Genomic DNA, 144,179 nt, shown 5'->3' with positions numbered 1-144,179 from the left:
ACTAACATTAGAGGATAGTCTACAGCCTATCCTCTAAATCTAACCCTAAACCACAATCTATGCCCCAAATCTAACCCTTAACCTCAACCCTACCCTAACATTAACCTCAAATCACAATCAGTCTTATAAATGTTACCACAAAGCACAATCTTCCCCCAAAACATAACCATAACCTCAACCTTACGTCATACATTTGCTCTACACTCCAACCTTAACCCCTAATGTGGACCTCGGTCTACAGCCTATCCTCTAAATCAGGGATCTCCAAACTATGACCCTCCAGCTGTTGCAGAACTACACATCCCATGAGGCATTATAAAATCCTGACATTCACAGACATGACAAGGCATGATGGAAATTGTAGTTCCTGAACAACTGGAGGGCCATAGTTTGGAGACCTCCTGCTCTAAATCTATCCCTTAACCACAATCTATGCCCTGATATCAACCCTAAAATTAATATATGACCTAAAGCTAACCCTTAAACTCAACCTCACCCCTAAAATGAACTTCAAACCTCAACCAGTCCTATACATTTAATTACAAAGCACAACCTATCTCCAAAACATAAGCTCGACCTTACTTGTTACATTGGCTCTACACCTCAATCTTAATCCCTAACAATATCCTCAGTCTAATGCATATACTCCAAATCTAACCCTAAACCACAATTTATGCCCTAAATCTAACCCTTAACCTCAAACCTACCCCTAAACTTAGCCTCAAACCTCAATTGGTCCTATAAATGTAACCACAAAGCACAACCTGGCCCCAAAACATTACTATAAACTCAAACTTACTTTGCTCTATCTGTAAACCTCAACCCCTAACATTTACCTTAGTCTAAAACTATCCTCTTGATCTAACACTAAAATGTCCTAAATTCAACCCTAAACCAAAATCTATGCCCTAAATCTAACCTCAACCTCACCCCTAAAATTAACCTCAAAACTCAATCCATCCTATAAATTTAACCACAAAGCATAACTTGTCTCCAAAATATAACCATAACCTCAACCTTACCTTTTATATTAGCTTTAAACCCCAACCTTAACCCCTAACATTATCCTCAATCTACAGCCTAGTCTCTAAATCTAACCCTAAACCACAATCTATGCCCTAAATGCAACAGTAAACCACAATCTATGCTCTAAATCTAACCTCAACCTTACCCCTAAAATTAACCCCGAACCTTAATTAGTGCTATGAACTTAACTAAAAAGCACTAACTGCCTTAAAACCATAACCATAACCTCTACATTACTTCTTACATTGGCTCGAAACCTCACCCTTAACCCCTAACATTAACTTCAGCCTACAGTCTATCCTCTATATCTAACCATAAACCATAATCATTGCCTGAGATCAACCCTTAACCTCAATTTATGCCCTTAATCCAGCCCTTAACCTTAAACGTACCCCTCAAATTAGCCTCAAACCTCATTCGGTCCTAATAATGTAACCGCAAAGAATAACCTGCCCCCAAAACATAACCATAAACCCAACCTTACCTTGTTCCTTAAATGCAAACCTCAACCTTAACCCCTAACATTTACGTTAGTCTACAATCTATTAACCTATTCTAACCCTAAAATGCAATTTATGTCCTAAATTCAACCCTAAACCACAATGTATGCTCTAACCTCAACCTTACGACTAAAATTAACCTTACCATCAATTAACCTCAATCAATCCTATATATTTAACCACAAAGCACAACCTGTCTCCAAAACATATTCATAACCTCAACATTCCTTTTTACATTGGCTCTAAATCCCAACCTTAACCCTTAGGATTAAAATTAGTCTACAGCCTATTCTCTAAATTTAACCCAAAACCGCAATCTACCTCCTAAATTCAATCCCCCACCCTCCCCATATGCTCCAAATCTAACCCTTTATCTTAACCTTAAAATTAAGCCTATATCTCATTTCAAAGCATGACCTCTAACTAAAAATAACCCGTAACCTCAATTTAGACCCTAGGGCAGCCCACATACACACAAGATAATCTTACATCCAAGAGTTAAGTGGGAAGACCACTGGCTGACCACTCTCAATGGCAATAGTGATCAGACCTGTCCCAAATGACTGTTCCCTCCTTATTAAGGCAGATCTGTCCTCCTTCCCCTTTGTGATTGCATGTGTAGACATAAGTCTACATCGCCAAAATGTAACTTATAACCCAAATACCAAACCACTAGTTGCCGGTTGCATAAAAGGCCCAAAATTGGAATGCCCATTGGATCCCTCTGGATAAATGGGGGTGACTCAGGGGTAGGTAGACTGCACTCTCTTAAAGAAGAACTTTCACTTCAATGTTTTTGTTCAGTGTTCGGTTTGCCATGGGGCACATTACATGTAGTCCCATATTCCTATATTTGTAAGCCTAGCTACAGGGTCGGAAAGGGCGCCCCCTTCCGCTGTGGTCCTCTGACAGTGAGGCGATGGCTGCTTAACAACCGATGCTTGTCTCTTCTCCAAGCACCTTCTGAAGACAAGTGGTGGCAAGAAGAATGCAGAGGGATAGAAGGCTGACAAGCCCCACCCCCCCCTGCATTCCACTTGCCGCTGTTGGTCTCAGGCAACTGCTTGGAGCCAAGGCAAGTGCTGGTTATCCAGCAGTCATCACCTTGCTAGCTACATTGTCAGACAACAGCATGGAAGAGGGGAGCACCCTGTGCAACCTCATAGCTAGGCGTAAAAAGCATGTAGACACATGGGACCAGGGCAGAAGCTGGAGGGGGGGCAAGGGGACATGTGCCCCCGGCGCCATATTGAGAGATGAGCAATAATGACTTAGGATTTTTAATTCAGTGCTCTCTTTGAACTATTACACTAGGACAGTGATGGCGAGCCTTGGCACCCCAGATGTTTTGGAACTACATTTCCCATGAGGCTCATGCACTCTACAGTGTAGTGGAGCATCATGGGAAATGTAGTTCCAAAACATCTGGGGTGCCAAGGTTCGCCATCACTGCACTAGGAAGTGTGTTACTGACAGGATCATCATGTTATCATAAAAGAAATAAAAGTTGAGAACACTATTGCAGCCACTACAGGTAAGAACTGCAATATATTAAATTTTGGGGATTTCGATACTCTTCAGCGATTCTTCAGAGTTCCCCTTTAGGCATTGATATTTATTGGACGGTGGATGTTCCAGCTCAGCAGCCTGTGTTGAGACACCGATTTGTCAGATTCCCCCCCCCCCCCCCCCCGAATGAGAAACAAGTCTTATTCAGGCACAATAGCTCGAGCATCTGTCGTTTGGAAAATAAATAATAACTCTGGATACATCTGTAGGCCGTTACATCATATTCCTGAAACTATTATTTATACGCGGGCGTCAGCGGGACTCTCAGAGGCTTCTTGCCTTGTGGAAGGGAGTTCGGTTCCCAGCGGGCAGATTGTGATGTGTTAATAGTTAAAGTGATGGAACTTTGTCAGCACCTGCAGTCTTACACTGGAACTGATCAAGGAGTCGTACATATTGTTAGAGTCAGTAGAAAGATCAGAAAGAAAACATTATATATTCTGGATTATTTAAAGGAAAACGCCATTTAAAATATATATATATAATAAAATAAAATAAATGTTTTTTTTTTACTACAATACACACCTTAAATCCTGAGCTGCCTCTGCAGTACCGTTTTTATGCCACTAGATGTCCTCAGTCTCCTGTGTTGAGAGACAGCCACCTCCACCAAGACCTGCCCCCAGCTTGTGACTGGACAGTGAACAGAGATGCAGAACACTAATGAGTTCATCTCTCTGTCACTCTGCTCTCTCTTATCAGCATATGAACTGCACTACTCATTGGCTCTTTGTGTTGCTTCTCCCTCCCATGTTTGGAACTCTACTATACAGGGACTGCGGGAGGCTGATGCCAATTCAAATAGAGAGTTTTTACACCATTTTAATTAAAAAAAGATTAATTTAATGACAAATTAGGGAATACAAACCACTATTAATTTGTGTCTTTTATATCTGTCTAGAGCCGGGGTCACAAACTGGCGGCCCTCCAGCAGTTGCAAAACTACAAATCCCATCATGCCTCTGCCCATGGGAGTCATACTTGTAACTGTCAGCCTTGCAATGCCTCATGGGACTTGTAGTTTCGCAACAGCTGTAGGGCCACCAGTTTGAGACCCCTGGTCTAAAGTTTCGATTTAAAGGATCACCCTACCATGGTGATAAATGTGAATTATTATGTCCCTCCGCTTAGTTGCACAATTCAGAAATAACAGGTGAGACAGTACTACAACCTCCACTTCAATCCACAGTTTCAGGTACTGGGTGCTCAGGCTAGGAGGTTCTAGACCAGGGATTTTCAACCAGGGTTCCACAGCACTGTGCACAGTTCTAAAGGGTGCCTTGATTGAAAAAAAGTTGAACAACGCCGTTCTAGACCAAAGGCATCTGCTGTATAGAAGTCATACTATGGCTTATAGTCCAAAGAAAGAAGCCGGCACCCCAGGAAATCAGCATCAGTGGTTATCCTTTATTACAAAATAGTGGAGTAAAGTTGAGTACCAGGGGCTCTGGTGAATGGTCAAAGTCATTCCCACTATCAGGGGCTCTGGTGAATGGTCAAATTCATTTGCATCCTCACGGGCTCTGGCAAATGGTCAAATTCATTCCCACCATCAGGGGCTCTGGTGAATGGTCAAAGTCATTCCCACCATTAGGGGCTCTGGTGAATGGTCAAAGTCATTCCCACCATTAGGGGCTCACATTAATGATGAAAGTCATTCCTTTTATCAGGGGTTCTGTTGAATAGTCAAAGCTATTCCCATCAGGGACTCGGTTGAGAAGTCAAAGTCATTCCGACCATCAGGGGCTCTGGTGAATGGTCAAGTAATTTGCTTCATCAGGGGCTCTGGTGAATGGTCAAAGTCATTCTTACCATTAGAGGCTCTTGTAAATGGTCAAATTCATTTGCATCCTCACGGGCTCTGGTAAATGGTCAAAGTCATTCTCTTCATCAGGGGCTCCGGTGAATGGTCAATGTCATTCCCTTCATCAGGGTTCTCTGGTGAATGGTCAAAGTCATTCCCGCCATCAGGGGCTCTGTTAATGATCAAAGTCATTCCCACCATCAGAGGCTCTGGTGAATGGTCAGTCATTCCCTTCATCAGGGGCTCCGGTGAATGGTCGATGTCATTCCCTTCATCAGGGTTCTCTGGTAAATGGTCAAAGTCATTCCCATCATAAAGGGCTAGGGTGAATGGTCAAAGTAATTCCTATCAGGTGAACAGTCAAACTCATTTCCCCCATCAGGGACTCTAGTGAATGGTCAAAGTCATTCCTGCCATCAGGGGCTCTGGTGAATAGTCAGTCATTCCCCCTATCAGGGGCTCTGGTGAATAGTCAAAGTCATTCCCACCGTCAGGGGCTCTGGTGAATGGTCAAAGTCATTCCCACCATCAGGGGCTCTGGTGAATGGTCAAAGTCATTCTCACCATCAGGGGCTCTGGTGAATGGTCAAAGTCATTCCCACCATCAGGAGCTCTGGGGAATGGTCAAAGTCATTCCCACCATCAGGGGCTCTGGTGAATTATCAAAGTCGTGTCTACCATCAGAGGCTCTGGTGAATGGTCAAAGTCATTCCCGTCATTATTGGCGCAGGTGAATGGTCAAAGTCATTCCCACCTGCAGAGGCTCTGGTAAATGGTCAAAGTCATTCCTATCATAAGGGGCTTGGGTGAACAGTTAAAGTCATTCCCACAATTAGGGGCTTTTGTGAATAACCAAGCTCATCCCCACCATCTGAAGCTCTGGTAAATAGTAAGTCTTATCCCTGCCATTGGAATCCCTGCCAGCTTTGTATCTGTTTCTTTCTTCAGTTTCTTTCATTCCCATGGGCAGAGGCCTTTTTTTTTTTATAAAGGGGGGGGGGGGGGGTTGTATAGTTTTAAATGTGTTTAGTCTGTGTTTCATACCTGTGGGATGTTATATATTTTATTATACAGAATTTTATTGACGAGCCAACAATTTGCACAGTGCATTGCAGAATAAAGGGCGAGGATACAGGAACAATGCAATTCAAGACATGAAGGGTCCTCCTGAGAGCTTACAATTTATATCTTTATAATAAAGTTCTTTGTAAAATATCTCAAGCTCTGTCAGACTGGATGGAGAGTGTCTTTGAACACCAATTTCCCAGTCTTGACACAGATTCTCAACTGGATTTAGGTCTGGAATTTGACTGGACCATTCTAACACATGAAGATTCTTTGATGTAAACCATTGTAGCTCTGGCTGTATGTTTCGGGTCGTTGTCCTGCTGGAAGGTGAACCTCCGCCCCGGTCTCAAGTCTTTTGCAGACTCTAACAGGTTTTCTTCTAAGATTGCCCTGTGTTTGGCTCCATCCATCTTCCCATCAACTCTGAGTACCTTCCCTGTCCCTGCTGAAGAAAAGCATCCCCACATCATGATGCTGCCACCACCATGTTTCACGGTGGGGATGGTGTGTTTAGGGTGATGTGCAGTGTTAGTTTTCCACCGCACATAGCGTTTTGCTTTTAGGCTAAAAAGTTCAATTTTGGTCTCATCTGATCAGATCACCTTCTTCCACATGTTTGCTGTGTCCCCCACATGGCTTCTCACAAATTGCAAAAGGGACTTCTTATGGCTTTCTTTCATCAATGTCTTTCTTCTTGTCACTCTTCCATTATTCTGCTGTAGCCAATGATGGGTCAACTTGGCCTTGTGATTTGGATCATTGTCATGTTGGGAATTTCCATGTACGTCTCATGCACAGCTTCCTGGTTGATGAATGCAAATGTGCCTCCGGTATTTGATAACACACTGCATTCAACTTGCCATCAATTTTGACCAAATTTCCTGTGTCTTTGTAGCTCATACATCCCCAAAACCTCAGTGATCCACCTCCGTGTTTCACAGTAGGAATTGTCTACCTTTCATCACAGACCTTGTTGACTCCTCTCCAAATGTAGTGTTTATGGTTGTGGCCAAAAAGCTCAATTTTGGTCTCGTCACTCCAAGTGACTTTGTGCCGGAAGGTTTGAGGCTTGTCTCTGTGCTGTTTGATGTATTATACTTATGATATGATACTTTGTGGCATTTGCGTAGTAATGGCTTTCTTCTGGCGATTTGACCGTGCAGCCCATCTTTCTTCAAGTGCCTCCTTATTGTGCATCTTGAAACAGCGACACCACATGTTTTCAGAGAGTCCTGTATTTCACCTGAAGTTATATGTGGGTTTTTCTTTGCATCCCGAACTATTTTCCTGGCAGTTGTGGCGGAAATTTTAGTTGGTCTACCTGACCGTGGTTCAGTTTCAACAGAACCCCTCATTTTCCACTTCTTGATTAGAGTTTGAACACTGCTGATTGGCATTCTCAATTCTTTGGATATCTTTTTATATCCCTTTCCTATTTTATACAGTTCAACTACCTTTTCCCGCAGATCCTTTGACAATTCTTTTTACTTCCCCCATGACTCAGAATCCGGAAACATAAGTGCAGCACTGGATGAAAGATGTAAGGGGTCTGTCAGGAGTCCAGAAACGATTGACCTTTTATACACACACATTAATTACAAGCAAAACAGATCACAGGTGAGGGTGGTTACCTTTAATAGCCATTCAAACCCCTTTGTGTCAACTTGTGTGTGTGTGTTATCAGGCCAAAATCACCGGGGTATGTAAACTTTTGATCAGGGTCATTTGGGTAGTTTCTGTTGTGATTATGATTTAAAAAGAGTAAACGCATTTGATTGATAATAAATGGCTTCAGCCAAACACCAACCGGTGCAAAGCAGACAACAGAGATCACCCAAACTCCAATGTACAGAAAAACAAAAAAATTCCAATCTGCAGCACCCTGAGATTTTTTAAGAGCTCCCTTAACCACTTGCCGACCACCGCACGACGATGTACGTCGACAGAATGGCACGGGCAGGCATATGGGCGTACATGTACATCCCTGCCTTCCCGCGGGTGGGGGGCCCGATCGGGCCCCCCCCCCCCGGTGCCAGCGGCGGTCGGTTTTCGTTCAGAAGCGATCCGGGATGAGGGGGCGGCCATTCATTCATGGCCACCCCCTCTCGATTGCTCCTGACGAATGGAAGTGAGGCGTGACATCACTTCCTCTCCTGTAATGTAAACACAGGAGAGGAAGTGATGTAATCTCTCCTCCGTGTCGGTATTTTTCGTTCCGGCACCGAGGAGAGAGGATCGGTGAGTTGCACCAACATGACACTACACAGTAGAACATGCCAGGCACACTCTCACCCCCCCTTCACCCCCCGATCACCCCCCCAATCACCCCTGCCCCCCCAGTCACAGTGACACCAATAGCATTTGTTTTGTTTTTTTGTTTTTTTTGCATTGGTGTCATTTGTGACTGTAATAACTGTTAGGGCAGTTAGGGTTAGCCCCCTTTAGCTCTAGGGTACCCCCCTAACCCCCCCAATAAAGGTTTAACCCCGTGATCACCCCCCGTCGCCAGTGTCACTAAGGCTGGGTTCACATTGCAGCGGTTTATGAGAACGGATGTGATTCGCACCGCACTGCAGTGCAAATCACATCCGATGTCTGTGCGATTCGAGTTCAGCCATACAGATAGTATGGCTGAATTCGCGCCGCACCCGCCGCAAATTCGCACGGGACCCTTTTTTTTGGTCCGCAGCAGAATCGGATCGCATGGGTGTTCACACCATGCGATCCGAGTTTGCAGATCGTACTGCGATATGCGAACTGATCTGGGGGTGTCATTAACATTTCACTGACACTCCCAGCAGTTCGCATAGGGCAGTGTGAACTGCCGCCGGGAGGCATGCGATGCGGGAACCCGCCGCGGATTCGTGGCGTTCCCGCATCGCTCCAGTGTGAACCCAGCCTAATAAGCGATCGTTTTTCTGATCGCTGTATTAGTGTCACAGGTGACGCTAGTTAGGCAGGTAGGTATTTAGGTTCGCCGCAACTTTTTATAGCGCCAGGGACCCCCATATACTACCGCATAAAGCCCCCTGATTGCCCCCTAGTTAACCCTTTCACCAGTGATCACCATATAACTGTTACAGGTGACGCTGGTTGGTTAGTTATTTTTTTATAGTTTCAGGGCACCCGCCATTTATTACCTAATAAAGGTTTAACCCCCTGATCACCCAGCGGGTGTCATTTGTGACTGTAATAACTGTTAGGGCAGTTAGGGTTAGCCCCCTTTAGTTCTAAGGTACCCCCCTAACCCCCCCAATAAAGGTTTAACCCCGTGATCACCCCCCGTCGCCAGTGTCACTAAGGCTGGGTTCACATTGCAGCGGTTTATGAGAACGGATGTGATTCGCACCGCACTGCAGTGCAAATCACATCCGATCTCTGTGCGATTCGAGTTCAACCATACAGATAGTATGGCTGAATTCGCGTCGCACCCGCCGCAAACTCGCACGGGACCCTTTTTTTGGTCCGCAGCAGAATCGGATCGCATGGGTGTTCACACCATGAGATCCGAGTTTGCAGATCGCACTGCGATATGCGAACTGATCTGGGGGTGTCATTAACATTTCACTGACACTCCCAGCAGTTCGCATAGGGCAGTGTGAACTTCCGCCGGGAGGCATGCGATGCGGGAACCCGCCGCGGATTCGTGGCGTTCCCGCATCGCTCCAGTGTGAACCCAGCCTAATAAGCGATCGTTTTTCTGATTGCTGTATTAGTGTCACAGGTGACGCTAGTTAGGCAGGTAGGTATTTAGGTTCGCTGCAGCTTTTTATAGCGCCAGGGACCCCCATATACTACCGCATAAAGCCCCCTGATTGCCCCCTAGTTAACCCTTTCACCAGTGATCACCATATAACTGTTACAGGTGACGCTGGTTGGTTAGTTATTTTTTTATAGTTTCAGGGCACCCGCCATTTATTACCTAGTCTCACTAGTGTACCCCTAAATTTGCCCATGGCATGTGTGAGCAATATATCATTTAGTGACAACTTTGTGAAAAAATAAAATAAAATAAAAAAGTTTGTAATTTTCCCGCAACTTGTGGCAAAATATAAAATATTCCATGGACTCAACATGCCTCTCAGCAAATAGCTTGGGGTGTCTACTTTCTAAAATGGGGTCATTTGTGGGGGTTTTGTGCCATCTTGGCATTTTATGGCCTTCAAAACTGTAATAGGTAGTGAGAAGTGAAATCAAAAATTTACGCCCTTAGAAAGCCTGAAGGCGGTGCTTGGTTTTCGGGGCCCTGTACGCGGCTAGGCTCCCAAAAAGTCCCACATATGTGGTATCCCCGTACTCAGGAGAAGCAGCAGAATTTATTTTGGGGTGTCATTTCACATATGCCCATAGCATGTGTGAGCAATATATCATTTAGTGACAACTTTGTGTAAAAAAAAAAAAAAAAATTTTTTTTGTCATTATTCAATCGCTTGAGGCAAAAAAATAAAATATTCAATGGGCTCAACATGCCACTTATCAATTTCCTTAGGGGGTCTACTTTACAAAATGGGGTCATTTTGGGGGTTTTGTACTGCCCTGCCATTTTAGCACCTCAAGAAATGAGATAGGCAGTCGTAAACTAAAAGCTGCGTAAATTCCAGAAAACGTACCTTAGTTTGTAGATGTGACAACTTTTGCGCAAACCAATAAATATACAGTTATTGACTTTTTTTTTACCAAAGACATGTGGCTGAATACATTTTGGCCTAAATGTATGACTAAAATTGAGTTTATTGGATTTTTCTAATAACAAAAAGTAGAAAATATCATTTTTTTTCAAAATTTGCGGTCTTTTTACGTTTATATCGCAAAAAATAAAAATCGCAGAGGCAATCAAATACCATCAAAAGAAAGCTCTATTTGTAGGAAGAAAAGGACGCAAATTTTGTTTGGGTACAACATTGCATGACCGCGCAATTACCAGTTAAAGCAGCGCAGTGCCAAATTGTAAAAAGACCTCTGGTCATTGACCAGCAAAATGGTCCGGTCTGAAAGTGGTTAATAAATCTACAAGATGCTGCAGATTGGACCTTTGTGTGTGTGTGTGTATATATATATATATATATATATATATATATATATATATATATATATATATATATATATATATATATATATATTAGAAAAATAAATAAAACTAATAAATAAATATATAAATTAATAAATAAACATATATATATATATATATATATATATATATATATATATATATATATATATATATATATATATATATATATATATATATATACATAAATAAGTAAATGTATAAATAGTAAATAATTATATATATAATAAATACACAAATAAATGACGCAACGGTCGTGTGTTATACATATTATGGCAATCATTTACTAATATGTGTCAATTAGCTTGCAATTGGACATGGCAAAACACTGAAACCACAAGAGCGCAAGCATCCCATCAGTGTGCGCGGTGAAAGTAGACGGTGAGGCAGGGTGTGGGATCCAGCCTGGTAAAGTATTTATAGAAATTTATCATAAAAAAAAAGAATTCAAATAAATATACAAATAAATATATAAACAATCAAAAATAATAATATAACTAGACAAATAAATAAAAAGAAATATATCAAAAATAAACCAAAAATGTAATATATATCTCAACCATCCCATGTTATAAATATTGTGGCAATCATTTACTAATATGCGTCAATTAGCTCGCCATTAGACACTTCAAAATGCTGAAACCACGAGAGCGCAAACATCCCATTGTTGCGTTCAGCGAAGGTAGACGGTGAAGCAGGGTGTGGATCCGGCCTGGTACACCTGGGCTGTGCCCGGGATACCCCCCTCCTCCCTTCACCCTTCTCCTCCGCTTCCATATCCTTGATAGATAATGGTTTAATAAGCGGTCTGGTTTTCATTTAAAGGGTCGGTAGTAAAACCCAGATCACATTTCTCACTTGGTGGGTTAAAAAACCACTTACGCTCATTTCTGCAATGTAAAACGACACTATATCAAATCAAATATTTCCAGATGTAGCCAGGCTGCGGGCAGAGAGAACATTACATGGGAGCGCACTGCTTTACAAGTCCTCCATCTCCATCTGCTGGCCGACACGGCGCACGGCTGCTGCGTCCGCCTTCTAAAAACAATACCAACGCATGACTTGACATAGCCCAGGAGTAGGTGGAAATTGTACGCAATGTTCTTCCATATAGTTCAATATACTTCTGTCTGCCTTACCCCGGCCACTGCGGTAATGAGGAGCACATGCCGGCGAAGGAAACTTCTATGTAGTGTAGAGATAATCTGTCTGATTATTAGTGACATTTTTATCACATCAATGGTGGGAAAGACTTCCAGTAACTGAAGATCAATGGGAATAATACTGAATGTGCCAGAGAAGTCCTTACACAAAGACAGAGAGAGAGAGAGAGATAGATAGATAGATAGATAGATAGATAGATAGATAGATAGATAGACAGACAGACAGACAGACAGACAGACAGATAGATTAGGGATATGAGATAGATAGATCGACCAATAGATGGACCGACAGATAGAACATGGATAAATAGATAGACAGTAGACCGATAGAATATAGATAGATAGATTATAGGTAGATTAGGGATAGATAGATAAACCGATAGATAGAATATGGATAAATAGATGATAGATATGTTGTAGATAGATAGATTTTGTATAGGTGGATGGATAGATAGCTAGAAAGACAGATAGATATGAAATAGAGGGATAGATAGACAGACCGATAGATAGAACATGGATAAATAGATATGTTGTAGATAGATTATAGATAGGTGGATGACTAAATAGATATAAAATAGAGAGATAGATAGACAGAACGATAGAGAGAATATGGATAGATAGATAGATAGATAGATAGATAGATAGATAGATAGATAGATAGATAGATAGATAGATAGATAGATATGGAAATTAAGAAGGAGTAACTTGCTTACAATAACTTTGATGTATAGTTAGCTACAATCAGATAGATACATAGATGATATATCATATATATAATATATGATAATAATATATATATATATATATATAAATATAGATAGATAGATAGATAGATAGATAGATAGATAGATAGATAGATAGATAGATAGATAGATAGATAGATAGATAGATAGAATGGTGTCTTAGCTCCTTGCAGCATTGCTGGGATCTCCCCGGTGTATAATAACATTTGTGCTCACAGATGATATCTGGGTTGATTTATAAAGGAACACATGTTGTTCACTGGGCATAAGGAATGTTAGTGAATACAGTGAAGCTGCGATCACTTTGAATATCCAATCACGAGTGAGGAAACTTGCACAACCGGATTCCTTCCTAACTCGATTGATCAGCTTCCTCTGACTCACTAACCTTCCCGGCGCTGAGTATAACACCCTTTACTCCATTATTACATCCACCCCCGATTCTTTCCTTCTAGACTACTCCTGAATGATCACTGGAGCTCTTCATCTGTGACTGGAGCTCTTCATCTGTGACTGGAGCTCTTCATCTGTGGCTGGAGCTTTTCATCGGTGACTGACGCTCTTCATAGGTGACTGGAGCTCTTCATCAGTGACTGGAGCTTTTCATCGAGGGCTGACGCTCTTCACCAGTGACTGGAACTCTTCATCGGTGACTAGAGCTCTTCATCAGTGACTGGAGCTCTTCATCAGTGACTGGAGCTTTTCATTGGTGACTGGAGCTCTTCATCGGTGACTGGAGCTCTTCATCGGTGACTGCCACTCTTCATCGACAGCTGGCGCTCTTCATCGGCTACTGGTGCTCTTAAATCTGTGACTGATGTTCTTCATCTGTGACTGGCACTCTTCATCTGTGACTGGCACTCTTCATCTGTGACTGGCACTCTTCATCAACAGCTGTCACTTTTCACTGGCTACTGGCACTCTTTATCGGGGACTGGTGCTCTTCATCTGTGACTGACGATCTTCATCTGTGACTGACGATCTTCATCTGTGACTGACGATCTTCATCTGTCACTTGTACTCTTCATCTGTGACTGGCACTCTTCATCTGTGACTGGCGCTCTTCATCTGTGACTGATGCTCTTCATCAGTGTCTGGCGCTCTTTATCAGTGTCTGGCGCTCTTCGTCTGTGACTGGCACTCTTCATCTGTGACTGATGCTCTTCATCTGTGACTGGTGCTCTTTATTGTCGTCTGTTGCTCTTCATCAGTGTCTAACGCTCTTCATCTACGATTGGGCTTCTTCAATGGTGAATGCTGCTCTTCATCAGTGACTGGCACTCTTCATTGGTGACTGGCGCTCTTTATCATGGTCTGTCACTCTTCATTGGTGACTGGTGCTCTTTACCAGGGTCTGTTGCTTTTCATCTGTGACTGGTGCTCTTCATCTGTGATTGCGCTCTTCATCAGTGAAAGGCGCTCTTCATCTGTGATTGCGCTCTTCATCTGTGATTGCGCTCTCTATCGATGACTGGCGCTCGTTATCAGTGTCTGGCGCTCTTCATCGGTGACTGGGGCTCTTCATCAGTGTCTAGCGCTCTTCATCTGCCATTGGCACTCTTCATCGGTGAATGGCGCTCTTCATTGGTGACTGGCACTCTTCATCTGTGACTGCCACTCTTTATCAGTGTCTGGTGCTCTTTATCAGTGTCTGGCGCTCTTTACCAGTGTCACTGTCTGGTGCTCTTTATTGGTGTCTAGCGCTCTTTACCAGTGTCTGGTGCTCTTTATCGGTGTCTGGCGCTCTTCATCGGTGACTGGCACTCTTTGCCAGCATCTGGCGCTCTTCATCGGTGACTGGCATTTTTCATCAGTGGCGCTCTTCATTGGTGACTGGCACTCTTCATCGGAGGCTGACGCTCTTTATCAGCGACTGGTGCTTTTCATCTGTGACTGGCGCTCTTCATCATTGATTTCTAGATCCCACTATTAAAAGCCCCCCCCCCCACCCCTATAATATATTATAATATACAACGTACATCATTGAGAGGCGATACCATTATAATGTATTATTTGGGTATTATTATTATTATTTCAGTATTTGGGGTCAAAGGTTTGAAAACGTCCACAAAAAAACTCAGCAGAAGCGTTCTTCTCGGTATGTACTTTGGCATCGGCCTCGATCTTCTCCGGTGAGGAGCGCTCAGCCCCTGAAATGAAGAGGAATTTAGACTTTTAGCAAAAACAAAACCTCAGACAGAATGCAGTTACAGCGAGTAATAAAACCAACAAGATCTTCACCACAATAAGAACAACGTGAAAAAATACCGACGCAGAGGGACCCTAAACTGCCGCCTCCCTCCTGTGCCGCCACAATCCCATCACAGTATATAATATTTTATACCCCCGTCTAGGTCATTGGGTCACGTTCATCAAAAAAAAAAAGGGCTGATTTCCGTCTCCTAATTTTGAGTCCTTCAAAAAAAAAAAACTTTTGAGGATTAAAGGGACAGTCCACCTATGCTTGAGGTAATGGTGGATGCTTATTGGCAAAAAGAACTAAAAATTGCTGTATGAATGACACAACATTCACAAATAATCTCTGTATTTTGCCTAATATGTTAATTTCCTATGATTGTCAGCTCCATCTTGTGGCCTAGTGTGGTATTTACCTGAAATTTTGCAGTGCGTTTGCATGGCATTTGGCTTGCGCTTTTTAGGCATCATTTAGGCCTCATGCACGCTGCAACTCTTCTAAACACCTTTCTCCTGGCCGGAGAAAGCAGTGTTAAAAAATGCGCCTAAAGCTGCGTTTTAAAAAAAAAATTGATTGCGTGTAGATGTGTTCTGGAGCGTGAAGCGTTTTGGAGTTCATTCAAGTGATATTAAAGCCTTGTTTTTTTTGGGGGTCTAAAACTAACAAACATGTTATACTTACCTGCTCTGTGTAATGGTTTTGCACAGAGCAGCCCTGATCCTCCTCTTCTCGGGTCCTCCACCCCCTCCGCCGGCGCTCCTTTTTGGTCGTACTGTCGCAGTGCCGCTATAAGTCACTGATTGCCGCCATTACTATATTCTGAGACACAGCTCTCCTTCCTTTCTCCTTGCTTTTAAATAGAATTATGGAATGTTTTATCTGTGACGCCATCACTGCCCATGTAAGTGTATTTAAAGATGAAGTAAACCCTGATGAGTTTACTTCCTCTTTCATTCCCTGCAAAGGCAAAGCATAATGGACTACTATGCATCGCATCGCATCGCATCGCATAGTAGCCCATTATGTGTCACTTACCTGACACAGGAGCCAGCGAAGTCGCCGCTGTCCCCTGTAGTCCGCCGCATCCATCTTCTTGGTGGGGTCTCGCAGCTCTGCCGCTGTCATTCGGCGAAGCCACGATGACGTCACTCCCGTGCATGCGCACGGGAGCCGACACGCGCGGCAGCTCCGTCGTTGAGAATGCCGCGCTCAGTGCGCCTGCGCGCCGCTGTCTACGGCGCATGCGCCGTAGACAGCGGTGCCTGTTTTCGGGCAAATATCTCCTAAACCATATAGGTTTAGGAGATATTTCTTGGAACTACAGGTAAGCCTTAATCTAGGCTTACCTGTAGGTCAAAGTGGTTTGTAAGGGTTTACAACCACTTTAATACAAAAAATGATATCTTTTACAACAATATATGTACTTTTTGAACTGTTTATTGGCATTGTATTTTTCCCATAATGTTATCCACTCGCTTACTGGCCACTTTACACCCCTCTTTCCTGCCCAGGCCATTTTTCAGCTTTCAGCGCTGTCACACTTTGAATGACAATTACGCAGTCATGCTACACTGTACCCATATGAAATTTTTATCATTTTTTTCACGCAAATGGAGCTTTCTTTTGTTGGTATTTAACCACTTCCCACCCGGCCAATGCATATATACGGCCGGGTGGGAGCCGTCTACTCCTGATAGGACGTTCAGGAACGTCCTTCAGGAGTAGCGGGATCGCGCGCGCGCGCGCGCAGCGGCGCGATCCCGATGTGCTCGTGTCACCGGGACACAGCGCATCTCGGATCGGCAGGAGGGCTCTGTGATTGGCCCTCCTGATCACATGACGGCCGTGTCCAATCACGGCCATCATGTGATGTAAACAAACAGCCGGTTGCTAGGCAATCGGCTCTCCTCTCCTCACACGGAAGTCATCGCTGAGGAGAGGAGAGCAGAACGCTGCAGCCGGCTGATGATCAGTGAGTATGGGCTGCTTTTTGCAGCTTTTTACTCACTGATCATCAGTGTAGTGTAAACACACAACACACCACACAGTACAAACACAGTCCCCACATATGTCCCCAAAACACACATGTCCCCAAAACATGCATGACCCCAAATAATAAAAACACATGTCCCTAATAATAAAAACATGTCCCCCACATATGTCCCACTAAAATCACATGTCCCAATGATTATCTGCACACATATGTACGTGATCACCTGCACACATATGTACATGATCATTTGCGTACATATGTCCGTGATTAGTGATGGCCGAACGGTTCGCCCGGCGGTCGTTTCGCGGCGAATTTCCGACATTCGCGGTCCGCACGTTCGAACGCCTTTTTCCGTCGTTCGCCGCGGCGGACTTACGTGTTTAATGTATACAAGAACTTTAACCTTTGGTGACACGTTTATCATGTGATACAGGACAGCCAATTGAGACATGACAGCACATGGACACTTGTACATTCCCCCTAACCTATAAATACACCCGATCCGGTGGCCATTTTACATTCTTTCTTCTGTTACGATAGGGACAGGTTCCTGTGTGGAGTAGGGAGAGATAAACCACTAGCTATTTGGTACACAAAAGTTCTTTTCAGGACTGGTATAGGTGTTAGGTGTTGATAGGTTTGCTGTGCTGCTGATTCTTGCAGCAGCCTGAGTGTCTTTTGTTAGTTTAGAGAAAGGGAAAGGACGGTGTATGCTACAGGGACAGCCAGATTAGTCTTTCATCATCATCATCATCATCATCATCATTAGCTGTTACTATCAAGGTCCACAAAAGAGCTGTTCCAGTAACCACTAATCGTTCTCTTTTTTTGCCAATTTGTATAGGGACAGGAAGGAAGCAGTGTTGTCAGGCAGTGAGGGTAATTTTAAAGACTTGCTGTTATTATTAGTTCCACAAAGGTTCTTTTCAGGACTGGTATCAGTGGTACAGTAATAGGCTTGTACATGTATAATATTCTTTCTTCCAAATATAGAAAGGATATTATACTTGACTGCTGCCCTTCTGCTGCAGTCTGCTAAACATTCACAACTCACTTGTTCCACAAAAGTTCTTATAAGGACTGGTAACTTGGTATAGGGTGCTACGGTACATAGGCTTGAGTGCGGTACAGTCTGCTGTTCTGTAAGGACCGCTATCGGTCCACAATAGATAGGGTTGACGTGCACCACTGCTGACCGCTGCCCTATACTGCAGCAGTCCTTCAGCGGTATAGGGACTGACGTACAGTCTGCTAATCACTAACACACAACCTGCTTGTTCCACAAAAGTTCTTATAAGGACTGGTAACTTGGTATAGGGTGCTACGGTACATAGGCTTGAGTGCGGTACAGTCTGCTGTTCTGTAAGGACCGCTATCGGTCCACAATAGATAGGGTTGACGTGCACCACTGCTGACCGCTGCCCTATACTGCAGCAGTCCTTCAGCGGTATAGGGACTGAGGTACAGTCTGCTAAACACTAATACACAACCTGCTTGGTCCACAAAAGTTCTTATAAGGACTGGTAACTTGGTATAGGGTGCTACGGTACATAGGCTTGAGTGCGGTACAGTCTGCTGTTCTGTAAGGACCGCTATCGGTCCACAATAGATAGGGTTGACGTGCACCACTGCTGACCGCTGCCCTATACTGCAGCAGTCCTTCAGCGGTATAGGGACTGACGTACAGTCTGCTAAACACTAATACACAACCTGCTTGGTCCACAAAAGTTCTTATAAGGACTGGTAACTTGGTATAGGGTGCTACGGTACATAGGCTTGAGTGCGGTACAGTCTGCTGTTCTGTAAGGACCGCTATCGGTCCACAATAGATAGGGTTGACGTGCACCACTGCTGACCGCTGCCCTATACTGCAGCAGTCCTTCAGCGGTATAGGGACTGAGGTACAGTCTGCTAAACACTAATACACAACCTGCTTGGTCCACAAAAGTTCTTATAAGGACTGGTAACTTGGTATAGGGTGCTACGGTACATAGGCTTGAGTGCGGTACAGTCTGCTGTTCTGTAAGGACCGCTATCGGTCCACAATAGATAGGGTTGACGTGCACCACTGCTGACCGCTGCCCTATACTGCAGCAGTCCTTCAGCGGTATAGGGACTGACGTACAGTCTGCTAATCACTAACACACAACCTGCTTGTTCCACAAAAGTTCTTATAAGGACTGGTAACTTGGTATAGGGTGCTACGGTACATAGGCTTGAGTGCGGTACAGTCTGCTGTTCTGTAAGGACCGCTATCGGTCCACAATAGATAGGGTTGACGTGCACCACTGCTGACCGCTGCCCTATACTGCAGCAGTCCTTCAGCGGTATAGGGACTGAGGTACAGTCTGCTAAACACTAATACACAACCTGCTTGGTCCACAAAAGTTCTTATAAGGACTGGTAACTTGGTATAGGGTGCTACGGTACATAGGCTTGAGTGCGGTACAGTCTGCTGTTCTGTAAGGACCGCTATCGGTCCACAATAGATAGGGTTGACGTGCACCACTGCTGACCGCTGCCCTATACTGCAGCAGTCCTTCAGCGGTATAGGGACTGAGGTACAGTCTGCTAAACACTAATACACAACCTGCTTGGTCCACAAAAGTTCTTATAAGGACTGGTAACTTGGTATAGGGTGCTACGGTACATAGGCTTGAGTGCGGTACAGTCTGCTGTTCTGTAAGGACCGCTATCGGTCCACAATAGATAGGGTTGACGTGCACCACTGCTGACCGCTGCCCTATACTGCAGCAGTCCTTCAGCGGTATAGGGACTGACGTACAGTCTGCTAAACACTAATACACAACCTGCTTGGTCCACAAAAGTTCTTATAAGGACTGGTAACTTGGTATAGGGTGCTACGGTACATAGGCTTGAGTGCGGTACAGTCTGCTGTTCTGTAAGGACCGCTATAGGTCCACAATAGATAGGGTTGACGTGCACCACTGCTGACCGCTCACCTATACTGCAGCAGTCCTTCAGCGGTATAGGGACTAAGAGTTTTGTCACAGGGTCATTTAAAAAATGACATGCAGAGGAAGAGGCAGGCCCTTCCGCAGGGGTGGTAGGGGTAGGGCAGGAGCAACAGGCTTGAGCCAAAGTGGGAAGTTGCAGAAGGTGCGTTCAATTACTTTAAAGGATGCACCAGACTTGGTTGAGTGGCTCGCTCAGCCTTACTCTTCTGCACCCTCCTCATCCTCTCGATCTGCACCCTCTTCTTCACTCTCTGCTATGTGCACCCCCAAAGACACTACCACCAACAACACGACCACCACCACCACCACCACATACCTTCCGCTTGAGTCACTGGAATTATTTTCCGATCCATATCAAGAGGACATTTCTGATGCGCAGCCACTCTTGGTATTGGATCAGGAAGAGGAGGTAGCAACAAGCGCTACTCAGCAGTCTGACGCCAGTACCCAGATCAGCCCAAGGAGGAGGTTGGTCCCCGGTGTTGCTGCCTACTCCGAGATCTCTACTTATAGCGGTGGGGAAGGTGACGTTGATGATGACGTGTCTAGTGATGTCACGTGGGTGCCCACAAGAGAGGAAGAGGAGGGGAGTTCAGAGGGAGATATGGACCAGCAGATAGGGAGGAGAAGCAGCAATGACTTACATTGCACAGCAGGGACAAAGCAGACTGCAAATGTATCAGGAGCGAGTCATCGACCATGTACGGTCACATCTGGCGCTCCCAGGACACCGGCACATGGCTCCGCAGTGTGGGCTTTTTTTAACGTGTCCGCTGCTGACAATAGCGTTGCCATCTGCAATCTTTGCAGTCAACGCGTTAGTCGCGGTAAGCCCAATACTCACCTAGGGACGACCGCCTTAAGAAGGCACATGAGCAGCCATCACCGAGCCCAGTGGGAGCAACGGAACACACAAAGCCACACTGCAGGCTCTCACCGTCCAGCCTCGTCTTCTACTTCTCCTTCTCCTCTCTCCTCACAATTGTCCTCCACTCCACCTTCCATCACGCCAAGCTCACATTTTTCTGCAAAAAGGCAGGCTTCCGTGGGCCTAATGTTTGAGCGTAAAAAAATGATGATGCCGGATAACCCTCTTGCCCAACGGTTGGCGGCTGGCTTGTCAGAACTCATAGCCCGCCAACTACTGCCATATAAACTGGTGGACTCGGAGGCCTTTCGCAAATTTGTGGCCATTGGAACACCACAATGGAAGGTCCCAGGAAGGAAGTATTTCTCAGAGAAGGGCATCCCAGAGCTATATGGCCATGTTCAGCGGCAAGTGAATGTATCTCTGGCACACAGTGTCGGTGCCAAGATACATCTGACCACAGACACGTGGTCTAGCAAACACGGGCAGGGAAGGTATATCAGTTTTACTGCCCACTGGGTGAACCTTCTGACGGCCGTCAAGCATGTAACCCGTGGCACCCGTGTAGATTTGGTTTTACCGCCACGGATTGCATGCAGGCCTGACTCTTCTTCTCCTCCTCCTACTCCATCCTCCTCCCTCTCCTCCTCAGCTGCCTCCTCCTTTTCCGCTGCTAGCGTCTCTTCCACTGCACCGCCCAAGCTCCCCAGAACCTATTCCACATGCCAGGTGAGACGTTGCCATGCCGTGCTGCGTCTGTTGTGCCTGGAAGCAAAGAGCCACACTGGCCCGGCACTCCTTTCAGCTTTGCGTTCACAGGCAGATGAGTGGCTAACACCGCTCAATTTGACAGTTGGTAAAGTGGTGTGTGACAACGGTGCCAATCTGCTTAGCGCATTGAAACAGGGCAAAATCACGCACGTGCCGTGCATGGCACACGTCTTAAACTTGGTCGTGCAGCGATTCCTTGTCAAATACCCTGGGGTCCAGGACATCTTGCGGCAGGCAAGGAAAATCTCGGCCCATTTCAGAAGATCTTACACGGCCATGGCTCGCCTTGCTGACATTCAGCGGCGACACCATCTGCCGGTCAGACGTCTTATTTGCGATTGCCCGACGCGATGGAACTCAACCTTCTATATGCTTGATAGGCTGCTCCAGCAGAAACGTGCAGTTAACGTCTACCTGTATGAACTCTGCGAAAGAAACGGTTCTGGGGAGCTGGGTTTTTTTTCACCGCGCCAGTGGCTGCTCATGCGCGACACATGCAGACTTCTGCGGCCATTTGAGGAGATCACCAAACTGGTCAGTCGCAGCCATGGCGCCATCAGTGACATGGTACCTTATGCCTTCTTTCTGGAGCGTGCATTGCGTCGTGTCATTGATCAGGCTGTGGAGGAGCAGGAGCGGGAAGATGAGGAAGTCGCAATGCTGGATGAATTCCCAGGGGGGGCTACTCTATCTGAGACAAGTCAACAACAGGAGTCTGATGAGGAGTCAGAGGAGGATGGTGCCGGGGCGGATGAGCAGGAGCAAGAAGAGCATGCTTTAAACCTTTCTGGGATCCCTGTTGTGCGTGGATGGGGAGAGGAGAATGAAGAGGACGACATTATCCTGGATGATGAGCAGGAGCCAGGCCACCACACCGCTTCCACTTTAGTGCAAATGGGGGCCTTCATGCTCCAGTGTTTTAATAGGGACCCCCGTATAAAAAGCATGAGGGTCAAGGACCAGTACTGGGTGGCAACGTACTTAGACCCCCGGTACAAACACAAAATGGCGGAAATGTTACCGCCGTCGCAGAGGGCTGTCAGAATGCAGCACTTCCAGGCCTTGCTTCGAGAAATGCTGCATTCTGCTTTTGCGTGCGCTGGCAGAGGAGCAATTCCCACTCCCAGAGAAGGATTTGCGGGTACCAATCCAACAGCGCCTGCAAGAAGAGGCCGGTTTGAAGATGTGTTGGTGACTTCGGATATGAGGTCATTCTTTCAGCCGACCCATCGACAGGTGTCATCCGGATCCAGCATCAGGGAACGCCTAGACCGTCAGGTGTCCGACTACATTGGGTTAACGGCCGATGTGGACGCTCTGAGGAGTGATGAACCCCTAGACTACTGGGTGGGCAGGCTTGACCTCTGGCCAGAGCTTGCCCAATTTGCAATCGAACTGTTGGCTTGCCCCTCATCCAGTGTCCTGTCCGAAAGGACGTTCAGCGCAGCAGGGGGGATTGTGACCGATAAGCGTACTCGCCTAGCTCACCACAGTGTTAACTACCTCACATTTCTAAAAATGAATGAGGCATGGATCTCGGAGGAATTCAACACATGTGACCAGTAGACCATGTATATGTCTATAAACTATTTTTTTAATCAAGCACACAGACCTTCTTAATTCATTTGGCTCACTTCCTTGACCCAAAAAAGCACACCGTACTATATGCCCCTACCCTCCTCTTTGAAGAGGTTGAGCGGTGTCATATTTCTACTGGGGCTGCTTATGATATCCCTGTGCTGTGCTGACTTCCTCCTGGGGGTTCTTATTATGAAGGGATCACACTATCCCTGTGCTGTGCTGACTTCCTCCTGGGGGTTCTTATTATGAGGGGATCACACCATCCCTGTGCTGTGCTGACTTCCTCCTGGGGCTGCTTACGGTGCTGCTGTCAGTGCTGTATGTCACGGTGCTGCTGTCAGCGCTGTATGTCACGGTGCTGCTGTCAGCGCTGTATGTCACGGTGCTGCTGTCAGCGCTGTATGTCACGGTGCTGCTGTCAGCGCTGTATGTCACGGTGCTGCTGTCAGCGCTGTATGTCACGGTGCTGCTGTCAGCGCTGTATGTCACGGTGCTGCTGTCAGCGCTGTATGTCACGGTGCTGCTGTCAGCGCTGTATGTCACGGTGCTGCTGTCAGCGCTGTATGTCACGGTGCTGCTGTCAGCGCTGTATGTCACGGTGCTGCTGTCAGCGCTGTATGTCACGGTGCTGCTGTCAGCGCTGTATGTCACGGTGCTGCTGTCAGTGCTCTGTATTACGGTGCTGCTGTCAGATGCCTCTATCACGGTGCATGTGTCATTCCGGTATGTCACGCTGCTGGTGATCATCTCCTGCACCCTCTTCTTTGCCTACCCTGGTCCCTGACCTTCCCTCTCCTCCATTGCCTTCATTAGCTCCATAGTCCTGAATTGTTAGAACAATTTCCCAAATAAAATAAAAATGCTTGTAGTTATCGATCCCAAATTCACCTCATACATGTATTATGTCATTGTCCAGATGGTGGGACTACGTTTTACCCCCTAATAATTACCACGTGGCCGCAAATTCGACATGAAGGTTTGCAAAGTTCGCCTCCCATTGAAGTCAATGGGGCCCGCGGCGAACGTTCTGTTTCGCGAACGTTTGGGTCCGTTCGCATTTCGCGTTCGCGAAACGTCCCGTCGGAAGTTCGTCCATCACTATCCGTGATCACACAAACCAATTATTATACACTTAACGGAATTTTTTTTACCAAAAACATGTAGCAGAATACATTTTGGCTTAAATTTATGACAAAATTTGATTTTATTGGATTTCTTTTCAAATAGAAAAAAGAAAATATTGTTTTTTTTCCAAATTTCCGCTATTTTTGCGCTTATATCGCAAAAAAAAAAAAAACGGAGTCGTGAATAAATAACACCAAAATAAAGCTCTATTTGTGCGAACAAAATGATAACAATTTCATTTGGGTACAGTGTAGCACGACCGCGCAATTGTCACTGAAAGCGATAGAGCGCTGAAAGCTGAAAATTGGGCTGGGAAGGAAGGGGGTGAAAGTGCCCCGGTATTGTAGTGGTTAATCACCATTTGGTTTTTTATTTTTTGCTAAAAGAAACAAAAAAAGACAGACATTTTTTGAAAAAAAAAAAAAAGTTTCATAGTTTGTTAGAACTTTTTGGAAACGGGTAATTTTTCTCGCTGATGAGGCTGCACCGATGGACTGCACTGATGGGCACTGATTGACACTGATGGGCTGCACTGATGGGCACAGAAAAGGTGACACTGATAGGCAAAGATAAGGCGACACTGATAGGCACAGATAAGACAGCACTGATGGGCCCAGACGGGTGGCACTGATGGGCAATGATAGGTGACACTGATGGGCACTGGTAGGTGGCACTGATGGGCACTGGTAGGTATTGATAGGCAGCACTAGTAATGACGCACTGATTAATTTCTAGGCAGTAGACATGGGTGCCGTCAAAAAATTTGTTTCGTTTCGTTCCGTACGGAAAAAAAAAATTGGATTTTGTAATTCGTGTACGAAATTCAATTCGGATTCGTACGAAATATGAATTTTCGTTAGATTCGTAAACTTTTTGTTAAAATAACGAAAGTTTGTTATGATGAATTTATCATTATGAGGGGTTCCCACCATCCCTGTGCTGTGCTGACTTCCTCTGATTGGTGAACAAAACACCAGTCACGTTTCTGTTAATTTGGATACGAAATTTGTTAACGAAATTTCGTATTTTGTATGAAATTCGTAAGTATAGAAATTCCCATAGGGTTCCCACCATCCCTGTGCTGAGTTCCCAGGTCTGTAAGAAGAAAGCGGAGGCCCGGCAAGAAGAACCGAAGAGCGGGACAAGACCCCCGTCTTGTCGGAAGAAGACCCCCGAAGTCGGAACACCCCCGCACGGCGGCGGCGATGAAGGAGAAAGCCGGGTTCCTCCGCTAGTAAAAGAGCAGAAGATAGCAGAGGAGCCCGGTGAGAAGACCCCCCGGAGCTGTCTAATAAAGTACTTTAAAAACCTGTGTTGTGTTTTTTTATGTACACTTTTTTCCCCAGGTGAATGGGTAGAGGTACATCGTACCCCACACTCAATCACATAGGGTGGGGGGCCAGAATATGGGGGACCCCTTATTAAAGGGGGCTCCCGGATTCTGATAAGCCCCCAGCCCGCAGACCCCGACAACCAACGGCCAGGGTTGTCGGGAAGAGGCCTTTGTCCTCATCAACATGGGGACAAGGTGCTTTGGGGTGGGGGGCCGCACCCCCCATGTTGAGGGCACGCCACCTGGTATGATTCAGGAGGGGGGGGCGCTCACTTGTCCCCACCCCCTTTCCTGACTGGCCAGGCTGCGTGCTCGAATAAGGGTCTGCTATGGGTCTTCTATGGACTTTGGGGGGACCCCCACTCCGATGGAGACTTCCTTCCCTAGTCCTATCTACCTGAAGCTGCGTTCAAAATGAATGGACTTTACTCCATGTGTGGGCAAGTCCATTCATTTCAAAAGTCCGGCGGACCCCCGCCATAGTCCGGCGGGTTTGTCTGCCGGACCTAGTTCGCCGGAATTGTCCGGTCGTGTGTGGGCAGGTCCGCTCGTTTGGAAAGTCCAGCGGACCTCCGCTGCAAAGTCTGGCGAGTTGTCCGCCGGATAGTCCGATCGTGTGTATGCGGCGTAACAATACACACCAAACTGTGCAGAGTACCTCCAAAGGCTCTCTTTTATCAGGAGATTAAATGGGAACAGTGGAGGAAGGGGCCGGCAACACCTCAACTCCACCCACTCGTTTGCTGTCTGTCGGTCGGACATTTACCCCATCTAGGTGGTGGGTGGCGGGCATAGGGCAGTGGATCCTGTGTCCTCTCCTCCATCAAGCTGGCTTCCGCCGCGCGTTTTCTCCTCTTCTCCTAGGCGTCCTTTCAGCCAATCTCAAGACCGGCTTCCTGATTGGCCGGGAGGAGGATCAGTGTCAGAATAGTGACTATTCATTTGTTATTCTAACACACCTGTAGCCCACCCTATTTTGAAGCCTATTAGAGCCTCTGGATCTAATCACGTGCTTCAACCCCCCCCCTCCCCCCAATTGGAATCCATTCATTGGGCGTCCTGCATGGGAGCTGGACGCATGGATGGGGAGGGGGGGGCTTTGCACATGTGCTCTTAACGGACAGGCCGCCCCTGGAGCCCAAGGACCCGCAGTGGAAGCTATATGGCTGTCAGATTGGGAGCAGCGGCTGTGTCTGTGCAGCCGCTACATTCCATTTACTATGAATGCGACTGCCTACGTGGGACTAGTATGCATCCCCGCACAGGCAAACACGCCCCACACATATCTGCGGCTAGCTTGTCCCAAAAGTTGCTGCAGATACCTGAATTATACAGGTATCTGCACCCCCTTCTTCCTGAAAGGTGCCAATTGTGGCACTGGAGGGGGGGAGGGTTCCAATGAGCGGACCTTCCACTTTAGGGTGGAGGTCCGCTTTAAAGGAGAACTAACCAAAAAAAGGTTAAATCAAATCCACAAGGACTTTTTTTTTTCACCACTACTATTCCTTTACATTGGCTTTTAATTTTACAAATGTAGCAATTTATAAATTGGATGAAAGGTTTAGCGCTGGGAAACACTTTTGAAAGATAGAAAGTGCATTTTATATACAATTATAAGGATCAGACCAAAATGAGGGACAAGTGAGGGGCAAAGAGGGACAGAGGGACATTGCTCCAAATCAGGGACAGTCCCTCCAAATCAGGGACAGTTGGGAGCTATGGAAACCCCCCCCCCCCCAAGCAGAGAGAGGGGCCACCTGAGAAACCCCAGTGTACACAAGTCAAAAAAATGCCAAATAATCAACTCAAGAGTCCAAAATCCTTTATTAATAAACCTAACAAGCAAACAAAAGGCGACCAACACGTATCAGGGTCAACAATCCCCCTTTCTCAGGGCTTAAATAATATAGCAAAAGGGGCTATAATGGACTCAAAACAAAGTTCCTGCCTAGTAGTTTCGGCTTTAAACTTTAAGACCCCTTTCACACTGGGGCATTTTTCAGGCGTTTTTCAGGCACTTTAGCGTTAAAAAAGCACCTGTAAAGCGCTTGAAAGAACCCGCAACTGCAAGCCCAAGTGCTTTCACATTGAGATCCCTTTCACACTGGGACGTTTTTCAGGCGCTTTAGCTTTAAAAAAAAAATGCCTGTAAAGCGCCTGGAAGAAGCCGCAACTGCAATCCCAATGTGAAAGCCCGAGTGCTTTCACACTGAGGCAGGGCGTGAAAAAAAGTCCTGCAAGCAGCTTCTTTACAGCGCTTTTGGAGCTGTGAATACACCGCTCCTAAAGCGCCCCTTCCCATTGAAATCAAAGAGAAGCGCCTGCAAAACGCCTGAAAAGCGCTTTTGGCAGCAGCGTTTTGTGGGTGCTTTTAACCCTTTATTTGGCCACTAGCAGGGGTTAAAAGCGCCCCAATAGCGCTTGAAAAAAGCTGGTAAAGCGATGCTAGTTTAAGCGGCGCTTTACGAGTGCTTTGTGAAAGGGCTCTTAAAGCACTTGGGCTTTCACATTGGGATTGCAGATGAGGCTTCTTTCAAGCGCTTTACAGGCGCTTTTTTTAACACTAAAGCGCCTGAAAAATGCCTGAAAAACGCCCCAGTGTGAAAGGGGTCTAATTGCGATGACTTTTAGAAACCTTTCAATAAAGCTTAGTCATTGCTATGATTTTTATATTGACTTTCTGAAATTCATTCCGCGGTAGATCGTTTTCGAAGATGGAAGTACAGCAGCTGTTGCCAGGAAATCAGGAGTTCAACCTGAATGCCTGTTTTTTTTTTTTGCAGCTAAATGGGAATTTAAATATGAATTGTATTTGGCTTGCGGTTTAGGCGTGGCCCTATTTATTTGAATGGGTAGCTTTTGGTGGAGGTACTACAGAGAAGTATCAAAAATTCTACAGGTAGGGATACAGCTAAACTACAATATAATCCTACACGTAAATTCCGCTATAAGCCAAAATATATCTGTAACAGCTCCTCCATTATACTGACGTAATCTCTTCAGTATTTAAAGGAAACAGTAGAGGGTGCCAACTAAGTGCAGTATATAGAAAAAAGACTTATGCCGCATACACGCGATCGGAATTCCAGAAAAAGACCGATGAGAGCTTTTGATTGGAAAATGCGACCGTGTGTATGCTCCATCGGAATTTAGCTGTCCGAATTTCCGCCAGCCAAAAATTGATAGCATGTTCTCAATTTTCCAGATGGAAAAAGCTTTCTATTGGAAATTCCGATCGTGTGTATGCAATTCTGACATGCCAAAGCTCACGCATGATCAGATTCAACTACGATACGGAAGCTATTGGCTACTGGCTATTGAACTTCCTTTTTCTAGTCCCGCCGTACGTGTTGTACGTCACCGCGTTATAAACGATCGGAATTTGGTGTGAGCGTGTGTAGGCAAGACAGCTTGAGCGGAATTCCATCAGAGCTTTTTCCTACGAGAATTCCGATTGTGTGTATGCGGCAGTAGAGTGGAGTTCCACCCAAAAATTTGTTTTTCACAGGTACCCATTCCTACTTCTGAGAGATCTTGCCGCGGTAAATTCAGCCCCCATGCTCCTTCCGCCACCGGGCCATTCAGAAATCGCAGAGAGCTTCGCACATGCGCAGTAGGGGACCGGCTGTTAAACCACAAGGCTTCACTGCCGGTTTCCCTTACAGGCAATGGTGGCGGCTGTACCCGAGAGGAAACATTGGCTGGGGTGCCGTCAATGTCGCAGCCATCAGAAATGTTGGGGCCCCTTAGACAGCTTTAGGCCTGTGCCCCCTTGGGCCTGACCACCAAAATTCCCCAGTGCCTGCCCACTGGCCGTCCCACCGAATCCGCCCACTGCCCATCCCATTGAGTCCTCCGGTGCACCCACTTTTATTTTAACACACTTATAACTTAATATATGAAAAGTGTATGTGAAGTCATCAATGCTTACAATATTTAACAGTTATGATCAGACTCTTTCCGAACAACAGAACCATGGAATCTTGTTCGAAGGTTGTTGGCTCCAACTTGTCTTGCATACACACGGTCGCACAAATGTTGGCCAACAATTACGAGCGTAGCGACGTACAAGATGTACGGCGAGCCGATAACAAGGAAGTTCAATAGTGATGCGTGATTCTGAGCATGCATATTTGTACTTTGGACTTTTGTCTGATGGACTTGTGTACACATGATTGGAAAATCCGACAACAAACATTTGTTGGTGGAAAATTTGAGAACCTGCTAGCCAACATTTGTTGGTGGAAAGTCCTACAACAAATGTTCGATGGAGCGTACACGCGGTCGGACTTTCCGCCAACAAGCTCACATCCAGCATTTCCCCTCGGAAAATCCAATCATGTGTACGGGGCATAAGGGATTACAACCCTCCCTTATCCCTTATTTCCTCTGTGATACATGAATCAATCAATAAAACAACTCTTGGCTGACTAAAGAACAATACCTTTATTCTCCTTAAAATCCAATGTCATAAAACATAAGCACACTATTAAAAATCAAAAAACCCAACCATCAGGTCCCCACATCTTATAAAAAATTGTGTATTCTTTCTATATGTTCTTTATGTATATATGCATGAATAATTATGGGGATGGGGATGCATTGTGGAGACTGGATGGATGGATGGTGCTGGGTATGGGTGGGGATGCATTGTGGAGAATGGAGGGATGGATGGTGCTGGGTATGGGTGGGGATGCATTGTGGAGAATGGAGGGATGGATGGTGCTGAGCATGGGTGGGGATGCATTGTGGAGAATGGAGGGATGGATGGTGCTGAGCATGGGTGGGGATGCATTGTGGAGAATGGAGGGATGGATGGTGCTGGGCATGGGTGGGGATGCATTGTGGAGAATGGAGGGATGGATGGTGCTGAGCATGGGTGGGGATGCATTGTGGAGAATGGAGGGATGGATGGTGCTGGGCATGGGTGGGGATGCATTGTGGAGAATGGAGGGATGGATGGTGCTGGGCATGGGTGAGGATGCATTTTAGAGAATAGAGGGATGGATGGTGCTGGGCATGGGTGTGGGATGCACTGTAGAGAATGGAGGGATGGATGGTGCTGGGCATGGGAGGGGATGCATTGTGGAGACTGGAGGGATGGATGGTGGTGGGCATGGGAGGGGATGCATTGTGGAGAATAGAGAGATGGATGTTGCTGGGCATGGGTGGGGAAGCATTGTGGATAATGAAGGGATGGATGGTGCTGGGCATGGGTGGGGATGCATTGTAGAGAATGGAGGGATGGATGGTGGTGGGCGTGGGTGGGGATGCATTGTGGAGAATGGAGGGATGGATGGTGCTGGGCATGGGTGGGGATGCATTGTAGAGAATGGAGGGATGGATGGTGGTGGGCGTGGGTGGGGATGCATTGTGGAGAATGGAGGGATGGATGGTGGTGGGCATGGGTGGGATGCATTGTGGAGAGTGGAGGGATGGATGGTGCTGGGCATGGGTGGGGATGCATTGTGGAGAATGGAGGGATGGATGGTGCTGGGCATGGGTGGGGATGCATTGTAGAGAATGGAGGGATGGATGGTGGTGGGCATGGGTGGGGATGCATTGTAGAGAATGGAGGGATGGATGGTGGTGGGCGTGGGTGGGATGCATTGTGGATAGTGGAGGGATGGATGGTGCTGGGCATGGGTGGGGATGCATTGTGGAGAATGGAGGGATGGATGGTGCTGGGCATGGGTGGGGATGCATTGTAGAGAATGGAGGGATGGATGGTGGTGGGCGTGGGTGGGGATGCATTGTGGAGAATGGAGGGATGGATGGTGATGGGCATGGGTGGGGATGCATTGTGGAGAGTGGAGGGATGGATGGTGCTGGGCATGGGTGGGGATGCATTGTGGAGAATGGAGGGATGGATGGTGCTGGGCATGGGTGGGGATACATTGTGGAGAATGGAGGGATGGATGGTGCTGGGCGTGGGTGGAGATGCATTCTGGAGAATGGAGGAATGGATGGTGCTGGGCATGGGTGGGGATAAAGATGATTGAATTGCATTGCATTGTGAAAATGGATAGTGAAAGGAGACTTCCTTCTCCTTCTGTATAACAGGCTGGCGGCGGTGCAGGTGAAAGATTTCACATGCTGCTGTAGGGGGAGCGGGCCCTGGTCAGCCGGCCCCTAGGGATGCTCGGGCCCCTTACATCACTACTGCCTGTACCCCCCGATGATGGCCCTGGCTGACATGGCTGTATTCCAGGACAGATAAGTGTCCTAATATTTAGACCCCTTTCACACTGAAGCGCCGCTAAAGCAGCGCTAAAGTGATGGTCGTTTTTGCAGTGCTTTAGCGGCTCTTTTGCAACACTTTTAGGGCACTAGCGAGGCAGGTTTTTTTGAGGTCACATGATAACGTGACCTTAAAAAAAAGAGCTTTTTGGAAGTTTGGAATTTGGAAGCGCTGTCCATTCATTTCAATGGGCAGGGGTGTTCTGGGAGTGCTATTTATGCTTGCAGGAGTTTTTTCTAGCGTTTTTTTCTGGGGGGGGGGGGGGGGGGGTGGAGCTCTGCTTTAAAAATCACAAGTGGCAACTCACAAGATGCATAAAGATTTTCTTATCCTTATGCATCTTGTGAGTTGTCACCTGCGATTGTATTAAAGTCTTTTCCTACATACTGCACTTAGCTGGCGTCCTGTGCTCTTTCATTTAAACTTTGGTGAAGGTACTGCCTGCCAAGCATGACCTGCTGTATGAGGCCCCAGAGGACTTCCCCACTTAGAGCCCCCGAGGATTTTACCACTTAGAGCCTGGACTCCACCACTTAGAGCCCGGTAGGACCTCGCCACTTAAAGCCCCAGATGACTTCACCACTTAGAGCCCCCAAGGATTTTACCCCTTAGAGCCCCTGAGGATTTTACCCCTTAGAGCCTGGACTACACCACTTTGAACACCATAGGACCTTGCCACTTGAAGCCCCGGAGGACTTTATCATTTAGAGCCTGGACTCCACCACTTAGAGCCTTGTAGGACCTCGCCCCTTGAAGCCCCAAGGACTTCTCCACTTGAAGCCCCAGATGACTTTGCCACTTAGAGACCCTGAAGATTTTACCACTTAGAGCCGGGACTACACCACTTAGAGCCCCTTAGGAACTCACCACTTGAAGTCCCGGAGGACTTTGCCACTTAGAGCCTGGACTTCACCACTTACTGTAGTGGCCCATAGGACTTTGCCACTTAGAGCCCCAAAAGACTTTGCCACTTAGAACCCAGAAGCACTTTGCTACTTGGTACGTAAAATACTTTACCCCTGCACATATTGTGATAACCATGGGGTAGATTATGTGAAGGAACCCCACTGGAAAAGACTTAAGTCTGCAAGTTTGGCCTCTCTCTATATCCACAGAACAGAAGCAGGTGAGGATCGGACATCAAGTCAGTTACAATCCATACAGTGAGTTTTGTCGACTTGAGAGGATATTTTATTTGATAGATCTGAATCCATGGCTCACGCTGAGCCACTGTAGGAAAACAGCTATAGCCCCGTAGTACTTTGCCACTTAGATCCCCAGAGGACTTCACCATTAAGAGCCCCATAGGACTTTGCCACTTAGAGCCCCCGAGGATATTACCACTTAGAGCCTGGATTCCACCACTTAGAGCCCAGTAGGACCTCGCCACTTGAAGCCCCAGAGGACTTCACCACTTAGAGCCCCCGAGGATTTTACCACTTAGAGCCCCTGAGGATTTTACACCTTAGAACCTGGAATACACCATAGGACCTTGCCACTTGAAGCCCCGGAGGACTTTATCATTTAGAGCCTGGACTCCACCACTTAGAGCCTTGTAGGACCTCGCCCCTTGAAGCCCCGAAGGACTTCGCCACTTGAAGCCCCAGAGGACTTCGCCACTTAGATACCCTAAGGTTTTTACCACTTATAGCCTGGACTACACCACTTAGAGCCCCATAGGAACCTCGCCACTTGAAGCCCCAGAGGACTTCACCATTTAGAGCCCCCCGAGGATTTTACCACTTAGAGCCCCTGAGGATTTTACCCCTTAGAGCCTGGACTACACGTCGTTGAGCACCATAGGACCTTGCCACTTGAAGCCCCGGAGGACTTTATCATTTAGAGCCTGGACTCCACCACTTAGAGCCTTGTAGGACCTCACCCCTTGAAGCCCAGAAGGACTTTGCCACTTGAAGCCCCAGAGGACTTCGCCACTTAGATACCCTGAGGATTTTACCACTTAGAGCCTGGACTACACCACTTAGAGCCTCGTTGGAACCTTGCCACTTGACCACTTGGAGCCTGGAATTCACCACTTACTGTAGTGGCCCATAGGACTTTGCCACTTAGAGCCCCGGAAAACTTTGCCACTTAGAACCCAGGAGCACTTTGCTACTTGGTACGTAAAGTACTTTACCTCTGCACAGATTGTGATAACTATGGGGTAGATTATGTGATTACAGTAAAGGAACCCCACTGGAAAAGACATAAGTCTGCAAGTTTGGCCTCTCTCTATATCTACAGAACAGAAGCAGGTGAGGATCGGACATCAAGTCAGCTACAATCCATACAGTGAGTTTTGTTGACTCGAAGGGGATATTTCGTACGTTCTAAGGCAGATAGATCTGAATCCATGGCTCACGCTGAGCCACTGTAGGAAAACAGCTATAGCTGGCATAGGCACAAGAGAGAGAATGGCCATGTTATTACAGATGTGTAAGCATACATATTTATAATTCGCTGGCACTGAGCGATGGAATGAGTGCCATTGGCTGAGATGGACTCTGCCATGATCTATGAAGTGATGAAGGAAAGGAATGTAGATGAGTGCAATAAATCATTCCTTGTTTCCTAAAGTGCCCGGAAAACATGGAAACTCACACTAGTGGGGGGAGTCGCTATTTTTTTTAGAATGCAGCCGAAGACTCGAAAACAAATAGATTGCTTCAAGTCACTGGATGGATTAAAAATGAAGGCATCAGCCATTTCTGCTGAGCCAAGTCTGAGATGTGACTTCAGAAGGTACAGACTGTGCCGGCGGAGAGGCTGACTTTACTGGAACAGGCATACGGCGTGGAATACACCGACAAGGGGGAAAGTCTAATGGGGGGCCTACCATGTCATCTGCTCATTTCTATAAAGCGATACAAGATTCATAGGTAAAGAGGAAAGAAGGAAGAAGGAAGGTTGGGAAGGAAGAATGAAGGAAGGGATGGAGAAAGGAAGAAATGGAGGGTGGAAGAGAGGACATCCTAATTGGTAGGCCAGGCAAACAATCTGATTCTTATTATAAAGACATACAGGATTCATAGCTATATAGGAAGGAAGGGTGGGAAGGAAGGAAAAAAGAAAGAAGGAAGGATGAGGAGGAAGGAAGTAAGAAGGAAAGAAGGCAGGGTGGAAAGCAAGGATAGAAGAAAAGAAAAAAGCCAGGAAGAGAGGTTGCGAGAGAGGATATCCTTACTGGGGGGAAGACATGCCATCTTTTTCTTTTTATTAAAAGATACAAGATTCATAGATAATGGGAAGAAAGAAGGAGGGTGGGAATGTGGGAAGGAAGGAAGGAAGGAAGGAAGGAAGGAAGGAAGGAAGGAAGGAAGAATGAAGGGTGGAAAGGAAAAAAGAAGGAAGGGTGGGAAGGAAGCAAGAAGGAAGGGTGGGAAGGAAGAAAGAAGGAAGGGTGAGAAGGAAGCAAGAAAGAAGGGTGAGAAGGAAGGAAGAAGGAAGGGTGAGGAGGAAGGAAGGGAGGAAAAGAAGAAAGAAGGAAGGGTGAGAAGGAAGGAAGAAAAAAGGGTGAGAAGGATAGAAGAAGGAAGGGTGAGAAAGAAGGAAGAAGGAAGGGTGGGAAGGAAGGAAGAAGGAAGGGTGGAAAGGAAGAAAGAAAGAAGGGTGGGAAGGAAGAAAGAAGGAAGGGTGGTAAGGAAGGAAGAAAGAAGGGTGAGAAGGATAGAAGAAGGAAGGGTGAGAAAGAAGGAAGAAGGAAGGGTGGGAAGGAAGGAAGAAGGAAGGGTGGAAAGGAAGAAAGAAAGAAGGGTGAGAAGGAAGGAAGAAAGAAGGGTGAGAAGGAAGGAAGAAGGAAGGGTGAGAAAGAAGGAAGAAGGAAGGGTGGGAAGGAAAGAAGAAGGAAGGGTGGAAAGGAAGAAAGAAGGAAGGGTGAGAAGGAAGGAAGAAAGAAGGGTGAGAAGGAAGGAAGAAGGAAGGGTGGAAAGGAAAGAAGAAGGAAGGATGGGAAGGAAGAAAGAAGGAAGGGTGGAAAGGAAGAAAGAAGGAAGGGTGAGAAGGAAGGAAGAAAGAAGGGTGAGAAGGAATGAAGAAAGAAGGGTGGGAAGGAATGAGAAAGGAAGAGAGGATATTTTGATTGGGGGCTGGTCACATCATCTGTCTCTTTTTCTAAAGAAATACAAGATTCATAGATAAATAGGAATAAAGAAGGAACAAGGTAAGCAGGAATGGAAGGAGGAAAAGGGAAGGAAGAGAAGGGTGGAAGGGTATTGTTTGTTTGTTTTTTCTTTTGTTTTTGTTTTTTTATAAAGAGCTACAATATTCATAGATAATTGGGAAGGAAAACGAGGAAGGAAGGGAGGTAGGAAGGGAGGGAAGGTAAGGAAGGAAAAAAGAAGATAGGAAGGAAGGAAGAAAGGAAGGAAGAGAGAATGGGAGTGTGGATTTTCTAACTGGGAGTTGGCCACACCATTTGTATCTTTTTACAAAGACACCATATCTATAGATAAATAGGAAGGAAAGAAGAGTGGGAAGGAAGAAGGTAAGTGTCTGTTTTTATTTTCTTTATTTTTTTGTATGAAGAATAATAGAAAAATAGAAAAGGAGGAAAAGGAAAAGGGAAAGGAGAAGGAAAGGAATAGAAGGAAAAGGGAAATGAAATGAAAGGAAAGGAAAGAAAGGGAGGAGAAGAAAATTGAAAAGGGAAAGGACAGAAAAGAGAAAAGAAAGGAATGGAGTGGAAGGGGAAGAAAAATAATAAGAAAAGGAGAGGAGAGGAAATGAATGGAAAGGAGAGGAGAGGAAGAAAAAAATAAAGGAGAGGAGAGTACAGGAAAGAGAAGTGAAAGGAAAGGAGAGGAATGTGAAGAAAAGGAAAAAAAGGAAGGGAAAGGAAAGGATAGATAGATAGATAGATAGATAGATAGATAGATAGATAGATAGATAGATAGATAGATAGATAGATAGATAGATAGATAGATAGATAGATCAGTGTTTCTCAACTCCAGTCCTCAAGGCGCCCCAACAGGTCATGTTTTCAGGATTTCCCTCAGATGAAATGGCTGTTGTAATTACTAAGGCAGTGAAACAAATCAAATCACCTGTACAAAGTAATCGAAATCCTGAAAACATGACCTGTTGGGGGCACCTTGAGGCCTGGAGTTGAGAAAAACTGAGAGATAGGTAGATAGATAGATAGATAGATAGATAGATAGATAGATAGATAGATAGATAGATAGATAGATAGATAGATAGATAGATAGATAGATAGATAGAGAGATAGATAGATGGATAGATAGATAGAGAGATAGATAGATAGATATATGGATAGATAGATAGAGAGATAGATACTATATTCTACAACGTGGCAATACTTTGTGGAGCAGCAATTATGAGATCCTGAGGAGTCCCGTGTGTCATTTCTATCTACTAGACGGCACATTTCTAATTTAATGGTCTTCTCAGCCAGACGTGAACTTCTGTTTAGAAAATAAGTATAAGATAAAAAAAAATGTTATTCATGCAAATCAAACTAATTTGGACCCCTTAATATCTATTTCACCGTGTCCTCATTCATAGTCCCCAAACTGACTACCACAGACAGTGAGGTCAGCACCGCAGACAGTGAGGTCAATGGATGTCGGAATTCTTCCTTAGCCCATAGGATGAGAACATCGCTCCTGTTCTTGATATATAGCCCTCTGAAGAATTATGATCCTCTATAGATCATCATTAGCTATAATGATAACAGATGACTACTGTATATCACCAGCCCAGGCCCAGAAGCCATATGTACATACATAAGTTTATAGAAGAAGCCTGAAAAATGACCTGAGCTTGACATGACTGCAGACAATATGACATATTAAAAGCAAAGTATCTTCATGCGGGATGGACCCCGTCTGCAGTTCAGATCTTCTCATCTTGATTCATGTGGTCACATGTTGACAGAAGGCAGCTGTTCTCAATGTCATCCTATGATGTAATTCTCGCCCATTCAGTTCAAGAGAAGTCAGCCAGCCGTATGGGATCCCAGCATTACTAGTATTTACTTCTATCACACCGTCTGTAGGCCGTATTTATGAACCAAGTTTGTCTCGTGGGGTTTGGGACAGCATGAAGCGGAGTGTTTTAGTTGCCGCTTTTTTTTTTGCACTGCAATGTGAACATTGGACTGGTCCAATGGAAGGGTATTTCTGTACATCCATTTCTGAGATTTACACAGCTCTGCCACACAGTACAGCCCTATCTGGCAGGGCGGGAGACCTGATTTTTATCCGCTGAAATTAGAAGGGAACTTTCATCTGCCTAACCACCTAGATGGATAGATGAAACCTATTGATTACCTTAAAGAGGAAGTAAACCCTGATGGGTTTACTTCCTCTTTCATTCCCTGCAAAGGTAAAGCATAATGGACTACTATGCATCGCATCGCATCGCATAGTAGTCCATTATGTGTCACTTACCTGACACAGGAGCCAGCGATGTCACCGCTGTCCCCTGTAGTCCGGCGCATCCATCTTCTCGGTGGGTCTCGACGCTCCGCCGCTGTCATTCGGCGAAGCCGCGATGACGTCACTCCTGCGCATGCGCACGGGAGCCGCCACTCGCGACATATCGGCGTTGACCACGGCGCGCTCAGTGCACCGGCGCGCCGCTGTCTACTCGCCTAAACTGTGTAGGTTTAGGACATATTTCTTGAACCTACAGGTAAACCTTAATCTAGGCTTACCTGTAGGTCAAAGTTGGTTGTAAGGGTTTACAACCACTTTAAAGTATTTAGATAAAAGTTTCCTGTAAAGAAACAATCATACAAAGTTACAGAACATTCAGGAACATGGACTAAACATTAGATAGATAGATAGATAGATAGATAGATAGATAGATAGATAGACAGATAGACAGATAGACAGATAGACAGATAGATAGCAGATAGATAGAATAGATAGATAGATAGATAGATAGATAGATAGATAATAGATAGATAGATAGATAGATAGATAGATAGATAGATAGTAGATAGATAGATAGATAGATAGATAGATAGATAGATAGATAGATAGATAGATAGATAGATAGATAGATAGATAGGAAATAAAATAGATAGAGAAATAGATAGATAGATAGCTGAAACCTATGCTCTACCCTAAAGTAAAACTAATATTTTAGATAAAAGTTTCCTGTAAAGGAAACTTTTATCATACAAAAGTTATAGAACATTCAGAAACATGGACTAAACATTAGATAGATAGTTAGGTAGATAGATAGATAGATAGATAGATAGATAGATAGATAGATAGATAGATAGATAGATAGATAGATAGAGAGAGATAGACAGAGAAATAGATAGAGAAATAAATAGATAGATAGATAGATAGATAGATAGATAGATAGATAGATAAGATAGATAGATAGTAGATAGAGAGATAGACAGAGAAATAGATAGAGAAATAAATAGATAGATAGATAGATAGATAGATAGATAGATAGATTAGATAGATAGATAGATAGATAGATAGATAGATAGATAGATGAGATAGATAGAGAAGAAACAGAAATAGATAGATAGAGAAATAGATAGATAGATAGATAGATAGATAGATAGATAGATAGATAGATAGATAGATAGATAGATAGATAGAGAGATAGACAGAGAGATAGATAGAGAAATAGATAGATAGAGATAGATAGATAGATAGATAGATAGATAGATAGATAGCTGAAACTATGCACTACCCTAAGGTAAAAGTAATATTTAGATAAAAGTTTCCTGTAAAGGAACAATCATACAAAGTTATAGAGCATTTAGGAACATGGACTAAACATTTTGATCCGGATGTTATCGTCTGATGAAATAATGGCCCTGGTGGCCTTGCCAATAATACGGGGGAATGCTGAAGAATGCCCCCATTATCCAAGACAGTTCCATGAAAAGTTTAGAATAATATTTTCGGAAGTATCTAAGTGATACTTCCCTGTAATCTGTATAAACTGAAGCAGAGCTGACGGAAGGATTAGGAATAATTCTTTAATTAACGGGTAGTTTCCTTCAGGGTTCATTCTATACGCAGCTTTTTTTTTTTTATATATCCAAGTTCACTGTCTTCCCTTTTTTTTTCTCCCTGTAATCTTCTATAGATTTAACTTTTTCTCAGTGATAAATAGGATTCCTCATTCATGTTTAAAAGCAACTCTAGACAAAATGTAAGATTTTTTTATTAAATTGGAAATTATATCCAAGAACCAAAGGTGATTTTCTAAAAATAAATAATAAATATATATATATAAATATATATATATATATATAATATATATATATATATATATATATATATATATATATATTATATTGTATATGTTTTTTTTTAACAGTGTCAAAAAATTTATGTACTGTAACATAAAATTTTTCCCTGAAAGTGGAATTTTTTAATTTTAAAACAAAAAAAGTGAGGTTTCTTTTCAAACTTTTTTTCTTAACTCCACGATTCTGTTTTTTTTTTTTTTTCTTCTCTTCTGTGCCACTTTTGGGAGATTTCTCTTTACTTCTTCTCTCGTGGATACAATTGGAAGTGAGAGCTATCTGTCCAATGTGAAGGAAATCCCCTCTAATCTAATCTTCTCGTCGGAAAAAAGCTCTCATGGTTTTTCCCGTCGGAATTCCGACGGAACTTCGCTCAAACTGTCTTGCCTACACACGGTCACACCAAATTCCGTCGGTCAATAACGCTGCCACATACAGCACGTTCAACGTCACTATAAAAGGGAAGTTTAATGCTTCTGAGCACGCGTCGAATTGTTTCCGAGCACGCGTCTGAATTTTAGTGTCGGAAATTGCATCCATGCGATAGAAAAATCCGACAGAAAGGTTTTCCGTCGGAAAAATTAAGAACAGGCTCTCAATCTAAAGACCGTCGGAAATGCCAACAGAAAAAGACCGATGGGCATACACCGGTCGGGGGGAATCAGCATACACACGGTCGGGGAATCAGATGAAAAGCTCCCATCGGACTGTTTCCATCGGACTGAAATTCCGCCCGTGTGTAAGCGGCATAAGACATATGTCAGTGGAATGGGTGTCCTCACTGAAAGATTTCTTCTCTATTCCTGTTCTGGTGCCAACATTTTGGATCTTCTTTCAATTTCAGTTTCAGATGGCAGTGGTCACCAAGACCACATTTTGGATTTTACTGCAATTTCTGATGACAATGGTCACCAAGACCAAGTTTTCGGATTTTCCCATACTTTCTCATGACATTGGTCAAGACAACATTTTTCGATTTTCCTGCACCTTCCAATGACAGCGGTCACCAAGACAAAATGTTGGATTTTCCAGCACTTTCTCGTGACAGTGGTCACCAAGACCAAATTTTTGGAGTTTACTGCACTTTCCGAGACAAAATATTTTAGATTTTCCCACAATTTCTGATGGCAGTGGTCACCAAGACAAAATTATGGATTGTCCCGCAACTTACGGATGACATTGGTGGACAAGACAACATTTTGGGATTTCCCTGCCCTTTCTGATGACATAGGTCACAAAGACTAAATTTTGGATTTACCTGCCCTTTCTGATGACCTAGGTCACCAAGACAAAATTTGGGATTGTCCTGCACTTTTTAATGACATTGGTCAGTCACCAAGACAAAATTTGGGGATGCTCCTGCACGTTCTGATGACATTGGTCACCAAGAAAAGATTTTGGATTTTCCCACACTTTCTGATGACATTGGTCACCAAGACTAAATTTTGGATTTTTTCCACACTTTCTGATGGCATTGGTCACCTAGAGAAACATTTTTATTCTCCTGCACCTGACAGTGGTCACCAGGAAAATAAGGTGAATCTCACCAGAGGGGATACAGATAGCAGCCAAAAGGTTCAAATCCTTCCTTTCTCCATCTAAAATAAAACATACAATTTTGGTTTCCGATACATTTTAATATAAGGAAAATCACTCCCCATTTTCCCCACTTCTCTTCTGAGGTTTCTGTGACCTGCATTGTGGTAGACTGTACATAATTGGCAGTTATACTTGGGTCAGGGTGTGCATTCTGTAGTGTCGGTATATTACATAACACTTGTCGGAAGCATGCTTATAATGGCATAATCCTTCCTTAGTGTAATACACTATTTGTGTCTGAACTCCTACATGTCTGTAACTCCGAAATGTGCAGTTAATATTTATTTTTTTCATACAAAGAGGATTTTTTCATATTTTTTTATTTTTTTTTATATACTAAATTGCTCAGTTCCATCCTAGAAATTCCTTGGCTCCCGATTATCGATCAGCTGCCAGTTCAGAAACAGTAGATGATGTGTTACATGCCGGACAGCAGTGAGCCAAGACAGAGAAACCAAGGCCGCCATAGAAACCGCAGATGGATTTTAGGAACAAGTTGGACTTTTTTTTTTTTTTTTCAAACACCAGTTTTGATCTTATGGAGAAGAAAATTTAGATTACAGCTTGGTTTGTGTGAAAGGACAATTCAAAACGTTTCCAACGATTGTGAGAAACTTCATGGTACCGACCAGCCTTTCTCAACCTTTTCAACACAGAGGAACCCTTGAAATAGTTCTCCGATCTCCAGGAACCCCTGCTAAAAATTAGAAATCTACAACTCATGATACATTAGTTGATGGTCAGTGGGAAGAATGGTCCTTACACTTGTGGTCATTGGGAAGAATTACCTCCTTACAGAGAGCTAAAAAGATCAATGGTGTCAGTGGGAACTTATCTGAGAGGCAGAAATTGCCCAATGCTGAAGGAACCCCTAGCAACCTCTGGAGGAACCCTAAGGTTCCACGGAACCCTGGTTGAGAATCACTGGTACTGACACTTTAATACATACGGGTTCCTATATGTGGGAGACAGCAGGAAGCCCCCAGTGGGTGTGCCCAGGAACACATCTCCTGCATCAGGAAAGGTTTCTCTAATGGCCAAAGTGAGGTGGGCTGGTGTGGTCATCAATTTCTACATGAAAACCCTAACAGCTTACAGCCAAGCTTCTGTTTAGTCAAGTTGGAAATTCATAGAAAAAAAAAATGAAATATATTTTTGAAAACTGGTTTAAGTATCTACATCTGTCCTTATATGAGATTTCTGCATTGCATGGCACAAAATCAGTGGCAAAGAGAAGTTCAGCATTCATATGTTAGTAGACTAACCCAGCCATTCTCAACCAGGGTTCTGCGGAACCCTAGGGTTCCTCCAGAGGTTGGTTCTATGAGCTACTTGTGATGGACCTCCTATTTGTTGTTGCCTGCTTAGTTCCAGGACCAGCATCATAAAGTTCAACAGTTCTCTCAGCTTCACTACAATGTCCACTTGTGGCTCTTCAGCCCCTTCAGCTCCTAGTCTTTCACTAGACTCTCTGATTCACTGTCTCTGAATCCCGTGAGCTCCTCAAGGTTTTTGCAGTGGTATCTCCCTCAAGCGTCACCCACGCTTGCCCGCTGGGTCCCTAGCTTGGCATTCCAGATACCTTTCAAGAATTACCCCTGCTGACCGGCTCGGTCGCTGGCTTGACACACAAGGCTGCTCTGCAAGCGTCACCTCCGCTGGTTGCTTCCCTGACTTGATCACTGCCTGAAGTTTCCTGATTCTCCACCATGCCCCTTCAGTGAGAATGTTACTCCAGTACTTGCTTCAGTTACTCTCTGTGGTCCCTGGTAAAGGTGGTTGGTCCCTTAGTGGCGACAGCTTCTCTTCTACTTCCGACCACGACAGGTTCTCCGACCAGTAGAACCATCACTTTTGGTTGGACTGCAAGCCGTAGTCCCAACCCTGCACTGCCCTCTTACTTCTGGATAGGCTCTCACACAGCCTGGCAGTCAGATGCCCCCCCCCCCCCCCCGGGATAGGCCTAATCTCCGGCCTAGCAGCCCGGGGGGCAGATGACACACATCCACCCAGTCTGAGTGGCACATAACATAGATCACCTGACTCCACCAGCAGGCCAAGGGATTCAAGAAAGCCCCTGCCCATTGGTTGAGATATCCCATATACCCATTATTTGACCTTGAAATGTCCTTCTCACATCCAATGCCACCAAGTGCCCGGCCACCTAGTGGTAGAAGAGAAAAGTACAACAAGGTCAAACTTAGGGAGAAATCAATGGATCTTTAACAACTAACTACAGTAGCTACTCCTGATAAGGAATTTGGTGAGGAGCTCCCTGACTAAACCCCATAATGTATGTACCCCATGTAGCAGGAAGGGACCCCATATTGTCCCTTCCTGCTACAGCAGAAAGGGACAATATGGTGGGCATTCTGATTACCATTGTAAGGGTTATTTTCTTCTTTTGACCACTGATGTTAGCATTTTTGCCATTGACCTTCAATTAATTGGTTTTAGTAAGGGTTCCCAGAGACCTGAATTTTATTTTGGGGTTTCCTCTAAAGGGTAAATGGTTGAAAAAGGTTGGACTAACCTATTTGCAGGAAGGGAATTCACGGTGCTCCAATGTGCAGGTTAGGTCAGGCCCTTGACCAAACTGTAATGTTTGAAAGGATCACGTTAGTCCCTAAAAATCCTATCTGAAGCTCCTTGCAATGAAAGAATGTATTATACACACCTCTTTGGTAGCCCGTGTCTCCAACCTTCCCTCGATTTGAGCGCTGCTGCCTCCATAAATCATTTTGGTGTCCGACACCTCAGAAAGTGTTGGGTTTCTGTGTCACCTCCCACATACCATGGTTTCATCCTCCGATCCCTATGTCAATAGCACAGGCCATCATAGAAATCACCTTTGGGGGTGTATTTATAAAAATGTGCATACCTGTTTGTCCTTCAAAATTGCATGTAAATTTGTTCTGTGTCGGCAAAATCGGATATTCCCAGGCTATATCCTGTGCAATTCAAATGTAATGTGGGAAATACTGCTCTATGGCCACTAGATTGCAGTTAACAATACTTATTTTCTATTATAGGGCCATACCAAATTATAGCCAGGAGTAGGAATGAGCTAAAGTTCATGTCAAGCCCACAGTAAACATGAAAACGGGCCGTCATCCCAGTCAGCTGAAGCCATAGAATTCCCCATCTTGCAGTGGCATATACCAAAGGGCTGGGGTTGCCGATGACATCATTGAACGAATACGGCTACATGGCCATATTTGGACAATGTCATTGACCAAATATAATGTTAAATGTAGAACAGGGGAAGAGGTAACCAACCTCACGGGACTTTTAACGGTATCGATAATTACAGAATGTGGAAGGAACCACATAGGGATCAGACACAATAGACCAAAGATAAAAAGTCATAGAAATTTATTACAAAAACAGCAAAAAATTTACAAATTTTGCTAAAAAAACACCATATATACAAATCCATCTAGTGCATGATGATTTTAAGGAATCATTTTTGAACTCAGTCAGTATGATATGATGCTCGACATGTTTCACTCATGAATGAGTTTCCTCAGGAGCTTTAAATATCAATGACAAATGTAATGCTGTATGGATAGACACATGAAGAAAATTAGATATATGATGCATGTGAAAATATTACAGTCACTGTTTCCAAGTGTAAACATAGTTAGTACAATAAGGCAAAAAATATATATACAATGATTAGGACATTTTGGTCGTAAGAGATCAAGAAGCTGGAAGATCCAACACTCACCTGCTATGGATTCAGAAAAAATAATTTGAATCAATGGTAACCGGATAAAATAACAACCGGAGGGGAAGCCTCAATAATAGGTCCGGACGTTCCCCATTTATCTATTATTGAGGCTTCCCCTCCGGTTGTTATTTTATCCGGTTACCATTGATTCAAATTATTTTTTCTGAATCCATAGCAGGTGAGTGTTGGATCTTCCAGCTTCTTGATCTCTTACGACCAAAATGTCCTAATCATTGTATATATATTTTTTGCCTTATTGTACTAACTATGTTTACACTTGAAAACAGTGACTGTAATATTTTCACATGCATCATATATCTAATTTTCTTCATGTGTCTATGCATACAGCATTACATTTGTCATTGATATTTAAAGCTCCTGAGGAAACTCATTCATGAGTGAAACATGTCGAGCATCATATCATACTGACTGAGTTCAAAAATGATCCCTTAAAATCATCATGCACTAGATGGATTTGTATATATGGTGTTTTTTTAGCAAAATTTGTTAATTTTTTGCTGTTTTTGTAATAAATTTCTATGACTTTTTATCTTTGGTCTATTGTGTCTGATCCCTATGTGGTTCCTTCCACATTCTGTAATTATCGATACCGTTAAAAGTCCCGTAAGGTTGGTTACCTCTTCCCCTGTTCTACATTTAACATTAAATATTTGGGATGTGGTATCATTTGTTTTGGTGGCTTCACCTCTTTATTTGAATTGACCAAATATAGCCATGTGGCCTTATTAGGTCAATAATGTTACAGGAGTAGGGGGGTAGGAACTTGGCGCTAATTCTAGCCAGCCATGAAGCCCCTCTTACAATCCTAGTCCCTGTTACGAGCAATTGAATTTTCACGTCTGCAGCTGACCGGAAAGGACGGCCTGCTGTCATGTGACGAGTTCCTGTGAGTTTATATCCTGCACAGTTATATGTAAGGGGTGGTTGGAATCCGACAGCTGGGCTTTAACTGCAAAGAAGGTCCAGGGGCTGGCTCCGTTGTCTGGAAGTGGTGCCTGGATTGCACGACTGGCTGAACAGGACCGCAAACCCTTCGGCAAGCAAAATAGTTCCCAAGTAAGTATTCCAATCGCATATTTAGCTGAAACTCAGCCACGAGTCTTTAGTCTTGACTAGAGAACGTTGACAGCCTATAAATAGGGCAATTTTAAAAAATAAATAAATAATGTGATCTGATGAGTTGGACAAAAAAAAAATAAGGAGCCAACGCAACCTGCTAAGCAAATAGAAAAGAAAAACAATCAATCAGGAAACATCATAAAAAAGCGATAATGAACCGCGAATCAACTTCTCACCGGGCCGCAAAGAGACAGAGTGTGACCTACACGAATCCATTAATCATTATTCCGCGACGACTCCTTCGACGTTCTTCACGTGGATGACAATTTGTTGATGATACACAAGGCAAACCCATCGAGGTCTGTCACAACGTTTTTCCGAGGCGCTCTGTTTAAGAAGAAAAACCCTGAGGTGTTAGGAGTGCACTAATCTTTAGAAAGGTTAATGTATTCATAGAGCTTTTGACAGAGATGTATAGGCAAGCTGGAGACTAAGGCGACTTTCTCCCGGGGGGGGGGGGGGGGGGGGGGGCGGACGAGAGTCCGCTCTGCTATTCCGGATAGGATGAAAATTGCTGGAATAAGATAAATAAAATGCAATTATTTTGCTGAGTCGCTGGGTCTTAAGGTAGCACGTGTCCGTTTAATGACGCCCATCGTGCTTTGTGGCCTGTTGTTTCAGAAGTAATGGACTCCGACAATCCTCACCCGCAAAGTTGATTTTCAGAAACGGCAGATAAACAGCAATGGCCCTTTATAGGATACGCCATAAAAGTGAACTTTTGCTAGTGAGCAGGCTCCTGACACGTCAACATATCGGATGTGTTTGTAATGTGAGCTCTGACGTTAAAGATGTTGTATGATCTGTGGTCATAGGCGAGGTCCTTAGAAGCTGCTCTCCATGAGTGAGGGTATCAACAGGGATCCCAAAATGTAGCAGTAGGGTGTAGGAAGGATGAACGTAGCTCAACTGTTGAAATAGTCCAGAGACATACACTACATTGTCAAAAGTATTGGGAAAACTGCCTTTACACGCACATGAACTTTACTGGCACCCCAGTCTTGGTCCGTAGGGTTCAATATTGAGTTGGCCCACCCTTTGCAGCTATAACAGCTTCAACTCTTCTGGGAAAGCTGTCCACAAGGTTTAGGAGTGTGTCTATGGGAATGTTTGACCATTCTTCCAGAAGCGCAGCGGTGAGGTCAGTAACTGATGTTGGGTAAGAAGGCCTGGCACGTAGTCTCTGCTCTAAATTCATCCCAAAGATGTTCTATCGGGTTGAGGTCAGGACAGTCAAGTTCCATCCATGTCTTTATGGACCTTGCTTTGTACACTGGTGCGCAGTCATGTTGGAACAGGAAGGGGCCATCCCCAAACTGTTCCCACAAAGTTGGGAGAATGAAATTCTCCAAAATGTCTTGGCATGCTGACGCCTTGAGTTCCCTTCACTGGAACTAAGGGGCCAAACCCAACCCCTGAAAAACAACCCCACACCATAATCGCCCTCCACTGCGCCCCAAGCCCACCCTTTTTTTAAGCCAATTCGAGCCTCCGGCTCTAATCGCATGCTTCTAAAAAAAAACTCCCATTGAAATCCATGCGTCTGGCTCCCCGCATGTAGATTAGGGGGCTGTGCGCATGGATTAGGGGGGCGGTGCCCCATATGGATGGGCTGCCACTGGACGGTGGTCTGTCCCATGCTGGGTTGGGTGAACTTGGCGCATGTGCAGACATACAGCCAGCAGGACAGTCTTTACAATTGATTGCACCCTGGGCAAACATTTTCATGCCCCCCTCCATGCAGTTTTGCCACCCTCCATGATTACACAGGACCTCCTCCCTCATACTATCCCTATCAATACACTGGACCAATATCCCATCATTACACAAGACCCCCATACCACCCCCCATCAGTACACAGAACCATGCCCTCATACTACCCACATCATTGCACTGGACCCCTCCCTCATACTACCCCCATCATTACACAGGACCCCCCTTCCCCATGCTGCAGCCATTATTACACTGGACCCCCCTCCCCCACCATTACACAGGACCCCTACAACATGCTACCCCCAGAATTACACAAGTCCCCTCCCCCATCATTATCATTACACAGGACCCCTCCCTCATACTACCCACATCATTACAAAATATCCCCTCCCCCATACTACTCCCATCATTACACAGGATCCCTCCCCCATCATTACACAAGAACCCTTCCTCATACAAGTCACATCATTAAAAAAGAACTCCTCCACCATACTATCCCCATCATTACACAGGACCCCTCCCCCATACTACTCCCATCATTACACAGGACCCCTCCCCCATCTTTATACAGGACCCCCTCCCCATACTACCCCCATTATTACAGAGAACGAACCCCTCCCCCATCATTATACAGGACATCTCCCCATACTACCACCATCATTACACAGGACCCCTCTCCCATAAGACCCCATCATTACACAAGACCCCCTCCCCATACTACCCCATCAGTACACAAGACCCCTGCTCCTCCTACTGCCCCTTTATTATACAGGACCCCTTCCCCATTCTACTCCCATCATTACACAGGACCCCTCCCCCATTATTACACAGGATCCCTCCCTCACGCTACCCACATAATTACACAGGACACTCTCCCCCATGTTACGCCCATCATAACACAGTACTTATACTGCCGACATTACACAGGACCTCTTCCTCATAACTAACCCCCATCATTACACAGGTACCCCACCTCCCATACCACCCTTATCATTACACACTCCCCTCCCTCCACAGACCCCTGCATTTCCCCTCCCCAGCAGTCTCACCAGTGTCCAGATGTCCAGAGGCTGTCAGGCGACCACCAGGCACACCCTGCTGAATGCAGAAGTTCTACAGTAGGCCAGGGTCAGCCGCTTGTTGGATGTGGTGAGTGAGAGAGGCCGGTGTGACTAGGCCCGGGACTGACAGGCATTCTCCCTGGACAAGGTTTACCTTACCGAGTTGTCCAATCACTGCACAGGCTGCAGATATAATACCCAACCTATCACCAGCAATCCCAACATTTAATTCCGCCATCAATTCCGCCATTGTCATATCTGAGTGATAGCCAGATCCACTTATCAACAATTTTCGGGCAGCGCTAGCTTAAGGGTCAGCTGCTTTGGGCCCCACAACAATGACTGGGCCCCAAGGGAACCTCCCCCCTTTTCTCTGAATTAAAGTGGAAGTAAACGCCCCTATCGTTTTCAGCCAAGGAAGCTGCCATCTTTGCCTCTGTTCAATCTTCAACTGCTATGGTGCTGCACATGTGATTCGTTATGACACCAGCCATTGGATGGTTTGATAGTTTGGCTGAAAGCACAGCCAATGTGCAGTTAGCATTCCCGGCATGCCTTTTTTTTTTTTAACTGTTTAAATCGATGGGTTTACTTCCACTTTAAAGATGGCCCTGGTCATGAAGAGCCTTTCAGCACTCCTGCACATGCGCTGGACTTTTGAAGATGACGGCACCGGTGAGGGAGCCAGCATTGAGGGGACTGAAGTTATTTTTAAGAATCGCACTTTGGTGTTAATTGAATAAAATATGTGAGACGCGGTTTACAAAGAATGAAAAAAAAAAAAAAAGACTGAAGTGGCTGTTTAGAAAAATTGCTTAAATAATGCTCACCCTGTGCTCTCTGACAGGTAATTTGCTATATGCAGTAGCTATCATTTCTTAAGAAATTGATATTAATTTTGCAAGTTACTTGTAAGCCTCCGCTTGAAAGCACTCACGTGACGTCAACTGCCCGCTGCTCCTCTGGTTTGCGAAAACACCCGCTCGCGGTATACTGTACATTAAAAAAACCGGCCTAATTATTAATCTCAATGCTTCATGTCACCTTTGATGTCCTGTTAAGGTTTTGCATTCACCAATAACCAGTGTGTAGCCCTGCGACGGGAACACGGTGAAGGGTTCTGGTTAACGCGCGCTTTCTAATGGCCTACTGTGTACCAATAAAAGAGCGGGCCCGGAGATTCCGAAGGCTAGTTCTGAAATTTGCGCCTGTCAGCCGTGACACCCTGCAGGACGCTCAGCCTTAATGTAGACCTTCTACGAATGGGGCTGATGTGCCATGGAAATTTTACAATTGGCAACCTGCTGCAAGACAAGTTGGACAAGCTTGAAGGTTAGAGATATATATTTTTTTTTTTCTGGCTATAAAATGCTGAAAGTAAATTATACCCATTAAATAATCAAGGTGGCGTTGCGTTTGGATGGCCGGGAAAGAGGGTGGTCACAGAATGTCTGCACAAAATGTCCCCGGGGCCAAAATGAATATATGCAATCCTTCACGGGTCTTACTTTTTTTTGGGGGGGGGGGGTTAGTTTTTTTTTCGAGAGTGTTTTACCGATGATGCATCATGTTCCTTGCCCCGACTTGGGTGAACATTCTCGGAGTCATGAGACAGAAGGGAGCTGGTTCTGCCTTTTTTTTTTTTTTTAACATTGGGCAGATGTTACCACTTGAACCTCCCGTGTAAACAAGCCACAGAGATGCCCCAGATTGAATTACCATGGAAAAATATTTTAACGTAAATAGAACGACGCTTGGTATGCTTCAGGTGAATTAGCATGATTGGACCTGTCAGCTTAAAACGTCCAGATAAACATGGTTGCTTGGGGATTCCTCGTATTGTAAACCAAGCAAGGCACGGGGGCAGGAGATCTGAGACACGTGGCGTACAGTAACGGACACGATGGCCAGGTCACAAAAAAAAAATATCGAAGAAAAAGAAAAGAACGTTACTAAAAGATGGCTTACGTTGTTTTGAGTTTGCTAATCATCATGAGGCTTTGTGGTCTTCATTTCCGGAACGTCTTTGGTTGATGATAAGATATCTCCGGGGCTTTGATATAACACAGAGAGGAAGACATGTTTTGAATTTTCCGATTTTTCTGGCAGAGGATAAACAGCCGACGGTAAAAAAAAACAAAAAACATAGCAAATAAAAAATGATAATGTTGTAACAAAGAGTTGTGTTCAAAAGTTTGTATCCCCTTGGAGAATTGGTAATATATAGTATGTACCATTTTATAAAGAAAACGTGAGCAAGGAGGCAAAACCCATTTCTTTTTTTTTTTTTTTTTTGGGACTCTGATACCCCTAGCTAAAATTTTGTGGAACCAATTGCCTCCAGAAGTCACCTAATTAGTATATAGAGTCCAATTGTGTTTAATTTACCATATATGCCGTTGTATAAGACGACCGGGCATATAAGACGACCCACTAATCTTACTGTTGTTTAAAGCGGAGGTCCACCCTAAAGTGGACCTTCCGCTCATTGGAATCCTCCCCCCCTCCGGCGCCACAATTGGCACCTTTCAGGGGGGAGGGGGGTGCAGATACCTGTACAGTACAGGTATCTGCACCCACTTCCGGGATGGCTCTCTGCGGAAAGGGGCGTAGATTACGCCCCTTTTCGAAAGTCCCCCTCTGCCTGCTGGGAAACACAAAGATCCCAGAGGCAGCGGGTCCATCCTTATTGCGCAGCGCGACTCGCGCATGTGCAGTAGGGAACCGGGAAATGAAGCCGAAAGGCTCCACTTCCTGATTCCCATACCCAAGATGGCGGCGGCGTCAGCATCCGAGAGACGATCGAGAGATCGGCTTCGGGTGCCGACATCGCGGGCGCACTGGACAGGTAAGTGTCACTATTTTAAATGTCAGCAGCTGCAGTATTTGTAGCTGCTGAATTTAAAAAAAAAAAAACGTGGACTCCCGGCGGACTCCCGCTTTAAGCATTTTTTTCTTGTACTTACCGTATAAGACGACCCCCTTCCAAGGCTTCCAACGCTTGATATTTCGTCCTTCTTGCTGGAGCAGGAGCTGGCGCCATATCCTTCTTCCTGCTTTTGCTGGAACCAATCACGGCGAGCGATGTATTTTTTTTTTTTATGTATTCTATTAATGAATACAAAGCCTGCTTGGATTGGCAGAGGCTATATCATCATCAGCCCGCGCCTCTCTGACTCTCAAAGCCAATCCGAGCAGGCTACAGAGTAGCCTGCTCGGATTGGCAGAGGTTGTTACTCCAATCCGAGCAGGCTCTGTATTCATTTGAATACATCGCTCACTGGGATTGGCTCAGCGGTATATACTGTATGTAGCCGAAGCTAAATACAGTCTTACCGAACCCTCAGCAGGCATCGGAGGGGCTGATCCGGCATATAAGACGACCCCCGATTTTCGGCCAGTTTTTTTAAGTGTAAAAGGTCGTCTTATACGCCGGAAAATACGGTATTCTAATGCTGCGTACACACGACCGGAGTTTTCGAGGGACTAGGTCCGACGGTCTTTCTGACGGACTTTCGAAGGAGTTCCGACGGACTTTCCGAATGAACGGACTTGGCCACACACAATCACACCAAAGTCCAACAGATTCGAACGTGATGACGTATGACCGGACTAGAATAAGGAAGTTCATAGCTAGTAGCCACAAGCTGTCCTAGCGTCGGTTTTTGTCCGTTGGACCAGCATACAGACGAGCGGATTTCTCGGTCCGGCGGAGTTCTGGTGGAAAAATTTAAAACATGTTCTATTTCTAAAGTCTGCCGGATTTTTGGCAAGCAAAGGTCCGGTGGAGCCCACACACGATCTAATTGTCCGACGGACTCGTTCCATTGGACCTTTGCTGTCAAAAAGTCCGGTAGTGTGAACGTGGCATTAGTATAAATACGGCTGTTCTATGAAGCCCTCAGAGGTTTTTTAGAGAACCTTTGTGAACAAACAGCATTGTGAAGGCCAAGGAACACACCAGACAGGTCAGGGATGAAGTTGTGGAGAAGTATAAAGCAGGGTTAGGTTATAAAAAAATATCCCAAGCTTTGAACATCTCACGGAGCTCTGTTCAATCCATCATCAAAATAATGGAAAGAGTATGGCACAACTTCAAACCTACCAAGACATGGCCGTCCACCTAAACTGACCGGCCCGGCAAGGAGAGCATTCATCAGAGAAGAGCCAAGAGGTCCATGGTAACTCTGGAGGAGCTGCAGAGATCCACAGCTCAGGGGGGAGAATCTGTCCACAGGACAACTATTAGTCGTCTCTCCACAAATCTGCCCTTTATAGAAGAGTGACGAGAAGAAAGACATTGGGGAAAGAAAGTCATAAGAAGTCCTGTTTGTAGTTTGTGAGAAGCCATGTGGGGGACACAGCAAACATGTGGAAGAAGGTGATCTGGTCAGATGAGACCAAAATTTAACTTTTTGGCCTAAAAAGCAAAACGCTATGTGTGGTGGAAAACTAACACTGCACATCACCCTGAACACACCATCCCCACCGTGAAACTCTGACAGAGCTTGAGCTGTTTTGCAAAGAAGAATGGGCAGAAATGTCCCTCTCTAGATGTGGTAGAGACATCCCCAAAAGACTTGCAGCTCTAATTTCAGCAAAAGGTGGTTGTACAAAGTATAGACTCAGGGAGACTGACTACAAATACACGCCACACTTTTTAGATATATATTTGTAAAAAATGTTGAAAACCATTTATCATTTTCCTTCACTTCACAATTATGTGCCACTTTGGGGGTTATTTACGAAAAAAGGCAAATCCACTTTGCATTGCAAGTGCACTTGGAAGTGCAGTCGCTCTAAATCTAAGGGGTAGATCTGAAATGAGGGGAAGCTCTGCTGATTTTATCATCCAACCATCTGCAAGCTAAAATGCTGTCTTTTATTTTCCTTGCATGTCCCCCTCAGATCTACAGTGAATTTACTTCCAAGTACACTTTCAGTGCAAAGTGTATTTGCCTTTAGTAAATAACCCACTTTGTGTTGGTCTATCACAGTGATATGCAATTAGTGGACCTCCAGCTGTTGCAGAATTACAACTCCCATCAGGCATAGCAAGACTCTAAGGCCGCGTACACACGGGCGGACTGTCTGGCCAACTAAGTCCGTCAGACAATCCGACGGACAGTCCGTCCTACTTTTGAATGAACGGACTTGACCACACACGATGAACAGACAGTCCGCTGAAAGCGTGCGCGATGACGTGAACGGCACGTACGACGGGACTACAAATACGACGTCCAATACACTGCAATGCAACCTTCGGTCGTGTAAATCCTTTCTGAGCATGCGCCATACTTAGTCCGTCCAACTTGCCTACACACGAGCGGACTGTCCGCTGAAACCAAAGTTGGACGGACAATATTACGGAAATTCCGAAATACTTAGTCCGCCAGACTGTCCGCTGAAAAAGTCCGCTGAAGCCCACACACGAGCGGACTGTCCGCTGAAACACGTTTCAGCGGACCAAGTCCGTCAGACAGTCCGCCCGTGTGTACGCGGCCTAACAGCCACAATCATGACTCCCAGAGGCAGAGGCATGATGGGGCTTGTAGTTTTGAAACAGCTGGAGGTCCGCTAATTGCATATCCATATCACATAAAATCCCAATAAAATGCATTTACGTTTTTAGTTGTAACATAACAAAATGTGGAAAATTTCAAGGGGTATGAATACTTTTTCTAGGTATTGTAAGCTAATGAAATGCCCCTTGTTCAAAAGTCTTGACCCCCTTATTTCTCAAAATTGTGTATTGCCCCCTTCAGTGTCAATGACAGCGTGCAGTCTTTTGTAATAGTTGTCAGCGAGCAGTGTAGGCGTGTTTTTTTTTTTTGGGGGGGGGGGGCCGGGCGGCGTTACTGTATGTAGATCAGGGGGCCGGACGCATTGATATTGGGGCGGTGCCCCTTCCCCCCCTAATGGACGGGCCGTCACTGTCTATAAGGCCCCAAATTCTTGCAGGTGGTATAGCTGCCCATTCATCTTGGCAAAAATGCCTCCAGGTCATGTAAAATCTCTGGTCATCTTGCATTACCCACATGTTTAAGATCTCCCCAGAGTGGTTCAATGATATTAAGGTCAGGAGACTGCGATGGCCACTCCAGAACCTTTACCTTTTTCTTCTGTAACCACTGGTGGGGCAACCTGAGCTTGAGCATAGTGTCATTGCCATTCTGAAAAGTCCAAGAGCGCCCCATGAGCAGATTTCCTGCAGAACAATGCAAATTGTATGCCGGTAAATTATGATAACATGCTGCATTCACCTTGCCATCAATTTTTACAAGATTCCCCATGCCTTTAGGGCTCACACACCCCCAAAACATCACTGAGGCAGCATCATGCTTCACAGTGGGGCTAGTATTCTTGTCACTATAGGCCTTGTTGACTCCTCTCCAAACATAGCACCTATGGTTGTGACTAGGAATGAGACAAACACCCCCCCCCCCCCCTGGTTCGTGGCAGAACATGCGAACAGGCAAAAAATTAGTGCAAACACAGTCTAAGGGATACGAACGTGAAAAATCAAAGGTACTAATTTTGAAGGCTTATATGCAAGTTATTACCAGAAAAAGGTGTTTGGGGACCTGGGTCCTGCCCCAGGGGACATGTATCAATGCAAAAAAAGTTTTAAAAACAGCCGGTTTTTGAGGAGCAGTGATTTTAATAATGCTTAAAGTGAAACAATAAAAATGAAACATTCCTTTAAATATCGTGCCTGGGGGGTCTCCTTGGTCTGCCTGTAAAGTAGCGCATCTTTCCCATGTTTATAACAGTACCACAGCAAAATTACATTTCTAAAGGAAAAAATGTCATTTAAAACTGCTCGTGGCTGTAATGTATTGCCGGATCTCGGCCATATAGATAAAAATCTTTGAAAAAAAACGGTGTGGATCTAGTATGAATATTAAGGGAAACCCAGTGCCAACATTTTTTTTTTAATGTTGCGGGGTCCCCCCTAAAATCCATACCAGACCTTTTAGGTCTGGTATGGATTTTATGGGGAACCCCTTGCCAAAATTAAAAAAAAACTGGTGTGGTGTCCCCCCAAAATTCACACCAGACCTTTATCCGAGCACGCAACTTGGCAGGCTGCAGGAAAAGGGAGAGAGAGCGCCCCCCCCCACCTCCCGAACTGTACCAGGCCACATGCCCTCAACATGGGGAGGGTGCTTTGGGTCCCTCCACAAAAAACGCCTTGTTCCCATGTTGATGGGGACAAGGGCCTCTTCCCCACAACCCATTGGTTGTGCTCTCAACCAAACTGTCAAACCATCCAATGGCAGGCAGAGGTGGCAGCTTCATTAGCTGAAACGATAGGAGGGTTTACTTACACTTTAAGGCTATGCTAATAAATAGCACCGCCTCACTGCAGTTGATGTACATTGGCAAAGTAGGGCCTGCACCGCTGCTCTACCTATCAGCCACCTCCTTCATCAGATGCTGCTCTGGTCATGTAGGCATTATCAACATGTCACCTCAAGTTCAGGGACTGCGTTATAAGTACCACCATTGTTCATGAGAATTGTCTGTGGTATGAAGGTTCCGATGCCATATTGTTCGGGACTGTTGAGTAAGAACCTTGCCGCTGAGTTCCGTGTGTTATTTGTTACTTCTAATTAACCAAATAATACTAGTGCCACTTTTCTTGGTCTCTGTGTGCCTTTATGCCATCTTGGGTACCAATCAACTAGCCCCACACATCTATCATGCAATTTGTTGACTCCAGGCAACTTGTCTTCTGATTGTGTTGGGGCTTTGAGTCTGCCAGGCCTTTTCTTGTCAGAATTTCCTCATATTTCCACGATGGTGTAGGAAACTGTACTCAGCGTCACTATGACTTTCTATTTTTCAATTTTAGGTAACCTCAGTTTGCAGCTTACTTTTATGCCATTTCAGGTTATTTTTTATACCTGAGCTACTTTCCATAAACACTGGAAAAATGGTGGTGTTCTTAAATAAGGTCTTGTGTGTGTATGTATATATATATACACACATCCCTCCCAACCTTTTTAGGATGGGAACGAGGGACACCTATTCCCAAACGTATGTAGGTATAGGTTATACCCCCTTCCACACCCCCTAAAAGGAGAATCATATGAAAAAATGATTGGTTACACCCACAAGTGTTTTTCTACCACTACTATTCTTTTATACTGGTTTTTTAAATTTACAAATGCAGCAATTTAGACATTGGATAAAAGGTTTAGCACTGGGAAACACTTTTTGATATACAGTATTTCACAAAAGTAAGTACACCCCTCACATTTTTGTAAATATTTTATTCTATCTTTTCATGTGACAACACTGAAGAAATGACACTTGTCTACAATGTAAAGTAGTGAGTGTACAGCTTGTATAACAGTGTCAATTTGCTGTCCCCTCAAAATAACTCAACACACAGCCATTAATGTCTAAACCGCTGGCAACAAAAGTGATTACACCCCTAAGTGAAAATGTCCAAATTGGGACCAAAGTGTAAATATCTTGTGTGGCCACCATTATTTTCCAGCACTGCCTTAACCCTCTTGGGCATGGAGGTCACCAGAGCTTCACAGGTTGTCACTGGAGTCCTCTTCCCCTCCTCCATGGTGACATCACGGAGCTGGTGGATGTTGGAGACCTTGCACTCCTCCACCTTCCATTTGAGGATTCCCCACATATGATCAATAGGGTTTAGGTCTGGAGACATGCTTGGCCAGTCCATCACCTTTACCCTCAGCTTCTTTAGCAAGGCAGTGGTCATCTTGGAGGTGTGTTTGGGGTCGTTATCACGTCGGAATACTGCCCTGCAGCCCAGTCTCCAAAGGGAGGGGATCATGCCTTACTTCAGTATGTCACAGACAGTACAAGTTGACATTCATAGTTCCCTCACTGATCTGTAGCCCCCCAGTGCTGGCAGCACTCATGCAGCCCCAGACCATGACACTCTCACCACCATGCTTGACTGTAGGCAAGACATACTTGTCTTTGTCCTCCTCACCTGGTTGCCCCCACACACGCTTGACACCATCTTAACCAAATAAGTTTATCTTGGTCTCATCAGACCACAGGACATGTTCCAGTAATCCATATCCTTAGTCTGCTTGTCTTGGGCAAACTGTTTGTGGTCTTTCTTGTGCATCATCTTTAGAAGAGGCTTCCTTCTGGGACAACAGCCATGCAGACCAATTTGATGCAGTGTGCGGCGTATGGTCTGACCACTAATAGGCTGACCCCCGGAAACCCTTCAACCTCTGCAGCAATGCTGGCAGCACTCATATGTCTATTTCCCAAAGACAACCTCTGGATATGACGCCGAGCACGTGCACTCAAATTCTTTGGTGGACCATGGCGAGGCCTGTTCAGAGTAGACCTTGTCCTGTTAAACCGCTGTATGGTCTTGGCCACCAGGATGCAGCTTAGTTTCAGGGTCTTGGCAATCTTCTTATAGCCTAGGCTATCTTTATGTAGAGCAACAATTATTTTTTTCAGATCCTCAGAGAGTTCTTTGCCCTGAGGTTTCATGCTGAACTTCCAGTGACCAGTATGAGAGAGTGAGAGCGATAAAACCAAATTTACCACACCTGATCCCCATTCACACCTGAGACCTTGTAACACTAACGAGTCACATGACACCTGGGAGGGAAAATGGGTAACTGTTCCCAATTTGGAAATTTTCACTTAGGGGTGTACTCACTTTTGTTGCCAGCGGTTTAGACATTAATCGCTGTGTGTTGAGTTATTTTGAGGGGGCCTGGTCCTCTGTAGCCAAATGCTCATTTAACACAGACACTTGTTATAAAAGAATATAAGGTGCTTTAATGTTGGTATTGTGTTCTAACCCGCATTTCCCATGCCAATCCGTCCTCCAATGACCACTGTTTCCTGGGGCTGTGGCCATCGGGGTGATGTAGTACATACATGGTGGACAAGCCCCAGAATGATTTGTTTATGGTCCCGTGTATTTGGCCTCTTATTTACCCTGTTTCACCTCCCTAAGCCAAATTAAGCCAACTTTGCCTTACTGCATTGTCCCATCCCGGGCCTACTCACCATCAGTGGAAGCTCGCTTCTTACTTATTTTTCTCAGACAAAAGAACAATTGCTCAATCCTGGAAAAAACATCTGTCCCCTTCCAGGGGCTGAGAGATTGCATGACTGCGTTGATGCTTAACGAACATATGTTCAGCATCCGCAACGACTCCCATGCTAAGTTCCTTAAAGTTTGAGAACCATGGCTGTCATATGCTTTTCCCACTCTCCCCTAGCCACCTTAGGTCGCCTATGACGGACGGTCCCGCTGCTCCCAAGCTCTTACCGTTACCTTTTATCTCGATCTCTGACCCTCTGGTCCACCTTCTTTCTTGCTTCCCTTAACCTTCCTTGGCTCCATTCCTATAAGGTGCACACTCCCTCTTTATTTAACGCCACCTTTCTGCTTAACTTCCTCCTGAGTTAGAATTTTCCTCTTTTCTCAGTTCTGTATATGGTACCTTCTCAGGACCCCTGGCAGCCTTATGAAACAGGCCTAGCCTCTGCTGTAGTGTTAGTTCTCATTTTCTTCTTTATGTTTACATTGAGTATTTTTTGGCTAACTTGTGTGATAACTGTCAATGCTAGCCCCTGTGCGGGTGTAACTATTGGACGTTGGCTACTTGTTAAATTTGAATAAAAATTTTCGAAACAGAAATGAATGTGATTTCCATTATCATGCAATTCTGTGTGATTCATATCACATCAGAAATTGCACGTGTGTGAACCAGGTCTAAAGGTCTAAGCCCTTGTACACACGGTCGGACATTCTGACAACCAAATCCGTTGGATTTTGTCCGACGGATTTTGTCCGAAACTGTTGTATACACACGGTCGGACAAAGTTGTCGGAAAATCCAATTGTACATTACATGATGACGTTCAGGCTAGTAGCCAATAGCTTTGGTCTAGGAATTTGATCTGAGCATGCGTGGCACTTTGTCCGTCGGAGTAGGCTACACATGATCGGAGTATGTCCGTTCGGAGCATTTTGTTAGAAAATTTTACGGACAAGTTGGAAAACTTGGTCCGTCGGATACTCCGACGGAAACAGTCCGATGAAGACCACACACAGTCGGATTATCCGACAACACGGTCCGATAGGACACATTCCGTCGGAATCTCCGACCGTGTGTACAAGGGCTAACAGCAAAGTTACTTACCTTAGTAGGACAAACCCAACAGTGGCTTCGCCACTCCATCCATAACTAAATAAAGGTTTTGCCTGGAGTTGGGTTCCATGTTGACTGGTATTTTAATCTGCCTACTTTCACTTAAAGCTTGAAAATCCTACAAATTTCCAATGTCAGGCCATTTGTAGCTTAGATTTCAGTCATAGACGGTCCTCAACGAGAGCGTCCTTGTGCGCCACTTGAGTGGAGGGGCTGAGAGGCACGGTGTTTGGAACATCCTTTCCTGAGCAATCATCATCTTACACTTTACAGACTCGACGTTGAGAGAAAAAATAATCAAAAAGCCACCTTCAACAAACAATCTGTCCAAATGGTTCTACAGAAAGTTCAGAAAACATGTTCCCACTGTATACAAAATAGAATCAGTGGCTTGAAACAACTATTGAGAGAGCGTAAGCGGGATTGTTCAACATAAATAAACAGATTCTTGTCCAAACAGTGAGATGCTGCCACGCAGCGCCAGTACAAACACGAAAGCTTCAAGGGGTGCTTAGTGTAAGCAGTGCCCGTAAACTACAAGGGCGCAGCAACAGAGTGCGTCTTTGTTCGGGCCGCAGAGTGAGTTTAAAAATTGATGAGAGTCCCCCGTGTGCTCATCAGCCGGCCCCTGAAAGCACAAGAAGGAGATCTGTTGCTTCTCAAAGCTCCTCGAGACAAGACATGATTTGATTTGTCATTTTCTTTCTCTTCGTCTAAACAAGTTCTGGGCCGGGTGGGCACAGCAATGAAAGTGTTTATTTGTGGCGGTTAACAGTAATCTTGTTTACTAGCCGGGGCACTTGTTGGGGAGACCTTGAGCAGATGGTCGAGGCACCGTGGCACTTTTTGAAGAGGCTGTAAATGGCCGATGATTAACCCCAATGCTGCTGCAGTGTTGAAGGATAAGTGGTGCTCCTTAAATGAACATATGCTGTGATGGTACAGGGCAAAGAAACAGGTTCACTTAATTGCCATTCGTATCTCCCAGCTGCTTGTACCTACTTTCCATTAACTTCTCGTTGCAAGAAAAGCAATTTACCTGTTAGCGGGTAGCAGGCTACCTAAGCGCCGGCCTAAGCGAGCAGTCGAGCCGACCCCCAACATGTCATTAACCTTATAGGCAATACAGTACTTTGCCAAATCACTCTCCCCGATGTGTGGGTGGTGGGCAGAGACAGACCCCTAATCCGCCCTCCTTTGTGGGCGCATCACCCCCTTCCCTTCCACTCACCTTCTCCAGGCCCAATAGCCAGGAGACACCAGTAGAACTTTCTCTCCCTCTCTTAAAGGGGTTGTAAAGCTTTGTTTTTTATTTTCTAAATAGGTTCCTTTAAGCTAGTGCATTGTTGGTTCACTTACCGTTTCCTTTGATTTCCCTTCTAAATGTTTTTTTCTTAGTCTGAATTTCTGACTTCCTGTTTCTCCTCAGTAAACTTCACACCATCATCGGAGCGGTGTTTAGTCAGCCAGAGCAGCTTACTGAGGAGAAACAGGAAGTGAGAAATTCAGACAAAGAAAACAAAGAGAAAAAATATTTAGAAGGATAATCGAAGGAAAAGGTAAGTGAACCAACAATGCACTAGCTTAAAGGAACCTATTTAGAAAATAAAAAACAAACATTTACAACCCCTTTAAGAGCTGCATTCTTACAGAATAAAGGCACCACAAGGCTGGAAGTGATAAATATTCTTTTACTGAAAGCCTCATTTGATAATGCCTCCAATATCACATCACCATTCAGCCATGAAATAGACTCTTGGTCCTAGGCCCTGTTGGTGGTTGCTCTTGTCCCTGCAGTTAAATGGACCTAGTATTCCTCCTGGCCAAGGATGGGTGAAAAGGAGGGGTAAACCAAATCCATGTCTCTCTTCTCTCCCCTGGGACTAGGGTTGCCACCTCATCCCTTTAGATCTAAACACATAAATTACAGGTTCTGAGGCTAATTCAATGCAGATAAGGCACCAAGTGAGTTTAATTACCACCTTAATCAGCCACAGAACCTGTGGAATTCATGTGTGTTTGGGTTTAAGGGGATAAGGTGGCAACCCTACCTGAGACTAAGATGGGAACCCCAGTGCACCCGGCCCTCCCCCAAGATGGGGGAGAGTAGGAGAATGGCAGATAATGTTGCCTCTTCCTCTTACTTCCCCATACTTCCCCTTCCCAACTAGGACCCACTTAGTCTCCCAGGCTTCTCCCCATACCCCTCAATGCTACCACCTGTCTATGTACCTGTTTCTCTTCCTCCTCCACAATAGGGAAGAGCTTGGATGTCCTCCGAGCCCATCTCCAGCCAAAACTCCTAACTTGTTTACTCCAATGAGTTGCGGCCCAGGTCCCACTCAGCCACTCACGTAAACAAGGAAGCAGTCTGCGGGGTAAGAATGACCATGGCTTAGGGTGAAACTATTTTTTAACCATGGTTTGTGTACAATCACTTTCATTTTTCCCCCTTTTTTTTCTTTCAAAAAGAAAAAAGTTAAAATAATGAATATAATGAGGGTCAGTTTATTGGGCACATGAACAGGTCTCGGGTAGACATGTAATCCTCAGGAGCCATTTAATGTCCAATGAACCCTTAAAGAATCTACTTTATGTTTCCTTCCCTTGGCCCAAATGGTAAAATTTGCTAAACTTTCCAGATTTTCTAAGAGATTTTGCTTATGCCTAATGATTTATGTCTTCTGATTGGCTGTTCGACCACTCAGCACTGTATGCGGAGTAGAGATGAGCTTGGGCATCCTCTAAACCCATCTCAAGCAAACCCGCACTCTTTTTTTTTTTTGCTCCAGTTAGCTGCGGGCCAGGTTAGTCTAGAACCACAGCCCACCTCTTCAATTATGTGAGCCGTGGAGTGAGAATAACCCAGCCCACAGCTCACTGGAATAAGGAAAAGAGCATGAGTTCAGATTTCAGCTAAGAGATGAGTTTGGGAGACGCCCAAGCTCATCTTTACTCCACAATGCAGTGCTGGGTGCTTGAACAGCCAATCAGCAGACATAATCACTAAGGATAAGCAAAAATTTGTCAAAAAACCTCAAGAGTTTGGTGAAATTTCACCATTTGAGCCAAATGCATTGGAAGTGTAGGGGAAGGCAAAATGAAGTAGTTTTAAAGGCTGTAGTGGGCGCTAAATGGCTCCTGGGGGTTACAGAAGGTCTACCCTAGACCTGTTCCAATGGTCCCTCATTAGCTTAATTATTTAAACAAAATTTTAAAGAGAAGAAAATAAAAGAGGTGTAGTTGTGCCCCCGTGGGGTCGCTGCGTGTAGTAGTGCCACACGCAGGGTCGGATCCAGAGTCTAATCTCGGGAGGGGCACTGCTATAAAATATGTTTTTTTGGGGGCAATTTATATGGGAAATGGCTGGTATTTGCGCTTCAATCATTACGGCACCATGGTTGTTATGGTGTCAGGATGATTGAAGCGCATTATTTCTATTAATACATTGTAATATAAAATTAAATGGTTCAACTCACCATAATGCAGAATCAGTGGGAGCCCTGAGGATGTCACTTGCCATGTCGCCTGCCACCAAATGTGGATTGTCACTTGCCACGTCACTTGTCACCAAATGCGGATTGTTACTTGCCACGTCACCTGCCACACATTGCGGATTGTCACTTGCCACGTAGCCTGCCACACATTGCGGATTGTCACTTGCCACGTAGCCTGCCACACATTGCGGATTGCCACTTGCAACGTAGCCTGCCACACATTGCGGATTGTCACTTGCCACGTCACCTGCCACACATTGCGGATTGTCACTTGCCACGTCGCCTGCCACCAGATGCGGATTGCCATGTAGCCTGCCACACATTGCGGATTGCCACTTGCCACGTCACCTGCCACACATTGCGGATTGTCACTTGCCACGTTGCCTGACACACATTGCGGATTGCCACTTGCCACGTCACCTGCCACACATTGGGGATTGTCACTTGCTACGTCACCTGCCACGTCACCTGCCACACATTGCGGATTGTCACTTGCCACGTTGCCTGCCACACATTGCGGATTGCCACTTGCCACGTAGCCTGCCACACATTGCGGATTGTCACTTGCCACGTTGCCTGCCACACATTGCGGTTTGCCACTTGCCACATCACCTGCCACACATTGGGGATTGTCACTTGCTACGTCACCTGCCACACATTGCGGATTGTCACTTGCCACGTTGCCTGCCACACATTGCGGATTGCCACTTGCCACGTAGCCTGCCACACATTGCGGATTGTCACTTGCCACGTCACCTGCCACACATTGCGGATTGTCACTTGCCACGTCACCTGCCACACATTGCGGATTGCCACTTGCCACGTAGTCTGCCACACATTGTGGATTGCCACTTGCCACGTAGTCTGCCACACATTGCGGATTGCCACTTGCCACGTAGCCTGCCACACATTGCGGATTGTCACCTACTGTGTCACTTTTCTGCTAAGGTGGTCTTTTGTTGGGTCCCAGAGTGAAGATAGGCATCAGAGAGATGATGTAATCTCTCTGCTGCACACAGCTTCCTACACAGTGAGGGCGGAACTGGAGGGATGCAGGGCAGTGAGAGATGATGTCATCTCCCTGCTCCCCTGCCTGCTGGCTTCCTGATTGGCCAGCAGCCCTCCTAAGCCGCCCAGCTGCCCCCCCTCACCCGTCCACTCAGCGCGGGTACCCGCAGAACCGGCCGCGCGGGTACCCGCGGAACCGACCGCGATTGGACCCGCGGAACCGGCCACGCGGGTACCCGCGGAACCGGCCGCGATTGGACCAGCGGAACCGGCCGCGATTGGACCCGCGGAACCGGCCGTGCTGTCATCAGCTGCCGGTATTCTCGGAGGGGGCAATTGACCTGTTGCCCCCCCCTGGATCCGCCCCTGGCCACACGTTACCCTGCTTGACCAGACATTCTTTTCAGACACACTTTGCCAGTCAATGATTAGTCCTTTAACTTGTTTTTTTTGTTTTTATTTAGGGGATTAAACTTGGATGGGGAAAAGGGACATGGTATGCCCAAATAATGAATCTTGCTTGTTTAAACAAAGATTGCTGAGTCTACATTGACAGTCTCTACAGCTACAGACTCCTCCAGCACACTACTTGAGATTCCTGTCACTGTTAGCACATGGTTAGGCCTCACTCTGAATAAGTCCCAGCAGTTCACTAATAGCCATTTGCTGGCAGGGGTCTGCAGTCCTCTTTGGTGTAGCAAACAATAGCGATGGAAAAGGACAGTTGAGCTGACTGAAGCTTGGTGGACTACTGATTCCAGAAAGTCCGGTGCAAATCCTGCCAACCCTCCTGTCTGCAGTAACTTGACTTCAACGACACCACAGTCTCTCCCTCTGGCTTCACATCCAATTCTGGCATGTCCCTCTTAAGAGCTTCTCACTGTGCTTCTCACTCACTGACCCCGGCATGGATCCCTCCTGAATGACTTTCCCGGCATTGCTCCCCGCTGTCTTCCTCCTGCTCCTGCTCCACGACACCTCTTGATGACCATTTAAAGAGAGGCTCCCTCCCAGCTCCTGAGCTCCAGGCCCAAGATCACCCCCCGGCCCCCAGAAAGGGGGTTCCCTCAAGGGTCTCCACAGTCCAAGCCCTTGTACACATAGTCGGACATTCCAATGGACAATGTCCGATAGGACCGTGTTTTTTCGGATAATCCGACAGTGTGTGGGCTCCATCGGACTGTTTCCGTCTGAGTATCCGATGGACCAAGTTCTCCAGCTGGGCTATAAAATTTTCCGACAACATGATCCGATCGGGCTTTGTCCGATCATGTGTAGAGAATTCCGATCGGACAAAGTGCCACGCATGCTCAGATCAAATTCCTAGACCAAAGCTAATGGCTACTAGCCTGAACGTAGTCCCGTCCTAACGAAATAACGTCATCACGTTAAGTACGATCAGATTTTCTTACAACTTTGTCCGACCGTGTGTATGCAACAGTTTCGGACAAAATCCGTCGGACAAAATTCAACGGATTTGGTTGTCGGAATGTCCGACCGTGTGTACAAGGGCTAACACTCCATCATTCAGTTCTTCCACCCAACAACTCCTCCCACAGCAGGCTGACCAAGAGTATACATCTAGAAGGCCTGTCCCCTGCCAATCCTAGTTGGCGATTGGTCAGGGCTTCCAGATACACTCCATGTCACTCCAATCCTCTGTCCTGCCTCTTTTCTAGAATCCTCTAGAAACAGAGGAGGCGCCAGAGAGATGAAGTACATGTCAGTCACCTGCTGCTACACTCAAAACCACTCCCAACCCCCAGAATAAAAAAACAGGCCTAGCTCACAGCTAGGCCTGCCTAAAATTACCTGCACTGCCTGTAACAAAAAAAACACACTACTCTAGCAACCTACCTACCTAAGGTAGAGGGTGCTACAGAGGAAAGCAAATAAAGCAACTGTACAGAAGTAATGTCTTTGGTTAGAAAGGGTGGAATGGGATTTATATGGCTCCTGGGAGTTACAGAAAGTCTACCCTGGACCTATTCCTGTGCCAAAACAAAAAATAGATTACTCATGAGCCTCATTTTTTTTTTAAATTTCAAAAGAAGAAAAAAAGAAGGAAAAAAGTAAAATAAACATTTTAATGCTGTACAGAAATAACGTATTATCTTTGGTTACAAAGAGTCGATGTTGGTAGACTACACTGGACCTGTTTCTGTGCCCAAACAAATGGCCCCTTAGCTTCAATATTTAAAATTTTTTCAAGGAAAAAAGAGTGAAAGAAATGAAAGTAACTGTATACAACAATCATCTTTGGTTAAATAGAGTCGATTTTGGCTGTCTTTAAGGGTGCAGTAGGATTTAAATGGCTCCTGGGTGTTACAGAAGGTCTATCCTGAGCCAGTGCCAAAAAAAGGACCCATATTACCTTCAATATTTAAAATTTTTGAAGGAAAAAAAGAGGGAAAAAATGAAAACGACTGTCCCCAAGTAACCATCATCTTTGGTCTACGATGGATCTGTTCCTGTGCCAAAATAAAAATGGACGCCCATGAGCCTAGTTTTTTTTTAAATTTTCAAAGGAAGAAAAAAGGAGAAAAAAAAGTTTAATAAAAATGTTAATGCAACTGTACACAAATAGCGTATCATCTTTGGCTACAAAGAGTAGCTTTTGGTAGTTTTTACGGGTGCAATGGGCTTTAAATGGCTCATGGGAGTTACAAACTACCCTGGACCTGTTCTTGTGCCAAAAAAAAGGCCCCTTACCCTCTTGGTGTCCACGCTATAGTTGAATGACGGCCACAGAGCGGACCTGAATTTACGGGAGGCCGTCATATGATGGCCTCTCCTTCGCACGCTTCCTGTGGGTGCCCAGCAGGGTGCGGGCGGCACGCACTGTGATCACCGAGTCTCTGAGACTCGGGTGATCACAGATCCGAGTAATGCCAATGACAGCTGATCACATGATGTAAACAAAAGCTCGGTAACCGTTTTTTTTTTCTCCTCACGCTAACAGTGTGAGGAGAAAAAAAAGCCAATCACCGGCTTATGTGCAAGGCACATCGGTCCCTGAAGAGGAAGAGGCAATTCTGCCTCATCTGTGCCATCAATACTCCCTGCCAGTGCCACCTGCCATTGCCCCTTGCTAGTGCCCACCAGTGTCACCTATCAATGCCAATGAGTGACACCTATCAATGCCCACAAGTCCCACCTATCAATGCCCACCAGTGGTGCCAATCGGTGCCGCCTAGCAGTGCTGCCTATCAGTGTAACCAACCAGTGCCAATCAGTGGGCATTATTGGCACTCATCAGTGTGCATCACTGCCACCCTTCAGTGCCCATCACTGCCACCTGTCAGTGCCCATCAGTGCCACCTCATCAGCGTACATCATTGAAGGAGAAAAATTACCTGTTTGCAAAATTTTATACCAAAATATAAAAAATATATACTTTTTTTTTTTCTAATTTGGTATTTTTCAATTTTTTTTGCAAAAAATAAAAACCGCAGAGGTGATCAAATACCAGCAAAAGAAAGCTCTATTATATTTATTTAAAAAATTTCATTTGGGTACAGCGTTGCATGACCGCGCAATTATCATTCAAAGTGCATCAGCGCTGAAAGCTGAAAATTGGTCTGGACAGGAGGGGGGTTTAAGTACCCAGTAAGCGAGTGGTTAATTAGTTGCAATATTTAACACTTTTTCAAAAAAAAAAAAAAAAGGGAAAAATAATAAATCAACTGTACACAAGTAACGATCATCTTTGATTAGAGTAGCTTTTGATCATTTTTAAGGGTGCAGTGGGCTTTAAATGACTATTGGGCGTTACAGAAGGTGCACCCTGGACCTTTTCCAGTGCCAAAAATAAAAATGGATGCTCATGAGCCTCATTTTTGAAAAACAAATTCAAAGGAAAAAAAGCAAAATAAATGTTTTAATGCAACTGTACAGAAATACTGTATCATCTTTTACAAAGAGTAGATTTTGGTGGTTTTTAAAGGCGTAATGGACTTAAAAATGGCTCCTGAGGGTTGCAGAACATCTACCCTAGACTTGTTCCTGTGCCAAAAAAACAAACAAAAAACCTGTCATTACCTTAATTATATTAAATTTGTTTCAAAAAAAGAAAGAAATGAAGGAATAAAAAATGAAAAATAAAAAAAAATGTAAAGCAACTGCACACAAATAACAATCCTCTTTAGTTAGAAAGATTATTTGGCCCTGGGTCCTGCGTGCGCAGCCAGCCACCACCTCATGTCTACAAACAGATTTAAAGCTGCCAAACACAACTCAAATTTTCGATATGATTTAAGCAACTCGTCGCTCTCATCAAAGCCTTTTTATAAAAATAATCTTTCACCCGAAAGAACTTTCAATAAACAATAATGCTCTTTGCCAAAAAAGAATGCTGGGTCACAAAATACATAAATACTTATAATTCACATTAAAATTAAGCTTCCTAGATCAGGAAATGCGCAAGCTTAATGTGTGCGAAAGGCAGATTATTCTAAGATGAAAAATTCACAAAAAAAAAAATTAACGAGAAGATAAAACATCTGATGTAAACCTACCAAAAACTTCCAGCTCTTGAGATCATTTTTTTTTTTCGGGTAAGAATAGTCTAAGGCCGCGTACACACGGGCGGATTGTCTGTCCAACTTAGTCCGCTGAAACGTGTTTCAGCGGACAGTCCGCTCGTGTGTGGGCTTCAGCGGACTTTTTCAGCGGACAGTCTGGCGGACTAAGTCTTTCGGAATTTCCGTAATACAGTCCGTCCAACTTTGGTTTCAGCGGACAGTCCGCTCGTGTGTAGGCAAGTTGGACGGACTAAGTATGGCGCATGCTCAGAAAGGGTTTACACGGCCGAAGGTTGCATTGCTGTGTATTGGACGTCGTATTTCTAGTCCCGTCGTACGTGCTGTACACGTCATCGCGCAAGCTTTCAGCGGACTGTCTGTTCATCGTGTGTGGTCAAGTCCGTTCATTCAAAAGTAGGACGGACTGTCTGTCGGATTGTCTGACGGACTTAGTTGGCCAGACAGTCCGCCCGTGTGTACGCGGCTTAAGAATGGTCTTTCTTAGACAAATGAACATTTGATTTTAAATCATTCAAAACTTCCCAAAGACATGAGATTGTTGTTGTCCAAATATGGCCAAAAAAAAAGGGAAATTATTATGTCTATATATGACTGCTCTACTGACACCCTGACAAATTTTCCTGGCAGGAGAGTTAAGCCTCGTACACACAATCGGATTTTCCGCAGACAAAACCGCTGACTTTTGTCCGAAGGGTGTTGGCCCCAAACTTGTCTTGCATACAAACGGCACACAATTGTCTGCCAACAAACACAAAAGTAGTGATGTACTACGTGGCTTTTCAGCTCTTTAGCGCCACCCTTTGGGCTGCTTCTGCTAATTTCATGTTAGTAGAAGTTTGGTGAGTGTGGATTTGTGCTTTTCATTTTGTGCTTTTCAGTTCGTTTTTGAGCGCCTGTTCGTTAACCAGCCTGGTGTCAGGGCTGGGCTCAGCGCTTCCTTCTCTGAGCTGGCCGCTCAGCTGTCGGCTAATTGCCAGCTCCTATCTCTCCACAGTTACTCCCCTGTTGATGATATCCTGTCCTGCTCGTCAGTCCTGCCTACTTAAAGCGGGAGTCCGCCGGGAGTCCGCCGTTTTTTTTTTTTTTTTAAAAGCCAGCAGCTACAAATACTGCAGCTGCTGACTTTTAAAATAATGACACTTACCCGCCCAGCGCACCCGCGATGTCGGCACCCGAAGCCAATCTCTCGCCGCCATCTTGGGTATGAGAATCAGGAAGTGGAGCCTTTCGGCTTCATTTCCCGGTTCCCTGCTGCACATGCGCGAGTCACGCTGTGCAATAAGGATGGTCCCCGCTGTCTCTGGGGTCCGTGTGTTTCCCAGCAGGCAGCGGGGGACCTTCGGAAAGGGGCGTAGATTCTGCGGAAAGGGGCGTACCTTCTGCAGAATCTACGCCGGAAGTGGGTGCAGATACCTGTACTGTACAGGTACCTGCACCCCCCTCCCCCTGAAAGGTGGCAATTGTGGCGCCAGAGGGGGGGAGGGTTCCAATGAGCGGAAGGTCCACTTTAGGGTGGACCTCCGCTTTAAGCCGTCTAGCCCAGAGGATCTCTGTCTTAGCCTTAGTCAACTTCACAGAGATGCTTTCCTGCATTCCTGTTAAAAGACTTGCTTGGCTGACATCCCTTCTTGTTCCACATCCTGCTTGCTGTTTTACTACGCTCATCTCCGGCTCACTGACGTTTGGCTTGTCTGACTATCCATTCCGGTTCCTGATCTCTGGCTATGTTTTGACTACGTTTTGTTCTATTTACTTTTATTATTAAACAAATGTGATTTAACTGTACTTCTGTCTTGGTCTGATTTCATGGTTTCTGATAGTATGCGAAGGCCATGAATTCAGTAGATACAGTCAATCCACTTGTTGGTAATATTTTTTCCAGATTGGAGGAGCAAGATCACAGCATGGATCAGTCTGCCATGGCGTTACAAACGTTCCTGAGTCGCACGGCTCACCTGGAATCTCCCACTGTGCCTTCTCTGGTACAACCTGAGTCGCAGGCCATCCCTGATGCTGCGCCAGTCTCTGTGCAGGCACCCGCCTCGAGTATTACCTCTATAAGAAGTATGTCTGGTTTCGCTCCGCTTCCCCAGCGATTTGGAGATTCAATGCACAGGCTTTCTCAACCAGGTTGATATATACTTTGAGATGCTGCCCCAGGCGTTTCCCATGGACAGAAGCAAAGTAGGTTTCATGATATCTTTGCTTTCTGAGAGAGCCTTGGCCTGGGCTAACCCTCTCTGCGGATGAGAGAGCCTTTAGGAGGAAGGAGAGATTGTGCCTTTATTGTGGCCAGGCAGGTCACTTTTTGAAGTCTCGTCCTACCCGTCCAGGGAACACCCGAACCTTGAGGTTCTGTCATGGTCAGGTGGCGTTGTTGTGTCCCTAGTTATACAAAAGGATAAACCTCTAGTTTCGGTCACCCTTTCTTAGGCTGAGTCGTCCATCGAGATACAGGCTCTAATCAACTCTGAGGCTGCAGGCCTTTTCATTGATGCTGCCTTTGTATCGAGGCACTCGAATCCGCTGCAGCTGCGTGACACTCCACTTGCCATTGAGTCTCTTGACGGCAGACCCCTACAGCCTGCCCATGTGACTCATGACGATGGCCGTAGGGGCTCTTCACCATGAGATAATCCAATTCCAAGTTATTTCCTCACCTAAGTTTCCGCTGGTTATTGGTTATCCTTGATTACAGTGACACAACCCCTCTTTCGATTGGCTCCATGTTGAGGTTCTCTCCTGGTCGCCACAATGCAGTAAGACATGCTTCCAGAAGGTAGCCAAGGTCCTGAGCACCTCTTTACTCTCCTCCCTGTCGGAGGAGTACCACGATTTTAGCGAAATGTCTTTGACCAAGGTCAAGCCGGTAGTTTTCCTACACACCGGCCGTATGATTGCGCAATTGACCTTCAAACAGAAGGTCAGTTGCACAAATGGCCCCCAAAAAACTCACCCCTTCCAGCACAAATAATCCACCCCTATATGCCTCCGAGCACAAGTCCCACCCCCACCCCCAATTTTCCCTCCTCATACAATTATCCCCATTCACCCTTCCTAGCACAATTCCTCTTCCCCATCTACCCTCCCAACACAAATCCCCCTAAATCACCACTCCTAGCACAACACACAGACATTTCCCCTCCTAGAACAATTCATACCTCCTGCTGGCCCCCAAATTCCCCCTCCCAATCTCCTCATGTGCCCATTCCCCCACCTCACATGATACCACAGAGCCCAGGGCAGCTCCCCTTCCTGCCCACCCCTTGTCCCTGCCCTGCTTCCAGGTAATGCTTACCTCTTACAAAGGTCGTAGGACCCCTGCTGACAATCTGCTTTTCTCTCGAGAAAGATGGCCCCCATCTATTTTCAGGCATCCTCCAGGGTCACCATCTACTTCCTGGACTGGTATGCCGGCTCAGAGGTGACTCATGTAAATCTTGATATCTATGGTATTCTTGGCTGTGTTCCTAAACAGATTATCCCTGCTGCAGCGTCTTACCTTGTGATGCCTCGCTAAAAAGTTACAGTATACAGGCTGATCATTTTGGGGGGGGGGGGGGAGAGAGTGATTGGACTGAAGTTCAAGGATGGCTTTTTAAGGATAAAAAGTGGAGCTTTTTGAAAAATTACACAGCTAAAATGTGACGTGAGGAATTACCTTATGAAGACTTTTAAATCTACTGAGAGGTCCACTCTAAAGAACAAACTTTGCAACTGCTATGTGGTGTCTGTGCCCCAGAAAGCTATACATTTTAAAAAGAGGGAGGTTCGGGAATGAGGCACGGTTAAGCGCCTCCATCCCGGTATCGGGTATATTCACAAGGAAGTTGGGACTTTAGATGAAGCAGTTGAAATGCGGAGGTAGAAGTAAAAATATTTTTTGCATAGAGGTTATAGTATAAAGATTTCATATATATACATTTAATTAACACAAGGTATAGGCATGATGGATGAAAAAGTATATGCAGATGGGTTTATAATCATAATAGGTACATAGTAATCAGAGTAGTAATATATAAAACAGCAATATAGCCTGCAAGTGGCAAGGGTGGCATACCCAGTAACTGTATCCATAATCACATGGCATGTATAAGTACAATAGTACTAAAATAGTGTTGATGACATTGTCGGGCGTAATTGGTATAGCTGTAGCATCAAATATAGCTTGACGCATTTCGTGGATATTTCTCCACTCATCAGGAGCAGATGCGGCAGATTCCTGTGGAATATGCATATATAGTAAATCACACTCTATATAGAGGGTAATAGAAACACAGAGAGAGACGGAGATGGAGACGGAGAGAGAGTCTCATTTAGATTGAGCAGGCAGGCAGATTATTCAGTTAGATACAGTGTATTTAATATATATATATATATATATATATATATATATATATATATATATATATATATATATATATATATATATATATATATATATATATATATTCAGTTAGATACAGTGTATTTAATATATATATATATATATATTAAATACACTGTATCTAACTGAATAATCTGCCAATCTGCCTGCCTGCTCAATCTAAATGAGACTCTCTCTCCGTCCACACCAATAACACACTACACAAGGCCAACGTGCAGGCGGCCTTATATAGTGTGGGGCGTGGACTTAGTCCCCCTGAGCCATGATTAGGGAAAGGCACCCTGCCTTTGGCCAATTATGGCTCTCTTAGCTGAGGGCGCTGTAATTGGCCAAAGCATGCAGGTCATGGTGCATGCTCTGGCCAATCATCGTACAGCAATGCACTGTGCTCCCGCATTGCATTATGGGTCATTACACCCCGCTCGAATTTGGCGGGAACGGCCCATAATGTTTCGGTTTTCGAAGAACGGTTGAACAGCAGATAGTCTTGTGTATGTATGTATATATATATATATATATATATATATATATATATATATATATATATATATATATATATATATATATATATATATATACCCACTGTATCCAGTTTATCTCACTGCAGGCCATTCCTGGTGTACTGTTTCTAATATACTTCTGCCAGGCAGGTGATTCAGTTAGCTGAAGTGTATTTAAAATATATATATGCAACACTTGTGTATATATATATATATATATATATATATATATATATATATATATATATATATATATATATATCCACAGTATCCAGTTTAGCTATATCTGACTGCAGTTCGTTCCTGGTGTACTGTTTCTAATATACTTCAGGCGGTGTACACAATATACAGTGCTGTGCACCCATAGCGCAGTTGCTCATACTTTTCTGGTGGTCAATACAGTACACTCATAGTTTTTATTACACTTCTGTTGGTGTGCACAGTACCGTGCACCCCTAGTGCAGTTGTTACTACTTTCCTGGTGGTGTACACAATACATACAGTGCACCCATAGTTGTTATTAAACTTCTGAAGGTGTACACACTCCCATGCACCCCTAGTGCAGTTGCTTCTACTTTCCTGGTGGTGTACACATTACACAAACAAAATTTACAGCATGTTCAAAAGACCACCAAGGAGAGGCAGATGCTCACAGGCCAGTAAAAGAGGGCAAGCAGGCTCTTTGTCTACAGTCGACAGTGCTGGTCGTGGACACGGTTCATCTTCAGCACGTGGCCCTAGGGCACGGTTGTCCTTTTTTACTACAGCTGGCCATGTTTTGAGCCACAACATGCAGAAGAGTTGGTGGAATGGATAACAAAGGTGTCCTCATCCTCCTCATCCTCTGTCACCCAAGCAGAGTAGTTTTCCTGCCAATGCAGCTGCCAAAGCTGGCTATTCCATCAGCTCCATGTCAACAGTCACTCCTTCCTTAGCCACACCATCAAGCACGGAGAAGTCCCCCAAACTATTCGACCACAGTATCAAGTACATGCTGCAGGAGGCTCCGATGATGGTACCCAGGTTGAGGAAGGGAGTAACGTCAGCCTAGAGAGAGGGGGTGCCCAAGAAGGTCAAGAAACTGGCAGTCCTTTTCCCCCAGCTGCAGCATACTGCCAAGTTTGCTCCAGTAACGAGGAGGGAGGGGATGATGAAGTCACTGACTCAACTTGGGTGCCTGATAGAAGAAAGGAGGCACATCTCCAACAAAGTAGGATGCCCTCCAGGGGGCAGCTTAAGGGCAGCCACCCTATTGCATCACACCGCAGTGCTAAGCAGGTGCAGGGCACTGCTGGCTCCCCACTAGGGATGAGCCGAACACCCCCCGGTTCGGTTTGCACCAGAACTTTCGAATGGACCCCACGTTCGTTACGAACGTTAGAACCCCATTGAAGTCTATGGGACTCGAACGTTCGAAATGGAAAGTGCTAATTTTAACGGCTAATATGCAAGATACTGTCCTAAAAAGGGTTTGGGGACCTGACTCCTGCCTCAGGGGACATGGGTCAATGCAAAAAAAAGTTTTAAAAACACCCGTTTTGGCGGGAGCACTGATTTTAACCACTTAATAACCGCCCTATAGCCGAATGACGGCTTTAGGGTGGTTTCTTAACTGTGGGAGGCCGTCATATGACGTCCTCCCAGAATTCCGCTCTCGCGCGCCCCCTGGGGCGCGCACTCGAGAGCATCCGTGACCGCCGGGTCCGCAGGACCCGGCGCATCACGGATCACGGTAAACGGCCGCTCGTCGCGGCCGTTTACCACGTGATCGCTCCGTCAAATGACGGAGTGATCACTTGTAAACAAACCGGCGTCATGTTATGACGCCGGTTCCTCCCTCCCCCTCTCTGTACCGATCGGAACAGCGGAGGGGGAGGAGATCGGTGTCAGCAGCGATGTGGGCTGCATCTGCAGTGCCCACATCGCTGCTCACCGAAAATTAACCCCTCAATTCCCTGCAAAAACTCTGCAATACCCTGCAATAATACCCTGCAATAATACTCTGCAATAATACCCTGCAATAATACCCTGCAATAATACCCTGCAATAATACTCTGCAATAATACTCTGCAATAATACTCTGCAATAATACTCTGCAATAATACCCTGCAATAATACCCTGCAATAATACTCTGCAATAATACCCTGCAATAATACCCTGCAATAATACTCTGCAATAATACTCTGCAATAATACTCTGCAACAATACTCTGCAATACCCTGCAATACTCTGCAATACTCTGCAACACCCTGCAATGCTCTGCAACACTCTGCAATGCTCTGCAACACTCTGCAACGCTCTGCAACACTCTGCAATGCTCTGCAACACTCTGCAATGCTCTGCAACACCCACCAATACCCTGCAACACCCGCCAATACCGTGCAACACTCTGCAATGCTCTGCAACACCCTCCAATATCCTGCAATGCTCTGCAACACCCGCCAATACCCTGCAACACTCTGCAATGCTCTGCAACACCCACCAATACCCTGCAACACTCTGCAATGCTCTGCAACACCCGCCATTACCGTGCAACACTCTGCAATGCTCTGCAACACCCTCCAATATCCTGCAATGCTCTGCAACGCCATACTCTGAGATACCCAGCCATACTCTGATATACCCAGCCATACCCAGCCATAGTGGGTGATACCCTGCAATACCCAGCCATAGACACCCCACCCCCTCCCGCCGCCCTCCGGTGCTTCTACCGACTCGCCAATACTATCAAATCCAGAATCTTTTTTTTTTTTTTTTTTTTTTCAGGCTTCCCAGCTTAGAGGTGAGATGTGGGTCTTATTGACCCCACATCTCACTGTAAAGAGGACCTGTCATGCCATATTCCTATTACAAGGGATGTTTACATTCCTTGTAATAGGAATAAAAGTGATCAAAAAATTTATTTTTGGGGAAAAAAATGTCAAACTAAAATAAATAAAGTAAAATGAACAATAAAATTATTATTTTTTTTTTAAAGCGCCCCTGTCCCCATGTGCTCGCATGCAGAAGCGAACGCATACGTAAGTCCCGCCCACATATGAAAACGGTGTTCAAACCACACATGTGAGGTATCGCTGCGTACGTTGGAGCGAGAGCAATAATTCTAGCCCTAGACCTCCTCTGTAACTCAAAACATATAACCAGTAAAAAAAAAAAATTTAATCGTCGCCTATGGGGATTTTTAAGTAGCGACGTTTGGCGCCATTCCACGAGCCTGTGCAATTTTGAAGAGTGACATGTTAGGTATCGATTTACTCGGTGTAACTTCATCTTTCCCCTTTAATGCAAAAATTGGGCTAACTTTACTGTGGTTTTTTTTGTTTTTTTAAGCACAAAACAGTTTTTTTTCCAAAAAAAAAGCATTCGAAAAATTGCTGCGCAAATACCGTGCGAGATAATAGGATTTTTATATACAGCTTACCTGTAAAATCCTTTTCTTGAGAGTACATCACGGGACACAGGAGCTTCATTACATAGTGGGGTTATATAGGCACCTCTGGTGATTGGACACTGGTTGACCCAATTAAAGAGAATTCCTCCCCTATATAACCCCTCCCATCAGGGAGGCACCTCAGTTTTGTAGCAAAGCAATAAGAAACCACGTAAAACCCAAGAGGGGCGGGAGCCCTGTGTCCCGTGATGTACTCTCAAGAAAAGGATTTTACAGGTAAGCTGTATATAAAAATCCTATTTTCTTGATCATACATCACGGGACACAGGAGCTTCATTACATAGTGGGATGTCCCATAGCAATGCTCAGGTTGAGGGGAGGGAGACACAGATCATGAATCTAGACCGCCAGGGACCTGAGGACCTAAACTGCAGCCTGCAGTACACTGCGCCCAAAGGCGATATCCTCCTGCCCTCTGACATCCACCTGATAGAATCTGGTGAATGTGTGGACTGATGACCAAGTCGCAGCCTTACAGATCTGAGCCAGGGAGGCCTGGTGATGCACTGCCCAAGAAGCACTTACAGCCCTAGTAGAGTGCGCTCTCACCTGAAAAGGAGGAATCTTCCCCTTTAAGTCATAGGCCTGAGAAATAACCTGTCTGATCCACCTCGAAAGAGTGGACTTTGACGCTGCCTGACCCCTTTTAGGGCCTTCTGGCAGAATAAATAAACAGTCAGTCTTTCTTATCTGGGCAGTTGCCTGAAGATAAAGACTGATTGCTCTAACCACATCTAAAGTGTGTAAGGATTCTTCCTCTGGACTGAGGGTTTGGAAAAAAGGATGGTAGGATTACATCCTGATTCAGGTGAAAACCTGAAACTACCTTAGGTAGAAAGGACCTGTTGGGACGCATGACCACTCGGTCCTTATGGATAATTAAATAGGGCTCTTTACAGGAAAGAGCTGCCAATTCTGATACCCTTCTAGCCGTGGATATGGCTACTAGGAACACCAGCTTCTTTGTCAGGAGAGTTAAAGAAGCCAGATGCAGAGGTTCAAATGGTTGGGCTTCTAAGGCCGAGAGAACCAAATTCAGATCCCAAGGGCATACCGGAGGTTTGACTGGCGGTCTCATCCGCATAGCCCCCTGGATAAAAGCCCGTACTAGGGAATGTGATGCAAGCGATCTTTGAAAAAAGACCGATAGGGCCGAAATCTGCACCTTGATGGTGCTTATGGCCAAATTCATTTCAAGGCCTGATTGGAGAAAGGCCAAGATTCTGCTAATGACATACCTTCTAGGATGCCATCTCCTGGGTTCACACCAGGAAACATATGCCCTCCAGATCTTGTAATAGATACGCCTGGAGGCCGGTTTTCTGGCATTGACCAGAGTGGAGAGGACTGGCCCCGAAAGACCACGGCCTCTCAAAATGTGGGTCTCAGCAGCCAGACCGTCAAATTCAGACTGCGTAAAGCAGGGTGGTAAATTGGACCCTGTGAGAGCAGATCTGGCCGGAGAGGGAGGGTCCGTGACCTGCCCACTGCCAACTTCATGATTTCTGCGAACCATGGTCGCCTGGGCCAAGCCGAGGCCACTAGAAGGACCGGCTTCGCCTCCCTCTTGACCCTTCCCAAGAACCTCGATAACAGCGGGTTCGGGGGGAAGGCATAGATCAGATTGTACTGACCCCAGGGAACTGTCAGAGCATCTGACCCCTGAGCAAGTGCATCTCTTGTCCTTGACACAAAGTTGTCCAGTTTCCTGTTGAATCTGGACGCAAACAAATCCACGTCTGGAGTGCCCCACTTGTGACATATGTCTTGAAACACATCGGGGTGCAGAGCCCATTCTCCTGGGCACAACTGCTGGCGGCTGAGATAATCTGCCTGCCAATTCTCCACTCCTAGAATGAAGACTGCAGAGAGGCACGGAACATGCTCTTCTGCCCAGACAAGTATGCGATTCACCTCCTTTTGGGCCACCAGACTTCTGGTACCGCCCTGGTGATTGATGTAAGCCACTGCGGTGGCATTGTCGGACTGAATCCGAACTGGGAAACCTCGCAGTCTGTGAGACCACTCTCTGAGTGCCATGTAAATTGCCCGAATCTCCAAGACATTTATGGGCAGCAGACTTTCGGTCGCAGACCATTTTCCCTGCGAGCATGTTTCCTGCAACACGGCTCCCCAACCTGTCAGGCTGGCATCCGTGGTGACAATCTTCCATGAGAGGGGAAGAAAGGTTTTGCCTTTCAGCAAATTTTTGGTCTGTAACCACCAGACAAGACTTTTGCGTGCCCGAGGGGATAAACGCATAGGAAGATCCAGGGATTGGGGCTTCCTGTTCCAAATCGCAAGGATGCATCTTTGCAGGGGCCTTGAGTGGAACTGGGCAAATGGAACGGCCTCGAAAGAGGCGACCATCTTTCCCAACAGTCTCATGTACAACCGAATGGAGGAGAATCTTCTGCCCAGAATCAGGCGCACTAGATCTCCAATGGCCAAGGCCTTTGGCTTTGGAAGGAACACCCTGCCCTGAGCGGTGTCGATAATCAGACCCAGGTAATCCAACCTGGTGGTCGGTTGTAAAGACGACTTTTCTAGGTTTATAATCCAACCTAGGCGGCCCAGATGTTCTAGCGTTTTGGTGACGCTGCGACTTAGGCATGTTGCAGTTCTCTCTACGAGAAGCAAGTCGTCTAGGTAAGCCATGACGGCTATGCCCTGAACTCTTAAGATTGCTAAGAGAGGGTCTAGAATCTTCGTGAAGACTCGAGGGGCCGTGGCTAGGCCGAACGGCAGGGCCACAAATTGGAAATGGCGCTGCTCTACCGCGAACCTCAGAAACTTCTGGTGTGCGGGAAATATTGGCACATGGAGATATGCGTCTTTGATATCTATTGATGCCATGAATTCTCCTCCTTGCAGGGAGGAGACCACAGTGCGTATTGACTGCATCCGGAAGGTCTGGATGTGTAGAAACCGGTTTAAGTCTCTCAGATCCAAGATAGGTCTGACACTTCCGTTTGGTTTTGGAACGGTGAAGAGATTCGAATAGAAACCTGAACCCTGATCTTTCGGGCTCACCTCTACTATCACACCTTGGGATAGTAATTGATCTAAGGCCAGAAATAGCGGTTTCTGCTTTATCGGATCCCTGGGGATCCTTGACCTTAGAAAACGGGAAGGTGGAATCTCCTGAAACTCTAGCCTGTAGCCCAGAGATACTGAAGAGATCACCCATTTGTCCTGAATCTCTACCCGCCAGGCGCCTGCAAACTGCAGGAGCCTTCCCCCCACTCGGCCGAGCGGGGGCGCCCCTTCACAAGGATGTCTTGGAGGTCTGCTTGGCAGGCTTCCGCCCCCAAGTCTTTTTCTGTCCCTGGGCTCGGCCCTGAGGCTTTGCAGCCGAGGAGGGCTGAGAAGGCCGTCGCCACTGTTTAGAGCTCGACGCCTCGGGAGAGAGAGTACGCCTGAATGAAGGACGTTTACTCTTCTTGACAGGAAGGAGTGTAGATTTACCTCCCGAAATATTTTGGACGAATTTATCTAATTCCTCTCCAAACAACCGTTCCCCTTTAAACGGGAACCCAGTCAAATGCTTTTTGCATGACATTTCAGCAGCCCAATTTTTTAGCCATAGAGCCCTACGCATGTGTACCAACATGAGGGACAAACGTGATGCTTGTTGGACAGAATCCAAAATCGCATCAAGTATGAAACATAAGATGTGAGGCATCTCTGCATATTTCTCTACTTCCTCATTAGGAAGGAGTTCAAACATCTGTTTAACCTGTTCCTTAAGGAACTGACACAACCCCACGGCTGCGACTGTAGGTTGCACCACAGCGCCGGCCATGGAAAAGGAGGCTTTTAACAAGGTTTCCAGCCTTTTGTCAGCTGGGTCCTTAAATACCTGCGCATTATCCAAAGGACAAGTTAGGTTTTTATTCACACAAGAGATAGCCGCATCCACAGATGGGGCCCCCCATTTCTTGGTGAAGCTTTCCTCCACGGGATAATACATAGAAAACCTCTTGGGAGGAGTAAACAGTTTATCGGGATGTCCCCAGTCCTTATACATCAAGTCAGCCATTAAAGGATGAATTGGGAAGGAACAAGCAGTCTGTGGAGCTTTCCTGACTCCCAGGGAAGAGACAGAGGATGTAGCGACTTCAGCAGCTGGCATTCTGAACGTGGTACGCACCAATTCAGTGTAATACTGCACCTGCTTTCTGAGTGCCTGGGAGGAGGGGACTGACTCCTCATCCTCTGACTGATCCGACTGCTCATGATCCCTTTCCAAAGATAGGGATCTCTCCTCATTTTCAGAGCAGCTGTCTGAGAGAGGGATTTCAGCAGAGGGAGGGGATCTACCCCTTTTCTTGCTATCTTTTAGGGAAGCAGAAATAAAATTCATTATCCTCCCTTCAAAACTCTCCAATGAAGCCCTAAGGGAGTCCTCAGTGACATAGACCGGGGCTGCGACATTAGGAGAGGCTGCAAAGCCTGAAAGGGGCACTGACTCGTCTTGAGATGCAGGCTCCACTCTTGCAGAGGGGGATGGTAATCTGCATGCACCTTTAGAACCCCTGGACCCAGGCGGTGACCTGCCAGTGCTTTTGTTACCTGCCCCTGAAACCCTCTTACGAGGAGACATAGTACTGAGCTACAAAGCAGAGTTACTAGTGTAAAATGCAATCACTTTGTTGTGCTTAAAGTCTCACAATAAATCAATATAAGCTTAACTGCACAATATGATGCCGAGTAGGTGTCTTAAGGTTCGCCTGGATCCAATCCCACGGATGCTTACAGCCCACAGCTCCTGTGTCTCACCTTACAGTCCCCTGACGCTCTGGGCTTTTAAAAACGGCCGTTTTGGCGCCTGCATTGCAGTCTGGAGCACTTGATTGTGCACAGCTGGCAACCACACCCCCCCCCTTTCCCTATTAGGCCGGGAGCGCGCCCGGCGCGCGTGCACGCGCCCGCGCGCGTGCACGCGCCCGCGCGCGTGCACGAGGACCGCGGGATCCGGAGGGGGGAAGGGGAACCCAAAAGGAGTGACCTGGGACCCCCCGATCTGCGTGGGACCCCTTTTTTACTTATATTGTGGCAGGGACTGCAAGGAAACGTGAATAGCTGGGAGAACCAGGCATTTCACTGAGCGTGTTTGTTTGAAAGGCATGTAAGTATGCATCAGGCTTGCTCTTACTCCCTCAAGTGGTGGAAACCAGGTAAGACATACAACTACTCAAAATGAAGAAATCCATTCATATATTAAATATATAGGATGACTTCCCATACCTGTTCCCCGCCGCAGGAATTGCTGATTTCAGACCAATTCCAGCCTTCACCCATCACGGCGGGTATTGTTAGCCAACCTTCAGGCGTATCTGGGAATCTTACGAAAAGATTCTCCTACCTGGGCCTTGTAAAAAACTCTGCCAGAAACTTACGGGCGCCCTGAGTAAACAGTACCCCAAGTCTGGTTGTCCCAGAGTCCAGTCTTCCAATGGAGAGGACTTACAGGCAAAACCTCGTGTCTTCGGCAGACGAGGCCCGGGTACCATACCATCTTGGGAGTCAATTATCGGCCCGAGGTATGGATCCGGTTTGTTGTAGCCCTTCGGCCCTCGCCGGGACCCGCATAGAGCTAAGTTTTACGTGACCATCGACCAGACACTGGCGAAAAAACTGAGGTGCCTCCCTGATGGGAGGGGTTATATAGGGGAGGAATTCTCTTTAATTGGGTCAACCAGTGTCCAATCACCAGAGGTGCCTATATAACCCCACTATGTAACGAAGCTCCTGTGTCCCGTGATGTATGATCAAGAAAAAAAGTTGCAACGACCACCATTGTATTCTCCAGGGTGTTTGCTAAAAAAACATATATAATGTTTTGGGATTCTATGTAATTTTCTAGCAAATAAATGATGATTTTTACATGTAGGAGAGAAATGTCAGAATTGTCCTGGGTGCTCCAGAACGCCTGATGGCGCTCCCTGCATGTTGGGCCTCTGTATGTGGCCACGCTGTGTAAAAGTCTCACACATGTGGTATCGCCGTACACGGGAGTAATAGCAGAATGTGTTTTGGGGTGTAATTTGTGGTATGCATATGCTGTGTGAGAAATAAACTGATAATATGACAATTTTGTGAAAAAAAAAAAAAAGTAAAAAAAATCTTGATTTTGCAAAGAATTGTGGGAAAAAATGACAACTTCAAAAAACTCATCATGCCTCTTACTAAATACCTTGGAATGTCTTCTTTCCAAAAAGGGGTCATTTGGGGGGTATTTGTACTTTTCTGGCATGTTAGGGTCTCAAGAATTGAAATAGGCCGTCAGTACTTCAGGTGTGATCAATTTTCAGATATTGGCACCATAGCTTGTGGACTCTATAACTTTCACAAAGACCAAATAATATCCACCAATTTGTACTTATTTTTACCAAAGATATGTAGTGGTATAAATTTTGGCCAAAATTTATGAAGAAAAAAATACTAATCTGCTAAATTTTATAACAGAAATGAAGAAAAATTCTTTTTTTTACAGAATTTTCTGTATTTTTTCTTTTATAGCACAAAAAATAAAAAACCCAGGGGTGATTAAATACCACCAAAAGAAAGCTCCATTTGTGTGAAAAAAAGGACAAAAATTTCATATAGGTCCAGCGTTGCATGACTGAGTAATTGTCATTCAAAATGTGAGAGCACCGAAAGCTGAAAATTGGTCTGGTTATTAAGGGTGTTTAAGTGCCCAGTGGTCAAGTGGTTAATGACGATTAAAGTGAAAAAAAAAGGTGAAATATTCCTTTAAATATGGTGCCTAGGGGGTGTCTGTAGTATGCCTGTGAAGTGCCACGTGTTTCCCGTGTTTAGAACAGTCCCTGCACAAAATGACATTAAACGGAAATAACACCATTTAAAGCTGCTTGCGGTTTTAATGTTATATCTGGTTCCTGCAATATGGTTGAAAATCATTGAGAAAAATGGCATGGGTAGCCCTCCCTGCCCATTACCAGCCCCTTTGGGTCTTGTACGCATATTAAGGGGAACCCCGTACCCATATTAAAAAAAGGAAATGCGTGTGGCCCCCAGGCCCTATATACTCAGAACAGCAGTATACAGGCGGTGCAAACAAGACAGGGACTGTGTAGGTTTGTTGTGTTAAGTTGAATCTGTTTGTAATTTTCAACTGGTACATTTTTAAAGTGTAGCTCCAGTCAAAAAAACTATTTTTAAGTTTTTTGGAAAACATAGGGAAGGGTTATCACCCCTGTATAATTTGTTTTGTCGTCCATCTTTTTTCATCTCACTTGCTGCTGTCTCCTTGCGTTTGCAAGTAGGAGATGTTTGTAAGTTGGATGTTTGAAAGTAGGGGCCTGCCCTATATTATAGCGGTATGTACTGGGTACAGAGCACGCAGACAGCACGCACTATCTCCTAACACTACTGACTGCAAGCTCTATTATTAAAGATGGACCACTAGCTATATAGGTGAGGTGAATATCGCGGTGTATACTGCGGTCAGGGCACGCAGACAATAACCAGAAAACAGCAGAGATAAAGGGGTATATACAGATGTATACTGTGCTGTGCTGGAGGCACACACAACTTCCAATAACTCCTGCAGATGGCAATTGGGCTCAAATAGAGAACAGCTATGTAGGTGGATTATAGCGGTATGTACTGGGTACAGAGCACGCAGACAGCACGCACTATCTCCTAACACTACTGACTGCAAGCTCTATTATTAAAGATAGATCACTAGCTATATAGGTGAGGTGAATATAGTGGTGTATACTGCGGTCAGGGCACAGACAATAACCACTACACAACAGCAAGATAGGAAATCAGCCAAAAACGATCGGTGTGTACTGTGTTGAAGGTACACAGAACACCCACTGCTTCAGATGCCAACACACTACACGAGGCCGCCTCAAAGGCGGCCTTATATAGTGTGGGGCGTGCACTACACAGCCTGAGCTATGATTGGCCACAGGCAGGATGCCTGTGGCCAATCATGGCTCTCCTCGCTGCTGGCGCTGCGATTGGCCAAGCATGTGGGGTCACAGTGCATGCTTGGCCAATCATGAGCCAGCAATGCACTGCGCCATCGCAGTGGATTGTGGGCCGTGCGTGCCACACGAATTTTGACGCGAACGGACCAAGAGTTCGGATTTCGCCGAACGGACGAACAGCCAATGTTCGAGTCGAACGTACGTTCGACTCGAACACGAAGCTCATCCCTACTCCCCACATATTCTGAAAAGTTCTTTGGTGTGGGCCTTTTTTGTAAGCGATCACATAATGCGCCTGTCCACAGACTTGTTGATCGGCTCACATTCATAAAAATGAATCAGTCTTGGACCACCAGCTACCAAGCACCTGATACTGATGTAACCGATTGATTTTTCTATGGATGTGGGATCCCTTGAAGACTGCATATGCTGAGTGACGATCCTATTATGCTGAGTGACTATCCTATTCCTCTTCAATTTTCATGATGATAGCTTCTATTATTAAGAATATTTTCAGTTCAGGGCACCACTGCCTAAGGTGACATTTTTCTGCCCCTATTTAACAGGGGTATGTAATTACATTTTTTGATCAAATATTTAACAGCAGTGCTCGTTTCAGCGCTCAACAAGAGTATCTGTGAGGGGGTTGCAGTGTTGTGGCACCACCACCGATGCCTAAGGCCCAATTTTTCTACCCCTGTTTAACAGGGGCGCATAATAAAATTTTTGATCTAATATTTCACAACAGGACCTGTTCCTGCACTCAATAAAAGTATTTGTGAGGCTTTACAGTGTTGTGCCACCACCACCACCACCGCCTAAGGTCCAATTTTTCTGCCCCTGTTTAACAGGGGCATGTAATTATAATTTCTGGTATAATGTTTCACAGCAGGGCCCGTTCCAGCGTCCACCAAGAGTAACTGTGAGGGCTTACACTGTTCTGGTACCACCAACACCTAAGGCCCAATTTTCTGCAGAGTGTATAGGGCAGGCCATATAATATATACAGGTAATCCCCTATTTTCAAATATCCGACTTACAAACGACTCCGACTTACAAACGGAGGGAACCAACAGGAAGTGAGAGGAAATCTACCCCTAGGAAGGGAAATTCTCTCCTGTAAGAGTTAATATGGGAAAAAGGTGTCTCCCCACTGATCTCTTATCACCAATCCTTGTTTCCCTAATAAACTAACATTTTCAAAATCCAGTTGTCATTGGGACAGAAAGTGAGGTGAAATCTTCTGAACAGGGGCACAGACAGCAAAATAAATGTTACAGGGGTGATGATAACCATTCCCTATGTTATCCAAAAAGCTTAAAAAAAGATTTTTGTTGGCTGGAGCTACACTTACATGTAAATGTACCTGTTCAAAATTACAAACAGATTCAAGAAAAAAACCTACAGTCCCTATCTTGTTTGTAACCCGGGGACAGCTTGTATATTGCTGCTTTTCAGAGTATATAGGGCCCCACGCCTTTTTTTAAAAAAAATTGGGTGCGGGGTTCCCCTTAATATACATACAAGACCCAAAGGGCCTGGTAATGGGCTGGGGGGGGGGGGGGGGGTGCAACATTACATTACAGCTACAGGCAGTTTTAAATTACTTTTTTCCTTTAGAAATGTCCTTTTGCTGTCAGACTGTTCTAAACACGGTAAAAATGCGCCACTTTACAGGCATACTATAGACAACCCCCAGGCACCATGGGCTCACATGGATCTTTTGTGCAACCTCACACTGCTGGAGCTCTTTCCAATTATTTTTGCCGTTGAGCTGTGGGGCGAGTGGTTGCACAATCGCAAGGTGGTTTTCTGGTTCAATAACATGAGCGTGGTGCAGATGATCAATCGACAGTCCGCCAGATCCCCTCCGGTCGTGTCGTTGCTGCGTCTTTTGGTTTTAAAGTGCATTCAGTTTAACGTATGTTTTAGAGCTAGGCATGTCTCTGGAACTGCTAATGATATTGCCGATGCTTTCTCTCGTTCACAGCCCCAACGTTTCCACGCCCACGCCCGTGCCCCATCGGCTTCCATGGAGAGCCTCCCCTGTTCGGCCTACTTATGGAACCTCGTTTTCGATGTTTGCTAGACCTTCTCCGGGTGTCGCTGTCCCAATGGTCCTGGGGGTCGTACGGGACGACTGGGTCCAGATGTCGAGCAGTGAGTTTTGCATCTCATCATCACAGGAAAGACACTTGGCTTTAAATTCTTATCTTGTTTATCTACTACAAAAAGGTTCTTCTGGTTCCACGGTTTCGTCGGCTGTCTGCTTTGTCTTTCTGGTTCCAGCTCCTGGGGTGGGAGGACATCACAAAAGCTTTCCCTGTCCGTTGGGTCCTCCGGGTTGGAGACGTGCGACTCATTCCCTCGATTCCAGGTGCCTGGTTTCCCTCACCATTCTTTCCCTGTTGCCATCCGTTTGTTTTTCCCCATTCGAGACCCTCCTCTTCCAAGTGGCTTTCTCGTGGGTGTTTTTCGGGGGGCTTTCGCATGGCGTTTTTCCGGTGGCATCTCGGCGGAGGACATTACCTTCTCTGAGTGCTGTGTGTTGGTTTTGTTGCGCACGTCAAAAACCGATAGCTTTGGCAGCTTTGGCAAAGGCAGAGGGGTTGTTTTGTACCCTTGCGGGGGCCCCTTCTGCCCTGTTTCTTTGGCCTTCCCCTTCCTGTCCTCATGCTACCCGTCCCCTACTTTCTTTGTCCACGCCGATTCCTCATCTCTTAGCAGGTTCCAATTTTTGTGGGTTTTTCGTTGCTGCCTCAAAAATTGGGCTTCCCTTCGCGTTACTTTGCGACCCACTCCTTTCGGATCGCCGCTGCCACCGTGTAGCTGAAGAAGAACAGCAGATCGAGGAACGCGAGGCTGGGGGATGCTGGCGGAAGGATAGGTCCAGAGACGGCAGTCCGGCCCCCCCTGAAGAGCAGATGGAGGCAGAGGGGGGGAGAGACGGGACCAGTGACAATAGGAGCACAGGGGACACGGAGGGAGGCAGGAGACTATGCTGGGGCTCAGTCGGTAAGGAGGATGGGTACGCCTCCTGGCCCTAGGAGCTGGGAGAGGTGAGAGAGGGGGGGAAAGCTCAAGGATGAGGAGAGCCAGCTCGTGGACCCTGGCCAGCAGAAGATCAGTATCCATGGCAGAGGTGCAGGGTCCACAGCAGCTCTTCCAACCGACTTCTCCGAAAGACCCAGAATTCCCTGGGGCACATGTTCTCTGAGCTCAGGCCCATCCCATCACCCATATTTCAACCAATCATAACTTTATCCCGGCACCAAGCCATGCCCCCATCAGTCAAGGCTCTCTTTTCCTAGGGAGGTGGCTCAAGAGGCCTTCATTATCATAAGTATAAACACAGAACACCTTCAGACAATAGCAGGAGTTCTACTTTCATTAAACACACTATAGCAGGAGACCCCAGACAGATGGCATTATCATTAGCTATGAGTCCCAAGCTGGCAGAGGCCACCATGGCCTTTTTAATAATGTCCTTTTGCATTACATAACAGAACATCTTCCTAAATGCTTGTAGCTCCCTCAAATGCCAGGACTAGTGATGGCCGAACGGTTCGCCCGGCGGTCGTTTCGCGGCGAATTTCCGACTTTCGCCGTCCGCGGGTTCGAACGCCTTTTTCCGTCGTTCGCCCCGGCGGACTTACGTGTTTAATGTATACAAGAACTTTAACCTTTCGTGACACGTTTATCATGTGTTACAGGACAACCAATTGAGACATGACAGCTCATGGACACTTGGACATTCCCCCTAACCTATAAATACACCCGATCCGGTGGCCATTTTACATTCTTTCTTCTGTCACTGTAGGGAAAGGATCCTGTGTGGAGTAGGGACAGAGAAAACGCTAGCTATTTGGTACACAAAAGTTCTTTTCAGGACTGGTATAGGTGTTAGGTCAGCAGCCTGAGTTTCTTTTGTCAGTTTAGATAAAGGGACAGAGCGCTGTATGCTGCTATTTTAGGGACAGCTCAGCCAGATTAGTCTTTCTTCATCATCATCATCATCATCATCATTAGCTGTTACTATCAGGTCCACAAAAGAGCTGTTCCAGCTAATCGTTCCAGCCTACTCTTTTTTGCCAATTTGTATAGGGACAGGCAGGAAGCAGTGTGTCAGGCAGTGAGGATAATTTTAAAGACTTGCTGTTACTATTAGTTCCACAAAGGTTCTTTTCAGGACTGGTATCAGTGGTACGGTAATAGGCTTGTACACGTATAATATTCTTTCTTCCAAATATAGAAAGAATATTATACTTGACTGCTGCCCTTCTGCTGCAGTCTGCTAATCATTCACAACTCACTTGTTCCACAAAAGTTCTTATAAGGACTGGTAACTTGGTCTGTCTAGGGTGCTACGGTACATAGGCTTGGGTGCGGTACAGTCTGCTGTTCTGTAAGGACCGCTATCGGTCCACAATAGATAGGGTTGCCGTGCACTACTGCTGACCGCTGCCCTATACTGCAGCAGTCCTTCAGCGGTATAGGGACTGACGCACAGTCTGCTAAACACTAATACACAACCTGCTTGGTCCACAAAAGTTCTTATAAGGACTGGTAACTTGGTATAGGGTGCTACGGTACATAGGCCTGAGTGCGTTACAGTCTGCTGTTCTGTAAGGACCGCTATCGGTCCACAATACATAGGGTTGACGTGCACTACTGCTGACCGCTGCCCTATACTGCAGCAGTCCTTCAGCGGTATAGGGACTGACGCACAGTCTGCTAAACACTAACACACAACCTGCTTGGTCCACAAAAGTTCTTATAAGGACTGGTAACTTGGTATAGGGTGCTACGGTACATAGGCCTGAGTGCAGTACAGTCTGCTGTTCTGTAAGGACTGCTATCGGTCCACAATACATAGGGTTGCCGTGCACTACTGCTGACCGCTGCCCTATACTGCAGCAGTCCTTCAGCGGTATAGGGACTGACGCACAGTCTGCTAAACACTAATACACAACCTGCTTGGTCCACAAAAGTTCTTATAAGGACTGGTAACTTGGTATAGGGTGCTACGGTACATAGGCCTGAGTGCGTTACAGTCTGCTGTTCTGTAAGGACCGCTATCGGTCCACAATACATAGGGTTGCCGTGCACTACTGCTGACCGCTGCCCTATACTGCAGCAGTCCTTCATTGGTATAGGGACTGACGTACAGTCTGCTAATCACTAACACACAACCTGCTTGGTCCACAAAAGTTCTTATAAGGACTGGTAACTTGGTATAGGGTGCTACGGTACATAGGCCTGAGTGCGTTACAGTCTGCTGTTCTGTAAGGACCGCTATCGGTCCACAATAGATAGGGTTGCCGTGCACTACTGCTGACCGCTGCCCTATACTGCAGCAGTCCTTCAGCGGTATAGGGACTGACGCACAGTCTGCTAAACACTAATACACAACCTGCTTGGTCCACAAAAGTTCTTATAAGGACTGGTAACTTGGTATAGGGTGCTACGGTACATAGGCCTGAGTGCGTTACAGTCTGCTGTTCTGTAAGGACCGCTATCGGTCCACAATACATAGGGTTGACGTGCACTACTGCTGACCGCTGCCCTATACTGCAGCAGTCCTTCAGCGGTATAGGGACTGACGCACAGTCTGCTAAACACTAACACACAACCTGCTTGGTCCACAAAAGTTCTTATAAGGACTGGTAACTTGGTATAGGGTGCTACGGTACATAGGCCTGAGTGCAGTACAGTCTGCTGTTCTGTAAGGACTGCTATCGGTCCACAATACATAGGGTTGCCGTGCACTACTGCTGACCGCTGCCCTATACTGCAGCAGTCCTTCAGCGGTATAGGGACTGACGCACAGTCTGCTAAACACTAATACACAACCTGCTTGGTCCACAAAAGTTCTTATAAGGACTGGTAACTTGGTATAGGGTGCTACGGTACATAGGCCTGAGTGCGTTACAGTCTGCTGTTCTGTAAGGACCGCTATCGGTCCACAATACATAGGGTTGCCGTGCACTACTGCTGACCGCTGCCCTATACTGCAGCAGTCCTTCATTGGTATAGGGACTGACGTACAGTCTGCTAATCACTAACACACAACCTGCTTGGTCCACAAAAGTTCTTATAAGGACTGGTAACTTGGTATAGGGTGCTACGGTACATAGGCCTGAGTGCGTTACAGTCTGCTGTTCTGTAAGGACCGCTATCGGTCCACAATACATAGGGTTGCCGTGCACTACTGCTGACCGCTGCCCTATACTGCAGCAGTCCTTCATTGGTATAGGGACTGACGTACAGTCTGCTAATCACTAACACACAACCTGCTTGGTCCACAAAAGTTCTTATAAGGACTGGTAACTTGGTATAGGGTGCTACGGTACATAGGCCTGAGTGCGTTACAGTCTGCTGTTCTGTAAGGACCGCTATCGGTCCACAATACATAGGGTTGCCGTGCACTACTGCTGACCGCTGCCCTATACTGCAGCAGTCCTTCATTGGTATAGGGACTGACGTACAGTCTGCTAATCACTAACACACAACCTGCTTGGTCCACAAAAGTTCTTATAAGGACTGGTAACTTGGTATAGGGTGCTACGGTACATAGGCCTGAGTGCGTTACAGTCTGCTGTTCTGTAAGGACCGCTATCGGTCCACAATACATAGGGTTGCCGTGCACTACTGCTGACCGCTGCCCTATACTGCAGCAGTCCTTCATTGGTATAGGGACTGACGTACAGTCTGCTAATCACTAACACACAACCTGCTTGGTCCACAAAAGTTCTTATAAGGACTGGTAACTTGGTATAGGGTGCTACGGTACATAGGCCTGAGTGCGTTACAGTCTGCTGTTCTGTAAGGACCGCTATCGGTCCACAATAGATAGGGTTGCCGTGCACTACTGCTGACCGCTGCCCTATACTGCAGCAGTCCTTCAGCGGTATAGGGACTGACGCACAGTCTGCTAAACACTAATACACAACCTGCTTGGTCCACAAAAGTTCTTATAAGGACTGGTAACTTGGTATAGGGTGCTACGGTACATAGGCCTGAGTGCGTTACAGTCTGCTGTTCTGTAAGGACCGCTATCGGTCCACAATACATAGGGTTGACGTGCACTACTGCTGACCGCTGCCCTATACTGCAGCAGTCCTTCAGCGGTATAGGGACTGACGCACAGTCTGCTAAACACTAACACACAACCTGCTTGGTCCACAAAAGTTCTTATAAGGACTGGTAACTTGGTATAGGGTGCTACGGTACATAGGCCTGAGTGCAGTACAGTCTGCTGTTCTGTAAGGACTGCTATCGGTCCACAATACATAGGGTTGCCGTGCACTACTGCTGACCGCTGCCCTATACTGCAGCAGTCCTTCAGCGGTATAGGGACTGACGCACAGTCTGCTAAACACTAATACACAACCTGCTTGGTCCACAAAAGTTCTTATAAGGACTGGTAACTTGGTATAGGGTGCTACGGTACATAGGCCTGAGTGCGTTACAGTCTGCTGTTCTGTAAGGACCGCTATCGGTCCACAATACATAGGGTTGCCGTGCACTACTGCTGACCGCTGCCCTATACTGCAGCAGTCCTTCATTGGTATAGGGACTGACGTACAGTCTGCTAATCACTAACACACAACCTGCTTGGTCCACAAAAGTTCTTATAAGGACTGGTAACTTGGTATAGGGTGCTACGGTACATAGGCCTGAGTGCGTTACAGTCTGCTGTTCTGTAAGGACCGCTATCGGTCCACAATACATAGGGTTGCCGTGCACTACTGCTGACCGCTGCCCTATACTGCAGCAGTCCTTCATTGGTATAGGGACTGACGTACAGTCTGCTAATCACTAACACACAACCTGCTTGGTCCACAAAAGTTCTTATAAGGACTGGTAACTTGGTATAGGGTGCTACGGTACATAGGCCTGAGTGCGTTACAGTCTGCTGTTCTGTAAGGACCGCTATCGGTCCACAATACATAGGGTTGCCGTGCACTACTGCTGACCGCTGCCCTATACTGCAGCAGTCCTTCATTGGTATAGGGACTGACGTACAGTCTGCTAATCACTAACACACAACCTGCTTGGTCCACAAAAGTTCTTATAAGGACTGGTAACTTGGTATAGGGTGCTACGGTACATAGGCCTGAGTGCGTTACAGTCTGCTGTTCTGTAAGGACCGCTATCGGTCCACAATACATAGGGTTGCCGTGCACTACTGCTGACCGCTGCCCTATACTGCAGCAGTCCTTCATTGGTATAGGGACTGACGTACAGTCTGCTAATCACTAACACACAACCTGCTTGGTCCACAAAAGTTCTTATAAGGACTGGTAACTTGGTATAGGGTGCTACGGTACATAGGCCTGAGTGCGTTACAGTCTGCTGTTCTGTAAGGACCGCTATCGGTCCACAATACATAGGGTTGCCGTGCACTACTGCTGACCGCTGCCCTATACTGCAGCAGTCCTTCATTGGTATAGGGACTGACGTACAGTCTGCTAATCACTAACACACAACCTGCTTGGTCCACAAAAGTTCTTATAAGGACTGGTAACTTGGTATAGGGTGCTACGGTACATAGGCCTGAGTGCGTTACAGTCTGCTGTTCTGTAAGGACCGCTATCGGTCCACAATACATAGGGTTGCCGTGCACTACTGCTGACCGCTGCCCTATACTGCAGCAGTCCTTCATTGGTATAGGGACTGACGTACAGTCTGCTAATCACTAACACACAACCTGCTTGGTCCACAAAAGTTCTTATAAGGACTGGTAACTTGGTATAGGGTGCTACGGTACATAGGCCTGAGTGCAGTACAGTCTGCTGTTCTGTAAGGACCGCTATCGGTCCACAATACATAGGGTTGACGTGCACTACTGCTGACCGCTGCCCTATACTGCAGCAGTCCTTCATTGGTATAGGGACTGACGTACAGTCTGCTAATCACTAACACACAACCTGCTTGGTCCACAAAAGTTTTTATAAGGACTGGTAACTTGGTATAGGGTGCTACGGTACATAGGCCTGAGTGCAGTACAGTCTGCTGTTCTGTAAGGACCGCTATCGGTCCACAATACATAGGGTTGACGTGCACTACTGCTGACCGCTGCCCTATACTGCAGCAGTCCTTCATTGGTATAGGGACTGACGTACAGTCTGCTAATCACTAACACACAACCTGCTTGGTCCACAAAAGTTCTTATAAGGACTGGTAACTTGGTATAGGGTGCTACGGTACATAGGCCTGAGTGCGTTACAGTCTGCTGTTCTGTAAGGACCGCTATCGGTCCACAATACATAGGGTTGCCGTGCACTACTGCTGACCGCTGCCCTATACTGCAGCAGTCCTTCAGCGGTATAGGGACTGACGCACAGTCTGCTAAACACTAACACACAACCTGCTTGGTCCACAAAAGTTCTTATAAGGACTGGTAACTTGGTATAGGGTGCTACGGTACATAGGCCTGAGTGCGTTACAGTCTGCTGTTCTGTAAGGACCGCTATCGGTCCACAATACATAGGGTTGCCGTGCACTACTGCTGACCGCTGCCCTATACTGCAGCAGTCCTTCATTGGTATAGGGACTGACGTACAGTCTGCTAATCACTAACACACAACCTGCTTGGTCCACAAAAGTTTTTATAAGGACTGGTAACTTGGTATAGGGTGCTACGGTACATAGGCCTGAGTGCAGTACAGTCTGCTGTTCTGTAAGGACCGCTATCGGTCCACAATACATAGGGTTGACGTGCACTACTGCTGACCGCTGCCCTATACTGCAGCAGTCCTTCATTGGTATAGGGACTGACGTACAGTCTGCTAATCACTAACACACAACCTGCTTGGTCCACAAAAGTTTTTATAAGGACTGGTAACTTGGTATAGGGTGCTACGGTACATAGGCCTGAGTGCAGTACAGTCTGCTGTTCTGTAAGGACCGCTATCGGTCCACAATACATAGGGTTGACGTGCACTACTGCTGACCGCTGCCCTATACTGCAGCAGTCCTTCATTGGTATAGGGACTGACGTACAGTCTGCTAATCACTAACACACAACCTGCTTGGTCCACAAAAGTTCTTATAAGGACTGGTAACTTGGTATAGGGTGCTACGGTACATAGGCCTGAGTGCGTTACAGTCTGCTGTTCTGTAAGGACCGCTATCGGTCCACAATACATAGGGTTGCCGTGCACTACTGCTGACCGCTGCCCTATACTGCAGCAGTCCTTCATTGGTATAGGGACTGACGTACAGTCTGCTAATCACTAACACACAACCTGCTTGGTCCACAAAAGTTTTTATAAGGACTGGTAACTTGGTATAGGGTGCTACGGTACATAGGCCTGAGTGCAGTACAGTCTGCTGTTCTGTAAGGACCGCTATCGGTCCACAATACATAGGGTTGACGTGCACTACTGCTGACCGCTGCCCTATACTGCAGCAGTCCTTCATTGGTATAGGGACTGACGTACAGTCTGCTAATCACTAACACACAACCTGCTTGGTCCACAAAAGTTCTTATAAGGACTGGTAACTTGGTATAGGGTGCTACGGTACATAGGCCTGAGTGCAGTACAGTCTGCTGTTCTGTAAGGACCGCTATCGGTCCACAATACATAGGGTTGACGTGCACTACTGCTGACCGCTGCCCTATACTGCAGCAGTCCTTCAGCGGTATAGGGACTAAGAGTTTTGTCACAGGGTGATTTAAAAAATGACAGGCAGAGGAAGAGGCAGGCCCTTCCGCAGGGGTGGTAGGGGTAGGGCAGGAGCAACAGCCTTGAGCCAAAGTGGGAAGTTGCAGAAGGTGCGTTCAATTACTTTAAAGGACGCACCAGACTTGGTTGAGTGGCTCACTCAGCCTTATTCTTCTGCACCCTCCTCATCCTCTCGATCTGCACCCTCTTCTTCACTCTCTGCTATGTGCACCCCCAAAGACACTACCACCAACAACACCACCACCACCACATACCTTCCGCTTGAGTGCAAATGGGGGCCTTCATGCTCCAGTGTTTTAATAGGGACCCCCGTATAAAAAGCATGAGGGTCAAGGACCAGTACTGGGTGGCAACGTACTTAGATCCCCGGTACAAACACAAAATGGCGGAAATGTTACCGCCGTCGCAGAGGGCTGTCAGAATGCAGCACTTCCAGGCCTTGCTTCGAGAAATGCTGCATTCTGCTTTTGCGTGCGCTGGCAGAGGAGCAATTCCCACTCCCAGAGAAGGATTTGCGGGTACCAATCCAACAGCGCCTGCAAGAAGAGGCCGGTTTGAAGATGTGTTGGTGACTTCGGATATGAGGTCATTCTTTCAGCCGACCCATCGACAGGTGTCATCCGGATCCAGCATCAGGGAACGCCTAGACCGTCAGGTGTCCGACTACATTGGGTTAACGGCCGATGTGGACGCTCTGAGGAGTGATGAACCCCTAGACTACTGGGTGGGCAGGCTTGACCTCTGGCCAGAGCTTGCCCAATTTGCAATCGAACTGTTGGCTTGCCCCTCATCCAGTGTCCTGTCCGAAAGGACGTTCAGCGCAGCAGGGGGGATTGTGACCGATAAGCGTACTCGCCTAGCTCACGACAGTGTTAACTACCTCACATTTCTAAAAATGAATGAGGCATGGATCTCGGAGGAATTCAACACATGTGATCAGTAGACCATGTATATGTCTATAAACAATTTTTGGAATCAAGCACACAGACCTTCTTAATTCATTTGGCTCACTTCCCTGACCCAAAAAAGCACACCGTACTATATGCCCCTACCCTCCTCTTTGAAGAGGTTGAGCGGTGTCATATTTCTACTGGGGCTGCTTATTATGAGGGGTTCCCACCATCCCTGTGCTGTGCTGACTTCCTCCTGGGTGTTCTTATTATGAGGGGCTCCCACCATCCCTGTGCTGTGCTGACTTCCTCCTGGGGGTTCTTATTATGAGGGGCTCCCACCATCCCTGTGCTGTGCTGACTTCCTCCTGGGGGTTCTTATTATGAGGGGATCACACCATCCCTGTGCTGTGCTGACTTCCTCCTGGGGCTGCTTACGGTGCTGCTGTCAGCGCTGTATGTCACGGAGCTGCTGTCAGCGCTGTATGTCACGGAGCTGCTGTCAGCGCTGTATGTCACGGAGCTGCTGTCAGCGCTGTATGTCACGGAGCTGCTGTCAGCGCTGTATGTCACGGAGCTGCTGTCAGCGCTGTATGTCACGGAGCTGCTGTCAGCGCTGTATGTCACGGAGCTGCTGTCAGCGCTGTATGTCACGGAGCTGCTGTCAGCGCTGTATGTCACGGTGCTGCTGTCAGCGCTGTATGTCACGGAGCTGCTGTCAGCGCTGTATGTCACGGAGCTGCTGTCAGTGCTGTATGTCACGGAGCTGCTGTCAGCGCTGTATGTCACGGAGCTGCTGTCAGCGCTGTATGTCACGGAGCTGCTGTCAGCGCTGTATGTCACGGTGCTGCTGTCAGCGCTGTATGTCACGGAGCTGCTGTCAGCGCTGTATGTCACGGAGCTGCTGTCAGTGCTGTATGTCACGGAGCTGCTGTCAGCGCTGTATGTCACGGAGCTGCTGTCAGCGCTGTATGTCACGGAGCTGCTGTCAGCGCTGTATGTCACGGTGCTGCTGTCAGCGCTGTATGTCACGGAGCTGCTGTCAGCGCTGTATGTCACGGAGCTGCTGTCAGCGCTGTATGTCACGGAGCTGCTGTCAGCGCTGTATGTCACGGAGCTGCTGTCAGCGCTGTATGTCACGGAGCTGCTGTCAGCGCTGTATGTCACGGTGCTGATGTCAGTGCTCTGTATTACGGTGCTGCTGTCAGTGCTCTGTATCTCCTGCACCCTCTTGTTTGCCTACCCTGGTCCCTGACCTTCCCTCTCCTCCATTGCCTTCATTAGCTCCATAGTCCTGAATTGTCAGAACAATTTCCCAAATAAAAAAAAAATGCTTGTAGTTATCGATCCCAAATTCACCTCATACATGTATTATGCTATTGTCCAGGTGGTGGGACTGCGTGCTACCCCCTAATAATTACCCCGTGGCCGCAAATTCGACCTAAAGGTTTGCGAAATTCGCCTCCCATTGAAGTCAATGGAGCCCGCGGCGAACGGTCGTTTTCGCGAACGTTTGTGCCCGTTCGCGTTTCGCGTTCGCGAAACGTCCCGTCGGAAGTTCGTCCATCACTAGCCAGGACCTATAGTCGGTAGGCTAGCATTCAGTCAACTCCAAAAGCCTCTGTTCCAGGTGCGTCTGTCACAACTTGATCCCGGCACTGCACCAAAGTGAGTGATTAATTAAATCTAAATTGGGCCTTCAGTAAATGTGAAGATATCCCACATACACAGAAATGTTTTTTTAGGTAAAGTGTTGCATTTTTGAATTTCACACAATTATTTTGGGAACCAGGGACAATTCTACACTCAGCAGGTTGGTGTGGCTATGGGTGCAAAGTTTTCACCCAGCCCCGCCAACTTATTTAGTGCGGGGGGATAGGCACATTTTCTTGTTTAAATGTTTTATTGAAGGAAAGAACAATGAATCTCATAGGGATGCATCAAAAATAAATCTTCCCCCAGGATAAGGGGAGGTAATAGTAGTGTAGTTACACATTGCAGAGGTAGGGATGCAGCCAGTGGCGCCTGGTCCTCAATTTTTTTTGGGGGTGCAAACAAACTGAAAATACTGTAAAAAAAACATCAATTGCAGCCACTGTGCCCATCAAATACAGCCACTGTGCCATCAATTGCAGCCACTGTGCCCATCAAATACAGCCACTATGCCCATCAAATACAGCCACTATGCCCATCAATTGCAGCAACTGTGCCCATGAAATGCAGCCACTGTGCCCATCAATTGTAGCCCCTGTGCCCATCAAATACAGCCACTATGCCGATCAATTGCAGCCACTGTGCCCATCAAATGCAGCCACTGTGCCCGTCAATTGCAGCCACTGTGCCCATCAAATGCAGCCACTGTGCCCATCAATTGCAGCCACTGTGCCCATCAAATGCAGCCACTGTGCCCATCAATTGTAGCCACTGTGCCCATCAAATTCAGCCACTGTGCCCATCAAATGCTGCCACTGTGCCCATCAATTGCAGCCACTGTGCCCATCAAATGCAGCCAGTGTGACCATCGTCTGCCCACTCGCTGTCTGAATGGCGCTTTCCCCATCTTGGTGGCGGGTCAGGCAGCAGGTGATGGTGGCGAGCTGTGGGAGGGGCAGCGGGTCAGACAGCGGCAAGCTGTGTCCCCCATGTGTCTCTTCCTTTTTCATGCTAGGTGTCCAATAGGAGCGTCTGTCCTTTCAGCCAATCAGGTGACGGGTATTAGATCCGTGCTTCCGGACTGGCGGAGAGGCGGTTCAGTGTTAGAAAAGCGAATTAATATTCGCTTTCTAACACATCTGGGTGGGCTCGGAGGGCAATGCTCTGCGCTCCGAGTGCACCCTATTTTGAAGCCTATTAGAGCCTATGGCTCTAATCAGGTGCTTAAAGAAAAAAAAAACACCCCGCCACTGTAATTCAGGCGTCTGGTCTCCTAAAAGGGACGCCTGAATAGTGGGTGGCTGCGTCAGCCATGGATAGATTCATGCTATGCGTACACTTTCTGGATGTCAGCATTGAGAGGTTGGGCTCAGCACTGAATATGAAGGTTTATTTTAAATGTACGGACCGGAAGAGCTACCTGTCAGTCAATAGTGGGCATCATGTGTAGATTAAAAATATACCAAAAGGCCAGATGATGCAGGTGAAGCGTCATTGTATTAAATAGGAGGACTACTACGTGCAAGCAAATCACCTAAAAGGAAAATTTGTCCAAAAAAGGTTACAATGCTGAAGTGTTGGATAGAACAATCAATGAGGTTGGTGCTCTTTTTAGAGATCAGTGCCTAAGGAACAAACATCATACTATCCAGTAGACATGTGCATTCGTTTTCGTCCGAATTTCGGGTATTTTCTTTTGCTTTTCGGATTCTGCACGTTCGTTATCATTTGTTAAAGCAATAATGAATGCGCAGAATCCAAAAACCAAAAGATCCGACATAAACAAATGCTTTATTTTCGTTTTCTTTGCAACAGTTCGATATAGATAGGAGATTCGACATGACGCTGACAATAAAGATCTGTGTCCATCGAACCTGTGGTCGAATGTGCCTAACCTTAGCTCTATTAGTTCAAGATTCTACATAGAGAGAAAAGATTCGATATAGAGAGAAAAGATTCTACATAGAAAGAAAAGATTCGACACAGAGAGAAAAGATTCAACATGGAGAGAAAAGATTCGACATAGAGAGAAAAGATTTGACATAGAGAGAAAAGATTCGACATAGAGAGAAAAGATTTGACATAGAGAGAAAAGATTCGACATAGAGAGAAAAGATTCGACATAGAGAGAAAAGATTCGACATAGAGAGAAAAGATTCGACATAGAGAGAAAAGATTTGACATAGAGAGAAAAGATTTGACATAGAGAGAAAAGATTCGACATAGAGAGAAAAGATTTGACAGAGACAAAAGATTCTACATAGAAAGAAAAGATTCTACATAGAGAGAAAAGATTCTACATAGAGAGAAAAGATTCGACATAGAGAGAAAAGATTCAACATAGAGAGAAACGATTTGACATAGAGAGAAAAGATTCTACATAGAGAGAAAAGATTTGACAGAGACAAAAGATTCTACATAGAAAGAAAAGATTCTACATAGAGAGAAAAGATTCTACATAGAGAGAAAAGATTCGACATAGAGAGAAAAGATTCAACATAGAGAGAAACGATTTGACATAGAGAGAAAAGATTCTACACAGAGAGAAAAGATTCTACATAGAGAGAAAAGATTCAACATTGTAGAGACAATAGCAAAAAAGGTTGAATGTGCCTAACGTAACTCTATTAGTCCAAGATTATTCGACATAGTGAGAAAATATTCGACATCAAGATTCAACAAAGCAGTCGCCGCGAGCAGACATTTATGGTCAAATGCTCCACCCATAGGTTATAGTAGAATTCTAATGTTGGTTGACTAGTAATAATAATTAATAAATATAATTATTACTAGTGTCATACAACATTAGAATTCTACTATAGCTTGTAGGTGGAACATTCGACCGGAAATGTACGATTGCGGCGTCGTACAGTTTAGCTGCTCCATCGAATAATCTTAGAACATTCGACAGACACCATAAGCCTTCAATGACAGATTCGACCTTAATTATTTCGGATTTTCGGACGAATGCATTTTTTAACGAAACAAAGAAAATAAAAATGAATTTCGGGAGTAACTAAATAAATGTATTTTTTGGACGAAAACGAAATTCCCAAATGAAATATTTCAGTGTGCACATGTCTACTATCCAGTCAGAACAACATCGATGGTGATTTATCTCCAATTTCCGTTATCAGGAAGGGAAGTATAGGAGATCTTTAAGAAATATTGGTACATCTTGTGTATGGATAAAGACTTGGGACCAATTTTCCCGGATCGTCCCAAATGTATCTATAGAAAACCCCCAATTTCGGAGATCGGGTAGCGAAGAAAATCCTTGATGCACCGAGGCAACAAAAAAATTCCTGTTGACAAAAAAGGATTTTATTCATGTAGAAAGTGTAATTCATGGAAGACAGTACAAACTAGTAATAGGGGACACTAATATGGAGGGTAGAGTCCTGACACTATGGGTGGAAGTTAGTGGAATAGAGGGGACGGAGTGGTGGATTCTATAAGGGGTGGGGCTTATGTGAAGTGGGATGGGTCAAAAGGGAGGTGTGGGGTCTGCCCCCCCCCATCCTAAAACTTCACCAGCCGCCACTGGGTAGATCATTTACTATCGATGAATGTATTACATGTAATACGTCCCATGTTGTGTACCTGCTTTGGTGCCCATGTGGTCTATAATATTATGTAGGAAGAACTAAAAGACTTTTGAGGGTACGTATAGCGGAATACATGTGGTCAACATAATGAATGGTTTTAGGAAAAATAGCGTGTGCCTTCATTTTAGGGGGAAACGTAATAGGGATCCCACTTTGCTACAATTTTGTGGGATATCCATTGTGGAGGATCCATTGTGGAGGATCCATTGTGGAGGGGGTCCAACCGGGTGAAGGATTTATCCCAAAGGGAAACTAAATGGATTTATTTAATGAAGAGTCTGACACCTAATGGGTTAAACATAGAGTTAGACTTAAATTGTTTTATTAATAATTACTGAATCTTTAGTTCACGTTTCACACAATATAGGTGTCTGTGTGTTACATACATTGATTAAAGCGGGAGCCCACCGGGACTCCGCGTTTTTTTTTTTTTTTAAAAGCCAGCAGCTACAAATACTGCAGCTGCTGACTTTTAAAATAGTGACACTTACCTGTCCAGCGCGCCCGCGATGTCGGCACCCGAAGCCGATCTCTCGATCGTCTCTCGGGTGCTGCCGCCGCCATCTTGGGTATGGGAATCAGGAAGTGGAGCCTTTCGGCTTCATTTCCCGGTTCCCTACTGCGCATGCGCGAGTCGCACTGCACAATAAGGATGGACCCGCTGCCTCTGGGATCTGTGTGTTTCCCAGCAGGCAGCGGGGGACTTTCGGAAAGGGGCTTAGATCTACGCCCCTTTCCGCAGAGAGCTATCCCGGAAGTGGGTGCAGATACCTGTACTGTACAGGTACCTGCACCCCCCCTCCCCCCTGAAAGGTGCCAATTGTGGCGCCGGAGGGGGGGAGGAATCCAATAAGCGGAAGGTCCACTTTAGGGTGGAGCTCCGCTTTAAGATGGGGATTATATATACTCTACAGATTTAATGTTTTTTATTTATGTCTAGGAGGTTTCCAGCTTGTTTTCTTATTATATTATTGTTTTATTAATTTTAATATGCAGTGCGCGTATGTTAACAGGAGCATATTATTGGTTAATCATTCCTATATTGTTAATCATGGTGGCATGGTTATATGATTAACTTTGTGGAAAATTGTATTTGTGTACCCTGTAGCATTGATTGTATGGTGCAAACCTGGCCACGGGGACACTGTGTTAGCATATGGGGGTGTATATAAGCTTGGTTGCCGTGCAGCCAATCCCATGACAAAGTCGTAATGACGAAACGCGCCGGTTGCTTCTGCACCTCAACCAGAAGGGACGTTATACGCAATACCAGAAGTGACGTTCCGGGAGAAAGTATACAGCAGTCGGGTGAGACACGGAGTCTATACTGGGTCCACCGCGACCACGATATGCTGGTTTTATTGACCAAATGCCTTACAGTGATTCTTTACATGTGAGTGTATATAACTTTTGCACAAACCAATCGATAATTGCGATTTTTTTCTTTTAACCAAAAAATATGTAGAAGAATATGTATCGGCCTAAACTGAGGAAAAAATTCGTTTTTTTTTTTAAATTGGATATTTATTATAGCAAAAGGAAAAAATTTGTTTTTTTTTTCAAAATTGTCGCTCTTTTTTTGTTTATAGCGCAAAAAAATAAAAACCGCAGAGGTGATCAAATACCACCAAAAGAAAGCTCTATTTGTGGGAAAAAAAAAGGACGTCAATTTTGTTTGGGTGCAACGACGCACGACCGCGCAATTGTCAGTTAAAGCGACGCAGTGCCGAATCGCAAAAAGTGCTCTGGTCAGGAAGGGGGTAAAATCCTCCGGGGCTGAAGTGGTAAATGGTCTGTCGTTAATCCAGCTATAGACATGTTTATTATGGACTGTATTTGATTATATGCACATTTTTTTCCACTGGGTGCTTTTTATTTTTTTTATTTTTTATTTTCTCAGCGCCACTGTTTACCTTTATTGCTTTATTGTGGGCAGATTTATATTTTGGAAATATATTTAAATTCCCCCCTGAATTTAAGCCAACACCAGGGGTGTTTGTTTGCCCCCTTGCATTGGCAAATCTTCAAATAAGGGAACCATTTATGCACCCATGTGGTGCACCCCCTGAGGGGCAGCAAGTAAACTGGGATCCCCAACCCTGCACGGCCAGGCACACCAAATCTTCACAGGCACACTCGAGTCAGAGAACAGTCCGTGACTTTGGTTTTTTGTTTTGAGGGATAATAACTTGGATAGGGATGGGAGGTTACGGGATGCCCATTTGACTTCAACAACAACAGACTAAGGGATAACTCTTCCTACAGAGTCTTCTTTAATATTAATTGGACCCTCGGCAAACATTTTCCTGACCCCCCCCCCCCCATGCAATTTTGCTCTCACATTACACAGGACCCCCATACTACCACCATTGTAACACAGGACCCCCACCTCCATCATTACACAGGACCCCCCCCCCATACTAACCCTATCACTACACAAGACCTCCTCCCCTATAATACCCCCATCATTACACGAGACCCCTTCCCTATACTACCCCCATCATTACACAAGACCTCCTCCCCTATAATACCCCAATCATTATACGAGACCCCTTTCCTATACTACCCCCATCATTACACAAGACCTCCTCCCCTATAATACCCCCATCATTACACAAGACCTCCTCCCCTATAATACCCCCATCATTACACGAGACTCCTTCCCTATACTACCCCCATCATTACACAAGACCTCCTCCCCTATAATACTCCCATTATTACACAAGACCTCCTCCCCTATAATACCCCCATCATTACACGAGACCCCTTCCCTATACTACCCCCATCATTACATAAGACCGTCTCCCCTATAATACCCCCATCATTACACAAGACCTCCTCCCCTATAATACTCCCATCATTACACGAGACTCCTTCCCTATACTACCCCCATCATTACACAAGACCTCCTCCCCTATAATACCCCCATCATTACACAAGACCTCCTCCCCTATAATACCCTCATCATTACACGAGACCCCTTCCCTATACTACCTTCATCATTACACAAGACTTCCTCCCCTATAATACCCCCATCATTACACAGGACCCCCCCCCCCATACTAACCCTATCATTACACAAGACCTCCTCCTCTATAATACCCCCATCATTACACGAGACCCCTTCCCTATACTACCCCCATCATTACACAAGACCTCCTCCCCTATAATACCCCCATCATTACACAAGACCTCCTCCCCTATAATACCCCCATCATTACATGAGACCCCTTCCCTATACTACCCCCATCATTACACAAGACCTCCTCCCCTATAATACCCCCATCATTACACAAGACCTCCTCCCCTATAATACCCCCATCATTACACAAGACCTCCTCCCCTATACTACACTCATCATTACACAGGACACCCCCCCCCAGCAGTATCTCCATATCGGACAATCACCAGGCACACTCAGCCGAACCCTTTGGCGAAGAATTTCCTCAGTGGCGGATGGTCTGTAGCGGGCATGGTAAGGGAGAGGGGTCAATGTGACTGTGCCCATGGCACTCCACCTTACTGAGTTGGCCAATCACTGCACAGGCTGCAGACATAACACCCAACCTATCACCAGTGCCCCCTCCCAGACTAGGGGGCACCCTCAAGGGCCACTGACAGACTCCTCAGCACCCCATCTCCATTTTCCACCCGACTGCCCCTGCTGGCATGACTCATGCCTATTCATGAGGTGGGCTGCCCCCTTTTAGCTCCTTTTACTGGGGATTGGCTCAGGTCCTCGTAAATATTCAGGGAAGCCCCTCCTCAATCCCACTAAAGCAAAACAGCTTGATTAATGGGGTGGCTTTTCACAATACTGGATGTAAAAAATAGGAGCCTGTTGTGCGTGTTCCAGAAAAAAAAAAAAAAAACTGACAGGGGTCCTAACACTCCCACACTCCATCTAAAACTAAAAAAAGAGTTTTGGTTTTAGATATATGTTAATCCATTGCATGGGACATCTAAGGTGAAGTAACTCTAGTAGCCTTATCCACCACAGTTGTGACATCAGCCTCTCAATGAAACATTTATCCTCCATGGCTTTGGGGGGGTCATCTGAATGCAATGAAAATTGGCCATTTCCTTATCTAAAATAGAAAGTTCTGGCATCCACACTCCTAAGCAGAAAGTCATGGATTCGGTCACGTGACCCTTCCCGACTTCCATGTAGAAGTTTGCCTTGAATTAGTTGGTTATTTTGCAGAGAGCCGTCATCCCAATCCCCCCGAAAGCATGAGTGCTGGAACGCTCCCTACCTCCTTGTTTTAATCTTTCACCAAGTCCTGACTTTCGCCTCCAGCCCATCTAATTGAAACTAATCTTCGCGGGCGAGGCCTGTCTCTTTCCCCTAATCCTTCTCTAAGGAAGCTCAGATGGTCCTAATTAAGGCCACACCAGCCTCTTTCATTCAATGCCTCATCTGCCTCTGCCAGCTCCCTTTTCTTTCCTCCAACTCGGCATTATTAACTCCATGCTTGCGAGTTCCTGAGTGTCACGGGGGCCTGACGATGTTATCAGGCCTCGCCGATGTCTAAGGTTACCATGAAAGCATTTGGTGGATTACGCTCTGCAAAAAAAGGCGATAGAGGGCACGATAGCTAGCCTAGCCGCTCTTACAGAAGGGTTTCTATTTTTTATTTATTTTTTATCTGGAATAATGAGAAGCCAAGGAAGTGTTTATTTTGGATTCGAAGGCTATACCTGCTCGGCCGCTTCGAGGGGAAAAAGACAATGGTGGCTAAGAGAGGCTTGCTGACATGGAGTTGAGGAGTTTGAGTCAGATGTGCCTCTGGGATGTTGCTCATCTCCGGGATTGATTCTGGGCACGGATACATTCATTAGGAAAAGTCTGTTCAGCATTACAGAGCTGACAAGGTTACGGGGAGGAAGGTTTGTTGTCCGGAGTCCACAAGTAGTGATGGACGAACTTCCGACGGGACGTTTCGCGAACGCGAAACGCGAACGGACACAAACGTTCGCGAAAAAGACCGTTCGCCGCGGGCTCCATTGACTTCAATGGGAGGCGAATTTCGCAAACCTTTAGGTCGAATTTGCGGCCACGTGGTAATTATTAGGGGGTAGCACGTAGTCCCACCACCTGGACAATAGCATAATACATGTATGAGGTGAATTTGGGATCGATAACTACAAGCATTTTTTTTTTATTTGGGAAATTGTTCTGACAATTCAGGACTATGGAGCTAATGAAGGCAATGGAGGAGAGGGAAGGTCAGGGACCAGGGTAGGCAAACAAGAGGGTGCAGGAGATACAGAGCACTGACAGCAGCACCGTAATACAGAGCACTGACATCAGCACCGTGACATACAGCGCTGACAGCAGCTCCGTGACATACAGCGCTGACAGCAGCTCCGTGACATACAGCGCTGACAGCAGCTCCGTGACATACAGCACTGACAGCAGCTCCGTGACATACAGCGCTGACAGCAGCTCCGTGACATACAGCGCTGACAGCAGCACCGTGACATACAGCGCTGACAGCAGCTCCGTGACATACAGCGCTGACAGCAGCTCCGTGACATACAGCGCTGACAGCAGCTCCGTGACATACAGCGCTGACAGCAGCTCCGTGACATACAGCGCTGACAGCAGCTCCGTGACATACAGCGCTGACAGCAGCTCCGTGACATACAGCGCTGACAGCAGCTCCGTGACATACAGCGCTGACAGCAGCACCGTAAGCAGCCCCAGGAGGAAGTCAGCACAGCACAGGGATGGTGTGATCCCCTCATAATAAGAACCCCCAGGAGGAAGTCAGCACAGCACAGGGATGGTGGGAGCCCCTCATAATAAGAACCCCCAGGAGGAAGTCAGCACAGCACAGGGATGGTGGGAGCCCCTCATAATAAGAACACCCAGGAGGAAGTCAGCACAGCACAGGGATGGTGGGAACCCCTCATAATAAGCAGCCCCAGTAGAAATATGACACCGCTCAACCTCTTCAAAGAGGAGGGTAGGGGCATATAGTACGGTGTGCTTTTTTGGGTCAGGGAAGTGAGCCAAATGAATTAAGAAGGTCTGTGTGCTTGATTCCAAAAATTGTTTATAGACATATACATGGTCTACTGATCACATGTGTTGAATTCCTCCGAGATCCATGCCTCATTCATTTTTAGAAATGTGAGGTAGTTAACACTGTCGTGAGCTAGGCGAGTACGCTTATCGGTCACAATCCCCCCTGCTGCGCTGAACGTCCTTTCGGACAGGACACTGGATGAGGGGCAAGCCAACAGTTCGATTGCAAATTGGGCAAGCTCTGGCCAGAGGTCAAGCCTGCCCACCCAGTAGTCTAGGGGTTCATCACTCCTCAGAGCGTCCACATCGGCCGTTAACCCAATGTAGTCGGACACCTGACGGTCTAGGCGTTCCCTGATGCTGGATCCGGATGACACCTGTCGATGGGTCGGCTGAAAGAATGACCTCATATCCGAAGTCACCAACACATCTTCAAACCGGCCTCTTCTTGCAGGCGCTGTTGGATTGGTACCCGCAAATCCTTCTCTGGGAGTGGGAATTGCTCCTCTGCCAGCGCACGCAAAAGCAGAATGCAGCATTTCTCGAAGCAAGGCCTGGAAGTGCTGCATTCTGACAGCCCTCTGCGACGGCGGTAACATTTCCGCCATTTTGTGTTTGTACCGGGGATCTAAGTACGTTGCCACCCAGTACTGGTCCTTGACCCTCATGCTTTTTATACGGGGGTCCCTATTAAAACACTGGAGCATGAAGGCCCCCATTTGCACTCAAGCGGAAGGTATGTGGTGGTGGTGGTGTTGTTGGTGGTAGTGTCTTTGGGGGTGCACATAGCAGAGAGTGAAGAAGAGGGTGCAGATCGAGAGGATGAGGAGGGTGCAGAAGAATAAGGCTGAGTGAGCCACTCAACCAAGTCTGGTGCGTCCTTTAAAGTAATTGAACGCACCTTCTGCAACTTCCCACTTTGGCTCAAGGCTGTTGCTCCTGCCCTACCCCTACCACCCCTGCGGAAGGGCCTGCCTCTTCCTCTGCCTGTCATTTTTTAAATCACCCTGTGACAAAACTCTTAGTCCCTATACCGCTGAAGGACTGCTGCAGTATAGGGCAGCGGTCAGCAGTAGTGCACGTCAACCCTATGTATTGTGGACCGATAGCGGTCCTTACAGAACAGCAGACTGTACTGCACTCAGGCCTATGTACCGTAGCACCCTATACCAAGTTACCAGTCCTTATAAAAACTTTTGTGGACCAAGCAGGTTGTGTGTTAGTGATTAGCAGACTGTACGTCAGTCCCTATACCAATGAAGGACTGCTGCAGTATAGGGCAGCGGTCAGCAGTAGTGCACGGCAACCCTATGTATTGTGGACCGATAGCGGTCCTTACAGAACAGCAGACTGTACTGCACTCAGGCCTATGTACCGTAGCACCCTATACCAAGTTACCAGTCCTTATAAGAACTTTTGTGGACCAAGCAGGTTGTGTGTTAGTGATTAGCAGACTGTACGTCAGTCCCTATACCGCTGAAGGACTGCTGCAGTATAGGGCAGCGGTCAGCAGTAGTGCACGGCAACCCTATGTATTGTGGACCGATAGCGGTCCTTACAGAACAGCAGACTGTAACGCACTCAGGCCTATGTACCGTAGCACCCTATACCAAGTTACCAGTCCTTATAAGAACTTTTGTGGACCAAGCAGGTTGTGTGTTAGTGATTAGCAGACTGTACGTCAGTCCCTATACCAATGAAGGACTGCTGCAGTATAGGGCAGCGGTCAGCAGTAGTGCACGGCAACCCTATGTATTGTGGACCGATAGCGGTCCTTACAGAACAGCAGACTGTACTGCACTCAGGCCTATGTACCGTAGCACCCTATACCAAGTTACCAGTCCTTATAAGAACTTTTGTGGACCAAGCAGGTTGTGTGTTAGTGTTTAGCAGACTGTGCGTCAGTCCCTATACCGCTGAAGGACTGCTGCAGTATAGGGCAGCGGTCAGCAGTAGTGCACGGCAACCCTATGTATTGTGGACCGATAGCGGTCCTTACAGAACAGCAGACTGTAACGCACTCAGGCCTATGTACCGTAGCACCCTATACCAAGTTACCAGTCCTTATAAGAACTTTTGTGGACCAAGCAGGTTGTGTGTTAGTGATTAGCAGACTGTACGTCAGTCCCTATACCAATGAAGGACTGCTGCAGTATAGGGCAGCGGTCAGCAGTAGTGCACGGCAACCCTATGTATTGTGGACCGATAGCGGTCCTTACAGAACAGCAGACTGTAACGCACTCAGGCCTATGTACCGTAGCACCCTATACCAAGTTACCAGTCCTTATAAGAACTTTTGTGGACCAAGCAGGTTGTGTGTTAGTGATTAGCAGACTGTACGTCAGTCCCTATACCGCTGAAGGACTGCTGCAGTATAGGGCAGCGGTCAGCAGTAGTGCACGGCAACCCTATGTATTGTGGACCGATAGCGGTCCTTACAGAACAGCAGACTGTAACGCACTCAGGCCTATGTACCGTAGCACCCTATACCAAGTTACCAGTCCTTATAAGAACTTTTGTGGACCAAGCAGGTTGTGTGTTAGTGATTAGCAGACTGTACGTCAGTCCCTATACCAATGAAGGACTGCTGCAGTATAGGGCAGCGGTCAGCAGTAGTGCACGGCAACCCTATGTATTGTGGACCGATAGCGGTCCTTACAGAACAGCAGACTGTACTGCACTCAGGCCTATGTACCGTAGCACCCTATACCAAGTTACCAGTCCTTATAAGAACTTTTGTGGACCAAGCAGGTTGTGTGTTAGTGTTTAGCAGACTGTGCGTCAGTCCCTATACCGCTGAAGGACTGCTGCAGTATAGGGCAGCGGTCAGCAGTAGTGCACGGCAACCCTATGTATTGTGGACCGATAGCGGTCCTTACAGAACAGCAGACTGTAACGCACTCAGGCCTATGTACCGTAGCACCCTATACCAAGTTACCAGTCCTTATAAGAACTTTTGTGGACCAAGCAGGTTGTGTGTTAGTGATTAGCAGACTGTACGTCAGTCCCTATACCAATGAAGGACTGCTGCAGTATAGGGCAGCGGTCAGCAGTAGTGCACGGCAACCCTATGTATTGTGGACCGATAGCGGTCCTTACAGAACAGCAGACTGTAACGCACTCAGGCCTATGTACCGTAGCACCCTATACCAAGTTACCAGTCCTTATAAGAACTTTTGTGGACCAAGCAGGTTGTGTGTTAGTGTTTAGCAGACTGTGCGTCAGTCCCTATACCGCTGAAGGACTGCTGCAGTATAGGGCAGCGGTCAGCAGTAGTGCACGGCAACCCTATGTATTGTGGACCGATAGCGGTCCTTACAGAACAGCAGACTGTAACGCACTCAGGCCTATGTACCGTAGCACCCTATACCAAGTTACCAGTCCTTATAAGAACTTTTGTGGACCAAGCAGGTTGTGTGTTAGTGATTAGCAGACTGTACGTCAGTCCCTATACCAATGAAGGACTGCTGCAGTATAGGGCAGCGGTCAGCAGTAGTGCACGGCAACCCTATGTATTGTGGACCGATAGCGGTCCTTACAGAACAGCAGACTGTAACGCACTCAGGCCTATGTACCGTAGCACCCTATACCAAGTTACCAGTCCTTATAAGAACTTTTGTGGACCAAGCAGGTTGTGTGTTAGTGATTAGCAGACTGTACGTCAGTCCCTATACCAATGAAGGACTGCTGCAGTATAGGGCAGCGGTCAGCAGTAGTGCACGGCAACCCTATGTATTGTGGACCGATAGCGGTCCTTACAGAACAGCAGACTGTAACGCACTCAGGCCTATGTACCGTAGCACCCTATACCAAGTTACCAGTCCTTATAAGAACTTTTGTGGACCAAGCAGGTTGTGTATTAGTGTTTAGCAGACTGTGCGTCAGTCCCTATACCGCTGAAGGACTGCTGCAGTATAGGGCAGCGGTCAGCAGTAGTGCACGGCAACCCTATGTATTGTGGACCGATAGCAGTCCTTACAGAACAGCAGACTGTACTGCACTCAGGCCTATGTACCGTAGCACCCTATACCAAGTTACCAGTCCTTATAAGAACTTTTGTGGACCAAGCAGGTTGTGTGTTAGTGTTTAGCAGACTGTGCGTCAGTCCCTATACCGCTGAAGGACTGCTGCAGTATAGGGCAGCGGTCAGCAGTAGTGCACGTCAACCCTATGTATTGTGGACCGATAGCGGTCCTTACAGAACAGCAGACTGTAACGCACTCAGGCCTATGTACCGTAGCACCCTATACCAAGTTACCAGTCCTTATAAGAACTTTTGTGGACCAAGCAGGTTGTGTATTAGTGTTTAGCAGACTGTGCGTCAGTCCCTATACCGCTGAAGGACTGCTGCAGTATAGGGCAGCGGTCAGCAGTAGTGCACGGCAACCCTATCTATTGTGGACCGATAGCGGTCCTTACAGAACAGCAGACTGTACCGCACCCAAGCCTATGTACCGTAGCACCCTAGACAGACCAAGTTACCAGTCCTGATAAAGAGCTTTGTGGAACAAGTGAGTTGTGAATGATTAGCAGACTGCAGCAGAAGGGCAGCAGTCAAGTATAATATTCTTTCTATATTTGGAAGAAAGAATATTATACGTGTACAAGCCTATTACCGTACCACTGATACCAGTCCTGAAAAGAACCTTTGTGGAACTAATAGTAACAGCAAGTCTTTAAAATTATCCTCACTGCCTGACACACTGCTTCCTGCCTGTCCCTATACAAATTGGCAAAAAAGAGTAGGCTGGAACGATTAGCTGGAACAGCTCTTTTGTGGACCTGATAGTAACAGCTAATGATGATGATGATGATGAAGAAAGACTAATCTGGCTGAGCTGTCCCTAAAATAGCAGCATACAGCGCTCTGTCCCTTTATCTAAACTGACAAAAGAAACTCAGGCTGCTGACCTAACACCTATACCAGTCCTGAAAAGAACTTTTGTGTACCAAATAGCTAGCGTTTTCTCTGTCCCTACTCCACACAGGATCCTTTCCCTACAGTGACAGAAGAAAGAATGTAAAATGGCCACCGGATCGGGTGTATTTATAGGTTAGGGGGAATGTCCAAGTGTCCATGAGCTGTCATGTCTCAATTGGTTGTCCTGTAACACATGATAAATGTGTCACGAAAGGTTAAAGTTCTTGTATACATTAAACACGTAAGTCCGCCGGGGCGAACGACGGAAAAAGGCGTTCGAACCCGCGGACGGCGAAAGTCGGAAATTCGCCGCGAAACGACCGCCGGGCGAACCGTTCGGCCATCACTATCCACAAGTTCAAGGCTGGATGATGGATAGATGGTCTAGATAGATAGATAGATAGTCTAGATAGATAGATGGTCTAAATAGATATATAGTCTAGATAGATAGATATATAGTCTAGATAGATAGATAGATAGATAGTCTAGATAGATAGTCTAGATAGATAGATAGATAGTCTAGATAGATAGATAGATGGTCTCGATAGATAGATGGTCTAAATAGATATATAGTCTAGATAGATAGATATATAGTCTAGATAGATAGTCTAGATAGATAGTCTAGATAGATAGTCTAGATAGATAGTCTAGATAGATAGATAGATGGTCTAGATAGATAGCTAGATAGTCTAGATAGATAGATGGTCTAAATAGATATATAGTCTAGATAGATAGATATATAGTCTAGATAGATAGATAGATAGTCTAGATAGATAGTCTAGATAGATAAATAGATAGTCTAGATAGATAGATGGTCTAGATAGATAGATGGTCTAGATAGATAGATAGATGGTCTAGATAGATAGATAGATAGATGGTCTAGATAGATAGATAGATGGTCTAGATAGATAGATAGATATATAGATGGTCTAGATAGATAGATAGATAGATAGATGGTCTAGATAGATAGATAAATAGTCTAGATAGATAGATGGTCTAAATAGATATATAGTCTAGATAGATAGATATATAGTCTAGATAGATAGATAGATAGTCTAGATAGATAGATAGATAGTCTAGATAGATAGATAGATGGTCTAGATAGATAGATAGATGGTCTAGATAGATAGCTAGATAGTCTAGATAGATAGATGGTCTAGATAGATAGATAGATGGTCTAGATAGATAGCTAGATAGTCTAGATAGATAGATGGTCTAGATAGATAGATAGATGGTCTACATAGATAGTCTAGATAGATAGATAGTCTAGATAGATAGATAGATAGATAGTCTAGATAGATAGATAGATAGATAGATAGATAGATAGATAGATAGATAGATAGATAGATAGATAGATAGATTGATCGATAGATAGATAGATAGATAGATCAGTGTTTCTCAACTCCAGTCCTCAAGGTGCCCCAACTGGTCACGTTTTCAGGATTTCTCTCAGATGAAACGGCTGTGGTAATTACTAAGGCAGTGAAAAATGATGGGAAGCTTGAAAACATGATCTGTTGGGATGCCTTGGGGACTGGAGTTGAGAAACACTAGATAGAAACACAGATAGATAGATAGATAGATAGATAGATAGATAGTCTAGATAGATAGATAGATAGTCTAGATAGATAGTCTAGATAGATAGTCTAGATAGATAGATAGATAGATAGATAGATAGATAGATAGATAGATAGATAGATAGATAGATAGATAGATAGATAGATAGATAGATAGGTAGATAAGTGTTTCTCAACTCCAGTCCTCAAGGTGCCCCAACAGGTCATGTTTTCAGGATTTCTCTCAGATGGAACGGCTGTGGTAATTACTAAGGCAGTGAAAAATGATGGGAAGCCTGAAAACATGACCTGTTGGGACGCCTTGGGGACTGGAGTTGAGAAACACAGATAGGTAGATAGATGAAATTACCATTGTCTTTGGCATACTGAAATTCCAAATAATGCTGATGGTGGTCTTGTTGAGATAATAGTGCCTATAAGTCAATCCTTGGAGAGTAGTAGTGAGTAACATAATACGTAAGTTCCATATGGAACTACTATGCTGTTTAATGGAATGAAGGCTTTGCTTGTGTAGAGCTCACACCAAGTATCAGCAGGTGGGTTTGACGCACATCAAGAAAAACCTAGAAATGATAAGTAAAGTGGAAAAATAGCACCAAACCTGTAAGCCCTTGTACACACGGTCGGACATTTCCGATGGAAAATGTCTGATTAGATCGTGTTGTCAGATAATCCGGCCGTGTGTGGGCTCCATCTGACTTTTTCCGTCGGAATGTCCGAAACAACAAAGTTAGAGAGCTGGATATAAAACTTTCCAACAACATGATCCGATCGGACCTTGTCCGATCATGTGTAGATAATTCCAATCGGACAAAGTGCCACGCATGCTCAGATCAAATTCCTAGACCAAAGCTATTGGCTACTAGCTTGAACGTAGTCCCGTCGTAACGAACGAACGTCATCACGTTCCGAACGATCGGATTTTCTGACAACTTTGTCCGACCGTGTGTGTGTGCAACACCAGTTTCGGACAAAATCTGTCGATTTTGTGGTCGGAATGTCTGACCGTGTGTACGGGGGCTAAGGGTATCTTATTGGGATTGCTGTCTTTTCTAAGGTATTGATGTTGATGTAGATGATCTGGTTCCCGGACAGGAGGTTTCTATACACTAGAGCAGTGGTCTCTAAATTGTGGCCTGAGGGCCAGATGCAGCCCTTTGCTAGCCTTTTTGTCTGAAGGGTTCTATTCCTCCCACTAATACCAATGACGGGGCACTATTCCTCCCACTGACACCAACAATGTGGTTCTATCCTCTCACTGACACCAATGATGGGGCACTGTTTCTTCCACTGATGCCAAAGATGGGGTACTGTTCCTCCTGCTAATACCAATGTTAGGGCACTACTTCTCCTCCTATTGTCCATCAAACCAAGCCTGAGGCCATATTTATTCTCGCTGATGCTGGGCCTGGAATATTTTCAATCCCACAATCGCCCACCCAAAATCTGAAGGACAGAGAATTGGCCATTTGTTTGAAAAGCTTGGAGACCCCTGCCCCAGAACATCTCCGCGGTGTTCTTGGCTTGTAGTGTAATACAACAAATCTGCACTGTGACCCCGCATGCTTGGCCAAGCACAGCGCCGGCAGCGAGGAGAGCCATAATTGGCCACAGGCAGGATGCCTGTGGCCAATTATAGCTCAGGGGGTTTAGTACACGCCCCACACTATATAAGGCCGCCAGCGTGGCGGCCTTATGTAGTGTGTTCCGGCTTGCAGGGAAAGAGCTAGATAGGCACGGACAATGTGTTCTTTTCTCAGGCATCTGCAGGAGTTAAAGTGGGTGTTGTGTGCCTTCAGCACAGTATACACCTGAAGATACCCCTTATTGCTGGTGTTGTCTGTTGAATATCTTGAATATAGCATTTAAAATTAGCACTTTTTATTTCGAACCTTCGAGTACCATAGACTTTAATAGGGTTCTAAAGTTCGTTTGAATTTTTGGTCCGTTCGAAGGTTGTGGTGCGAACCGAACTGGAGGGTGTCCGGCTCATCCCTACTGGGCACACTGGCTCTCCACCTAACACTGGCTTAACCTGCCCTCCCGAAACTATCCCTAGCAGTAAATCACAGTGCAGTGGTCTATATAGTATTTGCTTACTTGCGTCCCTTTAATCAAAGTCAAGATTCCTAGACCCCGAGTAAGGCGGAGTGTGTTTGGTCCCCGAAACATGCTGAATTTTTCAGCTACAAACACATTTTATCATTAAAAACCTTGGACTCTTGGATGTTTCTTTGGCACTCCCGTTGGACTTTTTTTTTAAGTCACTTTTAGTAGCCATATTACATGGGCATTGTCAAACTGAGGAAAGTCCATGCAGGCAAACAAAAGATTTCACAAGCCAATCTATAGGCATGAAAAGAAGTTTATATGTTTTAACTGGAGCTGTGGCTTCACATAAATAAATTCATAACAAAAAGTCGTGAAATCAGCACTCACGTAATGATGATAAACGTTGAATACAATTTAATTGGGCAGACAGGGTATACATGACACGGCTATTGTAGGAATTGCCCCATGTCTTTTCAGATACTTTAATGTCTTATAACATCTTTGGTGTAATTCAGGAAATAGTTCACTAACCAATATGTGTTTCTCAGTATGGGGGGATTCGTATCGTTTCGAGGAACTGACAAGAAAATTGTCCAAGTGTTCATCCTTGGGGAGGGTAAAAAAAAACATAAAAAAACGCTGAAATATTTTGACATGTGTCACGAAGCAAATGGAGACCATCTGGAGGAGGGATAATGTGAAGAGCCGCGCTCAGAAAGGTCAGGGAAGAGGCAGGAGAAGGAATCGCTGTACAGTATTAAGGATGACGAGGCCACCCAATTTGGTGATTGGTGTATACACAGAGGAGGGGACACCAGTTTCAGAAAGCCTGTTGTTCTGTCCAGGAACATTAGCATGACCAAAAAGGAAAAAAAAAAATGAATCTTATGGGACCAGCTATTATTGAAATTACCATACATTTTTATTCTCCTTCTTGTAATGGGGGAACGTTGATGCTGAAAGTGCCCTACAAGCGATTTAAACATTGGAGTCAAGTTGCAGGAAAGCACCGTCTGACCTACAGCTTGGTCTTGGAAAATTGTTTTCTATGTTTGATTGTTGACTATGGTGGGTGATTATTAAAGCTAGAGATAAAATAAGAGAAATAGAGTGGACTCGTGGCCCATTGGCCATACACCACTATGCACGATATGGAAGGCAAACTTTTGATACCATCAACGGTTTGGCTTTTGCACTCATTTTATTTTTTTCCAGCTTTATTGACTTGACCCCCTATAGCAGTGATGGCGAACCTTGGCACTCCAGATGTTTTGGAACTACATTTCCCATGATGCTCCACTGCACTGCAGAGTGCTTGAGCATCATGGGAAATGTAGTTACAAAACATCAGGGGTGCCAAGGTTCGCCATCACTGCCCTATAGCAACTGGCTAAATGATGCTATTTTTCAAACATTAAAAGGTGACCAAACCACATAAAAAAATGCATAACGTTTTCCACTGAGTGGGACTGTAAAGGGGTAATGGTCATCTCTCTGGACCTGAAGTGGCGGGCTCGAGACAGCAGCATTATCCCAATTTTCCCCCTTTTAAATTTGGATGCAATACTTCTTGAGTCTCCAGGCAGGTTGGACGGTCAGTTTCTTTATATGCAATTGAATAATATTCATGTAATTGATGACATATTTACTCTATACAATAAAAACAGTGCTGCGCTATTCATTAAACGTCCATAATCAGTAAATATCGCTAAAGCAGTCCCAACTGGTGTGCGTGGAGACAGTATAATAAACTGATTGGTGCGGTGAACACACAATAAAGAATGGTAGGTCCGGTGACTGTGATCCCTCAACCACAAATAAAGATGGCCTCTCACCTCCGATCCATCCAAGATGGCGTCATACGTGACGCCTGAATCCCGTACGTGTTACGTCCGTAGGCGGGACTTCCTCAGCGCGGGGTATATTTATTCTATAGAAATGTATATATATTTTTATACTTCAATCACATGTATAAGAGAGAACAGACCGATCTAATGCTCTCTGTTTAAATGTTTATTAAGTAAAAAATATGTAACGAATGGGCACTTACATTAAACCGCATTCAAATCCGAGTGCCGGTGTATAAGCATAGAATGTATTTGTCAAACCAACAAGATGGCCGCGGGGGGAAATCATACGTGACACCTGACCCCCGCACGCGTTACATCCGTAGGCGGGACTCCCTCAGTGCAGGGCATATTTACTCTATAGAAATGTATATATATTTTTATACTTTCTTCTTATCAATTATAGACGTATTCACATCCTGCTGTAAAACCACTTACCCATGAAGAAGAGAATTAATATTGCAGATTTGAAACGCGTTGGGTTACCTCTGTTGTCCCCTGTAGTGGTCACTTTCAACTGTTTATTCCTTTTTGTACAGATTCTTGTATTTGCATCCTATGTATATTATATGTATTGTGCACCATATTTTTTAGCCAATTTTCAATAAAACGAATACTTTTATGACAATGGTATGACTCCTAGATGACTATTACCCCTTTAAAGTCCCACTCAGAGGAAAACTTTGCATTTTGACCCCCTATAGCAATTCTATCCAGATGAAACAAGGGGCTCATTACAGACAAATACATGTTAAGGCCCCCACACACGATCAGACTTTTTGACAACAAACATGCAAATTAGCTGTTTTAGGGCAACATCCGACCGTCTGTACGCTCCATCGGACAAACGTTTTTGGTTTCCCTCGGACTTTTATTGGCTGTGCGAACGGACAAACTTTCCGGCAACAAAAGTCCGATGGAGCAAAGTCCGATTGTGTGTACAGAAAACCATAGGACTTTTGTACAAAGTACAAACACGCATGCTCAGAACCAATGCAAAAGATCAGACAACAATACAGAAGTTGACCAAAGGTGGCGGTAAAGAGCAGAAAAGCCATGTGATTTGGTGAAAGTTGGCTGGAAAAGTCCTGCTGTGTGTATGCAATACAAGTTCACGGCCGACGCCCTTTGTACAAAAGTCCACGGGAAAGTACGGCTCCGATCGTGTGTATGAGGCTTTACTGTCAATGCTTCTAGTTTCTAGTACATAATTTTCCAACTTGGTAACTTAAGCGCAGTCGTTTTGGGTCAGAATAGTTGACTTGCATGCAAAATACAAACCCTTAAAGTGCATGTAAATGCCCTGTACACACAGTCGGACATTCTGACGGAAAATGTGTGATCGGATCGCGTTGTCGGAAAATCCGATCGTGCGTGGGCTCCATCTGACTTTTTCCGTCGGAATTTCCGACGCAACAAAGTTTGAGAGCAGGATCTAAACTTTTCCGACAACAAAATCCGACCGTTTAAATTCCGATCTTGTGTAGACAATTCTGATGGAACGAAGTGCCACGCATGCGCAGAATAAATTACGAGACGAAAGCTATTGGCTACTGGCCCGTTTGTAGTCCAGTTGTACGCACTTAATGTCCCCGCGTTCAGAACAATCGGATTTTCCGACAACTTTATGCGACCGTGTGTAAGCAAGACAAGTTTGGGCCAAAATCCGTCGGAAAAAATCGTCCGACCGTGTGTACGGGGCATAACACTGAAAGTATTTTTCAAAAAATATCCATTGAAAAATCTACTGAGCTGGTAATGTAGGGTAGGGGTGCAGGAGCAGTGCCCCAGTTTGGCCACTCAGTGTTTCCATAGTTAGATATGAGAGTAGGCCTAGTAGGGACCCCTTGAAGTAAGTAGGCAGTTTAGTATCATAAAGCTGGATATATACTATTAGATTTCTAATAAATATTCATATGAAAATTCTCAGTATATTCGTAGTAAGTTCATAATTGTGCTTTAGCCACTTCAGCCCCGGAAGAATTTACCCCCCTTTCTGACCAGAGCACTTTTTTGCGATTCGGCACTGCGCCGCTTTAACTGACAATTGCGCGGTCGTGCGACATGGCTCCCAATCAAAATTGACGTCATTTTTTTCCCCCACAAATAGAGCTTTCTTTTGGTGGTATTTGATCACCTCTGCGGTTTTTATTTTTTGCGCTATAAAAATAAAATAGCGCCAATTTTGAGAAAAACACATTATTTTTTACTTTTTGCTGTAATAAATATCCACAAAAAATATATAAGAATACATTTTTTTCCTCACTGTAGTCTGATACATATTCTTCTACATATGTTAAAAAAGGTCGGGGGCGTGGCTTGGCGGGCAGCGTGGATGGACGCTGAATAGAGGAGCTCCGAGGACACTGGGGATTCGGCCTGAAAACGGACCGCTAAACGGAGCGAGAATGCCTAACCACTTGAAGAAAGGGACACACATACGTCCCCTCCGCTCATCGGGAACCCCGAAAAGCAAACCATCACCTGCAAACCTCAGCAAATACCGTTACAACGACGGGAGCTGCAGTCCCAAGATGGCGCCGGCGCACAGACATGCGGAGGAAGAAGGCAGAGATGACAGGGAAGATGATGACATTTCCATCCCAGCATCAGAAGACTCCTTCAGAGGTACTGACACCAATGACCCCCCGCTGACATATGCAATAATGACTGAAATAGCCGCAGACATTAAAAACTCCTTTTCAGCAGCTATCACAGACATCAAATCTGAACTGCTCAGACTATCCGAACAAATGGCGGTTACTGACAGGGCGGGCAAGAGGAGAGACAGAGCATTAGTGAGACTAGATGACATTACCACAACTCACTCCCAACAAATGGTTGAAGTAAATAGACAGATCGAAGACCTCGATAACAGAGGAAGGAGACATAATATCAGAGTGAGAGGAGTACCCGAATCTGTTACCCCTGAACAAATCAAACCGGCCCTGTCAGCCATTTTCAACAGACTCATAGAGCGGCCAGACGACTCACCCATAGAGTTTGACAGAGCTCATAGGGCTCTGAGACCCAAGGCACCTGACAACAATCCTCCTAGGGATATAATCTGCTGCTTACCTAATTTCCCCCTGAAAGAAGAAATACTTCTGAAGGCCAGAGCGAATGAGCAAATAACCTTCAATGGAGTTATTGTACAGCTCTTCCAGGACCTTTCCCCCATAACTTTGAGGAACAGAAGAGCTTTGAGACCATTGCTAGAAGTTCTCAAGGAGAAAGGGATAGCATACAGATGGAAGTTCCCGTTTGCACTGCAGGCCTCATATAATGGCAAACAGCACATGCTTAGAATCCCTGAGGATTTGATCCCTTTCTGTGAACACCTACAGATAGCCCCTGTCGCTCTTCCAGATTGGTACGCAGAATATAAATTGCCTCCTCCGGTCAACAATTGCCCTTCTGCAGCAGGACCTTCACCTGCGCAATCCCCTTACAATCTCGGTAGGAAAAGAAGCAACGTGAATAGAGCCAATCATGGTTCCCCATACGCCAGCAATCCTAGGCTGTAACGCACCAATGACTTTGTGACTGTTTCTAGAAGCCCGACTATCATTCACCAAGTTCAGTCTGACCTCACCCTTTCTATTGTTACCAAGGTCCCCACCAGAATGAAGATCACTCACTGTGGAACATAAGGTCTCTTTTCCCTGTTGTGTCTTACAAGTTTCTGGCTCACTTTCAAAATCCTTGGTTGTTTATGTTCCTACCCTGTTTCAAGATAAACTGTCCATCTTGCTTCGCTCGTTGGTTTCGAACAATCCGTCCGGATTTCAACCTCACCTTCGCAGGATTTGATCTCAGTCGAACAGAAATATACCCTCACGTTCGTGAAATCGCCCACAATCTACGAAGGTGAATTGCGGTCGGCCTCTTCAAGCAACATGACATCGTTCGTGACAAACGAAGAGAACGTTTCACATCTCAAGCACAAAGACCTCACTAGCCTCGAACCTCAAAGGCTAACGACGAACGACTAACATTGTAATACTCTCTCTACAAGCCCAGTTCACATAATATTTTTACTCTAAGGGCTACACTACCAGAAATTTCAAGTTCTTCTACAGGTTTTATTGTTTACTATTTTCGAATCTGTTTCCAAGATCAGTTTAACGGTTTACTCGTCTATTTTATGCATTACCCTTTGTGTCTTGTTGTTCACGTCCCTCCAGCGGCACAGCGTTTAGCAATCACGCTGTTGGATGGATCTGAACATAATCCTGATGGATTAACTCCACCTTATCTACACAGTGAATATATGTATTACCTTGACTAAAACTACACTGGTCTTTAAAAGCAGGTCCAAGAGATCTAGCAACTTCTTTCAAATATTCACCACCCGAATCCCCAGGGGCCATCCACTCCATACCCTGGTAGTTTTGTTAGTGAATCTACCCCATTACGTCCACCTGTTCGCCTCCCACTCACCCCACAAGAGTCGCCATAGGTGCTTGGCGGGCCACACCTCTCATTGACTCCACGTCGGCTGTTGACGTGGAACGCCATCCTGACTCCTGTGAGACACTCCCTACCTACTATTCCACAACCCTCTATTAATCTCTAACGTCTATCTCAACTACACCCCACGTAACCCATACCCTAACCCTCTCCTCCAACTTCCTCCACCCCCCCCCTCCCCCCCCCCCCTTTTTTTTTTTTTTTTTTCCTACCAGGCTTACCCCCTGCTCCCCCCTCCATTATGGCTTACTCTTTTTTGGGCAAATCCCCAACTTTAATATCACATAACATTAACGGGCTAAATATCCCAGAGAAAAGAACTAAATTTCTTAAGGAAATCAAGAAAACGAAACCATTTATAGTTTTTGTACAAGAGACACACTTTAAGGGTCAAAACATACCCAAGCTTACAGACAATCTTTACCCCAAGTCTTTTCACGCCACCAATCCACACGCGAAGACTAAAGGTGTTTCCATTCTACTACACAAAAACGCACCATTTGAACTGACCAACCAACTAATTGACCCAGAGGGTCGATATATCTTCCTGAAAGGCACCTGGGAGGGCTCTCCAGTTACATTGGCGAATGTTTATTTCCCGAATAAGGCTCATATCACCTTTTGCAATGTCATTGTAAAAGAATTAAAGTGGTTCGCAGAGGGTTGCACTATTCTGGGAGGTGATTTTAACATTCCTTTATCTCCGCTTCAAGACACCTCCACAGGACACACTCACATTGCCTACAAAATCCTTAAAAGAATCAAGGTCCTACTGAGCTCTATTTCCCTGGTGGACTCATGGAGATCCGTGCACCCAACAGGGAAAGACTATACCTTCTATTCGGCCCCACACAAAAAATATTCCAGGATTGATTTGATTTTCGTCTCCCAGAGAGACCTCGTTAACTTGGAAAGGGCGGAAATTGGTATTATTTCTATTTCAGATCATGCCCCAATTGCCATCACTCTTAAACTAACCCCGAACAAACAAAAATTCTATAACTGGAAACTGAATGCCGCATTACTGACAGATCAGATCATAAGTGATGATATCCATGACTCTATTAACACATATTTTCTCAACAACATAGATTCCGACACCAACCCACTCACCAATTGGGAAGCTCACAAAAGTGTCATCCGGGGGGAACTCATAAAGTGGGGCGCAAAAAGGAAAAAGGAAAGATCAGCTGCCATAATGGATCTAGCTAATAGAATCACTAAATTAGAAGCTCAACATAAGCAATCCCTTACGGCTTCAGTAACGGAAGAACTAGCCCAATGTAGGCAATCTTTGTTACAACTGCTACAAATTCAAACTCAGAAAGCTCTTTTTTTCCGCAAAAACATTTTTTATGAGCAAAGTGACAAGAGCGGAAAACTACTCGCTAGAGCCCTAAGGGATTCAAAGATGGCCAACCATATACATGCAATACGAAACGATAAGGGCTTCTTAGAACACACACCTGAAAAAATAGCTGACCTTTTTCAAGAGTTCTATTCTAAGTTATACAAGATTCCCCCACAACACAGACCTTCCCACATACCATACACACGAGAGGAGATGATAAGACAGTTTCTTTTAGACAGCGGACTCCCCTCTTTACCCTCCTCTGATGCAATCCAACTAAATGACCCAATCAACATCACTGAAATACAAAACGCAATACATGACCTGAAATCTGGTAAGAGCCCTGGACCAGACGGGTTCACATCCCAATACTACAAATTATATTCACATTTACTCTCTAAACCCCTTATGAAGGCTTTTAATCATTTGGCTAACCAGGACAACAACTCCCATTCCTTTCTTATGGCGCATATTGCGGTCATTCCAAAACCGGATAAGGATCCTTCCCATTGTGCCAACTATAGACCAATTTCACTCCTGAATGTTGACGTGAAACTGCTAGCAAAAATCATAGCAAATAGGTTAAAACCTTTGCTTTCAAAAATCATTGGCCCAGAACAGGCAGGCTTCATGCCTGGCAGAGAGGCAAGAGACAATATTGTCAAAGCCCTGAACCTGATACATCACGGAAAGAGCTCTAAAATCGGAGGCCTCTTGGTGTCAACAGACGCCGAGAAGGCCTTTGATAGGGTCTCTTGGGACTACATGTTCTCTACCTGTGCCCATATAGGCATAGGTGGGGGCATGTTGAACTGGATCAAAGCCCTTTATCAGGCCCCACAGGCTAAAATCAAAATCAATGATATCCTATCCCACCCGATCCAAATTAGTAATGGCACTCGCCAAGGATGCCCACTATCCCCTATCCTATTTATTTTGACCCTGGAACCATTGATCAGAGCAATCAATCTCTCCCCAGCTATCAAAGGCCTTTCTGTTCATGGACGAGAATACAAACTTGCAGCATACGCAGATGATCTCTTATTTTTCATTACACAACCACACATTTCCCTCCCGAACCTTTTCCAGATTTTCGAGACATTCGGCTTTATTTCAAATTTTAAGATTAACTACACAAAATCAGAAGCACTTAATATCAATCTATCAACAACAGAATACGATAGCCTTAAAGGGAATTATAAATTTAGATGGGAGCAGAACACACTTAAATACCTGGGAATCAAACTTACCCGCACGATAGAATCTCTCTATACGGCAAATTACGTTCCTTTATTAAACTCCATAGCCAAGGATCTCGCACGCTGGACTCCCAGATCATTTTCTTGGTTTGGTAGAGCCGCCATCCTAAAAATGACCATTCTCCCCAAATTATTATACGTCTTTAACGCATTGCCTATCATGATACCCAACTCCTTCTTCTCCAAACTGCAGTCATTACAAAGAAAATTTCTTTGGGCCAATAAAAAACCCAGAATTAACTTTAGGACCCTTACCCTGCCTAAAAACGCAGGAGGACTAGGCCTACCAGATTTCAAAAAATACTGTTACGCTACCCACATCACCAGACTCATTGATTGGCATTGCCACAATGAAGTCAAGGACTGGATACAACTTGAATTACCCGACAATGCTGGACAGACCTCTTTCTACCCTTGGACATTGCACTCCAAATCCACAAAACACATACCGAACCCCTTTGTTGCCAATACATTAACCATTTGGCATAAGATTGCCCAACAATACAACTTGGCCACCATACCAGGCCCATTGACTCCCCTAACCAACAACCCGGACTTTCTCCCTGGACTACCCCTCAAAATAGGCCCCACTATAGGTAATGGCAAGAAGCTTTTAGCCAAACATTGTTTCCACAAAAACAAACTTAAGTCATTAAACGTCCTTAACTCTGAATACAGCGATCCTTCCATAAATCCTTGGCTTTATATTCAAATAAAAGATTTCTTACTAAACAGCCCACACAAATCCTCTTACACCCAACGCTTGACGCTACTTGAAGACATTTGTTACAAGGGCGCCAAAATCTCTAAGACCACTTCTACTGCTTATAGCTGGTTGTCCCAACCAGCACACAACGAAAGAAACAATCACAAAGAGAAATGGGAAACAGCACTAAACATCTCCCTACAAGACACACAATGGGAGAAAGCTTGCATCTTTGCACATAAATGCTCACTTAGCACCAAATATCAAGAAATCTCATACAAAATCCTCACGCAGTGGTACCATACTCCCCTTAAAACCAAGAAATGGTCACCTACGGCTTCAGATACATGCTGGCGCTGTGGAAATGCAATAGGCTCCTTTATACATATTTGGTGGGAGTGTATTGCAATTCGCACTTACTGGTCTGAAGTCGCCAACTGGATTAAACAAATCACCAACACTACAATGTCTTTTGATGCAGCGGCATGTTTACTACATATTACTAAACACACGACCAGTAAATACAAAAAGTCTTTATGCAGACATTTACTCACGGCAGCTAAAAGCTTAATCCCACTATATTGGAGAACGACCAAAATACCGACCATTAAAGAGTGGATAGAAAGATCACATTACATATACAAGATGGAAGAAATCTTAGCAATGAAACGTGAAAGTAATAATACATTCCATGAAACCTGGCAACCTTGGTTACTTTTTACCCTCTCAACTGAATATCAATGCATTTTTACTTGATATGCTCTGTCTTTTTGTGATAAATGAATTCTCCTAGCACTATTTACCATGTAAACACCGTTTTCCATGTAAGCTGTCTCCCCCCTCTCTAAGTCTTAATGTTATTATAATTCATGCCTTACAACTCTCTATCCATTTGTTTTACCATGCAAACTCATCCTACCCACCATTTGACATCACAGATTATGTGTTTCCCAACAACATATACCATTACCTTAACATCCCCCTGCCCTTATCTTTCCGCTCCCTTCTTTCTCTCCCCCCCATTGTCTTTTCTATTAACTTTACCCCTGTATCATCACTAACTCCAATTTTAATTTTTCTTTTCTTTTCTTTTTCTCCCCACTCCTCACCCCCCCTTTTTTTTCCTATACTCATTGTTTATTTTACCGCTTTCTAAAGAACCCTAATTAACAACGTATATTGTAATGCCACGAAATATACCAGTTACTTCTTTTTTTCAGTTCCACATTATACAATATTGTTTCAATGTCTATAACTTTTGAATTCAATAAAAACCTTAATTGTGAAAAAAAAAAAAAAAAAAAAAAAAGGTATAAAAAAAATCGCAATAAGTGTTTATTGGTTGGTTTGCGCAAAAGTTATAGCGTCTACAAAATAGGGGATAGTTTTATGGCATTTTTATTGATAATTTTTTTTTTTTTTACTAGTAATGGCGGCGATCAGCGACTTTTATCATGACTGCGACATTATGGCGGACACATCGGACTCTTTTGGCGCAATTGTGGGACCATTCACATTTATACAGCGATCAGGTGCGATCAAAAATGCATTTATTACTGTGTAAATGTGACTGGCAGTGAAGGGGTTAACCACTAGGTGGCGCTGTAGGGTTTAAGTGTGTCCTAGGGAGTGATTCTAACTGTGGGGGGGGGGGCTGTTTGTGTGACACGTCACTGATCTCTGCTCCCGATAACAGGGAGAGCTGTGATCAGTGTCATTAGGCAGAACGTTCTTCCTCTCCGTGAGACGATCGTGGGTATCCCTGTGGACATTGAATCAGCTGGACCCGCGATCACGGTGACGGCGTTCTCGGCGGGCGCGCGCCCGCAAGCCGCCTCTTAAAGGGCAACTTACAGGTATGTTTATCTGCCTGTATGTACCCTTCTGCTGACATATCTGCGTGAGGAGGCCGGGAAGCGGTTAACATTGAATTTAGAAGAGAACGGACTTTACCAAACCAAAAAAAAACACATACACCGTTAGGCTGGGTTCACACGAAGCGGATCTGTTGGACAAACTCCGCCAGCTCAGCGGGCACATTAAAGGGCACTGATGAGGCTGCATTGTTTGCACAGTGAGGCTGCAAATGGGCACTGATGAGGCTGCATTGTTGGCACAGTGAGGCTGCAAATGGGCACATTGTTGGTGAGTGTGACACAACATTATCTTTTATAGTATTATTTTATGTAGCACTATTCCCCGAAGGAGCTGCTGGTTTGAATGGGCTTACCGTTATCTTCTTCACCTCGATTTGTGTCTAGGGGTTCCCGTGGTAGACGGCCCAGAAACTTTAAAGACTGACGACAGATCCGCTTAAAGGGATTTTTATTTGCAAAAAATGTAGTTAACGAACAGTCTCTTAGTATCAGAGGGTTAGGAGGAAAGGTTCAGGTACTCTTATGCCACGTACACACGAGCTGACTTTTCAAGGGACTAGGTCCGACGGACTTTCCGAATGAACGGACTTGGCCACACACAAGCACACCAAAGTCCGACGGATTCGAACGTGATGACGTACGACCAGACTAGAATAAAGAAGTTTATAGCCAGTAGCCAATAGCTGCCCTAGCGTCGTTTTTTGTCTGTCGGACTAGCATACACACGAATGGATTTCTCGATAGGAACTGGGTCCGGCGGAGTTCCGGCGAAAAAATTTGAAACATGTTCTATTTCTAAAGTCCATTAGGTTTTTGGACAGCAAAGGTCTGATGGAGCCCACACACGATCTAATTGTCTGCCGGATTTGTTCCGTCGGACTTTTGCTGTCGAAAAGTCTGGTCGTGTGTACGCGGCATTAGTGCCAAAGTCAATAATAAAGAACTCTTATGCCTCATACACACGATCAAACAATCCGGTGGAAAAGTCCAGCGGACTCAAAACCGCCGGACAATCCCCCCCGTGTGTGGGCTCCGGCTGACTTTTTTTACCCAAAAGTCCGGTGGACTAAGAAAGTAGTTTTGCACTCCAATCTGTCCGCTGGACTCGCATTTCGGCGGACAGTACGGCCGTATGTGTGCCAGTCCGCCATACTTTTGAAATGAACAGACTTTTCCCGCCCCGGAGAAAAGTCCGCTCATTTTGAGCACGGCTCCAGGTAGCCTGGTATGGACTTAAAGGGGAATCCCTACGCCGCTGTCGCCGTTTTCTGTTCTTCTCTTCTGGAGATGTTGCCTCGTCGCTGTCTCCGGTCACAATGGCAGGGACGCGGCGTGCGGCGACTTATATAGGGACATCACCGGGACTGTGACATCATAATGGACGGGGACATCATCCGGTGATGTCCCTATATAAATCGCCACACGCCGCGTCCCTGCCATTGTGACCGGAGACAGCGACGAGGCAACATCTCTAGAAGAGAAGAAGAGAAGACGGCGACAGCGGCAGCGACGACTGAAGACCGGGCCATCGCTTGTAAAAGAGCTAGAATGAAGGTGGCCCGGCAAGAAGAACCGAAGAGGGGGACAAGACCCCCGAAGTCAGAAGAAGAGGGCGGCGGCGAAGAAGAAAGCCGGGCTCCTCCGCTAGTGAAAGAGCTAGCAAAAGAGCAGAAGATATCGGAGGAGTCCGGCGAGAAGACCCCCGAAGACGGAAGAAGATCCCCAGAGCTGTGCAATAAACTATTTTAACCCTTGTGTGTTGTTTTTTTTTTACTTTTTATCACAGGTGAATGGGTAGGGGTACATTGTACCCCATACTCATTCACATAGGGTGGGGGGCCGGGATCCGGGGGCCCCATTATTAAAGGGGGCTCACGGATTCCAACAAGCCCCCGCCCGCAGACCCCGACAACCAATGGCCAGGGTTGTTGGGAAGAGGCCCTTGTCCTCATCAACATGGGGACAAGGTGCTTTGGGGTGGGGGGGCCGCGCGGCCCCCCTTCCCCAAGGCACCCCCCATGTTGAGGGCACGCGGCCTGGTACGGCACCGGGGGGGGCGCTCGCTCGTCCCCACCCCCCTTCCTGGCCGGCCGGGTAGCGTGCTCGGATAAGGGTCTGATATGGTCCTAGGGGGGACCCCCACGCCGATTTTTTGGCGTAGGGATTCCCCTTTAAGTCCACACCAGGTGACGGGGCCAGCGGCGCCTCCTTCACTGGTCCCGGCTACCTGGAGACGCGCTCAAAATGAGCGGACTTTCCTCCGCGTGTGTGGGCGAGTCCGTTCATTTCAAAAGTACGGCGGATAGTCCGGCGTACTTAGTACGCCGTATTAGTCCACCGCAAAAGTACCGTGTGTGGGCAGGTAGCTCGTTCAGAAAGTCCGGCGGACAGTCTGGCGGAAAGTCCGCCAGATAGTCTGCTACGTGTGTACGCGGCATTACTTTGACTAAATCCAGAGAATAGCCATTCACAGCTGTATGTTCACTCAAGTTGGATAGTCCCCCTCTCACAAGGCCTAGCAGCCAACAAGGTGCTTAAATCAGGAACAAGTCTTTGCCACAGACGTTATTGTAGAACATGTAGGAAACTAGAACTTGTAGAACACTCGTGTGATACCTGGATCTTTCAGTCGGTCTGGCGATACCCACGAGATTGGATTCACTTAGGTCCCTCAGCCCCACCAGGCTCTTGCTAAGAAGCCAACCCGTACGTGGCCTTCTTCTGAAGAGTCCTCCCCTGGATAGCTATGAAGTTGCTGGGCCTCTTCACAACCGGAGACGGCACCAACCACCTCGGAATCCTTTCTTTAGTTTCCTTGTCTCGAGCTAGCCAGCCCCGAGACATTAAGTCAGGTGGATCCGCACCCCAGGCCATAGCCTTCCTGGGGGCTGCTCAGGAGGACCAGGACCATGGAGTCAGAACATACTTCTGGACCGGAACCCCGAACCACGTGGCCTCCGCATCTTAAGTACCCTCTCCCAGAAAGCACAGCAAGAGTGACACTCCCACTGGGCGGGCTCCAAGAGAAAGTAACCTTAAAGCACCCAATCAGACTGTGGTTCCATGCCTGCCAAAAAAGACAGTGCCCCCTATGGCCAGGCTGAACACCCTATAGTCCAGTCAGACTGATGCTGAGGTCAAAATTTGGAATAATTTTGCCCAACCAAACTGCAGTTCAGGTGTAACCTTAAATTTCAAAAACATAGCGCGTGCTCTTCATGACATTTGTATTGTCTGACACTTCCCCCACATATCCAATAATACCCCAAAAACTCCTCCCCTGACTCCAAACCACCTCACTCCCCATTAACCAGGCCAGACTATGTTTGGAGTGAATGGCCGAAGGCCTTGATTTATTAACCAAAAAAAAAAAAAAATATATATATATATATATATATATATATAACAAATATAAACTTTCAATAAATAACTTTAATTAACATGTAAACTTTACATTAATACTGAATCATGGGTCATTAGCGTACCCAAGACCCTACTGGTCACTGCACAATACCTTTAACCTCTTGACCTCCAGACGGACTCCCCTGTCTCGGAGGCTATACCCAAACCAATGCAGTGACCTACCCCTTTTACTCTTCCCGGTTAACCCCATGTAACCGTGAAGTACAGATCCAACCACTCCCATCACCATGGATGGGTACAACCTATTCTCCACCTGCACCACTTGACCTTATCAACTGACCCCACAAAAACCTGCCCACCCCCGTAAACATACCCCAACAAAAAATCCCACTACTAAAAGGGAGGGTGGGGGGAATCTCTTCCTCCTCCGCTCTCCGACTGACCCAGGCTTCCGCTCGGCTTCCCGGCGAAAATGGCCGGCTCCGCTCACAGCCCCGCCTACCCGAGATCCTTAAAGCGGCCCCTCTCTACCTTCCTTAAGACGGTGACAGTGCCTCCAAATCAACTGTCATGCCGTCCCTGCACCCACAGCCTGCGGCTGTCGCTCCGTGGACTTTCTGGAGCCGGCGCTACATTTATTATGGCATTATATTATTAATTATCTTTAAAGTATTATTTTATTATAGTATTTTATTATGAATGGGGGGGCACGTGGTGTGACCTCCCTGAAATGAGCTTGCCACCTCGCTGAAACTAGTTTTTGCAGGTTGGGATTTCTGGTTTTGATACATTTGAAATGTTTTTGGCATGTGGATTAGCAGTGTCATTGTATTGTTCTGAAGCCCTGATTCGTAGATGGTGAATTGACGAATGGCACACCCCACATACTGTATCTGACAGGCACTGCATTCCACTACGTAGATCACTGACTTGGAACTGCAGTTAATAAAATGTTTGAGAGTGTATGTTTTGCCTGTAGAAAAAGAGGTGACAGTTTTAGTCTTTCTGTGTCTTTTGCATTGTCTACACATGCTAGTGCCACGAGGGAACGATCCCGTGGTACTCAGCCATGTGCGTGAAGGCTGATGTGAATGAAAAAAGGCTAGGAGATAAAATAGATCCCAAGGTGGGGGCCCTTCTACTAGAAAAACGATACCCCTGATGCAAAATGTTGTCTAATGTTTTATCCGCGTATAAAATAGGAAGACATTGTTTAACTAGTTCACGACTAGCTCACGCATAAATACTGTGGCAGAATGGCTCCCCTGGGCAAAATCCCATACGGGTACGTCCTACCCCTTTTCGGCCAACAGAGGGCTTGCACGCCCACTGCATGGCAGAAGCCCCCGATGCACGCGGCCAGCGGGCACAATCGCCGGTGCCCACGTGCGATCGCGTGCACAAGCGCCAGCGCAGGGATTTGTGTTTTAGAAGAGAAGAGGTTTAACCTTAAACTACGTAGAGGGTGCTTTATTGTAAGAGCGGTTAGGATGTGGAATTCCCTTCCACAGGCGGTGGTCTCAGCGGGGAGCATCGATAGTTTAAAAAAACTATTAGATAAGCAGCCGAACGACCACAACATACAGGGATATACAATGTAATACTGACATATAATAATACACACATAGGTTGGACTTGATGGACTTGTGTCTTTTTTCAACCTCACTTACTATGTAACTATGTAACTATATGTCAGGGAAGAGGAAACATATCGTTTGTAAGGATGAATGGAACATGAAGTAGTTATGTTTCAATAGAAACTCAATGGCCAAGAGTAAAAATTTGCAGAAATCCTGACTGTAACAACTATATGATGTAAGGTGGTATTTGATAGCCTCCAACTCTAAACAATGTAGTATACAAGAATATAACCCCTTAAAACCCACAGTGATCCAAGTATTGGTTGCTGACCAATTTATTTCATGTGTGTGGGCAAGAAGGTGACCAGTGTCCCTAAGGTATCCTGGTAAGCGGGTAACGAAAGGGTTGAAGATGTTCATCTTCCCACTCGCAGAGTCTCTCCAATAGAGACCCTGTGCCCGCAACAATGGGACGGCCCTGAACATGAGTAGTCATGGGAAGTGTCTGAAGGACCAAGCCACAGCAACGATGCCATCTGTGAAACTCATTTACACAATGACCACTTTTCACTCTCCTCTCCACTTCCTTCTCCCCCACTTTCTTTTATTTAAGCCCTTTGCTTTGTCACTTTTTGTATTTTTATGTTTGTACACGTTTTTTTGCACATGTGACTGGTAGGGTGTAGGTCCTCGGGCCTTCCCTTAAAGTCTTGGGAGGGGGTGGACATGGCCTTCTGGCTTAGTTCGCCCCCTCTCTCATGGGGTCTCCCTTTGGGGGAGCCCCACCAAGTACTTGGGTGGGTCTGTTTCGGCAGACCCTCCAGAGAAAGGGGATCCATCTGGTTTCGGCCAGATGGACCAAGTGTAAAGTACCCCAGTTCCTGTCTGGAGCCTCACGCCCCCGGGGGAAAAGGGCAAGGCCCTCTTATTTTAGAGGGCTTGTGGACACCCGTTGCACCTTTTTCTTTTTTTTTTTTTGGCACCGGTGAAGTTTTTGAGTGTTTTTCACACACCATGGGCTTTCAAAAAAAATCTGTGAAACTCTTGGAGCTTTCCCTTAGGAGGTAAACGGGGAGGGGGGGGGGGGGGTGCAAGACTATTGGGACTACTGGCATCCCCCTTGCATAGGACTGTGGCCGGTACAAGAGGTACAAGCTGCTCAACTCAAGTCCTGTCTTATTATTGCTCTCTTTATTGTTTGCAACCTCAAAGAATGTGCCGCCACCTTTGGGATGACGGGAGGATGTATATATGTAAGTCAGTTGCATTCAGTAAACCAGTAAAATGGCTTTCGTTGTTTGGAGTCTTTCATCACCCAACCTCAAAATGGCGATGTCCTCTGGAAATGGTAAGGTGTAGGTCCTTGGGGCCTGCCCTTAAAGTCTTGGGAGGGGGTGGACATGGCCTTCTGGCTTAGTTCGCCCTCTCTCATGGGGTCTCCTTTCGGGGGAGCCCCACCAAGTACTCGTTTCGTGCTTTTCAGTTAGTTTCTGAACGCCCGTATGTCAACCAGACATGTTGCGGAATCGGAGGAGCTAACGTGTTATATATTATTGGCCTTGGAGTTATTGCTTTGACCCAAGTCCAGTCCAGGAACAGGAGGAGGAGGATTTCTTGGACCAAAAATGGGTTGCTTTATTAATCGTGACCAATTATGTAATATGCCTTTGCTGCGAGAGCTCCAGGGGAATAATCCGGATGATTTTCGAAATTATCTCCGGGTGACGGGCCCCTGCTTTCACCAACTGTTGACCCCCTATATTAAGAAGCAAGATACATGAGGCTTGCATTTTATTTTTTTGTTGAATAATAATGATTTGATTTGGTATATTTTCTATATTTTTGGATGCATAGAATGCACTTTTTGGTTAAGTTCTATTGGCAGATAGCATGTCTAAATTTATTTGTTTTCTTTTTTTAATGCACAGTAAAAAAAATGTGGAGAATAATTAAAACAGTTACATTTTAAAAAATACAATGTAAAATTAACAAGGGACACCAACATAGTTGTATCTTTGATCTTAAAAACTACAGGATAATGGTGTTGTGGTAACTTGCACCAAAAAAAAAAGCATAATAATATTATTTTTGATATCACTACAAAAAAAATCCTTTGATAATGTGTTTGCAATAACTCCATCAGTATCCCCAGAAAAGCAGCTTCATTATTATCCCATTAAAGAAGAAGAGAATTGTGCGCTGCGTTTCCAGATTTCATAATTTGCCGCGTCACGAATGTTAATTCTCCATTACGAACGCTAGTATACAAGACCGACCGGCTCGTCCTTGCTTCAGAGCATGCGCGTTTGTACTTTGGACTTTTGTGTACACACGCTTGGAAAATCCCACAACAGACATTTGTCCGTGGAAAATTTTAAAGCCTGCCATCCAACATTTGTCCGCGGAAAATCCGACAACAATTGTCCGATGGAGCGTACAAACACTCGGATTTTCCGTCATCACACATTTCCTGTCGGAAAATCAGATCACGTGTACGAAGCTTTACAGTAGTCATACAAGTAGCTAATGCTAATGGTTCTAAGTGTAAGTAATCGCAGACAAGAAATTTATTGATTTTTTTTTTTAATATTTAAAATATATACATATACAAAATATAAAAAAAAGTATAAAATATATATTTTTTTATAATAGGCAACCATACTAAATTTGCAATGAATGTTGAAATGAATAATTACTGTATATTACTATGTATGTGGCCACCATTAGATGAATGAGTGTAAAGAGTTACTAAACCCCGGACCCTGCATTCACTATATCTGGTCTCCCACACAGAGCATGGAAGTGAAATTATTTTAGTAAATATAAACTGCTAAATACCTTTTCTCATCAGCAGTATATAGCAGTCTTGTGACTTCTATTAGTGTCTGGTAAAGCTTATAGGAGGAATTTTCATTCTCCTCTGACTGTCCTATGAGGCTGCATGACCCCTGACCCTCTGTCTGGACAGTGCTGATTGGCCCTGTGCTGATCACATGCACCCTCCCAATAAAAAAAAAAAAAAAACCCTCTAGCAATACTTACCAAACTGAGCATGTGCAGTGTGACTCCAAAGGCTATGTTCTATCAGGAGCTGGATTGGGGACAGTGGAAGAAGGGGAGGATCAGACAAGACAGGATCAAACAGCCTTTTTACACAATGCGCAGGATTAACCCCTTAGTATAACAAGCATGCTTCACTGCATATACAGACTGATTTTACTGTTGTGGGTTTAGTAACACTATAAAAGGACTTTACAGATGCAACAAACAAATGAAAGACTAACTCTATCTGGCATTTTTAGGTAGTAAAAGTAACTTTTTTTTTTTTATCACTTAAGCCCCGGACCAATTTGCAGCCAAAGGACCAAGCCCCTTTTTGCGATTCGGCACTGCGTCGCTTTAACTGACAATTGAGCGGTCGTGCGACGTGGCTCCCAAACAAAATCAGTGTCCTTTTTTCCCACAAATAGAGCTTTCTTTTGGTGGTATTTGATCACCTCTGCGGTTTTTATTTTTTGCGCTATAAACAAAAATAGAGCGACAATTTTGAAAAAAATTCAATATTTTTTACTTTTTTCTATAATAAATATCCCCAAAAAATATATAAAAAAAACAATTAGCGATTATTGATTGGTTTGCGCAAAAGTTATAGCGTTTACAAAATAGGGGATAGTTTTATAGCATTTTTATTCATTTTTTTTTACTAGTAATGGCGGCGATCAGCGATTTTTATTGTGACTGCGACATTGTGACGGACACATCAGACTTTTTTAAACACATTTTTGGGACCATTGTCATTTATACAGCAATCAGTGCTATTTAAATGCACTGATTCCTGTGTAAATGACACTGGCAGTAAAGGAGTTAACCACTAGGGGGCAGTGTAGGGGTTATGTATGACGTTATGTATTTTTTTTTTGATTGTATGGGGGCATGGCCTGGCATGTGAAGTCACTGATCGTCCCTGATGTGCCTTGAATGCGCCTGATGTGCCCTGAAAGTGCCTGATGTGCCCAGATGTGCCCTGATGAGCCCTGAATGTGCCTGATGTGCCCAGATGTGCCCAGATGTGCCCTGATGTGCCCTGAATGTGCCTGATGTGCCCAGAATGTGCCTGATGTGCCCTGAATGTGCCCGAATGTGCCCTGATGTGCCCCATGTACCCGAATGTGCCCCATATACCCTCATGTGCCCCATGTACCCCAATGTGCTGTGCCCACGATGTGTGCTGTGCCCTGATGTACGCTGTGCCCTGATGTGCGATGTACCCCGATGTGCACTGTACCATGATGTGCGCTCATGATGTGCTTGTACCCTGATGTGCTGCACCCTGGGCCGGTCTGGATAAAGTCCAAAGCCACATTTTTGTCCCAGTCCAGCCCTGCTGTGACATGCCATGGGGGTTATTTACTAAAGGAAAATCCACTTTGCACTGCAGTGGAAGTGCAGTCGCTGTAGATCCCAGGGGGACATGCATGGAAAATATCATCGCGGCGATCAGCGATTTTTATTGTGACTGCGACATCAGACTTTTTTAAACACATTTTTGGGACCATTGCCATTTATACAGCAATCAGTGCTATTTAAATGCACTGATTCCTGTGTAAATGACACTGGCAGTGAAGGAGTTAACCACTAGGGGGCAGTGTAGGGGTTATGTATGACGTTATGTGTTTTTTTTAATTGTAGGGGGGCGTGGCCTGGCATGTGAAGTCACTGATCGTCCTTGATGTGCCCTGAATGTGCCTGATGTGCTCAGATGTGCCCTGAATGTGCCTGATGTGCCCAGATGTGTCCTGATGTGCCCTGAATGTGCCTGATGTGCCCTGATGTGCCCTAAATGTGCCTGATGTGCCCAGATGTGCCCTGAATGTGCCTGATGTGCCCTGAATGTGCCCAGATGTGCCCTGATGTGCCCTGATGTGCCCTGAATGTGCCTGATGTGCCCAGATGTGCCCTAATGTGCCCTGAATGTGCCTGATGTCCCCTGATGTGCCTGATGTGCCCTAAATGTGCCTGATGTGCCCAGATGTGCCCTAATGTGCCCTGAATGTGCCTGATGTCCCCTGATGTGCCCTGAATGTGCCTGATGTGCCCTGATGTGCCCTGAATTTGCCTGATGTGCCCAGATGTGCCATGAATGTGCCTGATGTGCCGTGATGTGCGCTGAATGTGCCTGATGTGCCCAGATATGACCTGATGTGCCCTGAATGTGCCTGATGTGCCCTGAATGTGCCTGAATGTGCCCTGATGTGCTCCATGTATCCTCATGTGCCCCATGTACCCTGATGTGCTGTGCCCTGATGTGCTGGGCTCTGTACCATGATGTTCTGTGTCCTGTTCCCACGATATGCTGTGCCCCGATGTGTGCTGTGCCCTGATGTACGCTGTGCCCTGATGTACGCTGTGCCCTGATGTGCGATGTACCCCGATGTGCGCTGTACCATGATGTGTGCTCATGGTGTGCTTGTACCCTGATGTGCTGCACCCTGGGCCGGTCTGGATAAAGTCCAGGGCCACATTTTTGTCCCAGTCCAGCCCTGCTGTGACATGCCATGGGGGTTATTTACTAAAGGAAAATCCACTTTGCACTGCATGTGCACTTGGAAGTGGAGTCGCTGTAGATCCGAGGGGGACATGCATGGAAAATATAAAACAGCATTTTAGCTTGCACATGATGGGATGATAAAATCAGCAGAGCTTCCCTTCATTTTAGATCTACCCCTCAGATTTAGAGCGACTGCACTTCCAAGTGCACTTGCAGTGCAAAGTAGACTTGCCTTTTTGTAAATAACCCCCCAATGTCTAGAATCTGCTGCAGCAATAATTGCATTTATAAAGCCAAAAAAAAATGAAATTTTCCCTGCAGGCTGCCTTTATTGTGCTCAGTAACAGCTGGGGGGGCAGTGTGAATGATGAGGCCACAGTGTAGTGCACTAGGAAAGAGATTCAAGATTTTTTGGATACATTCTGGTGTCGCTTTGACTTTGGATAGAAGTAACGGGTGCGTGCAAAATTGGTCTTTTGGCGTCGGTGGCACCTTCCCACCGTAACCCTATAGAGGTACTCTTGAAGAAAGCCAGAATTGGCCTTGCTGTAAAAAAATATTGCAATGATATTCACCTGTCCCACAGGTGCAGAAAAATGACTCTTTGAGGTGGATTTGCTAAAGGAAAATAGACTGTGCACTTTGCGAAGTGCAATTGCTCCAGAGCTTAGTAAATGAGGAAAAGCTTTGCTGAATTCCATTATCCAATCATATGCTAGCAAAAAGGCAGCTTTTTTTTTCTTCATTTGCCTGGCATGGCACGTGATTGGGTATTCTTTGCAAAGTAAAGCTTTACCTCATTTACTAAACTCTGGAGCAACTGCACTTTGCAAAGTGCACAGCCTATTTTCCTTTAGCATATCAACCCCTTTGGGTGTCGGGAGTCTTGAAGAAAGCAAGACGTATGTAGCACGGAGCAAAGGAGGGGTTTTAGAACACTGCATGCGGCACTGAGCTATATAGGCGGGGCAGGATGGGCTCTCGAAACCCCCGAGAAACGTAAAAAGGATGCAGTGGTCGCGGGGTGGGGACTTGGGGCACCCACTGACACATGTACTGCTATACACACGTCCTGAGTGCCTGACACAGAAGCCGGTGGAGGAAGCGAGTAGTGCAAATACTTCTGCCCCATACACACGGGCGGACATTCCCACCACAAAATCCGTCAGATTTTTTGCGACGGACTTTGGTCCAAACTTGTCTTGCATGCACACGGTCGCACAAAGTTGTAGGAAAATCTGATCGTTCGGAATGAGGTGACGTACAAAACGTACGACGGGACTATGTAGAGGGCCAGTAGCCAATAGCTTTCACCTCCAAAATTTTTTCTGAGCATGCGTGGCACTTTGTGCGTCGGAATTCTCTACACGCGATCGGAAAAAGTCCGATCGGATTTTGTTGTCGGAAAATTTTAGATCCGGCTCTCAAACTTTTTCTGTCGGAAATTCCGACAGAAAAAGTCTGATAGATCCCACACACAATCTGATTTTTCTAACAACATAATCCAATCTGACTTTTTCCGTCTGAATTTCCGACCGTGCGTATGGGGCATTCTACTAACATCTGTGTTCAGCGGGAGGATGGAAAGGACAGGGCTGCCAGAGGTGGTTCCGGCAGAAAAAAAAGCCCTGGGTGTACTGACTTTTGTTGCCAGTGGTTTAGACATTAATGGCTGTGTGTTGAGTTATTTTGAGGGGACGGCAAATTTACAGTGTTATACAAGCTGTACACTCACTACTTTACATTGTAGACAAGTGTCATTTCTTCAGTGTTGTCACATGAAAAGATAGAAGAAAAGATTTACAAAAATATGAGGGGTGTACTTACTTTTGTCAGGTACTGTATATAAGTAAATAAATATAAAATAAATAAAATATGTGCTGTAAATAAAGAAAGCTTTCAGAAAATAGAAGTGTTAATAGTTTATTTTTATCAACTAACAAAATTAGGACTGTTACTGATTAAAATTTTCGCGTTCGATTAATTGATTTTTTTTAAATCGATCAATCAACTCATTTCGATTAATTATAACGCACATACAGATCCAACTACTTTTAGCTGATCTCCTTGCATTGCAGCTCCGCATTAGTCAGTGGTAAATGTGGTATACACGATATACAATCTCCTGACTATAGTTAGTTTCCACAATCCATGACTTAACTTCACAGTTCACACAAATATGTTTTAAATTCGTACTGTAGCACTGACGTAAGTAATTTTTTTCTCCACAGTAGCGTGACAATCCCTCCACCTCCAGTCTGACTAATCACTCTCACCTTATGGCATGGACACCTGTGCATACAGGTGGTCATGCAAGCGGGTATCAAAAGGGTTAACACGGACCATAAACTTCTCTCACGTCTCCTTCGATCTCAGCAAGGACGCCGGGTCATGGGTAGAAAGAAAAGATCTAAGTGCTCACCGCTTAAGTATAAGATTTCATTTTTGTGTTCAAACAGAAACTACTCACATAAAGATGAAAAAACACAGCATGTAAAGCCGACAATCGTGTTAGTTCCGTAGGACAGCGGCGGGTGACGTCATGTGTAGCTCCTCCCCGTACGCGTTACGTCCAATCAGAACCTCGACGGCACCGGACTCCTCCCCCCTTCCCTTCATTAGCAGACGGAGGCACTTGGGGAAGGGGGGGGAGGAGTCCGGTGAGGTCGAAGTCCGTGGCGTCACCGGATCTTCCGAGAGAACTCCCTGAAGACCCGGAAGCCGGCGGAGAGGTGAGTACCGCTCAAAAAAAAATTTGACCGGTGAAAAAAATGTATCAATTAATAGAGGAATTCATCTTTAATTTCCACAGCCCTAAACAAAATGGAACGTAAATGAGCAGAAGAGAATTCCAAACTCAATCAATATTTGATGTGACCTCTCTTTGCCTTCAAAACAGCATCTTTTCTTCTAGGTAGACCTGCACACAAAGAATTACCGCTCTAAGGTAATGACTTCTCCCAAAACAGCTGTCTCCACAATCCCACAGGGTGCTGGCTCTGTTTGCAACAGGAACTGAAGTAGAAAAGATGTAGCTGGATAGCCGCACTCCGAATTATTTAACTTTATTTCAAAAATGTAATTAAAATCATAGTATCTAGGCTGGTAAACAGACTAAGCCCTTGTACACACGGTCGGAGATTCCGACGGAATGTGTCTGATCGGAGCGTTTTGTCGGATATTCCGACTGTGTGTGGTCTCCATCGGACTGTTTCCGTCGGAATATCCGTCGGACCAAATTTTCCAACTTGCCGGAAATATTTTCCGACAAAATGCTCCGATCGGACATAATCCGATCATGTGTAGAGAATTCCGATCGGACAAAGTGCCACGCATGCTCAGATCAAATTCCTACATCAAAGCTATTGGCTACTAGCCTGAACGTAGTCCCATCGTAACGAAATTACGTCATCACGTTCTGAAAGATCGGATTTTCCGACAACTTTGTCCGACCGTGTGTATGCAACAGTTTCGGAAAAGATCCGTCGGACAAAATCCGACGGATTTGGTTGTCGGAATCTCCGACCGTGTGTACAAGGGCTAACTGCACAGCCGCTGACATGTTTCACACCGCACATGGTGCTTAGTCATGATGACTAAGCACCGCGTTCGGTGTGAAACATGTCAGCGGCTGTGCAGTTAGTCTGTTTACCAGCCTAGATGCTATGATTTTAGTTACATTTTTGAAATAAAGTTGAATAATTCGGAGTGCGGCTATCCAGCTACATCTTTTCTACTTTAGACCTGCACACAGTTTTTGAAGGAACTCGGCGGGTAGGTTGTTCCAAACATCTTGGAGGACTAAGCACAGATCTTCTGTGGTTGTCACCTGCTTCAAATCCTTCTGTCTCTTCGTGTAATCCCAGACAGTGCAGTTGCTCAAGAGCTTAGTAAAGGAGGTAAAGCTTCACTTTGCAAAAAGTACCCAATGACATGCAAGAAAAATAAAACAAAACTGCATTTTTGCTTGCACGTGATTGGACAGCTCTGGAGCAACTGCTCTTGCAGAGAGCACGGTCTATTTGCCTTTAGTAAATCAACCCCTTTGACTTATTAGTCCAGAACTCATGTTGCCAATTTTTTGCACCCCAGTTCCTATGTTTTCACCCATAGTTGAGCTCCTTAGCCATCTCAGAGGTTTGGCTTTTTAGCCGCAATTCTTCCACGAAGAACACTTCTGCCCGGACTTTTCCGGACAGTAGATGGGTGTACCTGGGTCCTACTGGTTTCTGCTGGCACTGCTGGACATCCTCCAATATGGGAAGGAAGTAAGCATAATGTGTCTTTCATCTGCTGCATTAAGTTTCCTTGGCTGACCGTTGCGTCTACGGTCCTCAACATCGCCCGTTTCTTTGTGCTTCATCAGCACATCTTCAAACCCCAGTCTGCTTTGAAATCTTTGCCTGTGAGAGACCTTGGTGATGCGTCTACGGTCCTCAACATAATGCCCCGTACACACGGTCGGACATTCCGACGACAAAATCCGTCAGATTTTTTCCGACGGATTTTGGCCCAAACCTGTCTTGCATACACGCGGTCGCACAAAGTTGTTGGAAAAATCTGATCGTTCAGAACGCGGTGACGTAAACCACGTACGTCGGGACTATAAAGAGGCCGGTAGCCAATAGCTTTCGTCTCGTAATTTATTCTGAGCACGCGTGGCATTTTGTGCGTCGGAATTGTCTACACA

Source organism: Lithobates pipiens, unplaced genomic scaffold (genome assembly GCF_037356315.1).
Source record: "Lithobates pipiens isolate NorthernLeopardFrog02 unplaced genomic scaffold, aLitPip1_a1.2 Scaffold_27, whole genome shotgun sequence".
Lineage (NCBI taxonomy): Eukaryota > Metazoa > Chordata > Amphibia > Anura > Ranidae > Lithobates > Lithobates pipiens.
The sequence above is the reverse complement of the archived record's forward strand: the minus strand, read 5'-3'. Positions refer to the sequence as shown.